Source organism: Gorilla gorilla, chromosome 21 (assembly GCF_029281585.2).
Source record: "Gorilla gorilla gorilla isolate KB3781 chromosome 21, NHGRI_mGorGor1-v2.1_pri, whole genome shotgun sequence".
NCBI classification, from domain to species: Eukaryota; Metazoa; Chordata; class Mammalia; order Primates; family Hominidae; genus Gorilla; species Gorilla gorilla.
The window spans coordinates 57,586,546-57,701,435 of record NC_073245.2 but is presented as its reverse complement, the minus strand read 5'-3'; the positions used below and the strand labels follow the sequence as shown (position 1 = coordinate 57,701,435).

Below are 114,890 nucleotides of genomic sequence, written 5' to 3'. Positions count from 1 at the left end.
TGACTTCATGAGTGTAAAAAAATATATATCAGGGAAGAGGAGGAAGAAAAGAAGCAGAAAGGAAAGAAGGAAAAGTTTATAGTGGTAGATGATGTCAATTAGCTGTAGACATGCCCACTCTAAAATGACTGTAAACAAGTTAACGGTGAAGATTTAAGAAATTTCCAGGAACAAAAAAGGTGTCTTTAACCATGCAACGGGCCTCACCTTTTAGACTTTTGGACTCAGTCAAACTTCCTTTCATTCCATGGAAACCTCTCTCTTTGGATATATTGACTATTTTGTTTTGTCACCTAGCATCCATTTGTCCTTTTTCTGATAAATCACCCTGAGTTTGCTTTGGAGGAAATAACTCTTCCTCCAGACCAAGACAGGTGGGGCCAGGGAGATTGTCAATTAATGTGTCTGCCCTACCCCCAGGCACAGTGGCCAATCAAATACTGTTCCTAGAACTGTAATCTTGAGCAATGAATGATAAAAGACCTGAAAATTTATGGAGCTAACTCAGAGGTGTCCTGGGAAGAACTCAGTTCTGACTTTACCATTCTTTCCAAGCTGTGTTCTTTTAGCCTTTCCTTCAGTTCTGAGAGCTAAACTAAATCAATTAGTGCTATTGGGTGCAAGCAGTAAAATTCAACTCTGGCTAACTTAGAGATATTATTAGGAAAGGAGAATGGATGCCGACTACATCCCATTTTTATAAATTTCTTCTCCGTTTACAACAGCTAGAGTTGGTTTCTGTTGCTAGTAACCAAAGAGATCTTACTCCCTATACCAATGTAACCACCAAGTTCCTCATTTCCAAATCCAGTGGACTTCTCTCAGCTCTCATTCTCTTCTAACTCACAATTAAGGTCCTTGTGGCATACATGCAATAATGTTCAAACCAAATCCTCATTAAAAAACAAAATACACATGGTCTCTGCACAAAAACCCATGAAAAGCAGAGCTTGTCTATTTGAAGTGGCTCAGGTCCAGCCCCAAACCAAATAATCTTCCTAGAACAGTGCACTTGTCGAGTTAATTCCTTGACTGTAAATTCTACTGGATCTTCACTGCCTTCAGGATAAAGGCTGAACTCCTTAGCCTGCCTTTTTGACTGATACCAACTTTTATTTCCAGCTACATTACTTACTTCATGCTGCACAAACCTTCCCTGGGCTCATTGTCTCAACAAACATTCCTTGATCAAGCTCACCCCAAGAGTCTTCTTTATCAACAGCCCCTAGTGGCCAGTACATAGATGCTGACAGTCAGGTTTCCCCCAGAATGTATAGGAAAAGTCTGTTTTGGAGCAGAATCTGCAAGATGCAACAGTTAAGTTCTATTTTTTATTATCTAACTTTGAGGGCTAGGGTTAAAAAAGATTAAATGGCTTCAACCTATGTACTGGAAATTTTCTTCTGCAGAAAGTTTTTTTCCCTCGTCCGTCAAGGAGTAATTTACTCCTTCAACAAATATTTATTGTGTCCTATAACACATTTGACACTGTCGAGGATGTTGGAGAGACCATGTGGCAGACTGTATTTCCTAAAGATGGTCATGACAATATCTCTGAACCCACAGCTTTTCTGTAATATGACCTAGCAACCCCCATCAAGAGGCAGAGCTTATTTCTCTACTCAGCTGAATCTGGGTAAGTCTTCTGACTGCTTTGATCAATAGAATATGGCAGAAGTAACATGGTGCCAGTTGCAGGGGGCAGCCTTAACTGACCTGGCAGCTTCCATTTCCTGCCTCTTGGAGCATTCCCTCTTAGAATCCAGCCACTAGTCTGTGAGATGCTCAAGCCATATGTGTGCTCCTGTTGATAGCCCCAGCTGAGCTTTCAGCCAACAGCCTCAGGATGCTAGTCTTGGAGGGATCCATCTTGGACATCCATCCCAATCAAGCCTTCCGATGACAGCAGCCCCAGCCACCAGCTGACTGCAATCTCATGAGACAACCCAAGCAAGAACCACCAGCTGATCCAAGCCAACCCATAAGACCATGAAAGATAATAATAACTTTTTGTTTTATGCCACTAAGTTTTGGGGTACTGCATTACACATGCAATAGATAACCAGAACAGGGATCAATCAGATGAAGAAGACTATCTACTCTCATGGACCATACTCTTGAGTAAAGAAAATAAGCAAATAAGTTAGTAAATAGAAAATATAATTGCAGACATGGATAAATGCAATAAAGAAAATAAACCAAGGTCATAAAATTATAAGTCAGGAGTTGGGGAGCACAGGAAAGGGCTTTATGAGGAAGTGACATTTGAGCTGAGACTTGAATGATGTGTAACATCTATCTACAACATCATCTGGGGCTGAGCATTACAGAAAAAGATTAAAGCAAGTCCAAAGATCCTAAGGCAGGAAGAAGCCTGATGAATGCCAAGAAGAGTAAGAGAACCAGTATAGCTGGAGCAGAGTTAAAATCAAGGGAGACGAAATCAAAGAGCTAGGCAAGAACAAGATCATGAAGGGCCCTGAAGGCTATGAAAAGCAACATATCTTTTATGTGCAATGGGAAGCCATGGGCTAGTAAAAGCTGGGAGATTGGGGGACAAAATCATCTGATTTATAATTTTTGAAAATCCCTCTGGCAGCTCTGAAGAATGCATTGTAAGAGGACAGCTATGGAAATTGGACCAGTAGTAAGAGGATTTTTGCAGTTGTCTTAGCAAAGGATTGATAGTAGTGATTCCTTTTATTAGGCAAAAGATCATGAATTACTGGGTACTGGTCAGTCCATCACATTGGGAGACAGGTCTGATTTATTAGACTTGCCACCCTAAGATAAAGTCACAGGGAGAAGCTGTGAGGTTGTAGCAGTAAAAAAGGAGGCTTAGCAAAAACTAGCTCTATTTTGCCCCAAACTCCTACCCCACTCCTGTGGTGATATATTTTAGGTTAACTGCTTTTGCTCATTTCTACACATAGGCTGAGCTAACTATGGGAGAAATTTAGTTTATAGTTTAAAGCAAGGTTGCTAATAGTCCCTTCCCCAAATTAACCCCAGAGGAGATAAGGAGGGTGTATACACAAGTAACAATATTGTGTTAAAGATGATTTATAGGAGCATTGTGACCTGACCAAGGACAAAGAAGTTTCACCACACCCCCTTGGACCCTCCCTGCCACCCAGATGTCTGTGATCCTTGATCACCTCTTGATCTCAACCCCCTTTCTCTTCCCCTTCCCAACATAAAAAGAGCCTACAATTCTATTAACTTAGGATGTTTCTTTAGGACATTAGTTCACCATCTTCTCAGTTTGTTGGCTTTCTGAAATAAAGTTGCCTTCAGTACCCCAATACCTTGTCTCTCAACTTAGTGAATGTCATGCAGTGAGTAGTATGAGCTTGGACTCATTTCCATGGTTACTAATTCATCTACTAGCAGGATGACAACCCAATTTTTCTGGTCCTTCCTAGGATGGAAAGGATGGGTACCCACAACTGCCATGAAAGCCATATTCATCCCAAAGGGAAGCATGAGACCCATGAGATTTTCCTACCCTGAGGCCAAGAGTGTTGTGGCAGTTTTTAAACATGTCAACAATTGTTTTATGCCCCTCTATATTCGTCACTTCTCACACTGCTATAAATACCTGAGACTGCGTAATTTATGGAGACATAGGTTTAATTGACTCATAGTTCTTCATGGCTGGGGAGGAAACTTATAATCATAGCAGAAACTTACAATCATGGAAACTTACAATCATGACAGAAGGGGAATCAGACAACTTCTTCACAAGGCAGCAGGAAAGAGAAGAGTGAACGAAGGAAGAACTTCCAAATACTTATAAAAAACATCAGATCTCGTCAGAACTCACTCGCTATCATGAGAACAGCATGGGGGAAACCACCCCCATGATTAAATCACTTCCCAACATGTTCCTCCCTTAATACCTGGGGATTACAATTCAAGATGAGATTTGGATAGAGACACGAAGCTAAACCATATCACCTTCCTATAGAGAAGTGGGGTTTGTGTCTCATTCCTTGAATCTGAGTTGGTCTGTGATTGCTTCAACCAAGACAGTCTAGTAGATGTAATGCTGTATGGTTTCCAAGGCTAGATCATAAATGATGGTGCAATTTCTACCCTTTTAACTGGAACACTAGCTCTTGGAGCCCTGAGCTGCCATGGAAGAAGCCTGACTATCCTGAGACTGCCTTGTTGTAAGGAAGCCCAAGGCACATAGAGAGGCCACATGTAGGCGCTACGGTTAGCAATCCCAGCTGAGCCCAGGCTTTCAGTTATGCCAGCCCAGGTGCTAGCCATGTGAATGAAGAAGGCACCAGCTGATTCCAGCTCCCAGTCATCGAGTCATCCCCAGCTGTTTGAGTCTTCCCGGCTGAGGCCTGAGGCATCATGGAACAGAAACGAACCATTCTCACATTTGTGTCCTGTTTAAAATTCTGACCCATAGAATCCATGAGTCTAATGAAATGATTGCTATTTTACACCAGCTTTAGGATGGTTTGCTGTCATGCAGCAATAGGTAACTGGAGCAGGCGAAGATTGTTGGTGAGGTTCTTTATAACCCTTTTGGACCCATGGGGGGACTATACAGAATTAGAACAGGCTGTAAATTACTGAGGTTAACCCACAGAAATCAATCTGTAACAGAATTGAAGAAGAAACAAGCAAGTAGTTTCATTATTTGTCAAATTGCCCCTACTACCCATCCTATAAGAACTGGTAAGAGCCTGAGATTTGGAGTCAAGAAGAGATTGTCTGAGTCCCAATTCTATCACTTCCTAGTTCTGAGACCCTGGGCAGTTATTTCACCTCTCTGAGCCTCAGTTTTTAAATTTACAATATGAAGATATTTCTTGCCTCATTAGCTCAACATAGATTAAGAGAGAATATTTTGCAAAGCAATCCTAGGATTTCTATAACAAAATACCACCAACTGGGTGGCTTAAACAACAGAAATTTATTCTCTCACAGTTTGGGGGGTCAGAAGTCCAAGATTAGAGTGTCAGCAGGGTGGGTGCCTTCTGAGGGTTGTGATGAAGAATCTGTTCCATGCCCCTCCCTTAGCTTCTGGAAGTTTTTCTGGCAACCCTTGCTGTTCCTTAGCTTGTAGGAGCATCACCCCGGTTTCTGCCTTCATCTTCCCACAATTTTCTACCTATATGTGTGTCTCTTTAAATTTTCTCTTTTTCTAAGACACTTGGACACACACGTTTAAGGCAGCACAATTAGCAGTTGCGAAAGTATGGAACCAGCCTAAATTCCCATTGACCAATGAGTGGATAAAGAAAATATGTGGTATATATACACAACGGAATACGACTCAGCCAGAAAAAGGAACAAAATAATGGCATTTGCAACAACCTGGATGGAGTTAGAGACTATTATTCTAAGTGAAGTAATTTAGGAATGGAAAACCAAATATCGTATGTTCTTACTTATAAGTGGGAGCTAAGCTAAGATAATACAAAGGCATAAGAATGATATAATGGACTCAGGGACTTGGGGGGAAGGGGCAAGGGGATGAGGGATAAAAGACTACACATTGGGTACAGTGTACACTGCTCGGGTGATGGGTGCTCCAAAAAATCTCAGAAATTACCACCAAAGAACTTATCCATGTAACAAAAAAACCCCTGCTCCCCAAAAACGATTTAAATTAAAAAATTTTAAAAATACATAAAATAAAATAGTCTCTCTGAGTGCGTCAGTTATATTTGATTAGGGATCACCCTATAACCTCATTTGAACTTGATTGCTTATGTAGACTCTATCTCCAAATAAGGCCACATTCCAAGGTACTGGATTTCAACATATGAATTTGAGGGGACACAATTCCACCCATAAGAGAGAGTAAAAATATTGCTCTGTGTTCTGAGCTGAAAATGATTCCACAGGTTCTTTCACAGCTTTATTTCTCGTAAAGGGTTACAGCCAGGGCTGGCCCAGCTCCCTTTTCCTCTCCTAGCAGCAGCTTTGATCCTTTCTGATGAATGAAGGGAGAAAGGTGCCCTTAGGCCAGTCCTGCTAACAATGTTCTCTGCAAGTACATAGGCCTTACCTCCAGTTCTCTGCCTCCTACCAGATGGTCTACCCAACAGAGTTACCATAACGCTACCAGCAATTACAGTTACATCTCTGTTTTTTCCATTGGCCTGTGGTCTCCCCCAAGAACAGGGACAAAGGTTGATTCATAGTAGTGAATAGCAGAGTCCATCTCTTGCCATGATTCTCAACTTCTACACTCTCAAATCAGACTCCCTCAAACACTGATGTTTGCCAAACCTGGTCCTTAGTACAAGCCTGCAGGTGTCTAACCAGCATTTGTGAGTACCCACTGCATACCCATACACTGCCAAACAGAGGCCAACGTAGTGAAACCTCATCTTTACTGAAAATACAAAAATTAGCCAGGTGTGGTGGTGGGCACCTGTAATCCCAGCTACTCAGGAGGCCGAGACAGGAGAATCTCTTGAACCTGGGAGTCAGAAGTTGCAGTGAGCTGAGATCGTGCCTCTCCACTCCAGACTGCATGACAGAGCAAGACTCCAACTTGGGGGAAAAAAAGGCACATCATCTTTGGCACATTTTTTATATATAAAATTATAGGCACTTGACCTTGGTGCCCACTCAGGGCTCTTCCAAGTGTATTTTCCTTTCTTTACTGTTCTAAAGCCTTTAAAAATAAATTTCCACACTTGCTCTGAAAAAAAAAGATTATATATTAGCTAGAATTTTTATTCTTAGTAACCTTAAATTTTAGCCAAAAACTGGGATGCAAGCAATGCTGAACTGAGTCTGAGTACAGACTCAAGTTATCCTGGAGAAAATCATTGATTTTCTAGAACTTTGAAATAAAATGTTTTAGCATCAGGCTACAACAGTGGCTAGAACTGGAGGGAAAAAATAATTACAGGAGCTGACATTAAAGTTGAAGGAAAGAGTTATCAACTAGGGCTTTGTACTCAGATAGCAGCATTATAAATGAGAACGACTCCACAATTCTTAGAAATGTTTCCCCATATCATAACCCTTTCTTAATTGGACATCACCCAGATGTCCAATGAGCATTTTAAATAATTGTCAGATTTTTAAACTAAACAAAAAGTTTACCTTCAAGCATTTATCCCATTTATATTTACTCTATTTATTTTTAGGAGTTTATCTAGATGACTATGAGAACTGAGATATTAGACAAATCTAGTCATCATTTCAAGTTATTTCCTTGTTAACTATTTTAATAGCCTGTTCACCTAGGTAAGAACCTTCAGTTAAACACATGGGTACATGCACAAAGGTCCTATCTTTTTTACCTTGGAACTCTAGCCATGAGACAGCAACACAAACTTACCAGTTTACAAAAGATGGTTGAACCCAAATTATATTTTTGGCAAGTTGGAACCTGTTTACATGGCTAAACTTTGTTTTCCCCAATAGGTAATCCAATGAAGGTTGTGAACCAAAATTGTGGGTAAACCAGTTTCCATGGTAGTTTAATTTTTAAAAACCTCTTTTACTTGCTTTTCCCCTCTTTAGTTTCAAAAGAGTTTTCAGTGTTTACATTTTAGCTATTAATAGAACTAGCGGAACTGTATTAGAAAAACAAAATCTGGGACTGGGTGCACTGGCTTGTGACTGTAATCCCAGCAGTTTGGGAGGCTGAGGCGGGAGGATCGCTTGAGGCCCAGTGGCCCAGTAGGGGAGACAGACAAGGAAACAGGCAGTTCTGATAAGAGATTGGTTTTTAAAAAAGTGTTCTAGACAGCCAGCAGGGGGATTTATCCCCTCTCCCTAAGGAAACTATGGGCAGAGAAAGCAACATCTGAATTTACTGGAAACATGTGGGGAAGACATTCTCCACCCAGCTTAGAAAAAGGAGGAAAAAATTTTGCAACCATATATTTACCCAACATAAGAAGTCCGGTGGTTAGGGAGAAGGTGGACTCACTCATGCAAGCAATCAGAATGAACCAGCCCCAAGCTATATTTTTATTGTGTTTATGAAACCGTAGACAGCAAAATAATATTTATAAGACATGTTGAAAATACAAAGAATAACAACACAGCAAACACTTGTGAAATTAATGTGGGTGGTGGATGTATGAGCGCTTGCTGTCAGGATATTAATGTGATCTGTGAATCCTTTTGTGTTCCTATAATGTCATTTCTCTTTCCTTCCCCCTCAGAGCAAACAACTTAAAATTTATACTTATCAGTTCTTTGCTTTGCTTTACAGTTTAACCACATATGTTTTCATCCCTGAACAATATATTTAATATACTTGTTTGATATTCTTGTTTTTCTATCCTTGGAAATCTTAGGCTGTGTGGGTTTTGTTGCATTCTCTGTCATTTCAGTTGACTCTCACCAGGCCTTGCTTCCCTTTTATTTTGTAATTTTTGACTGTGAGCTCAGGTGCCTTAGAACTTTATCTTGTGGGAATTCTTTGAGACCTCAAAGGTAGATTCCTCCAGAAAGACTTCATTTCTGCCAAGTTTCTGGAGACACAACTCACACAGGACCTCTTTAAACCAGATTTGCAGCTTGAGGCTTTTCAGATCATGTATGTATTGTGCACTGAAGCTCGAAACCCACTAGAGAGCTAGCTCAAGGTAAGAGGAGTATGGAGTAACACCCTACTTTCCAGATGCTGAGTCTCCCCCATGTGTGCCCTGTGAGGTCCAGCCAGCTAGGACATGCCAGTCCCCAGCCCAGTCCAAGAAAGAGTTTCTGGGCCATAAGGCAGGGGCCTTGAGCTCCACTTCTTTCATTGTCCACTTCTTTGTTCCAGAAGTCAGATGAGCAGATCCTCAGTGGGAATCCTGCCCCTACTCTTTTTTTTCCTTTGTGAGACAGGCTCTTGCTCTGTCACCCAGGCTGGAGTGCAGTGGCGCAATCTCAGCTCACTGCAACCTCTGCCTCCCAGGCTCAAGGGATCTTCCCACCTCAGCTTCCTGAGTAGCTGGGATCACAGGTGCACAGCACTGCTCCCCTACTCTTGTTGCTGTGTGACCTCGGCAGGTCGCTGAGACACTCTGAATGCCTTATTTTCCTCTGTAGCATGGGAAAATGGAGGGAGGGTGGTGGAAGAAGAAATAAGGCGGTATTATGTGCCGACTGAGTAATCTCTCAATAAAAGTTATTTTCTTTGCAGGATGTGGGCGGAATATAAAAGCTCATTTTAATTGATTACTGTGTTTCAGGCATGTACCTAAGAAGCTTACATGCAACCTCACACCTCTTTTTTTTTTTTTTTTTGAGACAGAGTCTTGTTCTGTCACCCAGCCTGGGGTACAGTGGTACAATCTTGGCTCACTGCAACCTCTGCCTCCGGGGTTCAAGCAATTCTCCTGTCTCAGCCTCCCGAATAGCTGGGATTACAAGTGCACACCACCACACCTGGCTAATTTTTGTAGTTTTTTAGTAGAGATGGGGTTTCACCATATTGATCAGGCTGGTCTCGAACTCCTGACCTTAGGCGATCTGCCCGGCTTGACCTCCCAAAGTTCTGGGATTACAGATATGAGCCACCGTGCCCAGCCACAACCTCACACCTCTTTATAGGTGAAGAAACCAAAGTTGGCAGAGAAAGCAATTGGCTTGAGTCTTGCAGCCAGGACCAGCAAAGCCAGGAATTACACTGTAGTCCTTCTGACACCAAAGCTTGTGCTATTAACTCTCTGTTATCCATAACACCATCTCCCTAAGAAGGAGAAGCAACGCTAGAATTCTGCATTTCCCAGATGCTTCTAGTTTTTGAAGGAAGCCGTATGTAGTGTCATCTCAACAGGTATGGGGAAAAGTCCAGGAATGAGAACCTGGATTTAAACCTGAATATCGAATATTGATCTGATTAACATTATAGTATAACGCCACTGGGAGGATCAGTCGTAGAAAGGGTTTGTAAAAGTCATGGAGGCAGGTGGAAAAGAAAGCCAAGTCCTCGTTTTCCATAGTGGTAAGTCTTAAATCTGAAAAATCAAATAGTAACAATTTAGGCAACACACCTAAATTTACACACAAGGAAGAAAGTTCCAAAAGAATCAGCCAAGAGGCCAAGGTGGAGGATCGCTTGAGCCCAGGAGTTCGAGACCAGCCTGGGCAACATAACTTGTCTCTCCAAAAAGTTTTTTAAAATTAGCCAGGCATGGTAGTATGTGCCAGTAGTTTCAGCTACTCAGGAGGCTGAGGTGGGAGGATGCTTGAGCCCAGGAGGACGAGGCTGCAGTGGACTATGATCATGCCACTGCACTCCAGACTGAGTGATGGAACGAGACTCTTGACTCAAAAAAAAAAGAAAAGAAAAGAAAGAAACCGCTTCTCCATGCTGCCCTCTCAGAAAAAAACCTCTTCGCCAGGCTTTCTCTAATGTCATACTTCATGCATTCCTGAGAAGTGGGCAGAGCAGATTTTGTCATCCCCACCTTACAGAGGAGAAAACAGTGGCTGAATTGGCATCCCAAGTTCAGGCAGCACAGCACAGGACCTGCAGGGGCATTCACAGCAAGTACTAGAAGAATTCGTGTGAAATGCTTCATAAATGCTTCTAAGGAGCATAACTGTAAAACAGATCCTTGTGGCAGTGTTTATTGGCAGCATTACATGATTACATGAGTGTTAAAAGGGATGCTTGAATTATCACACCTGGCGCCACCTTCTGTTGTAAACGAGAACCTGAGGGACAGGTGACACTCTCCAGGATCACGCGGTAAGGCAAGAGCAGAACTGCCCTTTTCCTATCATTGTGATTCTACATACAACCCCTGGGCCATGTCAGCCACTCCTGCTGTACCATTTTCCAACTGGGTGAAAAATCTCAGATCTCTATCCATTCCAGACCTCTCTCCATTGTTGGTGTGTGATGTTCTCTTCATGGCAGCTGGTGACCTTTTAAAAATTAAATCAGATCACGTTACTTTCGTGTTCCAAGCCCTTCTGTGGTTTCCACTGTACTTGGAATTACAATCTAAATACCTTGTCATGGCTGTGATCAAGCCCCTGCCTATCTTTTTCTGCCATGCAGGAAGAGTTTGTTCCTGCCTTAGGACTTTTGCATTCATTCTTTCTTCTGCATCCACCAGAGGCCTACACGGCTCCTTCCTTCACTCCACTCAGAGCCATCCTGCCTAAACTGGCCCCTCTTCACCTTGTATTCTGAGTTATTTTCTTTTTTTTTTTTTTTTATTATACTTTAAGTTCTAAGGTACGTGTGCACAACGTGCAGGCTCATTACGTAGGTATACATGTGCCCTGCTGGCCCACTGCACCCATCAACCTGTCATTTACATTAGGTATCTTTCCCAGTGCTATCCCTCCCTCGCTGAGTTCTTTTCTTCATAGCAGTTATCACCACCTGAAACTTATCTCACTCAATTATTATTCTCTCCAGCTGAAATGTCAGCTCCAGGAGTGTGGGGAGCTTGTGTGCCGCCTTCACTCTTGTGACCCAGCACCTAGAACAGTGCCCAGCACATACAGTCGGCACTCAATCATAGCATGGCTATTGAGTCCTTCCTGAGTGCAGGCACTATTCCAAAGTCTATACGTGTATTAATCTCCCCTCCCTCAGTAACAACCAAAGAGGCAGGAGCTGTTATTACCAACCCCATTTTACAGATGCATCAATAATGACAGAGAAGTGAAGTGACTTGCGCACACAACCAGTAAATTGGCAGAGTCAGATTTGAATCCATGGAGTCTGGTCTGCACTTTCAATCACCGAATACCCTTTCTAAGAAACGTGTGCTGAATGAATGCATGGATAAATCAGTGTCTACTCAACATCTTTGCCTAGATATCCCGCAGAGATGGGGTTTTGCTATGTTGGTCACGCTGGTCTGGAACTCCTGGCCTCAAGGGATCCACCCGCCTTGGCCTCCCAAAGTGCTGGGATTACAGGCATGAGCCACCGCATCAAGCTTTTCCCCCTATTTTACGGAGAAGGAAACTGGCTCAGAAAAGTGAAGTGACTTGCTTATGGTCACACAGTAATATCTACTAAACAGTCACATGGTAATAGCTACTAAAGCCGAACCCCTCTAATTAGTACCAAGCTCCTTGGCTCGCGCCTGTAATCCCAGCACTTTGGGAGGCCGAGGCAGGCGGATCACAAGGTCAGGAGATCGAGACCATCCTGGCTAACATGGTGAAACCCTGTCTCTACTAAAAATACAAAAAATTAGCCAGGCGTGGTGGCGGGCGCCTATAGTCCCAGCTACTCGGGAGGCTGAGGCAGGAGAATGGCATGAACCCGGGAGGCGGAGCTTGCAGTGAGCTGAGATCTGGCCACTGCATTCCAGCCTGGGCGACAGAGCGAGACTCCGTCTCAAAAAAAATAAAATAAAATAAAATAAAAATAAAAAAATAAATAAGTACCAAGCTCTTTCCCATTATAAACTTATTCACTATTATTACTAATGAATATTATTACTATTACTTTTATCATCCAAGCATTATTTATCGAGAAGTTATTCTGCCAGGTACTTGTACAAGGAATTTCACAAATATCATAGCATTTAATTATCACTATGATTCTGTGAGATCAACATGAGAAAAAAAGCAGAGGCTGACTCACGCCTGTAATCCCAGCACTTTGGGAGCCCAAAGCAGGCAGATCACCTGAACCTGAGGTCAGGAGGTCAAGATCAGCCTGGCCAACATGGTAAAACCCTGTCTCTACTAAAAATACAAAAATTAGCCAGGCACGGTGGCATGCACCTATAATCCCAGCTACTCAGGAGACTAAGGCATGAGAATCGCTTGAACCCAGGAGGTGGAGGTGACAGTGAGTTGAGATCGCGCCATTGTACTCCAGCCTGGGTGACAGAGCAAGACCCTGTCTTGAAAGAAAGAAAGAAAGAGAGAGAGAGAAAAAAAGAAAAGAAAAGAAAAGAAAAAAGAAAAGAAAGGAAAAGAAAAGAAGAGAAAAGAGCAGACCGGACTTCCAGGAGCTGTCCTGACACTCAGCGGGGCCTTGATGTTCTCCTGCTGAACATGAACAACTTTGCAAAACATCAATGTCAGACAAGGCCATGCTCTGCCCATGACAGATCAAAACCAAAACTGCCTAAGCTGTAATCATGTTTGAACACAGACAAAACATGAGCAAGCCACAAAAATAACCAAGCAGCCCTCTCCCCTGGCTAATATGAACATCGGCTGCTTCTTTACCAACTGCTGCTCTTCTTACAGCTCTAATCTCCATCCAGTCATCCCTTCTTACAGCTAAGATGTTTAAACATACCCAGTCATAGAACTGCTGCATTTCCTGAGCATCCGATGCAGAGCAAAGCCTGCTTCTTTAAACCGTCCTCCAAATCAACTAACACAAGCCTGAGTCCTAGAAGTCCTTTCTAACATCCTCTTAATGAGATGTCACTGTGTGATCACCCAGGTCTGTATTCTCCTTTGCCTTAGTGAGTGATAAACGCACATTGTTCGACTTCTAGTTCAGCTAGGAAGAGGGGTATTCCTAGTGGTCTCTGGCTGGAGATATTGACAGGTATTGTCATCATCCATATTTTATCAATAAGAAAACTGAAGTTCAGAGAAGTTGAGAAACGTATGCAAGACCACAAGGCAGTGAGCGAGAACTAGCTGTATCTAACGCCGAGTCTACGTCCTCACTTGTTTAACAATCCCTGCTATTCCAGCACTCTATGCCTCAGTTTTCTCATCTGCAGCAAGGCAATTAGACTTTGCTCTCCAAAGGTCCCTCCAGCCCCCATCTTCTCGGAGGCAGGTGTGTGAATGCATTGTCAAAGGAGCTCTACCTGGAGGAGCTGGCGAGAACGTCTCTTTGGCTGGGAACCCACTGGATTCCAAACAGATTGTTCCCATGATGCCTTGCAGCTGGAAGGTCTAATAATGAACTTGAAGAGTGGTGCATCCTCAGAAATACCTTCATGAGTCTTGGACCCCTGCCCACCACCTACCTCCTACCCCCTCCTCTCAGCCATCCTCTTTTCTATTTCTGAATTACCATTGCCACAGCTCTTGCTTAACTGGGGGAGGCAAGGCAGGGGGTGACTCAGGAGCTCTTACCCTACTGAGCACCCTCCTCTTCCTACAGTTGCCTCTCTCCCCATCCCCAGGGAGGGGCACCTCACAAGGGGGGCTACCATCTGGCAGCCTCTGCAGATATTGTAGGGAGCTTTAAAAAGAGATTCTCTTAACTATGAATCCTAAGAGACTGAAAGCTCATGGAGAGGACTTAGCAAAATGTTGCACAAGAACCAAAAATACACTTTGTGGGAGGTGGAAGTACTTTGATTACCATTTCTCAATCTCTGCAGAACTGTCTTAGTACAAAGACAGCTGACCTGATTAGTGGGCTTCTTGAGAGTAGTCAGGACCCATGTGGAAATGCAGGGCCAGGTGCAAAGGGGACACACATTTGTTTCTTTTTTTTTCTTTTTTTGAGACAGGGTTTTACTCTGTCGCTCAGGCTGGAGTACAGTGGCACAATCACAGCTCACTGCAATCATCACCTCCCAGAATCAGGTGATCCTCCTACCTCAGCCTCTGAGTAGCTGGGACTACAGGTGCATGCCACCACGCCCAGCTGATTTTTGTATTTTTTGTAGAGATAGGGTTTCAACATGTTGCCCAGGCTGCTCTTGAACTCCTGGGTTCAAGCAATCCACCTGCCTCAGTGCTGGGATTATAGGCATGAACCACCATGCCTGGCCCATACGCTGGTTTAATGGGAAACAAGAGTGCTCTTCTAATAATGAGTGCTATCAGCTGGAACCTGGTGCCAAGAGGAGGTGAGCTTCCCATTGGAGAAAGTATGAAAGCTAAGGCTGACTAATGAGCTGACTTCTATGAAATTCTGGGTTTTCATTATTCAGAAGCCTTTCCCAACTTTTCTTCTTCCAGCACCAAATCCCTCTCCCATCCCAACATGCACACACCTATGCCACTCCCCCCATGGGTCTGCTTCTTAGAGGTAAGAAAGGTAGTGGGCTCTCTCCTGATGAGCTGGGTGGAGCAGAGGGAAGCAGGAACCTCAGGCTACAGGGGAGAAGGGCACGACTCTCATGCAAATGAGGTGGTTCCCCCATCTCTCCTAGGTTACTCCTCTTCCCCTTCTACCCACTGACGGCACTCCAGGTTCACCTATATTCAGGGTTGGGTGAACTTTGAGGAATAAGTTGGGGTCTCCTATGATGCAGAACAGCTACTTGGAAACCAATACAAATACTCCTTTCGGAGAGGCGGGAGGTAAAGGAAATTAGAATCCTTTTTCTAATGCCCACATCTTTGCCACGCCCAAAAGCTTATGTTTTCCTCTTTCTTTCTACCTGATAAAATTCAGTTCATCCTTCAAAATCCAGGATGAGCGCTGCCTCCTCTGCGACGCCAGCTTTGACCTCTTCAGGTGAGATTAAGGGCCTCCACCTGGGCTCCCACAGCGTTTGTGCTGCTGAAACTATTCCTCTGTCTCCCCTGTTCTGGTCCAGCCAACTCCTAAGTGGGGTGCACTGTGGTACAGAAAGAAAATATTTAGAAACTTCAGTTTATTCATTTCTAGCCTATACTTTATTGAAATTTATATTATTGAATACTTATAATGTACATATTAGTACAACAATATGCATATACTTATAAATACGGGAACTGCACACTCAAAAACCTTTTCCTGGGCCGGGCACAGTGGCTCATGCCTGTAATCCCAAAACTTTGGGAGGCCAAGGCGGGAAGATTACTTGGAGTCCGGAGTTCGAGACCAGCCTGGCCAACGTGGTGAAACCCTGTCTCTACTAAAAATACAAAAATTAGCCAGGCAGACGCCTGTAATCCCAGCTACTCGGGAGGCTGGGCAGGAGAATCGCTTGAACCTGGGAGACGGAGGTTGCAGTGAGCTGAGATCACACCACTGCACTCCAGCCTGGGTGACAGAGTGAGACCCCCATCTCCAAAACAAAACAAACAAACAAACAAACAAAGAAACCTTTTACTGATATGGGTGGTGTGAGGGATCAAACAAATTTGGAGGCTACTGTTTTGGTCATTACTGTTTTCCTGGTGCCTATCACAAAACAGGTGCTTAATATTTAGGAGTGAGGCCTGGCGTGGTGGCTCACGCCTGTAATCCCAGCACTTTGGGAGGCCGAGGCCAGAGGATTGCTCGAGGCCAGGAGTTCCAAACTAGCCTGAGCAGCATGGAGAGACCCTGTTTCTACAAAAAGTTAAAAAATTAGCTGAGCATGGTGGCACATATCTGTAGTTCCAGCTACTGGGGAAGCTGAGACAGGAGGATTGCTTGAGGCCAGGAGTTCGAGGTTACAATGAGCAATGATTGCACCACTGCACTCCAGCCTGGGTGACAGAGCAATACCCAGTCTCTAAAAACATATGTATTATGTATATACGTGCACATATATGTATATAATTATACTATTCCCTACTGGAAAATGAGTGACCCGGATATCACTTACAATCACTAGTGATACATATGTGTGTGTATATATGCACATATATGTATATAATTATATACATGTGTATGTGCATAATATATATTATATGCATATGTATATAATTATATACATATGTGCATATACACACATGTGTATGTGTAATTATATATTAATAGAAATAATATGTATAAATATATAAAATACGTATATTATATACATATAATATATGCTATATACATGTCTGTTTTATATATGTATATAATTATATACATATATACACACACATGAGAGTGAATGAATGAACAAGTGAATGAGGCTGCCTGGGTTGTCTATTATAATGATTATATATGTTAGCTGGGTGACATTGGGCAACATACTTCCCTTTCTTAGGTCTGAATTCCTCATCTGTGAAATGAGGAAGTTGGATCAGATTCCCTCCCAAATGCCGTCCAGCACTAGCGTTTCTAATGATGTCCGGGTCACACATTTTCCAGTAGGGGGCAGTATCATTTAGTCAATAATAATCATAGTTAATGTTTAAGTTGCAGTCATTACATGGTCCAAGGGCTCAGCATGTGTTAATTCACTTAGCTACACAACAACCCCACACAGGGAGAAGACAGGTACAGAGTACACCTACAAGTTAAATCACTTGTTCAAAGCCACATACAGAGTGTGGCAGAAGATATGTGCCCTACCCTTACCCCGGACCTGACTCCTTCGGTGCCACCAGCTGATTTCCAAGTGCTAGTGTCTGCATCTCTTTGCCTGCGGGCTTCCTTGGAAGCCACACAAGGAGGGCCCAGGCCCAGATCAGCCGGAAACCCTCAGTCCATATGGAGACTGGTGCCTGAATACCTCCACTGGTGCATAAACACTTGCTCTCCTAGGGAAAGGGGGTGATAGCTGCTGCGAGGAATTGTCTGGCCCTGCTCCCAGCATTCCCAGTGGGATTAAGCTCAGTCACAAACAGTGATGGGGGGCTTGATGCCTCACCCTTTCTCACCCCCATGCCCACCTTACCTAATAAGCTGCTTCTTAGATCCCCAAATTCCCAAATTAAGACAAACCCAGAATTAGGACTCTTATAGCCTGGCTGGAAAGTCTGGGCTCTAATTTACACAATCTTCCCCCCAAAGGACAAAGCCTTTGGGTCTGTCACATATGCCTGGGTTCTGCCATTTATCAGCTGTTATGGGTTGAACTGTGTCCTCCCAAAAAAGCTACTTGGAGTCATAACCCCCAGGTCCCTCCAAATGTGACCTTATTTGGAGATGGGCTCTTTACAAAGGTAATCAAGTTAAGATGAGGTCATCAGTGTGGGCCCTAATCCAATACAACTGGTGTCCTTAAAAAGGGGACAGATGGGAGAACACTATGTGAAGACTGGATTTATGTGACCACAAGTCAAGAAGCTTCCAGAAGCCAGGAGAGAGGCCTGGAACAGATCCTTCCCCAGCTTCTTCAGAGCAAATGCAGCCCTGTGGACACCCTGATCTCACACTTCTGGCCTCCAGAATTTAAGAGGGTAAATTGCAGTTGTGTAAACCAGTCCGTCTGTAGTCCTTTGTTCTAGTTGCCCCAGGAAAACAATATGGCAGTTACGTGACATCACCGTGCCTCCATATCCCCCTCTGTAAACTGGGGACCATAATGCACCCTCCTTCACAGGATTCTTGGGAATTAAATGAAATAATGCATGTAAAAGGCTAAGCATGGAGCCTGGTACATGGTCGGTGTCCACTAAATGGGTAGTTGTTATTGCTGTAACTGAAATAACAAACCACCACCACCCTACAACACACATACAGAGATACACACACACACACACACACACACAACTTCAGGGAAGGGGATTTCTTAGATAAGCAGACAATTGACCCTCATGCTCCTTCCCTTCTCCTTCAGAGAGACCAGGAGAACAACCTACCCCTCAATCTGACCTGGCCCAAAAGTAAAAAAAAAAAAAAAAAAGGCTTTAATGTTGAAACATCACTCAGGTTTTTGTGTAGCTTGGAGTGGCCATTAAGAGGTAGGTGTTGCAGTGGGTTTTCTTCTTACAACTGGTAGGGCCCAGTCTGATGGCAGGAAAAGTGGTGATGCTGCTGTTCTGCAAAATATTGGGAAGATCACCAAATATTAAGGGTCTTAGTTGCAAACAACAGGATCCAATCCAGTTTGTTTAATTGGAAAATGAATGTTTTTAAATATTGTATAAGGCCAGAGAGACAAAGCCTGAAACTACACAGACAAGGAAAAATGTCCAACATCACAGGGAGCGAGGGGGATTCTTTCATGAAAACCCCCCCACCACCACTACTTGGCAGAACTGATGCTCAGAACTGGATGCCAGAAACTCCACCCCTGCCATCCCCAAGGAACCCAGTGGGGGGGTGGGGGGTGGAGGACGAAGGTGAGGATGCAGTGAGAATGAGGGCTACGGTGAGAGAGTCCTGAATTCAAACCCTCAGCCTGTCATCCATCCTGGGCAGAGGAGATGTACTCATGCCCTCATTTATTCATTCATTACGCAAATATTTACAGACTACCTCCTTTGTGCCAGGCACTGTGCTAAGTGCTGGGGGTAACGTGATGAAAAAACAAAGGAATGTGGTTTGTGTTCTTTTGGTGCTCAGTTGATCAAATAAATGCTGAAACAAGCCTGTGGGGAGAGGAAGGAGGCAGGGTTCTGCTGTGAAGGAGAAGGTTGAGGAGGAAGCAGAGAAGGTGCTGCACTATTTCAGAAAGCAGCCACAGGCCCTGTCTGGGGCATCCTCAGATGTCAGCATCTCAAGGCAGCACAGGTGACAGGCTCTCTGCAAAGAGAAAGGCATTTGTTAATTGTCATTGCTGAAGCCCTTGACTTGGACACTGTGCAGCTGGCAGATCCTAGACCCTCCCAGAAATGAGCACCTCTGGTCCTCCCTGCAGTCAAGGCAACAGACAAGAAGGCAGTGAGTTTGCCAAGCCTGGAGGGGGGTGGCTCAGGAGCACTGCAGACTCACTCTGCAGGGTGGCTGCCCCAGTGTTCCCATCTGAAAAAGGGGAACAGGTAAGACAGCTCAGATTATTTCAGAGGTGCTTCTAGCAGTGACCTCCTGCCAAGCTGGCTTTTGGAAGATGTGTTAAGTCTGTGGTTTCACAGGACACGTCGCCACTTTCTCCTCGGAAGGCAGCGAGAGCCTCAGCATCAGAGGAGGGACACTGTGTAGGTGTGAGGGGTGTAGGACCTGTGAACTCACCTCTTTGCCTCAGATCTTCCCTCCGGACCTGCTCCTCGCCTTAACCCATGCCCTGGGTTCCCGGCTCTCTCTTGTGGCAGATCCTGGCTCACTCCTGCTTCTCCAGGAAGTGGTTCTCCTTCCTTCTGCAGCAGCCATATCCAAAGATCTTGCAGATCCTGGGGCTGGTGTTGAAGAAGGATCTGGAAGGAAGGCTCCAGGTAGAAGGCAGGTGGCGGGGCTCCAGAGACACAGGAGGGTCAATAAGAAGATGGTCATCACAGTGGTCTACACAGCAAGCAGCAGAAACAACGGGCATGGCCAAGCGTGGTGACTCACACCTGTAATCCCAGCATTTTGGGAGGCCGAGGTGGGTGGATCACCCGAGGTCAGGAGTTTGAGACCAGCCTGACCAACATGGAGAAACCCTGCCTCTACTAAAAATACAAAAATTAACCAGGTGTGGTGGCATGTGTCTGTAGTCCCAGCTACTCAGGAGGCTGAGGCAGGAGAATTGCTTGAACCTGGGAGGCGGAGGTTGCAGTGAGCCGAGATCATGCTACTGCACTACAGCCTGGGCAACAGAGTGAGACTTCATCTCAAAAAAAAAAAAGGTAAAATATTTTGATGAATATTTAAGAATTTAAGTCTCTGCAATTATTCAATGTGTTCATTCAGCCACAGACTTCTTCACCTCTTTAGTAAACCATCAGGTAAACAGACGGGAAAACAAAAACCTGGTGAAATGAGAAAACCTTTGCATTGATGTGGAAGTTGTTTTCTTGGTTTTCTTTTTAAAGCTAGAAATCACATTCTGGTAGACGATTAACACTTTAACTTGACCTTGAAGTCTGGAATGATTTGTATTCAGATTCAAAGCTCTTGGGCTGAGCAGGGCTGTGTTAGGGTGCGGAGAGCAAGGCAGGACTTTGCAGGTGCAAGGTTGGACCCTGTCTTTATTTTAAATGTTTATATTTTGTTCATGGACTTTTAAAATTAATTTTAATTTTTTAAACCATTGCATTTTAATATGATTTATCTTGATGGCTGAGTTTTTTGACTTCTTAAATTCTGTGTCCAAGACCTCATTCATCTCACCCTTGTCCGGAGGTGAAGCCCTGTCCCTTGGGGCTGGATGAATGAGCTGGATCTTTTGCTGAGAGCAGATATGATGGAGACCCAGAAGGAGGATAACACCAGAGCCCTGAGGAGGGAAGTGTGGGTGCCACAGAGTAGAAATCATTAGGAAAGGGAAGGCTGTGGTTCCTGAGGGCAGCCTCGCCTGCTGGGTAGCTCTACCTGGAGCTGCTACTCTTCCCTCTTCACCTTTTGATGAGCAAATCAATGAGTTCCTGTACATTTAGACCTCTAAAGTAGAATGCTTTATCTGTTTTCTTTGAGTTGTAGGAGTTGGAAATCTTTATTGTTTAATGCTTTTATTTTCTAAGTTTTCTATCATGAGCATATATTACTGCATTTAGGTATCAGGAAACAGCAAAGGAAAGACATTTAATTACTTATGTAAAGAACGGAATCATCTTCAACAGAGCAAAGCATTCTTACTATTCAACAGACCTGAGACAGACCGAGGGAACAACACATATACACAGGTCTTCAGTGTTTGCCTGGACTGGTGCAGTAGCCTACTCACTGGCCCTCTGTCTCCACCCTTGGTCCCCTACAGGCCACTCTCCACACTGCAGCCAGAGGGATCCTGTGACAATTTAAATCAGATCATGATGTTCCTGTGATTTCCCATCTCTCTTACAAAGCCTAAGTTTTTATACAGTCCTACAAGGCTTGCCCCCACAGCCTCTCTGACCATATCATCTTGCACTCTCCCACCCCACCCACTCAGCCCCAGCCACACTGGCCTCATCGCTGCTGCTCAAACACATCAGGCACAGTCTTCCTGGGGCCTTTGCACTAACCACGTCTTCTTCCTGCATTGCTCTTCTCCCAGCTGGTCACGATGCTCACTTACTTTCTACAGGTTCTGCTCTTTGACCAGTCTACATAAAAGAACAGCACCTCCTTTACCCCCATTACTCCTTATCCCCTTCCACTATTTTGTCTTCAAAATGCTTGTCATGACTCACATATTATCTCCTTATTTTTCTATTGCCTGCCTCACCTAGAGGGTAGGGTCCTTTGCTGCTGTGTTTTGTTTACAGCTATGTGCTCATGGAGAACGATGCCTTGAAGGTACTTGGCAAATATTTGTCAAATGAATTAATCTGCTTATGCTCATTGATGGTGGCGATGGTGCTGCAGTCATTGAATAGAATGAGGATAATTAAGTTCCCTGGAAAAAAGTGTATTTGATCATCGGGCACCTCCTTATTAGGAATCGAGTTCTAACATGTTATAAATGGTCTCGACATGGGAGGTCAGAAGAGGGAATGATTTTTTCCAACTAGGGGATCGAGAGAAGTTTCTCAGGGGTTGGCCCTGGATATGAGCTTTGTAGCACAGTTGGATTGGGACTGGAAGAGAAGAGGGTAGAAAAGTGGACAAAGGGATCGGCACAAGCCAGGTACTTGGGGAATGGGGAGGACTTATGGCATGATTCTGAAACTGCCTTTGTGAAAATTATAACTGAGGAAATTATGACACCGAAAGAGATCAGACCTAACCAACTCTATCTTGCTTCTACCCTTTAAGCTGTCCTTGTTCATTCCTGGGTGTAGGCAGAACTAACCTTAGGAAGGAATTTAGTTTATGGTTTGACTGAAACAAAATTGACACTAGCCCTTTCCAAAAAATACCTCCTTCTTACCTGGGTAACAGTCTGCCTTAATTAGCTACAAAATTAGAAATTACAGTTTAGGAATCATGCAGCAAGAGTTTGAACCTCCCCAAATTGCTCCTGGTGATAACATCACTATTGTAAAACCTAAGATCAGTGCTTGAGATATTTTGCAGACCCTGCACTTGATGGATCAGCTGACACCACCCAGACCAGTAATCTGGCTCAACCAGTTCTGCCATCCCACCCAGGAACAGAAGACAGCAAGAAAACCTCACTTCAATTCCCCTGTGATTCCATCTCCAACCTGACCAGTCAGCACTCTGCACTTCCCGAGCCCCTACCCACCAAATTATCTTTAAAAATTCCAATCCCGGGATACTTGGGGAGACTGATTTGAGTAATCATAAAACTCCAGTCTCCCACACAGCTGGCTCTGCATGAATTACTCTTTCTCCATTGCAATTCCCCTGTCTTGAGAAATCAGCTCTGTCTAGGCAGTGGGCAAGGTGAACCCACTGGGCGATTACAATTCCTTCCAGTTGCAGCTATTGCAGGCTCCCAGGGCCTCTCCCTTCAACCCCCATCACTTCCTTCACCTTCCTTCTGGAATGGCCTCAGCCCATGAATGGAATGGCCTCAGCCCATGAAGATGGAAGGAGGGAGGAAGGCTGTGGGCACTGCGGGAGCAGAGGGCAATCAGAATGTGTAATTTAGAAAGTAGCCCAAGGACTCAGCAGAGGACCTCAGTTCCCCTACTCCTCCATCACCCTAGATGTCTTTTAAGAGATGGAGTCTTCCTCTGTTGCCCAGGATGGTGCCACCATGCCCAACCCTCACCTCACATGTGGTTCAACCCCAGAACCACAAAGCCAGAGAGACCTTAGAAACTCAGCAAAGCCACAGGAAGTGAGGCTTATGGAGACCGATGCCTTGTAGGTACTTGGCAAATATTTGTCAAATAAATTAATCTCCTGATGCTCACTGGTAGTGGGGGGTGCTGCAGTCATTGAATAGAATGTGGATAATTAAGTTCCTTAGAAAAATGTGTATTTGACCATGGGACACCTCCTTATTAGGAATCTAGCTCTAACATGCAGCACTCTCATGCTATGAGATTCACCAGCCTGAAGACACTAAAAGATCTCAAGAGGATAATAGTTGAGACATAGGAGAGTGAGGGCCTGGAGTTATTACTAATATCTTGACAGCCTGGGAGAAGCACACCTTGGCCCTCGAGCAAACCTCCAGCAAACTCTCAGAATACAGAACAAGTTTCTTGCTTTCTGCCTACAGGTGCCTCAGGCAGTTAAGCTATTCTAGATCCTTCTGATTAATTCTTGGAAGGGGGAAATAAAATAATGATTTCATATCGGATTTTCTTACTTGGAGGAAGGAGGTAGGTAGACAAAGTCTTTGAGAATAAGACATTTTAGTAAAAAATGAGCAAAGAATCTGTGTGGCAGGCATCCCCACTGCACAGATGAGGAAATTAAGAATAAGTAACTTACTCAAGATCACATAGCTAGTAAGTGCTGGAGCCAGGACAAGCTACCATTAAGCCACAACTCAATTATTGAAGAATCTGGCTTCTATAGGGAATTCCTTTTTTTTTTTTTTTGGAGATGGAGTTTCACTTATGTCACCCAGGCTGGAGTGCAATGGCACTATCTTGGCTCACTGCAACCTCCGCCTCCTGGGTTCAAGCGATTCTCCTGCCTCAGTCTCCCAGGTAGCTGGGATTACAGGCATGCACCACTATGCCTGGCTAATTTTTGTATTATCAGTAGAGACGGAGTTTCACCATGTTGGCCAGGCTGGTCTCAAACTCCTGACCTCAATTGATCCACCTGCTTTGGCCTCCCAAAGTGCTGGGATTACAGCTGTGAGCCACCGCACCCAGCCAGAGAATTCTTAAAATGCAGATAACTGGTAAGGGTCTTGGGGAGGAGCTACCCAAACTCATTTCTCCCCTGTTCCCGGGCCTCCCCTTAGCCACCAAAGAACAGGGATGAGTGAGTCTGGAGAGTTTTTTCCTAACACCAAATACATGGTATTGTCAGAGGCGTTTGAATCAGAGAGACTCCATCTTGAATAGGAGCTGGGTAAAATAAGGCTGAGACCTGCGGGGCTGCTTTCCCAGGAGGTTAGGCATTCTAAGTCACAGAGTGAGATAGGAGGTCGGTACAAGGTACAGGCCACAAAGACCTTGCTGATAAAATAGGCTGCAGTATGCAGTAGAAATCATCATTCTCAGTAAACTATCTCAAGAACAAAAAACCAAACACCGCATATTCTCACTCATAGGTGGAAACTGAACAACGAGATCACATGGACACAGGAAGGGGGATATCACACTCTGGGGACTGTGGTGGGGTGGGGGTAGGGGGGAGGGATAGCATTGGGAGATATACCTAATGCTAGATGACGAGTTAGTGGGTGCAGCGCACCAGCATGGCACATGTATACATATGTAACTAACCTGCACCATGTGCACATGTACCCTAAAACTTGAAGTATAATAAAAAAAAAAAAATAGGTTGCAGTAAAGAAGCCGGCCAAAACCCACCAAAACTAAGATGGCAACAGAAGTGACCTCTAGTTATCCTCACTGCTCATGATATGCTAATTATAATGCATTAACATGCTAAAAGACACTCCCACCAGCACCATGACACTTTACAAATGCCATCATAATGTCAAGAAGTTACCCTATATGATCTAAGAAGGGGAAGAACCCTCAATTCCAGGAACTGCTGACCCCTTTCCCGGAAAACTCATGAATAATCCACCCCTTGTTTAGCAAATAATCAAGAAATAATGAAAAAAATAGCCAACCAGCAGCCCTTGGGGCTGTTCTGCCTATGGAGCAGCCACTCTTTTATTCCTTTACTTTCTTAATAAACTTGCTTTCACTTTACTCTATGGACTCACCCTGAATTCTTTCTTGCACGAGGTCCAAGAACCCTCTTTTGGGGTTTGGATTGGGACCTCTTTCCGGTAACAGTATCTTTTCCAACACCAACAAATTCTCCAACACCAACTAGGTGTTCACAAATTAATTCACTTCTGACACTCCTGAGTTAGAACTGTAAACCAAAAGTATCTGAAACAAGTCTCAATTTTGGAGTTTATTTTGCCAAGGTTAAGGACATGCCTGTGGCACAGTCTCAGGGGAGGCCCTGATGATGTGGGCCCAAGGTGGTCGGCCTATAACTTGATTTTATACATTTTAGGGGGACATAAGACATCAACCAATACATGTAAGATGTACAATGGTTGGGTTCAGAAAGATGGGAGGGGCTTCCAGATCGCAGGTGGATTCAAAGATTTTTTGATTGGCAATTGGTTATTATCTAAAGATCTGGAATCAGTAGAAAGGAATGTCTGGGTTAGGTAAGGGGTTGTGGAGACCAGGGTTTCATCACGCAGATGAAGCCTCCACTTAGCAGGCTTCAGAGAGAAGAGGTTGTAAATGCTTCTTATCAGCTTAAGGTCTATGTTAGTGCTAATGTCCAACTCCCCCTTTCCATCATGGCCTAAACTAGTTTTACAGGTTAACCTTGGAACGCCTTTGGCCAAGAGGAGGGGTCCATTCAGATGGGTGGGGGCTTAGAATTTTATTTCTGGTTTACAGCACAGACCTCACAGGTTAAGGGCTCAGTCCCACAAGACCCTGCTCTCACTTCAGATACAAGCTGCAAATTCCAGGAGTCACTCACACTTCTGACTGATTGGCTATACAAATTTCAGTGTTCCACAATCGCCCCTCAAGTTGGATAACTCACTAGAATGACTCTCAGAACTCAGGAAAGCATTTTGCTTACTGTTGTAAACCCAAAATAAGATTCTAAATCCCCCAATCGATGGAATGGAGCCCCTGTCTCAGCCAAGGAGATTCCAAAGAAACCTGGAAAACTAGTTCAGGCCATGATGGGAAGGGGGGATTGGACACGCCACGTTGCACTCCCCTCCCTTTGGAATTCAGGCACAACTGACCAGCAGTAACATTAAAACAGAGATCTTAAGACTAACAAAACAGATTAGCAATAGGATACCAAATTCCAGCCTCACTCTGGTGTAGTACCACATGTCAGAGAGGCCCTGAAAGAAATCAAAGTATTTTACCCTAAAATATATTTTTTGACATATTTTTGAAATAGCCCTGCAAAACTGTCTCTTGTGGGGTAAATCTACACTCTGTAGAGAATCCCCTTCCCTTTCCAGGTTGTTTGCCTGATTCAGGTGAGAATTAACTAAGTCTGGCACTTTTTTAAGTCTGATAAGAAACATTTACCATCTATTGTCTCTGAAGCCTGCTACCTAGAGGCTTCATCTGCACAATAGGAACCTTGGTCTCGATGACCCCTTATCTTAATCCAGACACTCCCTTCTATGCCTTCTGTGGATTCCAGGTCTTTAAATAAACTCCCAACCAATTACCAATCAGAAAATATTTGAATCCACCTATGACCTGGAAGTGCCCCCACCCCATGCTTCCAGTTGTCCCATTTTCCTGGACCAAACCAATGTACGTCTTACTTGTATTGATTGATGTCTTATGTCTCCCTGAACTGTATAAAGCCAAGCTATAGCCTGATCACCTTGGGCACATGTTCTCAGGGTCTCTTGGGGCCGTGTCACAGGCCATTGGTCACTCATATTTGACTCAGAATAGATCTCTTCAAATATTTGACAGAGTTGGACTCTTTTTGTCAACATAAATGTGCATATGCCTGCGAACTGCCTGGGGATCTTCTTGAAATGCAGATTCTGATTCAGCAGGTCTGGGGGATGAGATGCTGTGTCTCCAACAGGTGCTACCCCATGTCCATGGAAAGAGTTAAACTCTGTAAATATTTGAAGAGATTTATTCTGAGCCAAATATTAGTAACCATGGCCCATGATACAGCCCTCAGGAGATCCTGAGAATGTGTGCCCAACATGGTTGGGGTACAGCAAGACAGGAGACTTCAATCAAGTACATTTAAGAAATACATTGGTTTGGTCCAGAAAGGTGGGACAACTGGAGTCGGAGGATGGGGCTTCCAGGTAGCAGGCTTCAGAGAGAATAGAATGTACATGATTCTTATTGGGCTTAAGGTCTCTGTTGGTGTTAACACTGGAGAGTATAATGAGGCATGCCCGACCCCCACTTCCTGTCATGGCCTGAATCAGTCTTTCAGGTTAAATTTTAGGAGTGCCCTGGCCAAGGAGGAAGCTCATTTAGATGGTTGTGGTGGGGGGGTGGGGGATGAGGGGAGCTTAGAATTTTATTTTTGGTTTACATTCTCCCGCTTCTGGCCAAGAATTGCCAGAGGCAACATCAATGGCCAGCAAATCTTCATTATGTCCCATAGTGTTTCTGGGATGCCATGGCTGCCTGCCCCTGGTCCATCTTGTCACTCGATGGGATTCCCTATGGATAAGGGACCAAGAGTCAAAAGACTTACAGCTGACTGGGCAAGGTGGCTCACGCCTGTAATCCCAGCACTTTGGGAGGCCGAGGTGGGTGGATCACCTAAGGTCAGGAGTTCGAGACCAGCCTGGCCAACATGGTGAAATCCCATCTCTACTAAAAATACAAAAAATTAGCCAGGCGTGGTGGCAGGTGCCTGTAATCCCAGCCACTTGGGAGGCTGAGGCAGGAAAATCGCCTGAACCCAGGAGGTGGAGGTTGCAGTGAGCCAAGATCACGCCATTGCACTCCAGCCTAGGTGACAAGAGCAAAATTCCGTCTTAAAAAAAAAAAAAAAAAAAAGGAGACTTATAGCCAATCAAATGTTACAGGCCAGATGGAAATGGACATGGACAGGCATTCATTACTCTTTAAAATTATTATTACTATTTTAAGTAAAAAGCTAACAAACAAAAAGGCAAAAACTAACTTGTCTTTAACTCCTATGTATTCAGCTACTGTAAACTTGGTTTTAACTACAGACTTACAGCAATTAGCTATACAAAAACATAAGCATTGCTCTGAAAAAGAAGATTTTTATATATATATATATATATATATATCTTTACAACTTATAACTGGGAATATTATACCCAGGAGGCTTTGTCACAAGGCATCTTTATCCTGTCAGTAAATATTTTAACTCTACATGAAGCAGAAAATGGTTGATTGTTGTGGTGGATGCAAAAGTGATACATAATAGCTTAGAAGACAAAGTCCCTTGTTTTACCAGCTGTTTAGGCATCTTTGTACCCTTCCTTGATTTGGAGGGTCTGACCTTGACCTAACTCTATCCCTCAAAACTGGCCCTTACAATCTCACGCACCCACCTCTTCCATGACAGTCACTGGACCTAGAGGGAGGGTGCTTGTATAGTTTTAGCAGCAGGGCATCTGCAGTGAAAAACAGACCCGGCCCAGTGAGATGACAAATGAGGGAGACTGACATCTCTGGTGTTCAGAATACCATGATTTGGGCTTCCTTGAAAGTAAAACAAGGAGAGATAATAACATTAATGTTTTGACCATCAAAGGGTATTTGTGGGCCGGTGGCTCACGTCTGTAATTCCAGCATTTCAGGAGGCCGAGGCAGGTGGATCACTTGAGGTCAGGAGTTCAAGACCAGCCTGGCCAACATGGTGAAACCCTGTCTCTACTAAAAATACAAAAATTAGCTGGTCATGGTGGCAGGCATCTGTAATCCCAGCTACTTGGGAGGCTGAGGCAGGAGAATCCCTTGAACCCAGGAGGCGGAGGTTGCAGAGAGCCAAGATCGCACCATTGCACTCCAGCCTGGGCAACAAGAGCAAAACTCCATCTGAAAAAAAAAAAAAAGAACCTATTCCATCCATTAGGGCACCAACTAAAGATATGAAGAAAAATTATAATCTGGTACTCTCCAGAGGATTATTGTAGCCAAGAAATAATGCATGATTCAATCTGCACTCAAAAAAAAAAATTTAGGGCTAAAATCTAGTATCAAGTGTTACACTTTTCCTTTGAAACAATTTCTGTTTCTCTAGCCCCTTTTTATCTATTAAAGAGAAATTATAGTAAGACTAATTTGTGTGCAAAGTGAGTTTTAGTCTTATATACTTGACCTGATTATTTGCATAAAATGCAGCAGGGAATGATTGGCTATATAGGCCCCTTTTTAGTTGCTTTGCTGGAACTTTACCTAAAAACATGCTATAGCTAATTTTTGTACAATATCCATTTTCATAAGATATTTAGGTAAAGGGGGTGCAAGTACCTTACATAAAGCCTTTTTAAACATCTTAAATTTCATAATTCTATTAACCTGTATGTTTTATGTTCTGGTCCCAGGAACTTTTTTTTCTACCTCCAGACCATTTTACCTTTTCTGGTTCCCAGCAGGGAGTGGCATCTGTAAGACCCATGACGGATGGCAAGTTGAGAAGCCTTCTCAAACAGTTGTATGATTCTGTGTGGGGGGGGGCACCCATGTAAAAGGGGCCCCCTAAACCCCCAAATTTACCATGACCTGGGTAATAGGCATATTCAGTGGGAGGATATCCCCGTCATCATACAGCCAGTCCCACACGGCTCTCATATTTATCTGAATAAACACCACTGTAAGATGTTTGCCTTGAGAAGGGAACTGCCCAACTCTCCCTGTAAAATGCCAAGTGGAGCCCCCCCGATGAAGCGGTTGATATGCTTCTCATAATTCCGGAGAATTCCTGAGAACTCTCAAGAATAAGCTCCTGTGCGTTTAGCTCACATACACTCATCAGTGATCGCCCTATAGGGAACTGTGGGTCCTGCATCAACTCAAACGAGCTCTTAAATTTTGTAGCATTTAAAATTAAGGATTTTTGTCTTTAAAGTAGTGATATTTACAATAAATTACACAAAAGGCTTCTCAAGAAGCTGATGATACCAATATACAAAATGGAACAATTCCTTTATATTATTCCTTGTAGCTATAATAGGTACTTGGTTTTGCCCCTCCCCCACATCGACTGTCTTCTTGGTAACCACAGGTCTCAGAGTAAACTTGGATGTAGGAATTGGAGGAAGCCAGAGGGGTAGCGGGAAATCAGGCATGAAGAGCCCCAGGCCTCACCTGTGCCCCTCTCTCTTGAGCCCAGGATTAATTTCAGACAGCAGAGACCGAACCCCCTTTGCCTATCATATCCCTGGGAGCCACCACTGAATCAGCCACCACTGCACTTGGAAAGGGTAGGACTCATGCCAAAGATGGGACACCATGCCGACATTATCTTGAGGCCCAAGCCCACATTATTTTGTGGCAGAGGCAAGACCACCACAGTTTCATGGTCCCACGAAACATGGCACCTGGTGAGCCCCAGAAAGGCACCACACAGAGCTTCAGAAGCTGCCATTCCCACGTCTGACCACGCGGGGGCGACGAACCCTCAGATTGGGCCGCGCCCTTAGGCGGAGCAGCCCTGATCCCAGACCCAGGGGAGCCGTGAAAACCCACTGGGCGTCCCAGGGCAGCGCTGCCCTGGGAGCTGCAAACCGAAAGTATCTGCCCCCGGCCCAGAGCGCTCGGGGCCTGGTCGTGTTACGCAGCTGGAAAGCTTGGACCCTTTGGCGGCGTGGGATAAGGCGAGTTTGCCGGCAGAGCCAGCAGCTCGCCCCCGCCTGAAATTCCAATTCGCAGGGACGGGGATGGTGACACCTGAGGCAATTCCTCGGCTACAAAGCATCATGTCTCATCTTCTTGAGCCAGTTTCTTCTTCTGCAAAAGGGAAATGGTACTGGCATTCATAAGATTTTGCAGGATCAAAGCAGAAAATCATTAGGAAAACACTTTGCAAACTGTAAAGAACATTGCAAATGTTATATATCAGGGTTTTTAAGAAAACTTTTAAATATTCTCTATTTGGAGAAAGAGGTAGGAAAACTCTGGAGATATAGTAACGAACAAAATGTACCATATGTCTGGCAAAATCTGTACCAGGTATCTGGCAAAATCTGTCCCTGTGTTTCTTTTTGAAATTGACTTGAATTTTATTTCCATTCGTAGCTGTTTAATATTTTGCTTAATTTTGAAATTGCTCATTCTTCATGCTACAGCCAGTGTGATCTTTTAAAGAAGGAAATATGATCTACAACTACATGTAATGAACGGATGAACATCATAAACATAACGTTGAGTTAAAAACCCAGATAGAAAACAGCACCTGCTGGATGACCGCGTTTACATGGAAAGTACAAAAACAGGCAAATAGTTGGAAGTCAAGATAGTGGTTACTCTAGGGGAATGAGTGGAGGGGGTGCTTTTAGGATGCTGGTAATGTTCTATAAAATTCACTGGGTTATACATTTCTGCACTCTTTTCTGGATACATTATATTACACCTCAGTGAAAAGTAAATACTGTATGGGGGAAGGAAGTGAATGAAGCTAATCGTGTCTCCACCCGCCTAAAAGCGTTCAGGAGATTCTGATTCTTGTGAATGTGAAATTTGTCCTCCTTTACCAGGTCCACCTGGTGCCCCTGGCTTCATCACCAATGGGCTTACCATGGCCACACGGGTCCTCTTTCAGGCCCTTGTGTCACTCTCTCCCATGCTGACCAGCTCTGGCCACAAAGCTGCCTCTTCCATCACTGGGAGCTCTTCCCCACCTCGGAGCTGTTCCCGTCACCTGGATTGCCTTCCCTCCACATTCCTGCCACCTCCTTCTGCTCAGCCTAAAGGTCACTTTCTCACAGAAGCTGTCCCTGAGCCTCAATCTAAATTGCATCCCCACAAGGACACAAAGATGTGAGCAATAAACACTAAGGATTCCAGAAGCGGGGAGGGAGGAGAGCAAAAGTTGAAAAACTACCCGTTGGGTACTATATTCACTGCTTGGGCGACGGGATCATTAGAAGCCCAAACCTCAGCATCATGCAATACACCCGTGCAACAAACCTGCACACGTACTTTCTGAATCTAAAAGAATTTCTAAAATAAAATAAATTGTACCCCCTTAGTTCTTTCTGAGTACCCTCTTTTTATCTTCATAACACCATAATTTGCATTTATGGAACGATTATGCATCATTATTTGGTAAATGACCTCACCAGCTAGACTCTAAATCAAAAAGAGCTGGGGCTGTATCTGACATATTCTCAGTTGTATCAGCAGCACCTAGCACGGCATCTAACATAAATGATACTTATTTGTGGTTTGGCTTAACTAATACAAAAAAAAAAAACTTTGGGAGGGGAGGGAATTCAATCAACAGACAAAAAATAATGCTATGTAGGGGAAAGAGAAACAAAATGTTCACAGGTATTGTATTAGTGTTGTAAGAACATGGGCGTTCTTTTTCTTTCTTTAATATCACCTATTTAATCTCTTATGTTCTTTTTATGATTAAGAAAATAAAAAACTTTACAAATATTTTTGTACTATTTAAAATTAAGTTTTCATTTAAAACATAGACTTCTGGGTGTATTAGTCCATTCTCCCACTGCTATAAAGAACTACCCGACACCAGGCATGGTGGCTCACGCCTGTAATCTCAGCGCTTTGGGAGGCCGAGGAGGGCAGATCACCTGAGGTCGGGTGTTCGAGACCAGCCTGACCAACATGGAAAAACCCCACATCTACTAAAAATACAAAATTAGCTGGGTGTGGTGGCACAGGCCTGTAATCCCAGCTACTCTGGAGGCTGAAGCAAGAGAATCACTTGAACCCGGGAGGTAGAGGTTGCAGTGAGCTGAGATCGCACCATTACACTTCAGCCTGAGCAACAAGAGTGAAACTGTGTCTCAAAAAACACACACACAAAAAACAAACAAAAAACGGCCAGGCGCAGTGGCTCATGCCTGTAATCCCAGCACTTTGGGAGACCAGGGTGGGCGGATCACCTGAGGTCGGGAGTTCAAGACCAGCCTGACCAACATGGAGAAACCCTGTCTCTACTAAAAAAAAAAAAAAAATACAAAACTAGCCAGGGTGGTGGTGCATGCCTGTAATCCCAGCTACTTGGGAGGCTGAGGCAGGAGAATCGCTTGAACCCGGGAGGTGGAGGTTGCGGTGAGCCGAGATCGCGCCATTGCACTCCAGCCTGGGCAACAACAGCAAAACTCCATCTCAAAAGAAACAACTACCCGAGACTGCGTAATTTATAAAGAAGAGGTTTAATTGGCTCACGGTTCTGCCAGCTGTACAGGTAGCATAGCTGGGGAGGCCTCAAGAAACTTTCAATCATGGTGGAAGGCAAAGGGGAAGCAGACATGTCTTACATGGCAGGAGTGGGAGAAAGAGAGAGCAGGAGGTGCCACACACTTTTAAACAACCAAGTATCATGAGATCTCACTATCAGGAGAACAGCAAGGGGGAAATCCACCCCCATGATCCAACCAGCTCCCACCAGGCCCCACCTCCAATATTGGGGATTACAATTTGACATGAGATTTGGGTGGCAACACAAATCCAAACCATATCACTGAGTAAAGTGCAGATGGCAGGACAGTTTCACAATAGAATGTTCATTCTCTGGTTTCTATTGAACTGGATAGGAGAGAAAAAAAAAAACAGGTAAAAAAAAAAAAAAACAATCAGTAGCAGTAAACCACCATGGGAAACAGTAGAACCTCATTCCATAAACTTCAAAAAGCAGTAGCAACAGAAAAATATAGAATATCCTGATGTGTTTCGTCATGGGTCCTATCCCCAACTGCTCTGTTCCAGAAGAGGTGCAGGAGAAAGAGGAAATAATACAAAAGTCCTGAAAATTCTCACCAGTTGTTCCAGTTAGTTGCCTACCAGGATCCATACTTAGTGGTGCAAAACGACAACTCTTTTCTGATGCCCGTGGATTCTGTAGGTCTGGAATTCAGGCAGGGCTTAGTTGGGGAATTCTTTTGCTCCTTGTGGCCATGTCTGAGGTCATTCTGTGGTACCCAGCTGGGCTGGGCTGGGCTGGGCTGGAGGACCCAGGATGGCTTCAATCACATGTCTAGGGCCTTGGCAGAAAGGCTAAACTAAAAGGCTAACCTCAGCTGGAACTGTTGGCCAGTGTCCACTGCATGTGTTCTTTTCAGCAGTGGCCTCTGGGTAGTCAGACTTTTCACATGGACATCAGCATCACCCAGAGCCAGCATCCCAAGAGTGCAAGATGGAAGGACGGCCTTTTTTGACCTAGCCTCAGAAATCACACAGCATCTCTTCCACTGCATTCTACTGATCATGATGGAGTCGGCAAGGTCAGCCCAGATTCAAAGAGGGGATCGACCCCAGTTCTCAATGGGACAAGTGCCAGAAAAATTGCAGACATGTTTTTAAACTGAGACAGATTAGTTAAAATTTTCCTATATGTAAAATATAACTTCTTCCAAGACCCATCCCCACCTACCTCCACTGCCCTACTTCCCACTAAAAAAAAAAAAAAAAATCTTGGCCAGATGCAGTGGTTCATGACTGTAATCCCAGCACTTTGGGAGACTGAGGTGGGAGGAACACTTGCATCTAGGAGTTCAAGACCAGCCTGGGCAACATAGCAAGACCCTATCTCTACAAAAAATAAAAAATTAGCCAATCACGGTGCCACACACCTGTAGTAGTACCAGCTACTCAAGAGGCTGAGGTGGGAGGATTGCTTGAGCCTGGGAAGTCAAAACTGCAGTGAGCCATGATCACACCACTACACTCCAGCCTGGGTGACAGAGTGAGTTTGTCTCAAAACCAAACAAACAAACAAACACCTCATCCTATTTTGACATCAAACTCAGCTCCAATTTCTGGAGCTTATCTACATCAAGTCCAGCTGCAAAGAGGCGTCTTGGGGTCTGTTCCATGGGTAGAGTTTCTCTCCATCTGAAAACCTGTGAACTAAAGAGACATGTTTTCTGCCTCACATGCACCCAACCTGCAATGGCAAGATTGGCACAGGAAACCACTATGTTCACTACTGTTTTAAAAGGGGAAGTTCAGAGCAATCACTGAGCCCCGGCAATTCTGAAATTGAATTGTGCACCTGTTGCCAGAGGTTCTTGGCTCCACTCTGACTCACACTTCCTTTTCCATAAGAGATGGCTCTTGCTTGCAACTGAGTAGCCTTCTTGTCCTGTGTCTTAACAGAATACCTGAAACTGGGTAATTTATTAAAAACCAAATTTATTTCTCACAGTTCTGTAGGCTGGGAAGCCCAAGGTCAAGGGGATGCACCTGGTGAAAGCCTTCTTGTTGGTGGGGACCCTCTGCAGAGTCCTGAGGCAGTTCAGGACATCACATGGTGAGGGGGCTGAGCATGCTAAATTATGTGTTTTCCTCTTATAAAGTCACCAGTCCCACTCCTATGATAATCCATTAATCCATTTATCTGTGAATGGATTAATCCATTCATGACCCCATCACCTCTTAAAGACCCAACCTCTCAGTACTGCCACATTAGGGATTAAATTTTAATATGAGTTTTGGGGAGGAGTGTTAGAAAACTGCATGCAAAAAGTCAAGATGAATCCCCAGAAAATTCAAGTCCCACCCAAGCTCTTGGGGTCTCCACAGAGATAAAAAGCCCACCAAGGTTTGCCATTCCCCAAGGCTCAAATTTCTAATTGGTTGGCTGATCCAAAGCTCCAGGGAAACTTTCTCAAAAATGGAATAACACGTCACTAGAGGAAGCCAACTGTGGTTCCAGGAATTTAAGAAAATCTCCAGAGAGCAGAGCCCAGGCTGCCCATCATAGTCAAGAGACATCTCCAATAGCATTCCTTTCTTCCCTCAACCCCATGACTTTAGGCTCCACAGAAGTGTATAGAAGCAAACTTCAGACTGCAATTTGGGGGTAGGGATAGAAGTAACAATAGATCTCAGATATGGTGAGAAGGAAACCAAAGAGAATAGATTGACACCAATTAGAATAAGCGAAAGGACAGGGCAGAGTTGCCCAAACTGAGCCTGACGAAGATGAAGGGAAATGACAGAGTAGCTATGCACCATACTACATACAGTTATAAGGAAGAAAGAAAATAAAGCAGGGAGAGAGGGAAGAAAGGAAAAAAAGAAGAAAATTAAAAAGGAAAGGACGCTGGAGAAAAGAAACAGACACAGATAACTGAATTCAGCAGAAAATCTGATAAAAGGAAAAATTTCCAGGAGGGCTTTCAGCTTAAAAAACAAAAACTTTAATAAAATAAAACATTAGGCTGGGTTCAGTGGTTCAGTGTTCACACCTGTAATCCCAGTGCTTTGGGAGGCCAAGGTGGGAGGATTGCTTGAGGCTAGGTGTTGAAGACCACCCTGGACGACATAACAAGATTTCATTTCTAAAAATAAATAAATAAATAAATATTTTAAAATAAATAAAAATTTAAAAGACCCTTAAAAATGAGTGTTAAAGAAATAAATTGAAGATCTAGGTAACACCACTAAAAAAACTGCAAATAAATTGAAAATATCAAGGAAGAAACAAGTCAGAACTACAAATCAAATTACTAGCATAGAATAAAAGTTGGGGATAGTAAGTACCAATAGCCTGGGCCAGGCGCGGTGGCTCACACCTGTAATCTCAGCACTTTGGTTGGCTGAGGTGGGTAAATCACTTGAGGTCAGGAGTTTGAGACCAGCCTGGTCAACGTGGTGAAACCCCGCCTCTACTAAAAATACAAAAATTAGCCAGGCATGGTGGCGCGTGCCTGTCATCCCAGCTACTCGGGAGGCTGAGATGGGAGAATCACTTGAACCCAGGAGGCGGAGGTTGCAGTGAGCCAAGATTGCACCACTGCACTCCAGCCTGGGCGACAGAGACTCCATCATAAATAAATAAATAAATAAATAAATAAATAAATCTCAATAGCCTAGAAAGAGGAAAAAAAAAGTCAAATTATTTTTTAAAATATTACCCCATGAAATTGTCCTTCAGGTATAAAGAAAATATGCAAAAATTCAGGGAAAACAATATCCATAAACTCTTCATTTTTGTAGAATTATTTTTGTTAATCAATCTAACAAAATGTTGATGAGGTTATCCTGAAGTTACTGATAGTTGCTTTATATGATAGAGCATCAATATCCAATGTGGTAGCCACTGACCACATGTAACTATTGAGCACATGAGGTATGGCTAATATTAGTTGTTATATGCTATAAATGTTTAAAGTACACACCAGAGTTCAAAGACTTAATACAAAGAAAAGTAAAATATTGCATTAGTTTTTATTTCATATTAATTATATATTGAAATGATATTTTATATATACTGTACTCAGTTAAATAAACTATCATCAAATTAATTTTACCTGTTTTTTCTTTCTTTCTTTTTTTTTTTTTTTTTGAGACAGGGTCTCCTTCCCTGTCACCCAGGCTGGAGTGCAGTGGCACAATCTCAGCCCACTATTAGCCTCAACTTCCCGAGCTCAGGTGATCCTGCCCACCTCAGCCTCCCAAAGTGCTGGGATTACAGGCTGAGCCACTGTGCCTGGCCCCTCTTTTTAAAAAAGCTACTAGGAAATTGAAAATTCGATTTGTGGCTTGTATTATATTTCTGTTGCACAGCACCATAGTAGACTTTGGGGAGAGATTTCGCTTGTTTGTACTATTTAGTTTAGTTTGATCTTTTAAATAAGTATGGTTATTCATATAAAACAATAAACTCATTATTCCTAAATTGAATAAATAAACCAATGGACAAAGAGCTATGCTTTCTCCCCTGGGATGTTGAGACAACTAGCTGGGAGGCTCTGGATGGGAACCAATAACAAAAGAATGGAGAACAGCTGTTCATTGTCCAGCCCACTCCCTTTACAGATAGGAAAACTGAGACCCCAAAGGTCACTTACCACTCTAAAATCTCATGGACTCAAGTGTGCAGTAGATGAGGATGAAGACTGGCATTTCAGATGAGGCAGGAATACTGACTTAGGGGACATTCTCAGTAGCTCCCAGGAGCCCCTCCAAGGTGTGTAGCACCACCTCCAGACAAGGAGTCCACTTCATCCCGGCTCATACCTCTTGCCCAGAGTGCTTCCTCTTCCAAGAAATCAAAAACAAGATATTTCCTTTGTCCTATGGAAATAGGGACTCTTCTTTTTCTGCAGGTATAAGTTCCAGCCTCCCAGCCCTGGCTCATGGAGCTCAGCCCTTGGCACCATGGAGCTCAGCAGCTTCCGTGCCCTGCCTTGCCATCTGCCTGGTGGGCATGACCAGCTCAGAAAAGACCTCAAGTGAGCTGAAGTGCTATTGGGAAAGAGGACCCTGAGACCCACAGCCTATGGGACAAGGCTGGCTCCAACAGGCTACCCGGTCACTTTCACCTCAGCGGGAGTCCAAGGCCCGGATACTGAAAGGGCTCACCTGTGGTCACCCTTCAGTCTGGGGGAAGACCTGGGGCCAGACCTCCCAGATGCCTATTTGATTTAGTTAAGTCTTCATCAAATTATTATTTTATTATTATTATTATTCGAGATGGAGTCTCACTCTGTCGCCCAGGCTGGAGTGCAGTGGCCTGATCTCGGCTCACTGCAACCTCCACTTCCTGGGTTCAAGTGAATCTCCTGCCTCAGCCTCCCGAGTAGCTGGGACTATAGGCACCCACCACCACACCTGGCTAATTTTTGTATTTTTAGTAGAAGCGGGGTTTCACCATGTTGGCTAGGCTGGTCTCGAACTCCTGACCTCAAATGATCCACCCACCTCGGCTTCCCAAAGTGCTGGGAGTGGCGTGAGCCACGACGCCCAGCCCAAATTTTTATTTTTATTATAAACTCAACATATACTTTTGTTTTAAAAAGACAATACATAAATTGTTATAAAGTTAAAAGTGAGTTCTCTGTTTTACACAATCTTATTCTGAAAAGTATCCATTGTTAGAATGCTTAGGAGAGACAGTAAGTTTTCATACTACTTTAAAAATAAGACCAAGTTCTTAAGCTTGGCTACACATTGGTGTCACTTGGAGACTCTGTGAGTCTCACCTTAAATTCTGATTTAACTGGTTTGGGTAAAGCCTGGGCATCAGGATTTTTTCAGTTCCCCGGGTGAATCTAGCGTGCTAGGATAGCAATTTGAAATAGGGTATGGCCAGGGAAAACCTCACTGATAACAGTGGAGGTGGTGAAAAGGGGTGGGATTCTGGATTTATTTGGAAGGTAGGGTGCAAACAGGATGTGAGAGAGAACCAAGGATGACTCAGAGGTATTTGGCCTGAGTGCCTGGAAAGACACGAATTACCTTTTACAGAGATGAGGTAACTATGGTTGGGCACGTTTGGGGTGGGGTGGAGCACATCAGAAGCTCGGTTTTGGAGATATTCAATTTGAGATGTCTTTAGACATCCAAATGGAGAAAGCAAGTAGGCAGTTGGGTAAATGAATCCAAGATCCAGGGAGGAGGTCTGATGTAGAAATATGTGGGTGTTGCCAGAGCGTAGGTTACATGTGGCATGGTAGTGGAGGTCATTTCTAGGTACTGACAGGGCTGCGGGTATAAAAGAGAGCCAGGCCACAGCTCTGTGCTCTTCTGACTTGGCAGACACCCCATGCTATGCACGCTGCATCCCACGCTAGGCACACTACACAGACCACTTAGCTTTGTGTATCCACTCACCTGCTTTCCTGTCTCATTTACAGTCTGCTCCTTTACTGCTTTGGAAGTAAACTCAAGTAAAAGCACCTTGAACAAATTGCCTTTGCCCACGGTCTAGACTAGCTCACCGCCTTTCCTTCCTACATATGCACACGTACCACCCGCATGTGCTGAGGGCTCCTAAAACCCTTCAAGGAACCTACACAGCCCATCTATGCTGGCTACAGAGACACCTGTACCACTGTGTTAAGACTGCTGCACTCACGCATGTGGAGCTTCCAGAGTGCCCCTTGCCCATCCCTATCTTGGATCCCAGATCTCAAGCCAGAATAGCCCATACCTAGTTAATACATTTAGCGTTTGCTGATTGAGCACTTACATGTCCTGAGATGGGTCAGGTCTTAATGAAAGACAGAACCTGTGCCTCCAGGAAACACACCATCTGGTGGAAGTGAAAGGACAGCAGCCAGCTGATAAGGAACACGTGCTAAGTCCAAGACAATATGGAAGCAAAGGCATGGGGCACGGACACGTCAAGGGAAACTTCCTGGAGGCAGCAACTTCTCATCTGGGGGGGGGGGGGGTGTTTGAGACAGAGTCTCACTCTGTCACCAGGCTGGAGTACAGTGGCGCAATCTTGGCTCACTGCAACCTCTGCCTCCCAGGTTCAAGCGATTCTTCTGCCTCAGCCTACCGAGTAGCTGGGACTACAGGCGCGTGCCACTATGCCCAGCTAATTTTTTTTGTATTTTTAGTAGAGATGGCCACCATGTTGGCCAGGATGGTCTCGATCTCTTGACCTTGTGATCTGCCCGCCTTGGCTTCCCAAAGTGCTGGGATTACAGGCGTGAGCCACCGTGCCCGGCCAGCCTCATCTGGTTTTATAAGAGGGAACCAGGCAGTTGAGAGGTGTGCATGGTTGGTGGAATAGGGCATTCTAGGCCAAACCACTGTGATGGGAGAACTGAGTGGGGTAGGAGGTGGGGGGAACTGCAAATAACACACAGTTGATGCCAAGTGTGCCAGAGGAAAAGATAGAAGATGAGGGCAGTGGGAGGCAACCGCCTAAAGGCTTGTTTTACAGAAATCCAGGGTTATGTAACCAGCAAGGGAGGTGGGCGGGGCGGGCTTCAATCCAATGAGCCTGGCTTCAAAGCCTGGGGGTGGTCTGAGGACGGCGCACAGCAGGAGCTCCTGAGAAGCCTGCTAAAAAGTCAAAGGCTGGGCCACACCCAGACCAACTGAATTAGTAGGATCTGGATCCCAGGAACCTACATTATTTTCACAAGTGCCCCCAGTGACTCTGATGCACACTACAGTTAGAGACCCACCACCCAGAGCCCTCCCACCTCTCCACTCTACCCTTGCTGATGTGGACTGACTCTCAATGCCCCCAAGAAGTAGGATGATTCATTTCCATGGCCATGGATTATGCTTCCAGAAACACTCCCAAACAACCCGGGGAGTTCTGGGAATCACAATCAGATGGGGATGGGGAGGACAGGGTGAGCAGATCAGGAGAAGAAATTTCCAGCCAGGTGGGAGGAGGTAGGGTTTTTTGTTTTTTGTGGAGGGGGTTGCAGGCATAGGGTAGGAGGTCCTGTTCAGGCACTCAGCAAACAATCCCCAGTCCCCAGCTCTTCCCAGGACTCAAGGACAAGAGGCAAAAAACCAAGGAAACAGCCATTTTTATTCCACAAACAGTAAACTCCATCCACTACACAGTGACATACACTGTGCAGCACACCCCATCACCTTGGCCAGTGCTGCCAACCGACCTTTCTGTGGTGATGGAAATCTTTTTCTGTGCTGTCCAATACAGCAGCCACTGACCACTTTTGCTTATTGAGCACCTCAATATAGAGGTGGCCACCACAGGTGAGGAAATGAATTTCTAAGTTAATTCAAATTCAAATGCCACATTTGGCTCGTGGCTCCTGTACTGGACAGCACAGCTGTAGGCCCTGACCTGGTCCAGGGCACTTTGGTTCAAAAGCCAACTCTGAGGAGAGCAAGTGGCAGAAACAGCCCTTGGGCTCCCCTCCCCAGAGAGAAACGGCAGCTGCAGCTGCTGGAAAGGGCAAGAATCAGAGTGGGGGGACACCTCGGGCGCGCCGGATAAGGTTGGCCAGCCGCTTGGCCAGGCCACCTGTGCGGGGCTCCTCGATGTGGAAGGTTCGGGTGAGGAGATTGTAGAAGGAGCCGTAGCACACGGCCACCACAGTGCACGTGAGGCAGATCACGTTGTAGGGCATGCTGAAGTCCGGTGTCGGCAAGTTCACCAGCAGCGGCTCCGTGTAGAGCCGCACAAAGTAGTTAGAGCCATCAGAGACTGGGAACCTGGGGTCAGGGGAAGAGCGGTGAGACAGGACTGGCTGCTCCTCCCCATCTCACCCCATCCTCATTCCGGCAGTATTGGGCAATGCAACACAGTGTTTCCAATGTTCTCTTAGGCTCAAAACCTTTCAACAGAAGGCATAGCTCAATCTCTAAACCTGATAAAAGGGGAGCGGCGGGCGGGGGGCAAGGGGAGGGAGAGCATTAGGACAAATACCTAATGCATGCGGGGCTTAAAACCTAGATGATGGGTTGATGGGTACGGCAAACCACCGTGGCGCATATATACCTATGTAACAAACCTGCATGTTCTGCACATGTATCCCAGAACTTAAAGTAAAATAAAAAATAAATAAGAAAGAAAGAAAGAAAGAAATCAAGAAAGAAAGAAAGAAAGAAAGAAAGAAAGAAAGAAAGGGAAAGGAAAGAAAGAGAGAAGCCTGGTAGTGAAGTGGAGGAAAGGGGCCCCGCCTTTGCTTGGTTGCTTCTTTCTTAGCCTGGTTTCAGTCTAAATGCCACCTCCTAAATGAAGCCTTCCTAGATAACCCAGTAAATCAATTTCTACCCCACCTCTAACCCCATTACTCTCTAGACCAGAATCTTCCCTCTAGACTGTAAGCAAAGGGAGGCCAGGGCCAAGTCTGTTTTGTTTAATCTTGTACACCCAGTGCTCTCAGAAGCACTTGGCATTTGATAAGTGCTTGATTAAATATTTAAGAGCATCAAGGAGTAAATGTAGGCTGTAAGTAAAAGTATTCTTCTAGAAGCACTTTAAAATCATTTTATAAAGTCTTCACAAATTCCACAGACTGCCAGGATTTTTATTAGGATTGAATTAAATCTACACATCTCTTTGGAAGATGTAACATCTACCCTGAACTCCCCTGCAGGAGCCTGGTCACCTGTGTTAAGGCCCAGCAGGCAGCTGAGGATGTGTTATCAGTGAGTGTGGTCACACTTACAGGCTGTTGAAGAGGGGACTCTCTTCCCAGTCCACTGGCTTGGCTGCTACCATGCTGGGCACAAGGGCGCTGAGGACAGATGGGCTACAGAGAAACACAGAGATGGCCCATGTTCCCATCTGGCTCCCCTATCAAGGGGTAAGCAGCAGAGAGGGTAGGTCAGGGGGATGAGAGGTGGCCTGTGGGGGTGGAGCCCACCTGACATAGAAGCCATGGTTAGGATCTGGCGTGTACTCGGTCCACTTCAGCAGCGCCCGCTCAAACTGGATGGAAACTTTGGTGACTGAGTTGGCCGGCAGCTGAATCAGCATCTCCAGGAGGTGGGGTTGCAGCCGGTCCTGGGCAGGCTGGTAGTGGATGTAACCTGGAGACATGCAGGAGACCCACATCTCTTTCCTGGGGTCAGGCTACCTGCTGCCCCTCTCCCTGCTGCTTGCCGTGGAGCCTCAATCTGGGTGCCTAGAAGATGGGCTTGGGAGCATAGAAGCCAGGCAGGCTAGGGAAGAAAGCAGGGGCTAAGAAAAGGGAGAGGATGTTTCCAGGGCAGTGATCCCAGGATGCGATCAAGAGAGGTTGTTAGGAGTGCTGCAGATGGCTAATCAATCTTCACATCACTACAACTGGGGCACCAGACATCAAGTGCCTGATGTGACGCAAGAAGAAGTTCACAGAACCACCTGGGAATTTTTCTTGCCAAAAATGTGGGACATGAATCTAATCAGGTTTCTAAATCTAACCACCAACACACAAGAAATATAGGAGAGGAGGGGTGTGTTAAACACCAGCACAAGGACAAATCCAGAATGTGGAACATTCTATCAAATGTGGAACATTCTATCAAATGTGGAACATTTGATATTCCAAATCAAGAATGTGGAATATTCTTGATTAAATATTTAATCAAGCACTTATCAAATGCCAACATTCACAACAAATGACCCAGTTTCTTCAACAAATAAATGACATTACAAAAAAAAAAAAGGCACGGGCACTGCTACAGATGAAGAGAGACTGAAGAGTACCACACCAAATATAAGACATTTATAATAAGGGACATTCTGGGTGTGGAGACAGGGAGTATATGGGAACTCTGTGCTTTGTGCTCAGTTTTTCCGTAAACCTAAAACTGCTCTAAGAATAGTCTAGTAATTTTAAAGAAAAAGAAACTTTTTTTTCTTTTCGTGACAGGGTCTCACACTGTCGCCCATGCTGAAGTGCAGTAGTATGATCATGGCTCACTATAGCCTTGACCTCCTGGGTTCAAGTGATCCTCCCACCTCAGCCTCTTGAGTAGCTGGGACTACAGGCGTGCAACACCACCCCCAGCTAATTAAAAACAATTTATTTTAATCCCAGCACTTTGGGAGGCCAAGGCGGGCAGATCACAAGGTCAGGAGATCGAGACCATCCTGGCTAACACAGTGAAACCACATCTCTACTAAAAACAGAAAAAATTAGCCAGGCGTGGTGGCACGCGCCTGTAGTCCCAGCTACTCAGGAGGTGGAGGCAGGAGAATCGCTTGAACCCGGGAGGTGGAGGTTGCAGTGAGCTAAGATCGCGCCACTGCACTCCAGCCTGGGTGACAGAGTGAGGATCCATCTCAAAAAAAAAAAAAAAAAAAATTTTTTTTGTACAGGTTGGGGGTGCCTCACAATGTCATCCAGGCTGGTTTCAAACTCCTGGACTCAAGTGGTCCTTCTGTGTTGGCCTCCCAAAGTGCTGAGATTACAGGTATGCACCACTGTGCCCACCCAAGAGAGGAACTTAGTATAAAGCAAATGCAATGTGAGAACCTTGTTTATCCCAATTTAAACAAACCAATTATAAAAAGACATTTTTAAGACCACAGGGGAAAACAGAAGTGGTAATCATACGGTTACATTTTTAAAAATCCTTAAAGTATTTAAAGGTTAACTGATGCAATGTCTAAGATTTGCTTTAAGATACGCCAGCGGGCAGCGGCTTACACCTATAATCCCAGCACTTTAGGAGACTGAGGCAGGAGAATCGCTTGAGGCCAGGAGTTTGAGACCAGCCTGTGCAACATAACAAGACCCTGCCTCTATGAAAAAATTAAAGGCATAGTGGTTCATGCCTGTAGTCCTAGGGAAGCGGAGGTAGGAGGATTGCTTGAGCCGAGCAGTCTGAGACTGCAATGAGCCATGATCATGCCACTGCACTCCGGCATAGGTGACAGAGCAACAGTCTGTCTCTTAAAAAAAAGGCTGCAGGGTGTGTACAGGGGATTATTACACTATTCTGTTTGGGTTTGGGTTTGAAATTTTCCAAAGGAGAAGATTTAAAAGAATAATAACAGAAAAACCTACAGAATATGCAGTTAGGATGTCTGAAATAGAGATTTTGAAGGTGGTACAAATAATGGTGCTGAAAATAAGTGAAATATTCACCGTATGTTTGAAAATATACGAATCAACTAAAGTACTGAAAGGTTTTTAAGTTTGGCCGTTTGGGATGTGGTACAACCTCTTCCTCAGAGGTCTTTTACTTTACTACTAGTCTCCCCCTACACCAAAGAAAGGCAAGTGCTTTAGTGCTATGCCTGGCACCTAATAGGAAGCACTAATATTATCTTCTCCTTAGAAAAATAATAGAAAATAAAAATAAATCTTAATAGAAATAGAAATAAAAAAATTTAATTAACTGTACCTCTTTACCTCTCCCAAGGAAGCAAAACACCATCTACTCCAGCTCTGCTATCTTCCTAGCTTCAAAAGCCCAACATTGCCAAACCCTTTTCCTACCTTAAAGAGTCTATGAATCATCACAAAACCCAATGCTCCACAAAGGAGGCAAAAGTAAGTGAAAAAGGAAGCTACTGTCCTTGTACAGTCCTATTAAGAATCACCAGTATTATGTGTTTTAATTATTGCTGTTTTATAAATTACTTCTGAACCTGGGACAGTGAGGCTCCCGTTCCAGTTTTGAGAAACTATTCCTTACTCTTTATGCCTGTGTAGCTTTTCAGAGGTACTTCAGGAACTACCCTGGGAAATGAGAGTTTGGGGGACCTGGAGAGGACATGAGAGGGTGGGCTGGGGGCCTGGTTCAGGACTCAGGTCCTCACTTGGTTTGTTCTCCTTGCCCTTGGAGGTGATGGTGAGGGTGTGCACATACAGCCGCAGATACCAGGGTACGGTGTCCAGCAGCAGCACCGGGAAGGCCCGGTATGGGTGGGTGTTGTACAGCAGTGTGCTCAGCTCCCCCTTCTGCAGCCCATAGCCGCTCACGTACCGCTGGGCATGCAGGAAGGGCACTGGGGGGGCCTCTGTGTAAAGAAATATCAACAGTTAACAGCTGTCAAAGGTAAGAATCACTCCCCACCCCAACTGCCCAGGCCATGTTCAGAGTCCCAAGCCAGTGAGTAGATGGGGGAACAGCCCTGCCACTGAAACTGGGCAATCTGGGTTCTGGAATCATCCCTGTCTTCCCCAGCCAACAAGCGATGATGACAATAGGTTGCTAGTATTGAAGTGCTTACGTGACGAACACTGTGACCCCTTCGAACCCAAACCAGGTCCTCTCAGGATATTCTGCTCTTTCCCTTGGTAAGGGAACTGAACACAACTGTAATTAATTAACTGACACCTGCCCTAGCTAGTAGACTTATATTTCTTGAGTGCAGTGTCCTCTGTCTTATTCAACACTCTATGCCTGGCACTTAGTATGAATTCAAAAGTATTTGGTTGATTAAGCAAATGCATGAATTAACTCCATTTTTCACATCATCTCATCCAATTCGCTAAGTATACTCTTTATTTTTCAGATGTGGATGCTGAAGCTTGGGGAGTTTAGGAACCTACCCAAAATCGTAGAGCTTGGAATAGCTACAGTCAGCAGCATATGACTCTGGAGATCTGGTCTAAATACAACCCAATCATCTTACGGCAAAGACGTGGGATTGTGAGTCTTTTCTCTGTAGCCGCTGCAACCCAGCAGTCCAACCAACCACCCACTCACCATTCTCTGGGGGTCTCTTCCACTTGAGCTGGATGTTGAGGTTTCGAGAGTTGTTGATCATGGCGGTGTCAAGCAAGTCATAGATGGCATAGGTCTTCCGAGCGCCTAGGATGACGTCCTGATATGTAGTGGTCGGGGGTGGGTGCACCTCTAATGTCTCGTTGTCCTGGGGACACAAAGGCAGGGCTAAGAAGCAAGCAGAGAGGGTAGGCTGGTCCTGGGGACCAGGGGTGTGTTTGTGTGTGTGGCTGGAGACCTTGTTACCTGGTTGTAGGTGGTGATGTCCACATAGACTCGGCTCTCTGAAGCCAGGGGACAGGGCTCCGTGAGGGTTCGGGAGAACATCCGGAAGAGGGACCAGTCTGAGAAACAGAGCGCAGGGCTGAGCAGGGGCCAGGCCTAGGCCTAGTCCACATAGATAAAGCAGGGCTGGCATGGGTGGGTACAGATGAGTTGCCAAGGTAACTTACCTTTCTTTCCCTGCCCCGTGATGAAGGCATCAAATACAACTGACAGGGTCTGCCTCAGCTCCCAGGAGATGCTAGTACAGCGTGCATTCTATCACAAGGGCCAGATGGCAGCAGTGAGGGGGTATCACTCTCACCACACAGCCCCAAAAAAGACTCCTACTCAGACTCAATCCCTCATCTATGTATCTTCACATCCATCGATTTGCTACCACCCACTCCTGAGCACTTGACCTCGCGCCAGACCCCGTGCTGACAGCTGTATGTGCATCAGTTTGATAAACTATCACAACAACCCTAGGAGTGGATTCTACTATCAATGTCATGTGGCAGGGTGGGAAACCAAGCTCAGGGGAATGAAATGATTCACCCAAGGTTACGCCAGCTGGCAAGTGACTGAGCTAGCAATTGCACCCGCATAGCTATTGTTCTGAACCACTATTTTCCATGACAAATATTTATTCAGTGCTTGCTAGGCAACCACTGTTTTCTTGGTGCTTGGCCAATGCCCTGAATAACCGTCATCACACCTACCACTCAGTACTCACTCAGCCTGAGCCAGACACTGACCACATGCTTTACATGTACCTTCTCTGAGCCCCAGGATGGCAGCTTCCTCTACTCCCCATGACTTACTCTGCAAACAGGGCGGATATGCACTGCCTGGGAGTGGTAGCTGGTGTGGAACAAGCGATCTGCCTTCAGCAGCACAGAGAGGCCTGCCTGGAGGAGATGGAAAGAGATAAGAGAAGCCCTGTATGGAGCACTTGGCATGGGGCACAGGTTCTCTATACACCCCCCCGCCCCCGGCTGCCAGGCTCTGCAGCCTCACCTTGGAACTACAGGGCAAGAGCTTCTTCCAGGGGGTGAGGTTTTCGGTGCAGACCACCTCCCGCGGCAGCACAGCATAGCGCAGAAAGTAGTGGTCAGTGTCTGAGGGAGACAGAGGTCTGTCTGGGGTGGGCCTTGGGCTCTGACCCCTCAGGATCCACATTCCAGAGATGGGAATGACCCTCCTGCTCCCCACACCACCTCTAGCACCACAGTCTGGACAGTCCCAGCTGGGAGTAGGACTCCCTTCTCTCCTTGGGAAAAGGCATGCAGAGATGGCACAGTATTGGGGGCCTGCACACACAGGGGACTTAGGATCTAGCCCAGGCTGAGGAAGCAGGAAACTGAGGGAAAAGGAGGCAAAGGTTTGGGCAGGAGGTAAGAGGAAGAAGGAAAGGGCTGTAGGGGTTATCTCACCATTGGCCAGACCCAGGGGTTTGAAGGAGGCAGTGGGAGTGACTGTGTTGGTGGAGTCGATGAAGTTGAGAGAGGCGCAGAAGATCCCTGAGAGGACATTACTGAGCTCCTTCCAAGATTTATCCACACTGGATAGAGACACAAATCCACTCACTGTCCTGGGGCTACCTCTGCTCCCTCTTTCAAAGTCCACAGCTGGCTGTTAAACCTGATAGGAGGAGGCTGTATTCTTAACTATTAGACGGGCCAGTTGATGGAGCTGGAACATTGCTGCCCCCACCCAGCCCACTTGCTGGGTCTCATCCTACTCAGCCCCTTCTTCCTCACTCTCCTCTGGACATCTCTGCATCCCCATGGGTCTCTGCTCAGGTGATTCTTCCTTCCTTGCAAGCCTTTGCTCACTTCTTTCTGCCTACCTTCATGATCCGGCTCCAGTTCTTACCTCCCCTCCACGAAGCCTTTCCTGCCCTCCTTAAGCACAGTCTCCTCTGTGCAGTCATGGTTCTGACCATCCAAGCATCTTACTAGGTCCCTCCTGGGAGATGGCTAGGTGGCAGCAGCATCGTGTCCTGACCACCTTTTCTCCCTAACTAGGCTGTAAGCAACTTGAGGACAAGGACCAGTCTGGGTCATCTATGTACTTCCCCTGACACCATGGAAAGCGCCTCATGTATCAGAGCTGAAATGAGCTCACTGATCTTCCTTGAATGTGCTGGGCTGGGCAAAACAATGCATACTACCCTGTGTATACTCTGGGAATAAAGGTAAGTCCTGATTCTACCATCATGGTGAGAAGTCTTATATCCAAAAAAGCTCACTGAACATGGGAAAAACAACTGTTCTAGGATTTCATAAAAACATCAAATTAAATTAATGTTCTTTTCTTGGAGAAATATCAAAAGAGATTTGCTCTCAGTAATAGAGAAAGCATAAAACTTAATAAGCACTAGAAAGAATTCTAAGCATTTGCTCCACATTTCAGGCAATTACGGGCTGAGGGAAGACAGTGACAGCAGAGTAGACAGGAAAGGGTAGGGGAGCCAGAGTTGAGGCAAGAGAGAAAGTCTTGGCAAGCTGGGGAGTCACTGCTTATTCCTTATTCCTTAGTGTTGTCCAGGAGCTTTTGATAATTCTATGTTCAGAGCTTTTCAACTGCTCCAATCCTTAAGCCTCAAATAAAAATGGCAAACTTGAAGCCGGAAAGCTCTACTCAAACCATAAACATGCTTCATTTGGTATGCACAACATTGACCCACGCAGCACTCAAAAAATTTTTAAATTACTTGCTGATATTTGAATTTGCCAATTTTCACATTAAATTCCAGATTTCTGGTATCTCTTGAAAAATGAGGCCAGGTGTGGTGGCTCTTGCCTGTAATCCCAACACTTTGGGAGGCTGAGACAGGAAGATCGCTTGAACCCAGGAGTTCGAGACCAGCCTGGGCAATATAGTGAGACCTTGTTTCTACAAAAAATTTTTAGAAACATTTGAGTCTGACCACATTAGGTCTCTATTCCCACATGGCAACAATCCATAGAAGCTGAGTGGCACAGCTGTCCTCGTTAGAATGTCACACAAACTCTCTAGCCTGCCACAATTCCTGCTGCTCCTTTTTATTGCCCTAAAACTTGTTATATCATACTTGCACTATTGATTTCTTATAGTGGGATTAAGAGGAAAATGAGATATATTTCTCATTCCTGTGTTTGTCAGTTTTAAAAATACCTTTATTCATTTCTTACCTGTGTGGCCCATGTAGACGTGTTTGCAACCACTGCACAGAAAGGTTCTATTCTAAACAGGATAGCCACAGCAGCCACTGGGAAATAGCGGTTTGTAGTAGGCACAGTAACTAGACCTGCCCCCTCCCAAACAAAAGCAGTTCCTCTAACACTGTGATGTAGCATCCTGTTGGCCAGTTGTAACCCACAGATATGTTATGGTTGGCTTTCGTGGTATTTATCATCATTTAAAAAATATTAATGAATGCCTTTTAAAAGGTTATCCAGTTGCCAGTTTTCTACTGCCTTACCTCCAAATAAGCATGAATTGTTTGCTATTTGCCTCTCCAGGGATATGCATATGCTACCTCATGTCTGAAAGTTTTAGGATTGGGAAGTTTATTCATCTGTGGTAACATTTCTTACTTCCAATGCCAGCTCTACCCCCATGGAATCGCTGCCTACTGGAAATGCTGTCCCCAAGAGCAGTGGCAGGATGACAACACTTTCCCAGCCACATTCCCTCCATGGCCTGCAACAGGGCCCAAGGTGTGCACTCACTCAGTGACAGTGTCTTGGAACCAGACCCACAGCTCTGCACCTGATGGGGCCTGCAGGAAGGGTGGCCCCCAGTATCGGGTCCTCCAAAAGCCTTGTGTGAATGACAGGTGCAGCTCCCGTAGAGAATACTTGGAGATCAGCTGCCCCAGGGCTTTGGGAAACAGCCTGTAATGGGACACTGGGGAAACGGGAGCAGGTGAGTGACGATCCCCACCTCGTCGGGGTCCACACCCAGGATCCCGAACTCCACCCAGGAATTAGGCCAGTTTGCCTTCACCCCACGGCCGGCCAGCCAGCAGGCACTACGGAAATCTCTCCGTGGTCAGATCTCGCGCCCTCACCTCCTTTCCGCTGAAGCTCCGAATCCCAGCGCGTGCGGAACTGGAATGTGGCGGCTACGTCCCCGGAAGGCAGCGGGGTGATGACAAGTTCCTCCCGCAGGCTGTCGCGTGGGGGTTCTGCAAGGCACCAGCCGCCGGGCCCCAGGAGCAACAAGACCAGCAAAGCAAGCGGCATAGCCGCCGCCATGCCTGCGGCTACTTCCGCCTACCCAGCGGCGCTCGGCCCCATGAAAAGCCGGTATCCAATAAGAAAGGCGTGTGAGAAGTGACTTCCGCTGTCGTCCCGGAAACCGGGATGCGGTTATCAGAGCCACCGCCTGCGCAGGTCGCGAAGATTCCCTCAGAGCTGGTGGGTCTAAGGGGCTACTGGGAGGACACGAGATGGAGTAGGCAGGGCGAGTAACCAGCTTGAGGCCGCACCTAGTTCATGGCGTTTCCACCCACCAGGAAATGCTTAATAATATGAAGCTCCGCCACTGCCATTTTACCCATTTGATAGTTGAGGAAACATTGACTGAAAAAGGTCAATTACTTTTGGGAAAACCATTGTGGTTTTAATTTGCATTTCCCAAAGTAAGAGGAACCTCCTGCCCCTCTTAGCTTCCAGTGTCTCCATTTGCTGCAAAACCCCCAAATAAGTGGTTCTTTTATTACGAAAATGTTCAAACAAAATTGAAAGAATGAGCACCTGTTACAATAAACCTATTTTCCACCACCTAGATTCTACTATTTACATTATACTATACTTGTACTTTACCACATATTTGCCTATACATCCATCATTCCATCTTGTGTTTTGGTGCACTTCAAAGTAAATTGCAGACATTAGTACACTTTCCTTTAAGTAGTTAAGCATGCATATAATTAGCTAGAGTTCAGTATTTGATTGCATTTTCATGTAAAATTCACATACAGTGAAATGCACAAATCCAAAGTACACATTCACTGAGTTTTGACAAATGCACACACCTATGTAACCCGAACTCCTATCATGATACAGAACATTCCTAAAACCCCAGAAAATTAGCAATGCCCTTTCCTAGTCAATCCCTGCTCCTCTATCACCTTCCAGAGGCAGTTAGTACCCTGATTTTTTCCCACAATAGATTAATCTGTTCCAGAACTAAATATAAATGAAATCATATAGTATGTATACTGTGTAAGGCTTTTTTTTTCTCATGGGAAGAATGTTTTTGAGAATCATCCATGTTCTTGCATGTATCCACAATTCTTTTTATTACTGCGTAGTATTATTAATTTATCCATTCAACTCTTGATGGGCACTTTTAAAGTTTTTGGTTATTATTAACAAGGCTGCTGTCTGTGCAAGCTCCTTTGTAGACGTGTATTTCTCATATCCTTTGGCCAGGTATTTAAGAGTGGAATTGCTGGGTCAGAGAGCAGGTGTATGTTTAATTTTATAAGAAACTGTCAGACCTTTCTCCAAAATGTATCATTTTATGTTTCCATAAACTATGAGTTTCCATTGTACCACATCCTGGTCAGCATTTGAAGTTTCTAATTTTTTGTACTTTTTAGTTTTGACCACTTGGGTATGTATGTAGTGGTTGCTCATTGTGGTTTTAATTTGCATTTCCCTGGTAACTAAAAATGTTAAGCATCTGTTCATGTGCTTATTTGCCATTTATTTTTTAATTTTTTATTTTTTTGTGAAAGGTCTGTTAAAGTCTTCTGCACCCTCACCCCTTTGTTTACTGGCTTGTTTTTTTATTGAGTTTTTAGGAGTTCCAAAGTTAAAGTCATGCTTTAGTTTTTCCACCTGCCCTATGGGAAACACATTCATGAAGGATTTCATGAACAGTCTCTTGGTGAAACTCATGACCACACTTCTAGAAAGAGCCAATTTGGTGTCAGGCAGGTCTGCCAAGATATGCGCCAACCAACCAGACATTTCCAGAAAGGAAATGTCAGAAAGATGTCTTTATCTCATTATGCCTTCATTCTGCCTGCATTCAGTGTTCCTGCCCCATTAGACACGAAATATTAGGAAGGCCATGGGCTTAGATGTCAGAAAGACAGGAGTCCAAATCCCTATGCCAGCCTTTAATCCATATGAGCATGATCAACCCAAGTGTCACTTTTCTTCATTTGTATAATGAAGAAACCTACTTTCAAGGTTGTTGTTAAGATGAGAAATTATGTACATGTAGGATATGGAATGTAGCAAGTGCTTAATAGTAACACTCAACCCTGTCACCTAGGCACTAATATGTAAATGTAGATAATAGTGCCTAAGTGATAGGGTTGCTTGAGTGTTATTATTAAGAAGTACAGAAACTAAGATAATAAAGATTACAATGAGTGATGGAGCTAGGACTATAGTCTACACTGTCAAACCTCAAAATAATACTTTTTTAAAGGTAGCTGCCATCATTATGACTATTTCGTACTTCTCTGTTTTCCTTTTGAAATTGCCCATCTCCATCATTCAGGACCCAGCCACCTCTAGTGAAGACTTACCTTCTCCTCCTCTAGTGGTTTACAGGCTTCATGTACTTCTGCTACATCCCTCATCACATTGTTTCCATTACCTGTGTCTGTGTCTGCTCCTGGAAGAGCTCATGGTCACCTTAGTATTTCTGTTGCCTAAGCAAGGTGACTATCACATGTAGGTGCTCAGTAATGTGTGAATGAATGAACAAACAAGATGACATCATAGCACAGTTCTGTATTTTCTCTACTTTGCCATGCTGTTCAGTGTCAAGTTCTGTGCACTCCTGGGGTTGCTACAGTGTAAGCCTTCTAAGGAAACTTTTTCTGAGCTGTGGTCCCTCCTTTCCGAAGTGTGTCAGGATGTCCACCCTATGACAAGTCCGTGCAAATATCAGAAGCCACGCTGTGGCTTGGAGACTGAAAGCTGGGCTCCTTGACTTAGAGTTGGCTCCAGATCTTCCTCCCACCTCCAAAGGCACTGTGTGGCCTCAAAAACCAGACAGCTAGGCTCTGGGCTGCCATAAACCACGGTTTAACTTTAATGCAACACTATAATCAAATGGTCAATCTGAAGATTATCATTTTTTTAAAAGTGACCATATTGAATATGGTGTTTTATAATCTACTCTTTCTTTCAAGAGTTATCATAAATGTCTTTCCACTAAAAATATGTGGTGGGTAGATGATACAATCTTGGTACTATTTTGATGATTTTTTAAGCTGTATGATGAGAACCTGGGATATTTTTCTTTCTGTATTTGTTGTACGTTTGAAACCCCCATAAGTTTTTTAAAAAAACCAAAGAAACAAAAAACAGTCAGCTGGAGATGATGGTTCTGAAGGCCAGCCAAGCCCCTGTGGTTCGGCAGGAGAAAAGGTTATTGTCCCAACTAGGAAGTAGTCCTGGGGTCTTAGCTGACACTAGACTTTTCCAGGCAGGGCTGGGGCTCATAGCAGCCAAACTGAAGGCTCCCCATAGGCTCAGAAACAATTCTACTTCTCTAGAGGGCTGTAAATCCCTCTCCCAAGGCAGGCTCCCCACAATCTTTGCATCATGTGTCTGGGCTACTAAGAGATTTATTGACATGTTGACGGCAACCAAGCCAGTCTAGCTTCTCATCGTTCACCATGGAAGGAAGGGGGGTGATCCTGGGAGCTGAGAAGCCCTGCACAGCAAAGCTATTGGGATCATGGGCCGCAGCCCAAGAGATGGCTCAGCCACAGTCAGACAGGAGGTAGATAGAACCTTGCTACTCTAAAGGAAGGAAGGAGAGAAGCCACAAGAGGACAGAGATTATGTCTTCTATGTGCAGCAAGGTCATAAGCAACCCAGAAAAACCCCAAAAGTTAATAGAGGACTGGGCCCTGGCCCAGCTCAGTGGATGATCTCAACTTGGACCTAGAGGCTTTTGCACAGAAGGTATTCACTCCACAAGCTTCCTGGAGACAGGGAATGGCTGGTGGACACTCCTACTTCCCTGGAGTTCCCACAGGTTTCTCACTAGTGTTAGGAAAAACACTTAGGAACAGATACTTACACTGGCCTCCTGCAGGGGTGAGAGCAGGATGGGACAATAGGAAGACTGCAGCCTTGTCACTCAGCCTTGGGTGGCACAAAAAGCTTTAGGATTTTGGCTGAAGGTCACTGATCCCATGGGTGATGTTCAATGTATGAAGGGAGGTGGACTGATTTTTTTTTTTTTTTGAATGTGAGAAATGAGTTGATGTTCCTTAAGACTGGGTCCTATAACCTCTTCTTTCATTCAGCATTCTCTCCCTGGGCATTCTCTCCTGTCATTCGCACTCATGGCTTCACTTACCACCTATACACCGAGAACTGATCGTTTTCTTTTTCCAGCTCAATCCTCTTACCTAAATTCCACATGCATGGGTGCACGGGCCTACTCAACATATCCTCTTGGATGTCTCAAAGACATCTCAAACTCAACATGTCCCAAACCAAATTTATGGCCTTCTTCTCAAACCTGGTCCTTTCTGAAACTCCCCATCTGGGTGACTAGCATTCCAAAAAGGATGTAAGGAGCCAGAATGGCTGGAGTACCCCCTCACTTGACATGCCAAGGAGTTCACGTCTACTGGAGACACTGATTTGAGAGACTCTGCTGGAAGACTATAGGATGGTTGGCCAGGTGCAGTGGCTCACGCCTGTAATTCCAGCACTTTGGGAGGCCAAGGTGGGTGGATCACCTGAGGTCAGAAGTTCGAGACTAGCTTGACCAATATGGTGAAATCCCGTCTCTACTAAAAATACAAAAATTAGCCTGGCATGGTGGTGTGCGCCTGTAGTCCCAGCTACGCAGGAGGCTGAGACATGAGAATTGCTTGAACCTGGGAGGCGGAGGTTGCAGTGTGCCAAGATCGTGCCATTGCACTCCAGCCTGGGCGACAGAGTGTGACTTCATCTTGGGGGAAAAAAAAAGAACTTCCAAAAATTTCTTCCTAAATGGGAATAGACTGGCTGTGCCCTCTTTGCCCATCCCCCATTTCCTCTCCTGCTTTCTGCCAGCCTCAAGGTCATGATGGCTGGGGCTTTGACAGCCACCTTAGATGTGAGATATTGCTAAGAATGCAAACCATGTGCAAAAGAGCAAAAAAGGAGCCCAGTGCTGAGTAATGATGGAGCTTTCATGTAGACCTGTACTTTTTAACTTCTATATGAGGAAATAACTTTATATCTTAAGTCATGATCTTTTACTAGCTGTCAAACTGAAACCTGATCCAGGCTTCAACGGATTTTACAACCTGACCTTTGTCAGTCTTAACTCTCCCTTCATTTCCTCAAATCCAACAATTCAGCCAAACGCAATGTTTTTTAGCTCCTCAAGGATATGCTCTCTCCGTTTAAAGTCTTCACGAGCTGCTCGTTCTGCCTGGCTTACGGACTGTGCCTGGCTAACTCACAATCGTCCTTCAGCTAAAAACAGCTCTTCAGTGACCATAGAAACTAGGTTAACATGCCCCTATTTTCTGGTACCAGAGTAGTTCCTCATCATGCTATTTATTACACTGTGAATTGTAGTATTTACTTGATTTTCTCCTCCATAAACAGTAAACTCTATGAAGGCAGGTATACAGTACAGCCTGTCTTGCTCAAAACTGTATTCCAGATGCCTAGCATGGGTGTTCCATAAACATTTCTTGAATAAATGGAATGAGTGAGTGATAGGAATATGGGATCGGTTAGAGAGCTAAAGACATGTAGTGGGTTTGACATCTTTGCAATATGAAAAATGAAGTGGAATGGTTGGCATATTATTATTAGTTTATTATTTATACCGTGCTCTGTTCCAAAAAGGATGTAAGGAGGCAGCATGGCTTGAGTACCACCTTACTTGATGAGTTAAGGAGTTCACATCCATCTAGAGACACTTGTCTGAGAGACTGTATTAGAAGACTACGGGATGGTTTAGGGGAGGGAAGAGTGCTAAGAAAAGCAGTGGCATCTTGTCCAACCTCATCTTCTCTCTCCTCATTTGCAAATCATATCTCAGGAGTAAGCCAAAAACTGGTGAGAGGGTTGCAGCAGGAAAAAATTAGCAGTAAAGCAGGAGAGGGTTAATTCTTAGAAAGGTACACAATCCCACCATCCTTCCCACCTCTGGTGCCTACTGCAAGTAAAGAGTCTGGTCTTCTCCCGACAGGCTCTGGCTGGGCCTGTGGTCTCATGTGGAGAATAGCCAGCGTGGTCAGTCTGTAGGCAGGGGCCCACTGCTAGCTGCAGGCTCCAGGCTCTGCCCCTCCATCACCCCTTTCCTCCTCTTCATCCGACTGTGCCAAGGGCGTGTCTGCTCCATCATCACTTGGATTTGGGCTACGCAGGTTGGTGGAGGAGTCGGAGGAGGAGGAGGAGGAGGTCCTAGATGTGGTCCTGTCTGATGTAGGCACCGGCAGGCTCAGCTCCTCCAAATGGTTGTCCACCCCTGCCCAGAGAGAAAAGCTGGTCAGGCCACAAACAGGGCTTCAGAGAACTCTTAAAGATTATCTGGCCAGGAGTAACTAAAGTCCACAGGGGGGCAGAGACTTGTCCAAAGTGACTCTGCCAATCCAGCAAAGAGCCAGGATTAAGATCACCATCTCCTGACTGCCAGCTCCTTCCACGTCATTACACCATGTCTGGGATCTAGAGTCAGGTCAATCAATGGCAAGAGTTCAAGTTCCACCTACATCACTTATTGCTGCTGAGTGGCTTTGAGCAAGTCACTTTCCCTTTCAAGGACTCTGTTCCTCCTCTGCAAAATAAAAGGGATACCTACATCCCCAAAGGGTTTTGGGAATAAAACCTAAGAATGCTTATAAAATGTCTGGCATAGTAAGCCATCAATAAATAGTAGCAGTTGTAATTAAAAGAATATCTATCTTACAGGTTAAGCATATGGGCTTTGGAGTCAGACAGACATGAATTCCAGTTTATCCACCTTCTGGCTACAATGTGACTTATCTTCCCTGAGCCTAATTTCCTGCTTATAAAATAGGGATTATATCACCTACCCTGACAGGACGTTGTAAGGATTGAGATAATATATGTAAAGTACTTTAGTACAGTATTGGAACCTACTAAAGTACTCAATACATATTAATATCATTATAATGACTAAAACTACTTAAGTTGCCAAATATAAAAATTACAATTTTACATTATTTTAATTATAGTGACTAATTATATTAATATAACAAATGTAAAATTAAAGAAGAGATTGACCGTTCCCAGAATTTTGGATTAGAGATGTGTAACCCAGTTCTCCCTCAGGGTCAACTTCCCTAAAATCAGAACAGGCAGCTGTTTCATTGGTAGAAACACCCACTTCCAGCCCTTACTGTGTACTTCCCCAGCCCAGCCTTGTAGCCTCGTTTCAGAGCCTGACATCCGGCTCTGGCTGACTGGCACTGAAGTCCCCAAAGCAGAGGGGCATACCAGACGACTGGGGGGTTGGTGGAGGATCTTCGCAAGGCAAGAACACATCTGCTCCATCCGGGTCCCCAAGGTCAATAAGTTCTACTTGCTCCAGTGTGTCCACATTCACTTCCATGGATGAGATACTACCTATGGGGGCTGCGGATCAAGAAGTGGGCAAGTCAGGAAGACCCAAGCTGCACACCAGGACAGTGAGAGTTACATGTCAGGTCCCAAGTTAGAAGCATAGAGGGCCAAGAAAACCAGAGGGGAGAGAGTGCCACAAGATTCAGGACCCACAAGACATCCTCCCTACCCTACCCCAGTCCCTCTTCTCAGGACTTGGGACTTACGTCTCTGCGACTCGAGATGCAGATGGGACAGAGGAAAGACAAACTCTGTCTCTGGCTGTAAAATGTCCTCGAAGAATTTTTGCCGCTCCCGAAGGCGGAGCTGCTGGCGCTCCAGGGCGGCCCGAGGATTTGGGTCCATGTCAGCTCCTGCGGGTAGAGGAGCAAAACAAGTACAGTTGCAAAGTCGAAAGAGAAGACAGAGGGGACCTGGGCTTGGGGCGCCCCACTGCAGCCAGCATCCCAGCAGTGGGGCCCCTGGCTCCAGCCTGGACACCTCTGCCCTTGGTGACCTCTTTCCCCTTCCCTGAAACCAAGTGTGTCCCACAAACCAAGTCTCATGCAGAGGCGGGGCTTGCCCTAGCTCCACAAAGGGGATGCCAGTTCCAGGCACCGCAAGAGAGATACTCTGTATTCAGGGAACACAGCCAATGCCCAACTCTCCATATCATGCCCTCCTGAGAGGGGTTGGAGGGATTGGTTCAGCACAAATGGAGGAGGTACGTTTTCCCCTTAATTGGCCCCGCTTGCCTCAGAAGGCCAGGGACAGGATAGGATAGAGACAGAGATCTCAGGGTGGAGGGTTCCCTTCCTCCAGTGCTGCAGCCCACCCCTTCCCATCCTTCAAGACCCAGACAAAGGCTAAAGCAACTCCTCCCGCGCCCCTCCTTTTCTCTCCACACACACAAACACGTACACACGCATGTGCCATCTACCCCAAACCCTTACTCTGAAGTCACAGGCCTGACTTCCAGACTAGGCTCTGCCCCTAAGGAAATCACCTTTCTGGTCTTAGTCTCCCCATCTGAAAATGGCATAACCAACCTACCTGCCTCAAATACAAGACCCTGCTTGTGAAGGTGAGCTATTTAGGAGACGACCATCTTTCCTTTGAACTCCAAGAGCTCTTTATCCGTCCCCCTCCTGGGACACATGTCACTGACTTATCTCCCCATTAGTCAGTGAGGAGCAATTGGAAAGGCGGGTTCTGGGTCCAGTTCAGAGCAGGCCTCCTGACCCCTAGGGCTGAGAAGCTGAGACCCGGCCAGAGCACTGAGGCTATGGGCCAGCCCAGGTCGGTGCATTCACTCCCATTCGCTCATCTCCTTCCCGGCGTTCTGCTCTGAGCCCATCACCAGAGGCAAGGGAGTTTCTAGCTTGAGGATCAGACGTCATCCTCCGCAGACTGCCTTCCCCACCTCATCTGCACCCAGCGTATCCCAGACCCTGGCCAGCTCCACGGGCGCCACAGAGGTGGAGAGGGACCCAACCCCGACTGGCCAAGGCAGGGCCACGGAAGTCTGGGGAGACCGTGCGGCCGCGGGCTGGCGGCGGAGGAGCGAGGCGCTGACGCCGATTCCCGGGAAAGGCTCTTAGAGCTGCCGCCCAGGTCACAACGCTAAAAATACCCAGGGCCCCTGGAGCCTGTGCTCCAGCAGCGAGGAGGGGGAGGGAGAGGCCGAGGTGGGGGAGCTGACGGGGGCCAGGGGCTCTGGGACACCCCCTCTCTTTTCCCCTCCCCCTAACCCCACCGATCTCACGAGACTGAAGGAGCTGTCCCCCGGGGGGCCACGGAGCCCAGAGCTGGAGAAAGGGAGTTGTTTACGCGACCTATAGGTACTGGAGAGGGAGTGAAGAGATTTGGGGGCAGGAGGCTGCCAGGGGCCGGGCAGGAGCCAGCGAAATGGAGAACTCCCTCTCGGTCTCAGCCCCACCCGCACTGGAGCCAGCAAGAGGGAAAAAATTCCCTAAAAAGGGACACGAGGCGTCGGCGGAGGACGGGGGGGGGCGCTCCCCCAAGGCCGTTCCGCTCGTGCTCCGGTCCCCTCCGCGGTCCACCGCGGCACCTGCGCCCACCGCCGCCGGAGCCCCTACCTGCAGCGCTGGCGCCCCCTCTGACTCAGTCCGTCCGCTCCAGCGAGGCCGCGGCGGGGGCGTGGGAGCGAGCCGCGCCGGCCGGGGTGGGGCTGCGCCTCCAGGGCTCCCGGGGGACCGACGGGCCCTGGGAGCCGGGAACGAGGAAGAGGCGGGAGGCGGAAGTGGGGGAGGGGCGCTGGCGGGCTCACTCGCTCGCAGCTCGCCCGGCGGTCGGAGGCAGCCCCTGCGAGCGCGGCTACTGGTACTTCCAAGGCGGTCAAAAAGTTACCCGCACCCATCCTTCCTCCCTCCGCCCAGCCGGGCTCCTCTGCACCACCCTCGCCACCGACGCCGGTGCGCTAGTCTCCGCTCGCTCGGATGCACTTGCTGCGCCCCCGCCCCGCGCAGACCCGCGGCGGGCGCCCGCGCCGGCTCTGCCCACGCACACTTGATGCTCTGCGCCTTTTGGGCAGCGCCCACGCAACGACTACGCACCCGAACCCTGCCTCCGGCACCCTTGGCCACACTTGCCACACTTACACGCGCGCACTTCTCCAGAGGACGCACGATGGGAAAGAGAGAGTTGGGACCCGCAGGAGGGGGCAGGGCACTGACCCGGTGCCGCCCAGCAGGGCAGGTGCAAGGCGGCGGAGGACCCCTGCCCTGGGACTCGCCCGGCTGCCCCTGATTCCTGGCTCTGGGACTAGACAGAGCCGCCGCCCAACCTACCAAGCACACTGGGCGGGGTGGGCGCCGGGCCGGCCGGGCGGGTCAGAGCTGGAAGGGTGGGCCGCTGCGCCGCGCCCCCCGACGCCGGCAAGGAGCCAGCACCTCCACGGTGCTAAGAGGGGCGCTGCGCTGCTGGCCAGGCGGGGGTGGAGGGGCGAGGCGGCAACTGCGAGAGGAGAAACGTTTGCCCTCTTTTCGCAGCGTCTCCTGGCTCAGACCAGTGCTAGAAGTGTCCAGTCTAGCAGCTCCTGGACCAAGACTCCGTGGCCATTCCCTTCCTCCTCCCTTCCATCCACCCCCTTACGGTCAGAGCTCCGAAGGCAGCGTGGTGACGGGTGCGGGGAGGGGAGTGGGGGGATCTCTCTGAGATACTTCTGCCTTGGGGTCACTAGATCATTCATTCGACAAACATCCGCGAGCAAGTCAGGAACTAGGAGTCATCCTTGCCACCTCCCTCTCCCTCGCTGCCCATATTAAAATACACCTCCATTTCCTGTCGATTCTCTTTCCTAAATATCTTTCCAGTCCACCATTCCTTCCGTTTGCCCCACCACCTCCCGCCTGGGCTCCTAATGCAGTAACCTTCTATCTGGTTTTCTTGTACTCATTCTGGCCCGGCTACACTCCATTCCCTGCATTACAAGTCAGCTGTCATTTCAGAACACAAGTCTGGTGTGCCCCCCTCGACCCCCCCGCCACGCGGCGTTGCCTAAATTCCTCCACTGTTAGAATAAAATCTGGACGCTGATATCTGAGCTGAGTCTTGAAGACATGAGTTCAACAAGCAGAAAAGAGGGAGAAGGGCATGTACAGAGGGAGGGAAGTGTGAACAAATCATTGACACATTCAGGTTTCCCTGTCAGGGGACCAGCACTCTGTACACTAAAGCACTGCCTCTTAACATTATTGGGATCTCAAAACAACCCTGTGAGATAAATACAGCATGCAACTTTCCCACTAGTTTACAAGCATGGAAACTAGTTTGTGGGAGGCAACAAATGCAATGGTTAAGAGCACAAGCAATGCAGTCAGACCCTCTTGGGTTGTAAACCTATTGATGCCTCTAGCCAGCTGGGTAAACACTTCTCTGATCCTTGATCTCTTACCTACTAAAGAGGAATAATTAATCCCTCCCTCTTATAAGATAATTTATATAAAATGGTTACTTACAGGACTTGGGCACTTTGGAAATGCTCAGTAATCGTTAGCTGTTTTGGTGGTAATGGGTTCTGAGAAAGGGAGGGAACTGCTCTCTTCCACAAATTTCTGAAATTATAGGAAGTAAGCCCTAATTGTTAACACTTCCACAGAGCTTATTATGTGCCAGTCATTATTATAAGTGCTTTACAAAAATTAACCCTTTTAATCCTCTTGCTGTTTCCACTTTACAGATACAGAAGTTGAGATACAGAGAGGTGAAGGAACTTGTCCCAGGCCCTACAGCTAGTAAGTGATGGACCTGGAATTTAAGCCCAGGTAGACTGCCTCCAGAGACTGTGCTTACAACCCTTTTATCCTGTGCCTGTTCCCCTTTTATCCTGTTGTAGTTTTCATCTTCTAAGAACTATTTCATTGGGTTGGTTTGATTCTTATTTCTCATTAATGGATAGAGTAGATACTTCATCTAATTTTCTAGCACAGAAAATGAGGGCCAAGTCAGGAGTACAGTGGATAAGAGCTTAGCTCACTCCCAGTCATGTCCCCATTTTCAGAGATGTATCCCTTTTTTTTTTTTTTTTTTGACAGAGTCTTGCTCTGTTGCCCAGGCTGGAGTGCAGTGGCACGATTTCAGCTCACTGCAACCTCCACCTCCTGGATTCAAGCAATTCTCCCACCTCAGCCTCCTGAGTAGCTGGAATTACAGGTGCACTCCACTATGCCTGGCTAATTTTTCTATTTTTGGTAGAGACGGGTTTTTGCCCTGTTGGCCAGGCTGGTCTTGAACTCCTGGCCTCAAGTGATCTGCCCACCTCAGCCTCCCAAAGTGCTGGGATTATAGGCGTGAGCCACTGCGCCTGGCCCAGATGTATCCTTGAGAACACGACTCCATGGATTATTTTGAGCCCAAGATGAAGAAAGATCAGGAACCTCTGTCCCTTCTCTTTGCCAGATATTTGCCATAAAGAAGGAATGAAGAGGGGGAAACATCTAACCTGAAAATATTTCAGGGGGCTAAGCTGGAAGGGTGTCACCCAAAAGAAAGACCCAAGCAGCAGGCCAGGAGTAGGTGGCCAAAACATTGAATAGCACCGTGAAAAGGTAGACGGCTTGAGACTCCAGCTTCCATCTAGGATGCAGAAACCTGGGAAGAGCCTCATTATCAAACTAATAACAGTTTTTAAAAATTGTTGGGTAATTTACAAAATCACAACTTTTGTCAAACTTATCAGAGACCTAAGGTTGCAGAGCAACCAATTAACCAGCATTCCAAAGAAGGACAGGAGCCTCCAGGAAGTGACGGGATGCAGGCACTCACTCAGTTGTGTAGCAAGAGAAAGACAAGCTCTCCTTACAAGTAGGTTAGAAGAGTTCAGCTAATGTTTATGTTTTTATTTTTCAGAGACAAGGTCTCACACTGTCCAGAGGCTGAAGCACAGTAGTGCAGTCATGACTCACTAAGCTCAAGGTATCCTCCCACTTCAGTCTCCCAAGTATCTAGGACTACAAATGCACATCACCACACATGGCTAATTTTATTTTATTATTATTATTATTTTTTTTTGTTAGAGATAGGGTCTTGCTATGTTGTCTAAGCTGGTCTCAAACTCCTGGCCTCAAGTGATCCTCCTGCTCCAGCCTCTCAAAGTGCTGGGATTATGGGTGTAAGCCAACATGCCAGGCCAAAATTTTTATGGAATTACTAAAGACCCAGTATAGCTAGCATGACTACATAAAATCTGTAGGAGATATAGACACTGAAGTAATCATAGAAACAACAAAACTCAAACCTAATTCAACTCCTGAAAAAACTGACTGAATCCCCCACACTAATGGCCTAAGAGAAGAAGAGATACGACAATTTCCAGGCATAAATAATAATGAACTCAGTCCTTGCTATTATAAACACTGTGTCCAAAACTCAATAAAAAATTACAGTGGCTCACGCCTCTAATCTCAACATTTTGGGAGGCCGAGGTGGATGGATCACCTGATGTCAGGGGTTCGAGACCAGCCTGGCCAACACAGTGAAATCCCATCTTTACTGAAAATACAAAAATTAACTGGGCATGGTGGCGGGTGCCTGTAATCCCAGCTATTTGGGAGGCTTAGGCAGGAGAATCGCTTGAACCTGGGAAGCAGAGGTTGCAGTGAGCCAAGATCGCGCCATTGCACTCCAGTCTGGTTGGCAAAAGTGAAACTCTATCTCAAAAACAAACAAACAAAAATTACAACACACATACACACACACACACACACAAATTTTAAAATACCAAAAAAACCTACTGTCAAGAGACAAAGCAGGCCAGGTGTGGTGGTTTATACCTATAATCCAGCACTTTGGAATGCCAAGGCAGATGGAATGCTTGAGGCCAGGAGTCTGAAGACCAGTCTGGGCAATATCGTAAGGCCCTGTTTCTATATTAAAGAGAGAAAGAGAAAGAGAGAGAGAGAGAGAAAGCAAGACCAGGTGCAAGATGCAGATGCTGTAGTTATCTGACACAGAACTTAAGATGACTATAAGTAATATGTGAATATGAAAGGCTCTTGTGGAAAATGTAGACAATATGAAAGAACAAAGAACAAAAGGGGAATTTTTGCAGAAATATGAAGACTACAAAAAAAGAGACATAGAGAAATGCTAGAAATAAGAAAAAACACATACATATAACAGATTTGAAGAATGCTGTTGACAGGCTTATCAGTATACTAGTCCTTTCTCATGCTACTACATGATTCAACTGTCTTCACCTGGTCCTTTCCATGACATGTGGGGATTATGGGAACCACAATTCAAGATGAGATTTGGGTGGGGACACAGTCAAACCATATAATTTTGCCCCAGCCCCTCCCAAATCTCATGTCCTCACAATTCAAAACACAATTATGCGCTTCCAACAGTCCTCCAAAGTCTTAACTCATTCCAGTATTAACCCAAAAGTCCAAGTCCAAAGACTCTTCTGAGACAAGGCAAGTCCCTTCCACCTAAGAGCCTGTAAAATCAAAAGCAAGTTAATTACTTCCTAGATATAATGGGGTTATAGGCATTGGGTAAATACCCTCATTCTAAATAGGAGAAATTGAAGGGGTAAATTGGCCCAAACAAAGGGGCTACAGGCCCCAGGCAAGTCTGAAATCCAATAGGACAGTCATTAAACCTGAAAGCTCCAAAATAATATCCTTTGATTCCAGGTCTCATATCCAGGTCACACTGATGCAAGAGGTGGGCTCCCACAGCCCTGGGCAGCTCCACCCCTGTGGCTTTGCAGGGTAGAGACCCCCTCTCTGCTGCTTTCATGGCTGGCATTGAGTGTCTGCAACTTTTCCAGACACTCAGTGCAAGCTGTTGGTGGATCTACCATTCAGGGGTCTAAAGGACAGTGGCCCTCTTCTCACAGCTCCATAAGCAATGCCCCAGTGGGGACTCTGTGTGTAGGATCTGACCCCACATTTCCCTTCCGCACTGCCCTAGCAGAGGTTCTCCATGAGGGCTCCACCCCTGCAGCAGATTTCTGCCTGGACATCCACGCATTTCCATACAACCTCTGAAATCTAGGCGGAGGTTCCCAAACCTCAATTCTTGCATTCTGCACACCTGCTGGCCCAATACCTCATGGAAGCTGCCAAGGCTTGGGGCTTGCACCCTCTGAAGCAATAGCCCGAGCTGTCCTTGGCCCCTTTTTGCCATGGCTTGAGTGGCTGGGATGCAGGGCACCAAGTCCTGAGGCAGCATACAGCAAGGGAGCACTGGACCTGGCCCAGGAAATCATTTTTCCCTCCTAGGCCTCTGGGACTATGATGGGAGGGGCTGCTGTGTAGGTCTCTGATATGCCCTGGAGACATTTTCCCCATTGTCTTGGTGATTAACATTTGTCTCCTTGTTACTTATGCAAATTTCTGTAAGGGGCTTGAATTTCTCCCAGAAAAAAATGGGTTTTTCTTTTCTATCACATCATCAGGCTGCAAATTTTCCAAAAGTTTATTCTCTGCTTCCTCTTGAATGCTATGCCACTTAGAAATTTCTCCTGCCAGATATCCTAAATCATCTCTCTCAAGTTCAAAGTTCTACAGATCTCTAGGGCAGGGGCAAAATGCCACCAGTCTCTTTGCATTGCAAAAGTGAAGTTTACTCCAGTTCCCAGCTAGTTCCTCATTTCCATCTGAGACCACCTCATCCTAGATTTCATTGTTCATATCACTATTAGCATTTTGGTCAAAGCCATTCAACAGTCTCTAGGAAGTTCCAAACCTTCTCACATTTTCCTGTCTTCTGAGCCCTCTAAGACTTTAGGAAGTTCCACATTTTCCCACATTTTCCTTCTTCTTCTGAGCCCTCCAAACTGTTCTAACCTCTATCTGTTACCCAGTTCCAAAGCTGCTTCCACATTATCAGGTATCTTTATAGCTGCACCTCATTCTACCAATACCAATTTACTGTATTAGTCTGTTCTCACACTGCTATAAGCACATACCTGAGACTGGGTAGTTTACAAAGAAAAGAGGTTTAATTGACTCACTGTTCCACAGGGCTGAGGAGGCCTCAGGAAACTTACAATCATGGTGGAAGGGGAAGCAAACGCGTCCTTCTTCATGTGGCAGCAGCAAGGAGAAGTGCCCGGGGAAGGGGGAAGGCCCTTATAAAACCATCAGATCTTGTGAGAACTAACTCACTATCATGAGAACAGGATGGGGGAACCACCCTCATGATTCAGTTATCTCCACCTGGTCTCTCCCATGACACGTGGGGATTATGGGAACCACAATTCAAGATGAGATTTGGGTGGTGACACAACCAAACTATATCAATCAGTAAACTCGACATAGCTGAGGAAATAACCAGTGAACTTGAAGATAGGTCAATAGAGAATACTCAAACTGAAACAGAAAAAGAAAAGAGTGAAACAAACAAACAAAAACCAGAACAAATATCCAGGCGCTAACATATAAGTGATTCACATCCCAGAAGGAGAAGAAACAGAAAAAAAATATGTATATGTAGATACAATATTTATTTGTAGATATAATAGCTAATAATTTTCCAAAAATAATGAAAGATATCAAACCACAGAGCCAAGAAACTCACAGAATCCAGAAAAGATTAAATGCCAATATACAAACACAACAAAGAAGCACATGCAAATGCAACCTAATATATCATATTCAAATTGCTGAAAACCAAAGATAAAGAGAAAATATTGAAGGCATCTAGAGGAAAAAGGCACACTCCCTACAGAGGAACAAAGAATTACAGAAGACTTCTCATCAGAAATTATATAACTGGAAGATAATAGAGTCATATCTTTAAAATGCTGAAAGACAAAAAACTGCCAATCCAGAATTCTATACCTAGCAAATACATCCTTCAAACATGAAGGAAATACACTTTTTTCAGATCAAAAAAAAAAAAAGAGAGAGAGAGAAAATTCATTACCAGTGACGTTCTGTAAGCAGAAGAAATATGATACCTGAGAGAAACTTGGATCTACATAAAGAAATGATGATCTCTGGAAACGGATAGAATAAAGGTAAATATAAGAGACATTGTTTCTCATTTTTACTCACTTTAAAAGGTAACTGCTTTACTAAAGCAATGCATTGTGGCCTCATAGCATATATAAAAGTGAAATGTATGACAATAACAACAGTAAAAATGAGGAGATGGAGGAATGGGAAATATGCTGTTAAAGGGTCCTTATGATATATAAGAAGTGGTATAACATTATTTGAAGATAGACTGATTAAAGATATAGTAAATTCAATAGCAACCACTAAAAAAAATTTTTTAGAGAGGTGTAAGTAACAAGCCAATAATAGAGAGAAAATGGAATCATAAAAATGCTGGAATAGGTAACTATGTGAGATGATGGATATGTTCATTTGCTTCACTATAGTAATCACTTTGCTATCTCTATGTATCCCATAACATCATGTTGTATACCTTAAACATATACAATAAAATTTATTTTTTAAAATGACTGTTGAACGTGAAAACAAGTATATATAATAATTTTTTCTAATGTTGGGAGGCTTCCTCCCTAGGCCACTTGTGTCCAACGTGTCTTGCTGAGTATGTCAAGATCACAAGGCCCAGACCTCTCTTTCACCTGGGTCCTTGTTCAGGATTGTTAGTACAGCTAGAGTTTTGAGAGGTGAGATCATTTCTCAGACCAAGGCAGGCTTGCTTACTGCTTGCTATAAAAATGTCCTGGGACCAGGCGTGGTGGCTCATGCTTGTAATCCCAGCACTTTGAGAGGCTGAGGCAGGAGGATCACTTGAGCCCAGGAATTCGAGAGCAGCCTAAGCAACACAGTGAGACCCTGTCTCAAATAAATAAATTAATAAAATAAAAGAAAATAAAAAGTGCTGGGCTTAGGTCCCTCAGCTACGATGCAAACCCACTGTGTGAATACCATGCATCTGGGCTCACTGCATCATCTGTTGAATGTAGGACCGGGGGAACCAATACAAGTATGCTGATGTTCACACTGTTTGTTGTGCTATGAATAATAAACTATTTCAATCAGATGCAATACATCTTGTCTACTTGCAGCACCCATGAGATTGGGAGTTTTCCTTTTCAAAACATAATCCAAATCAAGGAAGAAAAAAGAAAAAAAGCACAGATGCAAGATTAGAAAACAAATAACAAGATGATAGATTTTAATCCAGTGTATCAGTAAAAAGACAATCAATTAAAAGACAAATTAGCAGATTGGGAGCAAAGTAAGAGGCAATAATATGTTGTCCACAAGACCCACTTTAAATATAAAGAAATATATGGGTTAAAAGTAAAAGGATGTGTAGAGGAATTGGATCCCTAAAAAAAAAATGAGTGGAATAAGATACACCATACAAACATGAAACCCAGCAAGTTGGAGTGACAGTATTAATATCAGACAAAGTAGATTTAACAAGGACTATTACCAGGGATGAAAAGTGATATTATTTAATAATAAAAGGTTGAATTCACCAAGAAGACTTAACAGTCATAAGAGTGTATATACTAACAACAGAGCTTCAAAAATATATCAAGTAAAAACCAGTAGACCTGAAATAAGAAACAGAAAAAATCTATATTGCACCTAGATAATTCAACCCTTCTCTCTCAATAATCAATAAAATAAGTAGACCAAAAAAAGCAAGGATATAGAAAACCTTAATACTATCATTAATTTCTCCTAATTATATTCATGACACTTTACCCACCAACAGCAGAATAAACATTCTTTTCAACTGCACATACAACATTCAATGAGAGATTCATCATATTCTGGGCCACAAAAACAATCCTCAACAAATTTAGAAGAATTTAAATTATGTTGTATGACCATAACAGAATTAAATAGAAAGAATAACAGAAAGATAACTGAAAAACAATCCCAATACTTCAAAATAAAACATGAGTCAAAGATGAAGTCCAAGGGATATTAGAAAATACATGGCTGGGTACAGTGGCTCAAGCCTGTAATCCTAGCACTTTGGGAGGCTGAGGCAGGTGGATCGCTTGAACTTGAATTTGAGACCAGCCTGGGCAACATGACAAAACCTCGTCTCTACAAAAAATATAAAAATTAGCTGGGCATGGTGGCTCATGCCTGTATTCTCAGCTATTTGGAGGCCTGAGGTAGGAGGATAACTTGATCCTGGGAAGTGGAGGTTGCAGTGAGCTGAGATGCCACCACCGCACTCCAGCCTGGGCAACTGAGCAAGACCCTGTCTCAAAAAAAAAAAAAAAGTGTTGAACCAGGCACAGCAGCTCATGCCTGTAGTCTCAGCATTTTGGAAGACTAGCTGGGAGGATCGCTTGAGCCCACAAGTTTGAGACCAGCCTGGGCAACATTGGCAGAAACTTCATCTCTACAAAATATACAAAAATTAGCCAGGCATGGTGGTGCATGCCTGTAGTCCCAGCTACTCATGAGGCTGAGGCAAGAAAATCGCTTGAGCCTGGGAGGTCAAGGCTGCAGTGAACCGAGATCACACCACGGCACTGTAGCCCAGGTAACAGAGTGAAACCCCATCTCAAAAAAATAATAAAATAGGCCGGGTGTGGTGGCTCACGCCTGTAATCTCAGTACTTTGGGAGGCCGAGGCGGGCGGATCACTCGAGGTCAGGAGTTCAAGACCAGACTGGCCAACATGGTGAAACCCCGTCTCTACTAAAAATACAAAAATTAGCTGGGCGTGGTGGTGGGTGCCTGTAATCCCAGCTACTTGGGAGGCTGAGGCACAAGAATCACTTGAATCCAGGAGGTGGAGGTTGCAGTGAGCCTAGATCATGCCACTGCATTCCAGCCTGGGTGATAGAGCGAGACTCAGTCAAAGAAGAAGAAGAAGAAGAAAGAAGAAGAGGAGGAGGAAGAGGAAGAAAAAAGAAGAAAGAAGAAGAAGAAAAAAGAAAGAAGAAGAAACAGCCAGGTGCAGTGGCTCATGCCTGTAATTCCAACACTTTGGGAGGCTGAGATGGGTGGATCACTTGAGGTCAGAAGTTCGAGACCAGCCTGGCCAACATGGTGAAACCCCGTCTCTACTAAAAATACCAAAATCAGCCAGACATGGTAGCATGCATCTGTAATCCCAGCTACTTGGGAGGCTGATGCAGGAGAATCACTTGAACTTGGGAGGCGGAGGTTGCGGTGAGCCGAGATCACGCCATTGTACTCCAGCCTGGGCAACAGAGCGAGACTCTAAAACAAAAAAAAGGAAAAAGAAAAAAAGAAAAACATATTGGATGGAATAAAATGGAAATTTTTGTGGCCACAGTCAGCCACAAAACACCTCCCAATGTTCCTTACCACCTGTCATGTACATCTGGGCAGTCCTCTCCTACACTGTACCAAGGTTATGTCACGGGATCCTTTGGGTGTCACTTTGTCAGTGCAAAACCTCTGTGGCTGGTGGTGCCTCTGCTGGAGTTTTGCTTGTGCCCACTCATTCTGCCCACTCACCTGGCAGGCTGTGCTTGGCTAGTGCTACCAGCCCGGATCCCATGCCTACCAGGGGTAAGCCAGGCATGGAGTGGTGGGGGGGTGTGTAAGCAAGCAAGTGTGAGGTCCAGTCACCACACAGAGCCAGGCACACAAGCTGCCGCAGCCACGTGAGCAGCTCCAGGCACTGGCATAGGCACCAGCTCCATGCAAGGCTCCGGCTGGACCAGACCTACCCCAAGCGACTTCTGCTGTAGGCACCAGCGTCTGGACCAGGGGAACGCAGTGGCACCTGAAAGCTCTGAGACACCAGGAACTGCAGAGCCCCAAAGAGGGTGTTACAGCATGTCACAGCCCTGCCTCAGGGAGCCCTGAGATCTGGGCCCCCAGAAGGGTTGCAGCTCTTCTCTCTTTCTCATCACCGGCAGCAGCTCAGCGAGGTAGGGGTGCTATATTTCAGGGGGTGGAGTGTCAGCCCATTTGTGTTACTGCTCTTTCAGTCCTGCCACCCTGCTCCAGCCTGTGGCTCCTGGGCTGGCCTGGCCCCGCCACTGCTTCCTGTTGCATGGGGTGGCAGCCCGGCGCTGGCAGAGGACAGGAGAACTAGTGTGTTACCGCTCTGGCTCGGAGAATCCCGAGGTCTGGGCCTCCAGAAGGGTCTCCACTCTTCACTCCAGCAGTTCAGGAACGTGTCACCACCTGCACCTCAGTGAGCTAGCCAGGAAAGTGTTACAGCCCCTTTAGCTCCCACCTGCAGCTCAGCGAGCCGGCCAGGAAAGTGTTACAGCTCCTTTCACTCCCGCATTTGGCAGGTCCTGAGTTCTTGACCAGCATCCGTGAAGAATGAGGTTACACAGACAACTGGAAGGTGAGCAAGGCAGAGAACAGCTTTATCGGGTGACCAAACAGCTCTCAGAGGAGAGGAGACCCAAAGTGGGTAGCTCCCATCTGCAGGCAGGTAGTCCCAACGAGTCCATGAATCTGGCCGGGTCAGGAAAAAGCACCATCTGATTGGCCAAAAGGCATCAAGGAAGTTCTCACTTTAGGTAGTGGACTCCACACAGAACTGGCAGCCTGGCTGTCAGGCTTCAGGTCATCCCTGGCTTGAAGGTAGGGTTTCACCAAGGACCCACCCCTTCCCACCTAGGAACCTGTCTGCCTCCTGCCACCATTAGTTTACCTATGTGACCCACAGGATATGCCGGAAATGATGGTATGTCACTTCTAAAATTCAAATTAAAAAAAAAAAAAAGACTACAGCTTCTGTCTTTAGTGTGTACTCTATTTTTGGGGTCACTCACTCTGGGAGAAGCAAGCTGCCATTTTGTCAACAGCCCTATAGAGAGGCCCACATGGCAAGGAAAGGAAGCTTCTGGCCAAGAGCCCATGAAGGCTGAGAGGCCTGCCAGCAACCACATCATTGAGTATGAAAATGATAAAATTGCCCTAGTAAAATCTTGGGATAATTACAGCCCTGGCCAGCAGTTTGACTGAAACCTCATGGGAAACTTACGCAGAACCACTCAGTTAAACCACTCCTGGATTCCTGATACTCAAGCACTTTGAGATAGTAAATACTTCTTGTTTTAAGATGCTACATTCTGGGATAGTTTATTATGCAGCAATAGGTAACATATTAAAATTCTGTTCACTGGAACATATAAAGAAAAAAGGGGAAAAGAAAGATTTTGGTACTGGGTAAAGTACTGCTGTAACAGTACTCTAATATGCAGGAGTGGCATTAGAATTGGACTTTGAGAAGAGTGTAGTAAAAACCTAAAGCGCCTTGAAGAAGCTGTTAAAGAAGCCTCGGCCCTTAGATAAGGTGCAGTGAGGGTATGCAGGAAAGTGAAGTAAATACTGTTTTTCTGTTTTTTTGTTTTTTGGGGTTTTTTTGTTTTGTTTTGTTTTGTTTTTGACAGAGTGTTGCTCTTGTTGATCTCAGCTCACTGCAACTTCTACCTCCCAGGTTCAGGTGATTCTCCTGCCTCAGCCTCCCAAGTAGCTGGGATTACAGGTGCATGCCATCACACCCGGCTTTTTTTAGTAGAGGTGGGGTTTCACCATGTTGTTTAGACTGGTCCAGAACTCCTGACCTCAGGTGATCCACCTGCCTCGGCCTCCCAAAGTGCTGAGATTACAGGCATGAGCCACCATGCCCAGACAAGTGAAGTAAATACTATTGGAAACTATACTGTGACACAAAAATTAGCAACCCTGTTGCCTTCAATAAAGTGGAAAACAGAAAATGTGCCTAATGAATTTGATGATCTAAGTAAAGCAATTTCCAAGCAAAATGTTAAAGGCGCCACCTGCTTTCTTCTTGCTGCCTATAGTGAAAGGGAGGAGCAAAGGGATAAACTAAAGCAAGAGCTCTCCAGTGAGAGCGATACTGCCTCCCAAGGGATATTTGGCAATGTCTGGAGGCACTTTTAGATGTCAAAGCTGGGGAGGTTGCTACTGCCATCTAGTTGGCAGAGGCCAAGGATGCTGTTAAACATCCTACAATGTATAAGGCAGCCCCCCTCAAATCACCCCAATCCCCCCACCAAACACACACACATCAAATAATTATCCTAGCTGAAATATCAATAGGGCTCGAGTTGAAAAACGCTGAACTTTTTAAAAGGAAAGAATGTTAAACATGAAAGAGCTAAGACTTCATGATCTAGAAAATGCTTATCCTCTCCAAATAGCAGATGATAGTAAAATTTAAAAATGGCTTCCTAGCAAAACTCAAGTACAGGGCACTGCCAGGAAAGCCTGGTCCAAATATGAAACTGAGAATATTAATGTACAGCCTGGCCAACATAGTAAAAGCCCATCTCTACTAAAAATACAAAAAATTAGCTGGGCGTGGTGGCACATGCCTATAATTCCAGCTACTGCGGAGGCAGGATAATCACTTGAAACTGGGAGGCGGAGGTTGCAGTGAGCCGAGATCACACCACTGCACTCCAGCCTGGGCGACAGAGCAAGACCCTGTCTCAAAAAAAAAAAAAAAAAAAAGAATATTAATGTAAAATATTTTGTTAACATCTCAGAAAGACTTAAGGCAGTGCCTCAGAATACTATTCAGTTATATTTAAAGAGTCTAAACAAATTATGGATATGTCTCACAGATCCTCCAAATCAAAACAATAGTGATTCTGGAAATCTTACGGCTGATTGTTGTCTCTTAGCCATCTCAGCAGAAGCCTAGAGTAGAGAAGGGCTTATTGCAAAGAAATCTGTGGGCATGTCTTTTGTCTAACAGAGTAATATTGAATAAGATTCAAAGTGACCCACAAGTTTTAAAAAGGATTATATATCCAAAAACATCACCTTGGATTTGCAGGGATAAAAAGAGTACAAATAAAAAGAGGATTTCGGCCAGGCGCGATGGCTCATGCCTATAATCCCAGCACTTTGGGAGGCCAACGTGGGCAGATCACCTGAGGTCAGGAGTTCAAGACCAGCCTGGCCAACATGGTGAAACCTCGCCTCTACTAAATATACAAAAATTAGCTGTGGTGGTGCACACCTGTAATCCTAGCTACTCGGGAGGCTGAGGCACGAGAATCTCTTGAACCTGGGGGCTGGAGGTTGCACTGAGGGGAGATTGCACCACTGCACTCCAGCGTGGGTGACAGAGTGAGACTCCGTCTCAAAAAAATAATAATAAAAATTTTAAAAAAGAGGATTTCTAGTTTTGGACAAGATAGAGGAGATGTATTCCTTTCTATCCCTGCCACTATATACATTTACAATGCTGGGAATTATATATAAAACAAGCATAAGAAGGCAGAACAGCCTGAAATCTCAGTACTGGAGGAATGATACAGAAGTGAGTCCCTGGGTTTTTCCTTTTCCAAAACCTACAACCTGGAAATGCCACAGGTACAGACAAAAATGTTCCCATGAAAAGATTGCTCTCTCTTGTCAAAGGACTGGGGAAGGGGCACCCTAGCAAGACAAATCCTCCTTTTTTTTTTTTTTTTTTTTTTTGAGTTGGAGTCTCACTCTGTCACACAGGTTGGAGTGCAGTGGCATAATCTCAGCTCACGGCAACCTCCGCCTCCTAAACTCAAGTGATCCTCCTGCCTCAGCCTCCCGAGTAGCTGGGACTACAGGCATGTGCCACCACGTCCGGTTAATTTTTTCTATTTTTAGTAGAGGTGGGGTTTCACCTTTTTGGCCAGGCTGGTCTCAAACTCCTGACCTCAAGTGATCTACCTGCCTCGGCCTCCCAAAGTGCTGGGATTACAGGGGTGAGCCACCGTGCTGGACTCCAAAAGCCTTTTGATATTGAATGCCTCCAGCAAAATCTCAGGGGTGGGAGGGGGGAACTCCCTCCCAAACTCCATTAGCACAGGTAGAGGGAAAAGCTAGACTTTAATCTTTGGTGATAACAAAACATTCCTCCCACTCACCTCCAGGTGGTGTCAGAAGAGGCTGAGTGGGAAGCCTGGGTTTTCATCACTGCCCAGCATTAACTAAGTGCCTCTCCCCATCACCTCCATGATATTCGTGGAGGCCATGTGGAGAACCTGTGCTGCTATCCCCATCCAGCAGTAGCAAGGCTCCATTCCTTTCCCTACAATGTAAAGGAGGACAACTGTGGAGCCTAGAATTCCACCTCTTCCCAGCAATAATGGAGCAACCCTCCCTTTTCCCTATGGGGAGGTGTCAGTGGAGGCCATGTAACGAGGCTGGACTACCAGTTTCAGCAGAGGCCTGTTAAACAGAAGATGTAAATAAGATCTCATAACATAATATCCAAAATGACCAGATTATAAGTGAAAATAACTCACCATGCCAAGAACCAGGAAAATCTCAACTTGAACAAGAAAACACAATCAACAGATCCTAACACAGTTTTTTGGAATTAGCTGACAAGGATTTCAAAAGAGGGACTACAAAAATGCTTCAACAAGAAAGCACTTACAAATATTCTTAAATAATTGAGAAAAAAAGAAAATCTCAGGAAAAAAGACACCCAGAACTAACCTCAGAATGTGACTTTATTTGGAAATAGGGTCTTTCCAGATGTAATTAAAGTGAGGTCATACTGGATTAGTATAATCCCTAAATCCAATGACTGATGTCCTCATAAAAACGCTATATGAAGACACAGAGAGAGACACAGAGGAGAACACGTGGAGATGGGGCAGACATTAGAATGATGTGTCTACAAGCCAAGTAACAACAAAGATTGCTGCCCACCATCAGAAACAAGGAGAGAAGCATGGAACAGATTCTCTCTCTGAGCTTCCAGAAGGAACCAACCCTGCCAATATCTTCATTTTGGACTTTTGCCCCCATATTATTAGAGAATAAATTTCTGTTGTTTTAAGGCACAAAGTTTGTGGTCCTTTAATACAGAAGCCCTAGGAAACTAATACAGTAGCCAAAAATTGTTTAAAACTCACCAGATGGGTTCAATAGGACAGAAATATGTAATGGACAGAATGTTGATGTCCTCCCTCACCTCATTCATATGTTGAAGTCTTAATCCAGTGTGGTTGTATTTGGAGATGGGGACTCTATGGAAGCAATAAGGTTAAATGAGGTCATAAGGGTAGGACTCTGATCCGATGAGTATCTTTATACGAGAGATACCAGTGAACTCTGTGTGTGCACACAAAGATGTCATGTGAACACACAATGAGATGGTAGATGCTTACAAGCCATGAGAGGAGGACTCAGAATCAATCTATCTTGCTGTCACCTTGATCTTGGACTTCCAGCCTCCAGAACTAGGATAAATAAATGTATATTATTTAAGACATCCAGTCTGTGGTTTTGTTATGTGCAGCCTGAGAAGACTAATACAAGACAACCTAGGAAAGAATCAGTGAATTTGAAGATAAAACAGTAGAAATTACCCACTCTAAAAAAGAGAGAAATTGGATTAAAAAGAAAGGAAAGAAGGAAGAATGGAAGCGAGGGAGGGAGGGAAGAAGGGAGAGATGAGAGAGAGAGAGAGAGAGAGAACAAAGCTTCAGGAACATGGAAGATTATAACAAAAGATTTAACATTTGTGTCATGGGAGTCCTAGGTGAAGAGAAAAAAAGAAGGTGGAGCTAAAAATGTGTTCAAAGAAATAAAGCTGAAAGTTTCCCAAATTTGATGAAAGACATACACACACAGATTCAAGAAGCTGACTAAACCCCAAGCATGATAAACCAAAGAAATCCATACAAGACACACCGTAAACAAATTTCTGAAAACTAAAGTCTTGAAAGCAGTTGCAGAGAAATTAACCTTACCAATAAAAGAGCAACAATTTAAATTGCAGCAGATTTCTCATCAGAAACCATGAAAGCCAGAAAGAAGTGGCACAATATGTTTAAGTACTGAAAGAAAAAACTGTCAACCCAGAATGCTAAGCCAAGTGAAAAAATCCTTCAGGTATGAAAGTCAAGATATTCTCAAATGAAGGAAAAACTAACATAATTTGTTAACTGAAGAACTATAGTAAGTCCTTAATGTCATCAATAGTTTCTTGGAAACTGCAACTTTAACCAAAATGATGTATAATGAAACCAAGTTTATCATAGACTAATTGATATTAACAAGGTAAGTCCATACAGCATACTTCTGGTCACAAAAACAATACCACGCTTCTAAATAAATGCCCAGACACATCTAGTATTAAACATTAAAATAAATGTGAGCTATACATACATTTAAGAAAGATTAATAAAACAAGGAAGTTCATTATTTACTCACCTGTTGGTGATGTAATTAAAGTGAGGTCATGCTGGATTAGTATAAGCAGTGAGTGACAGCAGTCATCATGGTGGTGAGTTAAACCAAGGAATAAATCTTTGCAGAGCAAAAATTGTAAGGAGTATCTCCTACCACCATGCAGTTCAAAAACAATAATAAATATGGCAGGCTGGCTGAGTGCTCTTATACCAAATTATTTACTGTTATGCATTTGTATGATTATTATATACTTTACAAATTTTTATTTTACAATAATTTGTATTCACTTATTCTTCATTTCCAACCGGCTTATTCCATTTCAGGGTCCTGGGTGGCTAAATCTTATTCTGGCAGCTCAGGGTGCAAGGCACCCTGGAAAGGATGCCATTCCATCACAGAGTGCGTGCATGCACACACACACACACCACACACACACCCCTCACTCATACTTGGATAATTTAGATAATTTAGATACACCAATTAACCTAATGTGCACATCTCTGGGATGTGGGAAATTGGAGTGCCCAGAGAAAACCCACACAGACATGACGAGAATGTGCAAACTCTACACAGACAGTGGCCATGGCTGGGAATCAGTTGTTGTTGTTTTTTTTTCTCATCAACATTATAAAGAAATGACGTTAAACAAAATAACATTATTTGAGGACCTGCTGTACCATAAAAGAATGGCTAAAGGAAGTTCTCCAAACATAAAGGAAATGATGAAAGAAGAAAACCCGAAACATCAGGAGTGAAGAAAGAACAATGGAAATAATAAAAATATGGGTAAATATGATGGGCTATCCTTCTTCACTTGCATTTTCTAAATTATGTTTGATGGCTAAAACAGAAATTATATAACATGGTCTGATGTGGATTCAATTTATGTAATGAAGATATTTAAGACAATTACATTATGAAAGGAGAAGGGTAAAGGGACCTAAATAGAGGTTAGGCTTCTATCCCTCACTCAAAGTGGCAAAAGCGTCCGATACCAGTAGATGGTCATAGATTATGTTATGTATGATGTAATATAGAAAGCAGCCACTAAAAAACCTACACAAAGAGATACACTTAAAAAAAAACTTCACCATAGATAAATAAAAATGGAATTCTAAAAACTGTTTAACCCATAGGAAGAGTGGAGAAATAAAAGAGAAGAATGAAAAGCAGAGGGAACGAAAAGAAAACAATCAAATGGCAGGCTTAAACCCTAACAAATAATTGCATTAACTGCAGGTAGTCTATAAATATACTTTATAACTCTGACACTGGCAAAACGGAGTGAAAAAAATGACCCAAAATAAGCTCTCTACAAGAAACTCACTTCAAATATGACATAGGTAGACTGAACATAAAGGATGAAAAAAGATACACCATACAAAGATTAATTAAAAGAAAGCAGAGTTAGCAATTTCAATATCAGATAACATAGACTGCTGAGCAAAGAAAATCACCAGGGCCAAAAAGAGACATTAAATAATAATAACAGGGTCAAATCACAAAGAAGACATAGCAATCATACATGTGTAGATACCAAACAACACATCTTAAAAATCTATGAAACAAAAATTGGTAGAACTGAAAAAAAAAATAGACATCTACTATTAAAGTTGGAGACTTCAACACATCTCTCTCAGCACTTGATAGAAATACTAGACAGAAGGGTGGGCATGGTGGCTCACACCTGTAATCCCAACATTTTGGGAGGCCAAGGCGGGTGGATCACCTAAGGTCAGGAGTTCAAGACCAGCCTGGCCAACACGGTGAAACCCTGTCTCTACTAAATATAAAAATTAGCCGGGTGTGGTGGCGGGCACCTGTAATCACAGCTACTCGGGAGGCTGAGGCAGGAGAATTGCTTGAACCCGGGAGGCGGAGGCTGCAGTGAGCCGAGATTGTGCCACTGCACTCCACCCTGGACGACAGAGCAAGACTCTGTCTCAAAAAAAAAAAAGGAAACACTAGACAGGAAAGCAGCAAGGATGTATAAGAACTTTAAAAAGCCATCAACCAAAAGAATCTAATTAATATTTAGACAATACCTCACATAACAATAACAAGATTCACATTCTTTTGAAATGCTTATGGAACTCACCAAGACTATATCTTAAGTCACAGAATAAAAGTCAACTAAAAAAAATTTTTTTAAAGAGACAGCATCTTGCTCTATTGCCCAGGCTGGAGTGCAGTGGTGCCGATCATGGCTTACTGCAGCCTTCAACTCCTATCCTCAAGTGATCCTCCTACCATGGCATCCAAGAGACTTGGGATTACAGGCATGAACCACTGCTCCCGGCCTCAAGGAATTTTTGAAAATCAAAATCGCACAGCATGTGTTCTGAGATCACAATGAAATCAAACTAGAAATCAATAACAAAAAGATAATAGGTAAATCTCCAAACATATGGAAATTAAACACTACATTTCTGAATAATACATGAGTCAAGAGGCGCAGTTGTGCACTGGGTCACCAAGATGACTCTCCCAAAGTATACTCTATCACACCTGGCCCCTCTGCCCATGACCCTCAATCCAGCTGAATATGACATATCTCCACAAACTGCAACCTGAGCATTTGGCCATAAATCTGGGTTTAAACAGGGGTACTTATTCAGCACAATGACCCTAACCAATGATGATTCATCGAGGGCTCATCAAACATCTTGGCTTAATTTGTTGGACTTGTGTAAGATCAGCACATGTCTATCCCAATTTCAGACCCATTATCAAATACTCATCCAGTAGCTCTATGTGGAATCGGATCCGTCTTTTTCTGGTGTTGTTTTCAAAACTGGTAGGGATAGGAAAGAAAAGCTTATCCAGGAAGAAAAATTGGATCAAACATTTAACATCTCATATTAAGTCTAGCAATGATGATTTTATGTATTCCTGCTTAAATACACTTCTATTAATCCAAAAATCCCACCACATTTCTAAATAATACATGTGGGCTGGACGCAGTGGCTCACACCTGTAATCTCAATACTTTAGGAGGCCAAGGTGGGTGGATCACCTGAGGTCAGGTGTTCGAGACCAGCGTGGCCAAAATGGTGAAACCCTGCCTCTACTAAAAGGACAAAATTAGACGGGTGTGGTAGCATGTGCCTGTAATCCTAGCTACTCGGGAGGCTGAGGCAGGAGAATCACTTGAACCCAGGAGGCGGAGGTTGCAGTGATCCAAGATCACGCCACTGCACTCCAGCCTGGGCAACAGAGTGAGACTCCATCTCAAAAACAAACAAACAAACAAACAAATTTCTAATATTGGTAATTTGTATCTTCTTTCTTTTTTTAAAAAAAATTGGTTAACCTGGCTAGAGATCTGTTAATTTTATTGATAATTCAAAGAGACAGCTTTTGGTTTCACTGATTTTCTCTATCATCTTCTGGTTTTCAATTTCATTGATTTCTGCTTTGATTTTTATTATTTCCTTCTCCTTACTTTAAGCTTAAATTGCTCTTATTTCTCTAGTTTCTTCTTTCTGAAGCTTAGATTGACTTTAGATCTTTCTTCTTCTCTAATATATGCATTTAGTGCTATAAATTTTCCTCTAAGCATGGCCTTTGCTGCATCCCACAAATTTGGTAAACTATATTTTTCATTTTAATTTAGTTAAAAATATTTTTAAGTTTCTCTTGAGACTTTTTTTTGATCCACCTGTTACCTACTAGTGTGTTGTTTATTCTAGAAATACCTTGGGGATTTTCCAGCTCTCTGTTATTGGTTTCTAGTTTAATTCCATTGTGGTTTGAGAACATACTTTTTATGATTCTATCATTTTACATTTGTTCAAGTGTGTTTCGTGGCCCAGAATGTACTATCTCTTGAATACTCCATGTGAGCTAGATATGAATGTGTATTCTATTATTATTGTATTAGAATGTGTATTCTATTATTGTTGGATGGAGTGCTCTATAAATGCCAGTGGATCAAGTTGATTGATGGTGGTATTCAGATAAAATATATACTTACTGATTTTCTGCCTACTTGATTTATCAATTATTGAAAGAGGGTCGTCGAAGTCTTCAACTATAATGGGATTTGTCTATTTCTCCTTGGAGTTCTACCAGTTTTTGCCTCATATATTTTGGTACTCCATTGTTAGTGACATATACTATATATGTCATATATCCACTCAAGATCAAAAATAAGGCAAGAATGTCTGTTCCCACCACTTTTATTCAATGTAGTGCTGGAAGTCTTAGCTAGTACAATAAGGGAAGAAAAGGAAATAAAAGACGTACAAATTTAGAAAGAAAATATTTGCAAATCACACATCTTACACAGGACTCATATCTAGAATATATAAAGAACTTTCAAAACTCAAAAGTAAAAATACAGATAAAGAGGTTGGGCACAGTGGCTCACACCTGTGCCCAGTGCTTTGGAGGCCGAGGTGGGAAGATGGCTTGAGGCCAGGAGAATTCAAAACCAGCCTGGGCAACACAGCAAGACCCTGTCTTGAAAGAAAAAAAATTAGCTGGGCATGGTGGCAAGCGCCGGTAGTCCTAGCTACTTGGTAGGATCACTTGGGTCCAGGATTTCAAGGCTGCAGTGAGCTATGATCATGCCACTGCACTCTAACCTGGGTAACAGAGCAAGACTCTTTTTCTAGAACAAACATCCAAACAGTCTAATTAGAAAATGGGAAAAGGACGTGAACAGATATTTCACCAAAGAGGATACAGAGATGGCAGATAAGCATATTAAAATATGTTTGTTTGTTTGTTTGTTTTTGAGACAGAGTCTTGCTCTGTTGCCCAGGCTAGAGTGCAGAGGCACGATCTTGGCTCCCTGCAACCTCCACCTCCTGGGTTCAAGCAATTCTCCTCCCTCAGCCTCCCAAGTAGCTGGGATTACAGGTGCATGCCACCACACCCGGCTAATTTTTGTATTTTTAGTAGAGACGGGGTTTCACCATGTTGGCCAGGCTGGTCTCGAACTCCTGACTTCAAGTGATCCACCCGCCTCAGCCTCCCAAAGTGCTGGGATTATAGGCATGAACCACTGCACCCGGCCTAAAATGTATTCAACTTCAATAGCCATTAGGGAAATGTAAATTAAAACTATGGTAAGATATCATTACATACCTATTAAAACAGCTAAAATAAAATAGTGACCATTCTAAAAGCAAGTCAAAATGCAGAGAAGCTGTATCAATGTGTGAACATTGCTGATGTTCTGGAAAATTGTTTGGCAGCATTCATACTCCTTGAAGGTTATTCCAGAGAAATGAAAATTATGTGTGGAGATAAAAACCTGCATAATAGCCCTAAATTGGAAACAAACATTCTTCAATGGGTGAATGGCCAAACTGTGTTATATGTAATAGCACTCAGCAAAAAAAGGGACAAACTACTGATACAACTTGAGTGGATATAAAGGGCATTATATGGAAAAGCCAGTACAAAAGCCAATCTTGAAAGGTTACATACTATATGATTCCATGTATATAATATTTTCAAAATGACAAAATTATAGAGATGAAGTGGGACTTTTAGGGATTGGGGTGAGAGGAAGGAGGGGTGACTGTGGCTATGAATAGCATGAGGAAGCCTTGGGATAACAGAACAGTTCTATACTTGATTGTGATGGTGTACCTGAATTTATACATGGTTCTGATATTATACCAAAGGTATGTAAGATTTTCCCACCCATTGGCGGAAAATGAGCAAAGGGTACACAAAACCTGTATGTATATTTTTTGAAACTTTCTGTGATTTTTAAAGTACTATTGATACAAGCAATAACTTGGATCTCAAGAGCATTATGCTGAGTGAAAAAAGCCAACTTCAAAAGGTCACACACTGTATGATTCCACTCATAAAACATTTTTAATACCTTCACTTGCTTTTATTCATATACTATTCTTGAAATGACAACAATTATAGAGTAGATAATAAATTAGTGGTTTCAGGCTGGGCGTGGTGGCTCACACCTGTAATCCCAGCACTTTGGGAGGCTGAGGCAGGCGGATCACCTGAGGTTGGGAGATCAAGACCATCCTGGCTAACATGGTGAAACCCCACCTCTACTAAAAATACAAAAGATTAGCCAGGCATGGTGGCACACGCCTGTAGTCCCCGCTACTCAGGGGGCTGAGGCAGGAGAATCACTTGAACCTGGGAGGCGGAGGTTGAAGTGAACCAAGATTGCGCCACTGCACTCCAGCCTGGGCAACAGAGAGACACTCCATCTCAAAAACAAAAACAAAAACAAAAAAACAAAAAACAAATTAGTGGTTTCCAGGGATTAGGTACTGGATGGAGGAGGGAGGTATAGATGGCACAAGAGAGATCTTTTTGGTGATGAAACACACAAATGAGTGCATGTAAAACTGGTACAATCTGAACACGGTTTGTATATTGTACTACTGCCCATTTCATGCTTTTGATATTGTACTAGCTTTGTCCAGTGTTACCTCTGGAGGAAACTGGGAGAAAGGTACATAGGACCTTTCTATTTTTGCAACATCTTTGACTCTATAATCATTTCAAATTTTTAAAAAATCTTAAAAAGTAAAAAGAGGCCTTTGCATCCCAAAATTTTACAGGCAGGAAGCAGATTGAGAAAAAAACTCAACTGCAAATGCACAGAAAAAGGAAGGAATGACTCAGAACAATGAATCCAAAGGTGAATCAAAATCCTAGTAGGATTTTATGTAGAAATCAGTAAGGTGATTTTAAAATTCAAAGGAGAGAGGTAGTCTTTTCAAAAAATCATGTTGGGGCCGGGCATGGTGGCTCACACGATGGGAGGCTGAGGCAGGCAGATCACTTGAGATCAGGAGTTCGAGACCAGCCTGGTAACATGGTGAAACTCTGTCTCTACTAAAAATATAAAAATTAGCCAGCTGTGTTGGCACACACCTGTAATCCCAGCTACTTGGGAGGCTGAGGCAGGAGAATCACTTGAACCCAGGAGGCGGAGGTTGCAGTGAGCTAAGAGTGCAACACTGCACTCTAGCCTGGGCAACAGAGAGAGACTCTGTCTCTGAACAAAACAAAACAAAATCCTGTTGGAATAATTGGATATCTATAAGCAAAAGAAGAACCTTAATCCATACCTTAGACTATATACAAGTTAACTAAAAAATAGATCAAATATCTAAATTTAAAAAACTAAAACTGTAAAATGTTTAGAAGAAAATATAGGCATAAGCCTCTGTGACTTCAGGTTAGGCAAATATTTCTTAGATATGACACCAAAAGCATAGCCCATTTAAAAAAAGTGATAGTGGCCGGGTGTGGTGGCTCATGCCTGTAATCCCAGCACTTTGGGAGGCCAAGGCAGGTGGATCACGAGGTCAGGAAATCGAGACCATCCTGGCTAACATGGTGAAACCCCGTCTCTACTAAAAATACAAAAAATTAGCTGGGCGTGGTGGCGGGCGCCTGTAATCCCAGCTACTCAGGAGGCTGAGGCAGGAGAATGGCATGAACCTAGGAGATGGAGCTGGCAGTGAGCCAAGAGAGCGCCACTGCACTCCAGCCTGGGTGACAGAGCAAGACTCCATCTCAAAAAAAAAAAAAAATAAGTGATTAAAGTGATTGGACTTCATCAAAATTAAGAATCTGTTCTTAAATAGATAGTTAAGAAAACAAAAAGATAAACCACAGGCTAGTGGAAAATACTGGCAAGTCATATATCTGATAAAGAGATCCAGAATTAGTGAAGAACATTCAACACAATTATATTTAAAAGAAACAACTTAAAAATGGGCAAAAGACTTGAACAAAAACTTCATCAAAAAAGACAGATGGCAAATAAATACATGAAAATATGTTCAACATTATTCATCATTAGGGAAATGCAAACTAACACTACTATAAGATATGATGACATACCTACTAGAGTGGCTAAAAACAAAACAAACAAATAAAAATCTAACAGTACCAAATACTGCCAAGAATGTGAGTCAGCTAGACCTTGAATATATTGCTGGTGGAAATATAAAATGGTACAGCCACTTTGGAAAATTCTGGCAGTATCTTCTAAAGTTAAACATATAATTACCATATGATCCAGTAATCCCACTCCTAAGTATGTATCCAAGTGAAATAAAAACTTGTATTCCCACAAAAACCTGTACACAAATGTATTTAGTAACTTTATTAATAATCACTGAAAACCAGAAACTAGCCCAGATGTCCTTTAATGATTACACATACAAACTGTGGCATATTTATAGAATGAAATACTACTTAACAATGAAAAAAACCCAAATTATTGACATACCCAACATGTGCAAATCTTAAGTGAAAGAAATACAGATTCAAAGGGCTGCATACTGTATGATTCCACCTACATGGTGTTTTGGAAAAGGCAAAGCTATAGAGACTGAAAACACACATCAGTTTGTTGCCAGGGCTGGGAGTGGGAAGAGGAGTTAACTACAAAGAGGTGGCTTGAGGGAACTTAGGGGGGTTATGAAGCCATTCCATATATTGACTGTGGTATTCTACACTAGTATGCATTTGTCAAAACTTAAAGAACTGTATACTAAAAAAGGTAAATTTTACTGTATATAAAATATACCCCAGTAAACCTAACTAAAGAAATTAAAGAACAAAGTATGAGAGGAAATAAAACAAAAGAGTGGAACTCCCACCCATTAAGATGGCTATCAAAGAAACAGAAAATACCAAGTGTTGGCAAGGATATAGGGAAACTGGAATCCTTGTACATGGTTGGTGGGGATGTAAAATGGTATAGCCACTGCGAAAAACAATATGGTGGTTCCTCAAAACATTAAAAAGGGAATTACCGTATGATTCGGCAGTTCCACAGTTCCACTTCAGGTATATACACAAAAGCTGAAAGCAAGGCCTTGAAGAGATGTTTGTATATCTTTGTTCACAGCAGCATTATTCACAATAGCTAACAGGCAGAAGAAACTCAAATGTCCATCGATGAATGAACAGAGAAAGAAAATGTGGCCTATACATACAATGGAATATTATTCAGCCTTAAAAAGAAATTCTTTTTTTTTTTTTTTTGAGACAGAGTGCTGTTCTTTTGCCCAGGCTGGAGTGAAGTAGCACACTCTTGGCTCACTGCAACCTCCACCCTCCAAGTTCAAGTGATTTTCCTGCCTCAGCCTCCCAAGTAGCTGGGATTATAGGTGCCCGTCACCATGCCTGGCTATTTTTGGTACTTTTAGTAGAGATGGGGCTTCACCGTGTTGGCCAGGCTGGTCTCGAACTCCTGACCTCAGGTGATCCACCTGCCTCGGTCTCCCAAAGTGCTAGGATTACAGGCATGAGCCACCGTGCCCGGACAAGAGAAGGAAATTCTGACACATGCTACAACATGGAAGACATGTTAAGTGAAATAAGGCAGTCACAAAAAAAGACAAATATTGTATTAGTCCACTTATATGAGGTTCCTAGAGTAGTCAAATTTATAGGGACAGGAAGTAGAACGATGGCTGCCACGGGATGGGGGAGGTAAAAATGGGCAGTTATTATTTAATGGAATACAGAGATCCAGTTCCATAGGATAAAAAAAGTTTAAAGATGGATATCCATGATGGTTGTACAAAGAGAAGGTACTTAATGTCACTCAACTACTTTTTTAAATGGTTAGGGCTGAGTGCGATGGCTCACGCCCGTAATCCCAGCACTTTGGGAGGCCGAGGTGGGCAGATCACTTGAGGTCAGGAGTTTGAAACCAGCCTGGCCAACGTGGTGAAACCCCGTCTCTACTAATAATACAAAAATTAGCTGGGCGTGGTGATGTGTGCCTGTAGTCCCAGCTACTGGTGAGGCTGAGGCACGAGAATCACTGCCCTTGAGGAGTCTACCTTCTGGGGTACCTATCCCCTTGGCCTGTGAACTCAGAGGCATGCTCTGTCTATAATGTTGCTGTCCCTCAGTGCCTAGCACACAGTGATTCCCCAGCCCTGGAAGCTCAGGAGTTGAGTAGCGAGTATAGATGATTCTGATACAGCCCGCCAGGCACTGGGGCCTCAGAGCAGCATTGTTCAGTGAAGTCCAGTTGATCAGAGCTGAAATTGTGTGCAAGGAGGGGTATGTCTGAGCAGGCAGAGCAGCCAACCCCCCTGCTCATAACCTGTCTGAGCAGGTTATGAAGCCAAGGAGTATGGGGGTAGACAGGAGAGAGAGAGGGTGCACCCTCTGTGTCTTCCTTGACAAATTACCACATTGCTTTCTTTCCTAGGCCACAGCAGCAGTTTAACCCACTACCTAACCTTCACTTGAATAAGAAAGGATATTTATATGTCCCACAGCCTAGGTAGGGTTGGCCCCTCACCCCTCCATTCAGAGCTAAGCACCCACCCCCTGTGCATGTACATCTCTCCCCACTAGAAGTGGAATGGTGTGGAGTGGGTCCCACATTTGATTGGTTATCTGACTGGCCTGCTGAATGGGGTGGTGCCCACAAAAATGTTTTTCACAAGCTCTTCATACTATTCTGATGCAGCCAGCTGGGCACCAGGGATTCAGGGCAGCCAGCGCCCTTTACAGCCTGTTGTGATCTGCCTAACCCACCACGACTCCCTCTCTGCCTCATCTTCTCCCACCACCATTCATTCTCCTCTTCCCTCTCTCTCTCAGGTGTCTGCTCAAATCTCGTTCTATTGGTGAATCTTTCCTAGACCACCTTTTTAATATACCAAACCCTCTACCTCTGCCCTCCCTGTTCCCTTTACCCTGGTTGCTGTTCTCCAGGCACTTATTTCCATCTGACGTAGCATTGGCGTGCTGGGGCTGACTCATAAGGGCTCACAAAAGTCTACTGTTACACTTCTAGGAATTCTGCAGGCTGGTTGTTAGGCATGGCCATCATTAAAATGTAATTGATAGCAACTTCCAATTAAATAAGTGATATTAAAAACATAGGGTGAAAAATGCTTAAACTTGTCACTTTCTATTTTTTACTACCTTTTACTATTATCTATGTTCTTAGGATTCTTTATATCTGTATATCTGTAGAGTAGAAATATATCATATATGAATCATATATAGATCTGAAAAAAGATCCCCCAAAAACAACAAAAAAAGAGAAAACATAAGCAAGTGTCCTGCCCATAGCTATTCGATTGTAAATAACAAAAAGAATCTGAGAAATATACCTCCAGTATTCAAAAACTATGGTCTAATTCAGCAAATAGGTCAATGAAATCATTGATAAATGAGTTAAATTTCAATATCTCTGTTGTTTCACTTTTTCACCTTCTTCTTACTGTTTAGTGTAAATGAAAATACAAACATTAATGTTGGTATTATACTTGTTTATCCATTACAACCATAGGTTGCTATAAATAGAGGGGTTAGGCAAAATCCAAGAAAAGCATACTATAAGATGCAACTCACTAATAGAAGTTACAATAAAGAGTATTATAGGATTTTATTATTTGTTGATTTCTATCAGTAAAATTTATAATACAAACACATATACATTTTGCTTCAGAGAGCCAATTATTAAACATTTACAAGCACACACACTGTTTCCCCTCCACTAGAATGTAAGCTTGAGGGCAAGGATTTTCTGTTATTCTAGCACTTAGAAAAAGCACCTGGCAAGGCCAGGCGCACTGACTCATGCCTGTAATCCCAGCACTGGGGGAGGCGGAGGTGGGCAGATCACAAAGTCAAGGGATCGAGACCAGCCTTGCTAACATGGTGAAACCCCATCTCTACTAAAAATACAAAAATTAGCTGGACGTAGTGGCGGGTGCCTGTAGTCTCAGCTACTTGGGAGGCTGAGGCAGGAAAATCGCTTGAACCCAGGAGGCGGAGGTTGCAGGGAGCCAAGATCTCACCACTGCACTCCAGCCTGGCGACAGAGCGAGACTCTGTCTCAAAAAACAAAAAACAAAAAAAGAGAAAGGAAAGAAAAAGCACCTGGCATGTAGCAGGCGCCCAGTCAAAACAGGCGACATGACTGAATGGATGAGCATGGTTTGGGAATCCCTGGTTTCATGGGTTGACTATCAGACCTTGGTTAGGTTTCCAGCCCACTATGATCTAGCTGGGCTAGATCTAGTGTGGCCTTGAGTAGATTATTCAACCTCTTTGAACCTTGGCTTCCTCATTTAAAAAGAGGGGATAATCCTCTTACCTCACAGGGAGGTTGTGACAATGCACACAGCTGTCTGTCGCCTATTGTCTGTATTTCTTTCTCACCCTCTACCCCTCACCTCTGCCACATACACTCCTTGGAGACCCAGCCCTGCTACTGTCACATTTCAGTGATGTCACAGCTGCAGGTGGTACAGAGCCAGCACCACCATCTGATGCCCAGCCTGAGTGCTGGCTGAACTGAGAGGAACAGGGTTGGTGCCTGGCACTGGTGTTGCTCCATTCGTCTCTGAGGTCTCACAGCCCCAGCATGAGTCCATCCGCAAAGAAGAGGCCCAAGAACAGCAGGGTTTCCAAGGTCAGACTTGGGACTAGACCCTGGGGGTGAGTCCCTAGAGGGGACCTTAACAAAGAATCCACCATGCCAAGGAAAGGGGCTTTCCAGCATGGGAGAAAAGGAAAAGGTAAAGGGTGAAGGGAGGTCAGGAGAGTTAAAATGGTCTCCCAGTTCTGTCCCCAGACCAAGATGACAAAACTCCCAGCCTAGGATTGGTCAAACCATGCTCAGCCAAATGAAGAGGCACATGGAGGAGTTCAGGAGGATTCCTCCAGTGCCTCACTCTGTCGCCCAGGCTGGAGTGCAGTGGCGAGATCTCAGCTGACTGCAGCCTTCACCTCCTGGGTTCAAGTGATTCTCCTGCCTCACCCTCTTGAGTAGCTGGGACTACAGGCGCATGCCACCACACCTGGCTAATTTTTGTATTTTTTTTTTTTTTGGTAGAGTCAGGGTTTCACCATGTTGGCCAGGCATCTCAAACTCCTGACCTCAAATGAGCCACCCACCTCGGCCTCCCAAAGTGCTGGGATTACAGACATGAGGCACCACACCCGGTTGATTCCTCTGAGTTTATGTCTCTCTTATCCTCTGTCCCTCAGATGCAAGATGAGAAACTGCGGGACGAGACAGAGCAGCCTGTGAGCAAAGTAATTGAGCGGAACCGTCTGAGAACGGTGAGACGCCCTGTTTTGGCCCCAGCTTGGGGAAGCTCATATACTCATGCAGTACTGCCCCTGGTTGCCAGGCTGAGTGGCCCAGGGGAGCCAACAGGCCGGCCCTTGGCTGAGCGGAGCCGGAGGCAGGCAGGGGAGAGGGAGGCTGTCCAGGAAAGCTGAAGCTTTTATTTACCTGGTTTCTTGACCCTGGCAGGTGTTAAAAAACTTGTCGCTCTTGAAGCTACTCAAGAGCTCGAACCGCCGGATCCAAGAACTGCATAAGCTGGCCAAAAGGTGTTGGCATTCACTGCTCAGTGTTCCAAAGATTCTCCGCATCTCCTCTGGGTAAGCTGGGGCCTGGCCCCCATAATGGACCCAAATGCCATCTTTCTGGGAACAGGCATTGTGCTAAGGAATTTAGAGAACAAGTCTAATTTTCACAAAGGCTCTGTGAGAGAGGTATTTATTAACTCTATTTTACTGCTGGAGAGCTGAGGCTGAAGAGGTGAAGTGACTTGTCTCATTCAGTTAACTCAACTGATAAGTGGCAGAGCTAGCATTTGAAGCCATTCCTGTCTGATATTAGAGCTGTGGCCATAACAATGGTTGTAATCATCCAGTTGTGGTGCTCACTTCACCCTGGGGCACTGAGACAGACAGGTTACTCCTCCTCCTCCTCCCCTGCAAGTCAATATAACCCAGAGAGTCACCTGCAGACTGACCCCTGAAATCTGAAGATTAATCTTGCTGAGGCTTGGTTTCTTTATTAATTTATTTTTATTTTTATTTTTACCATGCCTCCGAGACAAGTTCAAACCGTTTCCTCATAAGTCACATGAGAGTATTAAGAAAGCTAACATTGATTGGTGCCTGCTAAGTGCCATCCTACAGTGTTAAGCACTTAAGAATTTTCCCATTTAGTTTATTCTTCACAACAATCCTGTTAGGTAGACAGAATTATCCTAGTTTTACAGATAAGGAAACTAAGGCTCTGAGAGGTTAAATATCTTGCCCAAATCACACAGGTGGTAAGAGGCAGAAGCAGAATCTGAGCCCGTTTGTCTGAATCCAACACCTGTGCTCTGTAAGCCACTCTGCTTCACTGCCTTCTACTTCACAGAAATAGTAAGGATCCCAAGTTGTAAGGGTCCCGAGTCTGGCATAGAGCGAGGACTCAATCAGCGGGAGCCATTATTATCATCACAGTATTGCCATTATCTGCAGCGCAAGGCCTCATCTCTCTCCACGCCCTTGGCTAGGATGGTGTTGCCACTGGGGGTTTGCAGGGGGCCCAGTCTGTTACAGACACCCTTTGGGAAAGTCTCAGCATTTAATATTTCTGTCAAGGCCACCTTTCTGGGCTCCTCTTTCTGATTTGGCCTCTAGTTGCAGGCAATCAGGAAACATACAGCTAGAAGGATCAGGATCATCTAGCCCCATCATTTTCCAACTTAAAATTTTTTTTTTTTGTATGGAGACAGAGTCTCACCATGTTGCCCAGGCTGGTCTTGAACAGTTTTCCAACTTTATTAAAGCAGTGAAACCTCTGTTCAAATATCTATTTCCAAGCCCCAATTGTGTTGTTATGAGCTAGGGGGAGGTATCCTGCCCCCAGTGGGTCAGGGGAGGTGACATTGAGACACCTCCTCAGAACCCTAAGGTTCTTGGAGCACAATTTAGAAAAACTACTGGACTGTTCACCCTCCCAGCTGAAGTCCAGAGAGACAGAACCCTAATCTAGTGGCAGATGATGTAGACAATATTCATTCTTAGGGGCCTTAACTACTAGTCATGGCTTTCACCTTCCCAATCTCTCACATGCCTCTGCCAGTGCTCATCACACCTCCTCACACCAGCACAAGGCCTCTGGGCAGTAGAGAAGTTTCTTTGCAGGCCCCTCTAGCCTTTCAAAACAGGCTCCCCTGAGCTGGCTACATAGCAACTGTCTCGGGAACCAGGGCCTCGGTCCTGCTGTGCTGACTGCCTTTCCTCTCCCTGCCAGGGAAAACAGTGCCTGCAATAAAGCAAAACAAAATAATGAAGAGTTCCAGGAGATCGGGTGCTCCGAGAAGGAACTCAAGTCCAAGAAATTAGAGTCCACAGGGGACCCTAAGAAAAAAGAGTACAAGGAGTGGAAGTCCCAGGTGCAGTCAGGGATGAGGAACAAGGAGAAAACGTCATCGGCGGCAATGCCACGGAAAGAAAAGCATATAGAGCCTGAGGTTCCAAGGACATCGAGGGATGATAGCTTGAACCCTGGAGCCCAGGGGAGGCAACCACTCACCGAGGGCCCCCGAGTCATCTTCATTAAGCTCTACCGCAATAGAACTCCCATGGGGCACATGAAGCAGCTGGATGTAGCCGACCAGTGGATCTGGTTTGAGGGACTGCCCACACGAATCCACCTCCCGGCGCCCAGGGTGATGTGCAGATCCTCCACCCTGCGCTGGGTTAAGCGCCGCTGCACCCGCTTCTGCTCCGCATCACTTGAAATGCCTATGTGGCATCCATACAAGGTGGGTGTGACGACAACACTGCCAGGCTAGGTGAGATGCAAGCCCCAAGCCAGGCCCAGAGCTGGGCCCCAGAGTCAGGGCTCAGGATCTGGAGTCTTGAGTGGTGTGTGGCTGGCAGTGCTGGGAGGCTCCGCCTTCATGTCCAGAGAGGGGGAAGCCTTAGACCAACATCATACAGAAGGGTAGTGACTAGGTTGAGGCGTCTCAGGATACAGCTAGGAGATGTGTGGAAGGAGGGGCACTGAAGTGAGCCATCTCACTACCTGAAGGCCTTAGCAGAGGTGGAAACTGCTGTGGCTCTGAATCTCACAGTCAGAGGCCTACATAAGTGGGTTTAAGGATTTCCAAATGTGGGAGGGGGGAGATGGTCAAGTAGGGCTTTGCTGCATCCCATTCCCTCTTAGATCAATTCAACTCTCCATTTATGTTTGATTGATTCATGCCTCAAATAAGATTTACTCTGAACAGGCTAGGCATGGTGGCTCACGCCTGTAATCCCAGCACCTTGGGAGGTCGAGGCAGGAAGACTGCTTGAGGCCAGGAGTTCAAGACCATCCTGGGCAACATAATGAGACACTGTCTCTACAAAAAATTTAAAAATTAGCCAGATGTGGTGCCTTGCGCTTGTAGTGTCAGCTACTCAGGAGGCTGAGGTCGGAGGATCGCTTAAGCCCAGGAGTCGAGGCTGCAGTGAGCTGTGACTTCGCCACTGCACTCCAGCCTGGGCAAGAGAGCAAGACCCTGTCTTAAAAAAAAAGAAAGGAAAAAAAGATTTACTCTGAGCAGAAAGTTCCTTAGCAAAAAGAGAAAATACCGCAGCCCTTTCGTGGGAGAATGAAAGTCCCACGAAAGGAAGGGGGTGAGTGCCCACCGGGTCTAGCTTAAAGGGAGGCTTTTCCTTTTTAGCAAAGGCATTTCCAACCTACCAGACACCACAGCACCCTTGTCCCTGCGCCCGCTCCCCAAACGACCAGCGCCCCCTGGGGACAGTCTTAGCGCCTAACACCGAGGTTTCTGCTGGCAGGTTGATGTGACCTGGACGGGAGCCAGAGGTGCGAGCAGAGGGTGGAGATCGCGCAATCAGCTGAAGGGGAGGGATGGGTGGCGAAATTCACGAGTCTACAAATAAGATCTTCCATATGGCACCTAAAACGAATACTGCTTACTCTGCCTGTTTGTCTGGGGCTGGGAAGGATGAAGGAAAGAGGCCTTCGGTAGAGGGAGCCTGTGTCGCGACTTCAGGCTTCCCCCACCCCCACCCCGAGGCCCTAAGGTCAGTCTAGAACCAAAGAAGCCAGCGAGCAGCACCCCTCCCCCACCTCCGCGAGCTGGTCTCCTGAGTGGCGCGCTCTGTGAAGTCAGGGCGCTCGTGTGCTTCCTGGGTGCAAAGTGCCTCACAATCGCCCCGCGAGCTCGCAAGAGGAAACCGCGGCGCGGAGGCAGCAAGTAACTTGTCCAGGCTCACTCAGCTAGAAAGTGGCAGGAGCAAGGGCTCCTGGTTGCTCCCCATTCCATTTTCCCAAGAAAGGGAAAAGGCGAAATGAGAGCCTGCTCAGGAGTCACGAGGCAGGCGGAATAGCCCTAGCACCCTGTAGGTCATGCGCGTGCATTGCGACCTGATTGTCAAAAATTGATTGTCAAAAACTGATTGCACTGTGGCTGGTGTCAAAAAGTGGATGTCAGCTGGGCCTCCAAATGTGTCCTGCCTTGGTCACAGATCACAGAAGGCACCGGATCAGGCGGGGGAGCTGGTACTGCATCTCTACTGCTCCAGGGTGACATGGCAGGTCCACCCTCAATCTGAAGACCTCAACCCCAAGCCCTGGTCGACTCCATCTGGCCGGGGTCACCCTCTGTCGGTAGGAGTCACAGGGTCCTAACCCTGCCGTTGGGGAGAGGAAAGCCAAGGGAGCCCTAGTTTTCTCCGGACGAAGACCTCCATATTCCCCAGAGGCAGGCTGCATGGAGTGGGCGCCCTCGGGAGAGCAGTGGAGCCATCGAGGGGCACAGAGCTCTCCGGGATTGGGGGTCAGGGCAGCGATGCAGATAGATCTCCAGTTTGGGACAGAGGGAGAACGACTGGATGGACTCTCCCCCCCTCCCACCCCGCCCACTCACACACTCCTCCCCACCATTACTGGGCACCAAGACTGGGCATCAGCTGCCGCGCGGACCAGCCTGGGCGGAGCCACAGCGCGGGGACTGCTTAGCACCTCATAGTGGCTGCTGCGTGCTCCCGAGCTCCTGCTCCCAGCGCAGTCTTCCTGGAGCTCCCCTACGGTCGGTGCCTACCTCCGCCCCCACCACCCCGCTAATTCCCGTGCAAATTCCACCCCAGTAACCACTTTCAGCGGTCTTCCCCCCCAGCTTGCACTACAGCCCATTTCCTGAACAGTCTCCATTGCAGTTCCCTTGCTGGGTATTTTCAATCCCATCAACTTTCGAAAATAATCTCTGCTCACTCTTCCATTCCATCAACCTTTGCGTGAACTTCTGTCCTGAGTGCGCTGTCAGCGGGCAGTCAAGACAGCGCCCTCCCAGCTAAAAAATCTGACCCTTTCTGGGGAGCTCCCTTGCACTAGCCTTCGTGGGGGCCTTCCCGGGGAGCCCCAAGTGGAGGCTGGATTGGGTTGGGCCTGAGTGAGACTGGCAACTTCCACTTTGCTCCAGAGAGCCGGAGTTGGGCCCCAGTTGCCCACTGGGAACGCCACCGAATATATGGGAGGGCTGTATACGAAGGCGGGGACCCAGCATGGCCAGGGCAGCAAGGGGCAGGTCTGGGAGTGAGGGAATCCCAGCAGTACATCCTTCCACCTCATCCCACCTGCCCCGGCACTTAGGCCTCTGGCCACCTGCCTCCCACAATTCCACAACCAGGATCTCCCCACTACCACCCTCTTTGTTTAACCATTTCAACCTAAAGCTCCTCCTCTGGGCCCAGTAACACAGATTTGGGGAGGAAGCCACCCTAGAAATGGCTGCTTAACAGTTAACTGGGAAAAAATTGAAGTGTTTGAATCTGATTTTATATTGGGTGACTTTTTAGAAGTCACATGACCTCTCTGAGCCTATTTCATGTTTATAAAATAGTGATACTAATGTCTGTTTCAGGGGGGTTTAAGCAAATCAAGCTTGATGTAGGAGAAGCCAGTTTGTGGGGCATTGAACAAATGTTTGGCCTTTTCCCACACCACGCCAGGGCCATCATAATAAAGCCCTGTGGCCAGTCAGTCCTGGCTCCATTTCTCACTTATCAGCAGCTACCTAACTACTCACCTTTATGGAACTAGCTGCTTGTTAACAAGCCAAACGTACGTTTACATTCACAATCTTTTGCTAATATGGCATTTAGATCCCTAAGACTGTCCGTCTCACAATTGTCTGGATCACACATAAACATAACTGGAACGTGAAAAGCAGATGAGGCAGACAGGCCTAGCTTCTTACCAACTTTGTAATGGGGAAAAAATTGTTAACTCCCAATCCTCTGTTTCTTTGTCTGCAAAATGGGGGAAATAGCAGTGCTTACCTTATTGGACTGAGTAAGAATACACATAAATCACTTTGCAGTACATGCCAGATAGGAGCTCAATACTTGGTAGTGGTACCTAGAGGACTGGCAAGCCTATCCCCCAACATTTGAAAACACAGGCTCAGAAGAAAAATGTCTCCTGTTCTGTAAAATGGATAGGGGGGTGGTAGCCTAATAATTGTCTAGAATTATGGATCACTTCCTACATGCCAGGGGCTGGGCTAGGCGCTTTACACGTGACATCTTATTGCATCTTCACAATAAAACCAGGGAGGGAACAGTTTTTCCATTTTAAAGAAGTAAGTGTTGACCTACCAGAAAACAAAACAAAACAAGACAAAACAAAACCCAGGGAAATAAGTACCATTATTACCCTCATTTTACATATGAGGAAATCTAGGTAAGGGAGGTAACATAGCTTACCCAAGATCTCACAGCTAGTAATGGGACTCCAGGACTTTGCACTCCACTGCAGCTCTCTAAAGCCTTCCAGAATTGGACCTATGACTGCGACTTGCCCAGGTAGTGGCAGGGCAGGGATTAAAACCCTCAGCTTCCTCTACTCCCTCCTGCCTCAATGCTATTTCTACCACCCTTTATTACTTTACAACAGAAAACCTTAAGACAGTAGTTTTTAATCTCTCCACAGAGGAGTTCTCTTGTACCTTGATTCCATCCCTACTCCTCTGCCCTAGGTCCCCAGGGCCCTACTTCTGAGACTCCGTGGTCCCTGGGCTGCCGGTACAAGGAGGTGTTGCATACCTGTGCACTGACTGCCTTCTGGGGCTGGCAGAAGGAAGCTACTCTGACCTGGGAGTCGCTGAGGAAGGAGTCCAAGGGGATTCCTGTCCAGGGGAGACTGTTTGAGCTGCGTACCCTCCAGGATGTTGGGAGTCCTGGAGCTTCCCATTGTACCCCCTGATGTCTGCTGGCTGCCATCGTGGCTCTCATTTGGCACTGATATGGACAGGGCTGCCTAGAGGGAAGGGTTAGAAGTACCCTCTGAGCCAGACATCCCTTTTTCCTTTCCTGTCCTCCTTTAAGGGTTATAAACTATTCTGACCATCAGCTATGTAGGAGTCTCCACTTTTCTCTCTGAATGGCCAGAGTTCAGGTGGTGGGTGGGAAAAAGGGAGGTCAACTTCAGACACCTGGAGAGTTAAGGGATATGCCAGCTCAGTAATGGGCTAGTACTCTCTTATCTAGGTACCTTCCTTTATCCTTTGGAAATAGATTTCCCACATTCCTAAGATCATCTGAAAATCTCTGGCCAATGCTGGGCACAGTGGCTCATGCCTGTAATTCCAGCACTTTGGGAGGCTGAGGCGGGTGGATCACTTGAGAGGCCAAGAGTTCGAGACCAGCCTGGCCAACATGATGAAACCCCGTCTCTATGAAAAATACAAAAATTAGCCAAGCATGATGGTGCCAACCTGTAATTCCAGCTACTTGGGAGGCTGAAGTATGAGAATTGCTTGAACTCAGGAAGCAGAGGTTGCAGTAAGCTGAGACTGGGCCACTGCACTCCAGCCTGGGTAATGAAGTCGGAGTGAAACTCTGTTTCAAAAAAAAAAAAGGCCAGTTGGGCTTGGTGGCTCACACCTGTAAAATCCCAGCACTTTGGGAGGCCGAGGCAGGTGGATCTCTTGAGCCCAGGAGTTCGAGACCAGCCTGGGCAAAGTGGCAAAGCCCTGTCTCTAAAAAAGTAAAAATAAAAATAAAAATACAAAAATTAGCTGGGCGTGGTGGCATGTGCCTATAGTCCCAGCTACTTGGGGGGCTGTGGCAGGAGGATCATTGAGCCTGGGAGGTTGAGGCTATGATGAGCCAAGATCACACCAGTGCATTCCAGCCTGGGTGACAGAGTGAGACCCTGCCTCAAAAAAAAAAAAAAGGAAATCTCTGACTATATTTAATGTACTGCATATCAGCTTTTCTTAGAAAGCTAGTAATGTTTATAAGGTACTATTCATCCTTGGTATTTAAAAAAATATGACAGGACAAGAAGATATGATTATAAGGTGATAGACTATTTAACCAGACTGTTTAGCCAGTCAGAACTTATATATCCCTAACTACTGACCTCTTCAAAATGAGCTTATTAATATCACTATTAGAGCCCAAATCCTGGCTCTGCCAGCTCCTAAAAAGTCACCTTGGGTAAGTTCCTTACAGCTCCCTCATCTGTTAAGATACAGATGACGTTACTTCTTACTTCAGAGGGTTCTTGTGAAGATTTTGAAAAGAGACATAAAGCACTCAGCCCACACTGCTGGACACCTCTTAAGCACTCAATAGATGTTATTTATTATTAAAATGACAAACATGTCACTGCCATTGCCCTGCCCTCTCTGGAACTCAACTCTAAAAACTGCTTTTATTGTTACTTTAGAAATCATAAAAATCTCATTAAGGTCACATATTTTTGATCCCCAACTACCATGCAGCTCAGTCTCCATATTACTGAAAAAAAGTTTGGATCACGTGACTTTTGGCCATTTCTAAAAATCAAATTAACACTCAGGGGACAGAGATTTGTCATCACAGAAGATATGCAGAAAAATAGGCACAAGACCTTGAAGTGAATCCCAAAGAGGTGCTCCAACCACAGATGGAGTAACCACCACCACAGCTGGTCAAGGGTGACAGCAGCCACATGATGGGTGTTCTTTCAAAGTTAGTCACGTGCCTGCAGAGTTTGTGTTGTCTAGAGGGAAACTGATTAACCCAGGGAAGGTCATCCCAGCTGGTCTTACCTCCTAGACCCTGCAGCCAGGATTACTGTGCCTCATTAACAAACTGCTTCCTTCCAACTTGGCCAAGGTACCATGAGTTACTGAGGTGCCTCACCCTAGAACCTTCCCAGTCTCTTCCCAGGCATATTTATTCCTAAACCTTCATCCTGTCAGCATCAACTCCCTACTCCGTAGGGCTGAGAGCCAGGAGGTCAGATGGGCTTCTCAGGGAGACAGCAAAACTCATTTGTGTTACTGACAGCTGAAAACGGACAGCTCTCTTGGGAAAGCTCTGAAGAAACCAAAGAGGAACAGTGAAGGTTTCAATGCGGAAGTGGGTCTAGACTGTGTGCCGCTCCATTGAACATGTTCAGAAATCACTAGCAAGTAGGAACGGAAACCCAAGAATTATGTGGTTCACCTGAGGCATAGCAGGGGACGCTGCAAGTGAAGGAGATAGGATGTAAGAGTTCCCTGCACTGAGTATTTTAACCAAATGGAGGAATGACTCTGGGGTCCAGGAAAGGGAGAAGGTGGCCTAATAATTCTTTAAAGTTCCCTTGCCTGGCTGCACTGATCTCTCTCAATCTCAACCGTGGCATTACAAAGTAAGTACAGGCAGAACCATGGAAAAGACTGTATTTGTATACACAGGAAGGATAGCTGCAAGCCCCTCACAGAGGAAACTCCACCCCAAAGAAAAATCTTAGCAGCAAATTCCTATCTCCCTCAGCACTATCAGCACAGCCCAGGCCAGAAGGTTGGGCTTCTTGTCTCTGGGAACCCATCATACCCTTCCCGCCAAAGAATTCTAAATAAGGCAGGAAAAAGAACTGGAGTCCAGTGGGAGCTGGGTGCCTGGTCATTCCTAGAAGACAGGCAGTGTCTTTATGATGGTTGGACTTTGAGCAACGCTGGGATTCTTCTCTGGTCCTATGGCCTGCTATGTTGAGAGCTGGCAGCAGGATGGGGACCTGGTAGAAGGAACTGGAAGAAAGTCATCGGTTCTTGGGTGCACACGAACGTGTGTATAACAGGGCACAGGTTGTGCATTTTCCTTGTGCTTGATGCCTCCATCTGCCATCCTCTCCCTGACAGCAGCCTAATACTTCACACCTACATTTCTTTCTGTGGCTCTGGATCCGGAAACCAAGCGTTTCTCCAACAGAACTGCTGTGATTCGGCAACACTGCAAAGGTAACTGCTGTGATTCAGCAACACTGCAAAGGTAACAGCTGTCCCAGGGAGGTAAGACAGATGACTAAAGAAGTGGTTTGCTCCAATCAGATATCCTTGATTTTTTTTCTCTCTTAAAACAACAGGCTGGTGACAGGTATTGTGGCTCAAGAGTGGCATGGTTCCAATTCTGTTATTACCCTCAAAGAGGTCCCCTTCCTGACCTCTCAGATACAAAGGCTTCAACAGACAGAGGTCATTCTTGCAGCTGTCATGCTGACTGCTACCTGCCTTCTTTGACAGGCCCTCACTATCTCTCCCACACCAACAGAGACTTCACATTTCCAGGGTTCCTCTCAGATCTGGGCTGGACCTCATCTGGAGGGTCTGAGCAGCCCAAGGTGTTAAGGGGCCCAAGTGTCAGCAGGATGTCCAAAGGGCCTGATTCTAGACATTGGATTTAGGGGCTGAGTTGAGGGGTATCTCCTTGAGCTCCGTCCGCATGCACAGGTACTCCCCGATGACAGCCATGAGTGCAATGCACACGGCTTGGACCAGCCACCAGGTCAGCGCCGAGGGGAAACGGGAGCTGTAGAACCAGCAGCCCAGGAGGTGAAAGAAATGGACAGTGACAGTGAAATCCAGACACTGCTTTCCTCGCCGGATGAAGTACAGCAAGCCCAGGGCACTGTGGGGAGAGGACAGCAGTGAGTTGTCACTGGGTTGTCCTGGCCTTAGGTTATTTGGGAGGGTAGGGACAATTAGGACAGCAGCATAGTGGTCAGAAGTGACGAGATAAGTGTGAAGCAAGGGTTATGATACTAGACGCCTAGAAGAACCTGGCGGGTAATGTCAAGAGTGAAGCTGACTGAGTATGAGCTTGATGATAGATGGCAATTGTCACTAGGGGATCCTAGGAATTGGTGGGGATCGTGACACCCTGAAGCATACATGTTCTAGCTAAAGGGGTGCAGTAGCTACTTGCATCTACGCAAATCTTATCATGCTAGAAGGTTGGCCTGGAATCAGTCAGTCATTCCATTATTCAAGAGAAGCCAGAAATCTGGATTTTTATATAAAATAGCCTGATTTTCAACTAAGTGAAAAAAATGTTTTAAACACCATGTGTGGGCTGACATCTATGTAAGCCAAATAGAACCTATCTGGAAGACAAATTTAGGTCAAAGTCAGCCCACCAGTTTTCAACCTCCGGTGTAAGGACAAGAATAATAATAACATGCAAGGCACTGTTCTAAGTCCTTCTTGTGAATTAACTTATTTAATCCTTACAACTATGAGGTAGGTAATATTACTAGCCCCATTTTACTGATGAGGCAACTGTGGTAGATTAACTTGTCCAAAGTCACTAGACTAGTGGTAAAGCTGAGGTTCAATGCCAAATGAGTCTGCCTCCAGAGCCTGACACCTTGACCACTATGCTAAACTGCCTCTTAAGAGACAGGCAATGATTACGTGTGACCTTAGACATCACTGAGTCCAACCCCTCATGGACAAAAGAGGAGCCTGAGGCCCATGGCAAGTAACTTGGCCAATGGCACACAAACCAAGAACAGAACCCAGTTCTCCTGCCTCTCGGTCGAATCCTTTCTCAGCTCACTCCACATCAGGGAAGTTATCTGAGATGGAAGTTGTCTTGCAGGCAGCACAAACATAGTGACATAAGAGCTTTCCAGGTAAGTCAAAACAGCAATGGAAGGAGGCCCATTATACAGCCGGTCCCAGAACTGGCCTCTGTCACCCACTTTACTCCACCACTCCCCAGAAACAAGTGCCAGCCTGTCTCATGTCCAAACTTAGGAAGTTAGTCCCAGCACTAAGAGCCCAAAGGCTGGATAGCAAAACTGGTGATACTCACCAGGTGAGGGCGTTGAGGATGAAGGACATCATGGAGAGCCGGCCTGGAGGGGTGGAAAAGCCCAGGATCTGAGGGGGAATCACAAATGGAAATATACTGGAGAAGTGACTTGGCAGAGCCCCAGGATCTCAGCAAGCCTCCTAAGGAACAAGCATTCTTCCCAGAGCACAGAAGATAATACCTCCCTACATCTGTACGGCAGCCTATTTCCAATAGGTGCTTTCATAGACATCCATTATGGGATTTCATTTGTTTCTCACAGCAGGTGGAAAGGGATTATTCTCATTTTACAAAGGAGGATGTAAAAGCTCAGACAAGTTAAGTTGCCCAATGTAATAAACAACAAGAGTAAAGTCTAGAACAGCGTTCAGCTGACTATGGCTCCATAGGCCTGGCATCTGCTCCTGTACATAAAGTTTTATTGAAACACAGCCACACCTATTCACTTATATATTTGTCTATAGCAGCCTTCTGTGCTACAATGGCAGAGCTGAATAATTGTGACCTAAAATCCTTACTACTTCACCCTTAAAGGAAAGGTTTGCTGATCCCTAGGCTAAAACTCAGGTTGTGTGCATCATATGGCTCTTCAACAAAGCCTGGCATTCCCACAGCTCTTCCCAGGAGGATAGGGTCTCCTACGAGACTACAACTAGGCATATGGTGGGTGTGCAACCTCCACTATCCAACACAATACTATCAAATGCCAAACATCTGCACCACACTTTCAGCTGACAAAGAAAGGTCTTTGACATACATAATCTCATATTATCCCTAAAAAAACCTCACAAAGCCATTCTTTTTCTTTTAATTCTTATCACTTTCTGGATAATAACTTGCCCAAGGGCTAACACAGAAAACAAGCAGCAGGAGCAAGGACTCCATCCCAGGTCTCCTGGCTTTAAGAACTGTGCTCATCACCACGCCACAGCTGCCTCTTAGATGTAACAACTTATAGGCCTCCTTTACACTTTACAAAGTACCTTCTTATTCCTAAACCCCTCTGGGCCTTGTAACATTTTGTTGAGGGCAACATGGTAGGAGCATCCGGCCCACTTTTCAGAAAAGGCTCAGAAAGGGGAAGCAACTTGCCCAAGGTCCCACAGCTAGTTTTACATGTTTAGGCCTAGACTGAACCCTTGCTTTTCTGAATCCAAAGCACATGCTCTTTATACTGCAGTCCACGACCTCTCTGCAACTAGTCTCATGGTTTTGAAGACAGGAAAACAAGTTCACAGAGGTGACATTTGCCCCAGGTCACACAGCTAGTAAGTGGATCTTAAACGGACGCCTGTCTGACCCCAAAGTCCAGGCAGTTTCCACTGTACCCGCATGAATGCTCTTTTATCCAACCCCTCTCTCCGATGTGGCACCTGAGAACCTAGCTCAGAGAAATCAAGTCACTTTCCCAGAGTATCAGAAAGGAAATGTATCAGAGTTGCCTGGAACACAGACGTGTTTATTGTATTAACATCCAGGCCCTTTTCTTTGTACTAATCAGCCTCTGCTGTCATTCCATTTTATGGATGAGGCAGCTGAGGCTCAGAAAGGTGAAATCCCTTTCCCAGGGCTACAAAGAAAGAAGGTGACCCAGCCACGTCTACAGCACAGTAGTGATGGACCACAAAGCCTACTCGGGGAGGCCGAGACCCCACCCGCCCCAGTCCGGGGACCCTACCTCGGCGTCGAACATCTGGTCCAGCGAGGGGCTGCTTCGCACTAGCCCGTCCACCAGCGCCAGCCACAGGCCCAGCGAGCCGTAATACACGGTCTGCATGAGGACGATCTGCGACAGGATCAGCAGCGGGTCCCACACGTAGCTGCGGAACTGACCCGCCATGCCCTGCAGGGACACGAGCCGGGCCTCAGCCAGCGGCCCGTCTCCATGGCAACGTCGCCCCGCCCGGGAGGAGGGACTGGAACCAAGGGGTGAGCCCATTCCAAGAGTCAGGGGGAAGGCGGGGCGGACAGACCCATTCTCAGAGTGAGGGGAAATCCAGCCCATTCCGCCTGCGCGGCCCCCGCCCGTACACGAGCTCCTCTGGGGTCTACTCACCAGTGACAGACTCGACGATCGAAGTGTCTAAGCGTGGCCCGGCCTCACCGGCGGGCTCTCAAAACAGCGCTGACAGACAGGACCATGGAGGAGAGGCGCTGCCGGCCTAGAGAGGCAAAGCTCCAGCGACCACAGCGGCAGGAGCGGCTGCGTAGGAAAGAAACGTTTCCGGGGAAAGCAGCGGAGGGGCGGGGCTGAGGTTGCGCAGGCGTAGTGGGTGCAACCTCTGCCTGAACCTCCTGAACCAGGTACAAGCAGCCGGATAGCGAACTGAGCACATGCGCAGAAGGAAGAGTGAAGGCAAACGGGAGAGGAACGAAGGCCGCAGAGCTTGCGCGCCCTCTAGAGGGGAATTCTTTTTTTAAAGGAAGGCGGCTAGGGGAGAGGGAAGTGGGGTGGCTTAGGACGCGGTAATGGTGTTTGGGAATTAACGAGGTGATAAACTGTGTCGTTATTTTCAGCCTAAATTCTCAATGTTTTCTCCTAGTTAGAGTCTGATAACTTGAAGTGGACCTGCAAGCTCCTCCACGTAGGAGTTTGCCAATGTTCCCGCTGTACAGATAGTTAAGCTAAGGGCCAGAGAAGGAAAGCAACATACTGTTTCAACGACACAGTTAGTAGCAAAGTAAGGATTAAAATTCAAGTGTTGGTCGGGCGCGGTGGCTCACGCCTGTAATCCCAGCACTTTGGGAGGCTGAGGTGGGCGGATTACCTGAGGTCGGTGTTTCGAGACCAGCCTGACCAACATGGAGAAACCCCGTCTCTGCTAAAAATACAAAATTAGCGGGGCGTGGTGGCGCACGCCTGTAGTCCTAGCTACTCGGGAGGCTGAGGCAGGAGAATTGCTTGAACCCGGGAGGCAGAGGTTGCGGTGAGCCGAGATCACGCCATTGCACTCCAGCCTGGGCAACAAGAGCAAAACTCCGTCTCTAAATAAATAAATAAAATTCAAGTGTTTCCTCAACACCACAACATTGATTTCGCACCTACTGGGTGGCAGGAAGGCTAGAACATGTATATATAAGACAGCCCCTGCCCTGAGACACAGATGAACTATATTAGAAGGAAGAGTAGTGGGTGTTTTAAAATGTGGGTGCCCAGTGGAAAAAGGCACAGGTTCTGAAGTCGCACATAGGAGTAAATCCTGACCCTCTCTGCTGCCATGACTGTTTTATCTATCTTCCAAATCCGAATAGTGGACAGTCAGTAAATATTTGCTGAATGAGTTAAGAACAGAAAAAGCAACAGCAAATTGATAACTCTCTTATTCCTACTCCAGCAGACGAAAACCCATCAACTTCATTGATCCTAGGTTCCCCCTCTCTGGAGTGGAAAGACGGGAAGTAAGTGGTTCCAGGAAAAGAATTTGGGTTTTAGGGCCAGCTATGCCACCCAGTGTGACCAGCAAGCCACTTCCTTCTTTAAACCTCAGCTTCCCTGTTTATGAAATGAGGAGTTGGACATGATTAACGTTTTCCACCATTTAATCTACCTTCCAGTAATTATTTTCTCATTAAAAAAAAACTTAGGCTGGGCACAGTGGCTCATGCCTGTAATCCCAGCACTTTGGGAGGCTGAGGCGGGCAGATCACAAGGTCAGGAGTTCAAGACCATCCTGGCTAACATGGTGAAACCCCATCTCTATTAAAAATACAGAAAATTAGCCGGGCGTGGTGGCAGGCGCATGTAGTCCCAGCTACTCGGGAGGCTGAGACAGGAGAATGGCGTGAACCTGGGAGGCGAAGCTTGCAGTGAGCCGAGATTGCGCCACTGCAGTCCAGCCTGGGCGACAGAGCGAGACTCCGTCTCAAAAAAAAAAAAAAAACTTATCAAAGAGCCATGTAACTGCCAATCAGAATTTCTGAACAGCTTGTGATAGCCGTGTTATCACCTTGAGCTGATACAATTCCAGACAAAAGTAAAGAAACTTGAGACTTTATTGAGAGTGTGCAATTGTCCTTATCATTTGGAAATACCCTGAACAGTTCCCCTGGACTCCAGTTTGGGAGTTATTAAGGCCCAAAGATTTCTTAGGTGCTTTCCAGCTCAACCATTCTTTTAGGCACCTCAATTCAGTCCAACAAATATGTATTCAAATTCCTCTAGTTCACTGATTATGCACATGATCTAGTGTTTCTGAGAAAACATCTGTTTCTTAAGTGCCTACATGATCTTGTTTAATTCTCACAATCTGAAAATATAGGTATTGTCCCCTTTTTATAGGGGAGGAAACTAGGCTGGGGGGGAGGTGGTGTGACTCTCTAGGTCAGAGAGCTCACAGGGAGCAGAGCTGAGATTCAAATTCAGGACAACTGACTCCAAACATCAAGATGCCTTTTAGTTTAGTTTTGGTTTGGTTTAGTTTGGTTCTTTGAAACAGGGTCTCAATCTGTCACCCATGCTGGTGTGCAGTGGTGCAATCATGGCTCACTGCACCCTCAAACTCCCAGGCCCAAGCCTCGGCCTCCCGAATAGCTGAGACCACAGGCATGCGCCACCACACCTGGCTTTTTTTGAAATGGAGTCTTGCTCTGTCGCTCAGGCTGGGGTGCAGTGGCATGATCTTGGCTCACTGCAACCTCTGCCTCCCGGGTTCAAGCGATTCTCATGCCTCAGCCTCCTGAGTAGCTGGGATTACAGGTGTGTGCCACCATGCCCAGCTAATTTTTGTATTTTTAGTAGAGACGGGATTTCACCATGTTGGCCAGGCTGGTCTGGACTCCTGACCTCAAGTGATCTGCCCGCCTCAGCCTCCCAAAGTGCTGGGATTATAGGCATGAGTCACCATGCCTGGCCCGCACTTGGCTTTTTTGATTTTTCATTTAATTTTATTTTTTTGTAGAGACAGGGTATCCCTATGTTGTCCAGGCTGGTCCTGAACCCTGGGCTCAAGCAATCCTCCCACCTTGGCCTCCCAAAGTGTTAGGATTACAGGCATAAGCCGCTGTGTCCAGCCAAGATGCCATTTTAGAATAAAAGAACAGGAAAGAAGGGAGGAAGGGAGGGAGGGAGAGGGAAATAAAGGAAGGGAGATAGTAAAATAGTCAGATGGTGGAGTAGCAGGAAATGGAAAAGGGGCAGTGAATCTCTCTGCTCAGTTAGCCCTGGGGTGAGGGATTAGGGAGAAATGGGAGGAAAGGCTTAGAAAAGGGCTGCAGAGGTTGACAATACCCAGGGCAGCTGTCTTCCTTGCAGATGCTGGAATGTGTGGCTCTTCCTGGACTCTGCTCCCTTCACGTCACAGCTGGGCCCACTCCACCCCATCTCCTCCCAATAGGAAAGGCCCTCCCTACCCATTCTGCTGAACTAGAAAACACAGGTAGCTTTTGATATTAGGGCTGGCTGGAATGTCTGATGTCATCCCTGGAGTCCGGAGCTCACCTCTGGGAAAACCCCACTGGGCGTGCAAGCTAACCTCCTGCCCTTTCCTTTCCCCTTTGGGAGTTCAGTTCTTGGATTCCCGCCTTGCCAAGCTTCGGAAATGTACACCATCCTCCGTCTTAATTTGGATCCAAGAAGGAAACCAAGAGCTGGGGAAAATCATGGCAACCCCCTTGTTTAGCTTCATTGGCCCATTTTCAAATTTGACCACAAGCAGTCTGCTTCAGACCACAGAGTCTGAACTAGAGCCCCACTGGCTTGCTATGTGACCTTGGGCAAGTCCCCTGGTGGGTCCCAGTATCCCAAACTATCAAATGAAAGAGGGACATTGGACTCCGACTTGCAGATGCTGTCATGGTCCTGTGCCATCTGAATCACCTGAGGAACATACCGGATATTCAAATTTCCAGTCCTTGTTTGCAAACCTAAGTCCAGTTCAAGTCTCCCAAAGCAGAGTGTGGAAATCTGTGTATTTAGAGAGCTCCCCAAGTGATTCAGAGGTGCACCCACATTTGATAACTACAGCACAAGATGATCTGTAGTTGACCCTAAACCGGCTCCTTCATCCAACAGAAAACTGCTCTGTGACCTTGGCGAGTCACATTCCGGCTTCAGGGTTTTCTTCCGTCTGTAATATGAGGGGGTTGGATTTGAATAGCTAGCTGGTCTACGAGAGTTCTTCCTATGCTGCCAAGTCTGTGGTTCCAAACTTATGAATGAAATGTTAAACTTTAGGTCAGAGGCAGAGTGACGAAAAGCCACAAGCTGGGACAAACTGTCCTTTGGGTGGAGGGGAGGGGAGTGCCTCTGGTCACTTGGTCTCTTTCATCACTTTCACACTGGGGCCCCACTGCATGCATGTAAGGACAATCGCTAAGGTCACCTTCTGGATCCACCCCCATAAATCCCTTGGGAAATGTTCTCCCATAGGCCCATAGGCTTGAGAGCCCTGCTTAGATTCGAATCCTGGCTCTCCGGCTGTCTTGCTGTCCTGCTGGGTGACCTTGGGAAAGTTACTTCATGTCTCTGAGTCTCAGTTGGTTTCCTCTTCTATAAAGTGGAGTTCAGAATAGTACCCATGTTATGGGCTGTCCTGAGGGTCAAATGTGTGCTTAGTCCACCGCCTGATATGCAGTGGGCACTATGTTAACCTCAGCAATGTTAATATGATTGTTATTATTTCTTCCTTTGGAATGTGGGAACGGAAATGCCTGATCTCAGATTTATGGCAAGGATCTAACAATGTATCAGACAAGTCAAGCCCGGTGGCTGGCCCATAGTAAGAGCACATTAAATGGGATACCTTCTCTTCCTCCTCTCACCCCTACTCTCGTGTTCTCTAGATCCCTCCCTCTCTCCCTTCCTCCCCCGCTAGGCTGCCCTACTGCCCTGCTCACATGTTTCCTTTCGGGGAATATTTGATGAAGACACGTCAGTAGAAACACGTGTCTCAGGGACACGTTATGCAACTCTGTGCTCACAGGTTTTTGGAAACCCCGCGTGGGAGGCTTGGAGTTGGCTGCCTGTCCTCTACATCGGTGACCATCCTGGGCTCTAGCCAGTGAGTTCCTCTCTTAGAAGGGAAACTGGAGAGAGAGCTCATTAGCTGCCTGTTTTCTCCTCCAGACTGAAAACCCCTTTGTTACCCAGGTTGCTTTAAGTGCTGTTTGTGTCTGTGTTTGGGGAGGAATATTTGCTGAGCATCTACTGTATGACAGGCACTTATAAAATTTAATCCTTATTTAATTTCTAAAACAAGCCTGAGTTGAGAACTATTAATAGCCCCACTGAACACATGCAGATCCTGAGGCTCAGAGAAGGGACATTTACCCAAAGCCATGCTGCCAGTGAGTGGTAGAGCTGAACTCCAACCCAGGCCAGTTTGACTCCACACACTATTCCTTCGCAGTGTGTAACAAAAAGTGCACTGAAGGCCAGGCAAGGTGGTTCACGCCTGTAATTCCAACACTTTGGGAGGCTGAGGTGGGTGGATCCACCTGCAATCAGGAGTTGGCGGCCAGCCTGGCCAACATGGAGAAATCCTGTCTGTACAAAAAATACAAAAATTAGCCAGGAGTGGTGGTGCATGCCTGTAATCCCAGCTACTTGGGAGGCTGAGGCAGGAGAATTGCTTGAACCTGCGAGGCAGAGGTTGCAGTGAGCTGAGATTGTACCACTGCACTCCAGCCTGGGTGACAGAGTGAGACTCTGTCTCAAAAAAAAAAAAAAAAAAAAGGCACTGGACATTACAGTGACATACAGCTTTCATCTACCTGACCTCATCTTATTGTTGCAACAGCCCCAGGGATGTAGGTATAAACATTGTCCCCATGTTACAGGTAAGGAAATTGAGGCTTAGAGAAGGAAGTGACTCACACTCAGTACACATTGAGGTGTGGCGTGTCTTGTCAGCTGGAATAATCAAAAGTTAAGAAACATCTGGGGTGTCTGTCTTTCCACTCTAACTTTCCACCCCAACCTCCCTGTTCTTTCCTTCACACCAGAGGGAGTCAGGAAACTGGTTTTCTGTGTTCTGTGTCTAATGATCAGGGGTTTTCTGCAAACCCTCTCTCTATGCAGGGTGGATGATGCCAGGCATGACAGTGGGTGGAAGGACCTCTGAGTACAGCCATCCCTCAGCATCCATGGGTGGTTGGTTCCAGGACTCCTGGCAGATATGAAAACCCAGAGAAGCTCAAATCCTTTATATAAAATGGTATAGTATTTGCATATAGTCTATGCAATCTTCCCACATTCTTTAAGTCATCTCTAAACATCTAATACAATGTAAATAGTTGTGAAACTATATTTTAATTTTTATTTGTATTATTTTCATTGTACTGTTGTTTTATTTTATTTTATTTTTAAGATGGAGTTTCACTCTTGTTGCTCAGTCTAGAGTGTAATGGTGTGATCTTGGCTCACTGCAACCTCCGCCTCCTGGGTTCAAGTGATTCTCCTGCCTCAGCCTCCTGACTAGCTGGGATTTACAGGCATGTGCCACCATGCCCGGCTAATTTTGTATTTTTAGTAGAGACGGGGTTTCACCATGTTGGTCAGGCTGGTTTCGAACTCCTGACCTCAGGTGATCTGCCCACCTCAGCCTCCTAAAGTGTTGGGAATACATGTGTAAGCCACTGTGCCTGGCCTTTGTTGTTATTTTAGAGACAGGTCCTTGCTCTGTCACCCTGGCTGGAGTGCAGTGGCACTATCATATCTCACTGCAGGCTCACACTCCGGGGCTGAAGCAATCTTCCCACCTCAACCTCCTGAGTAGCTGGGACTACAGGTACATACCATCAGGCCTGGCTATTTTTATTTTATTTTATGTAGAGAAGGAATCTCACTATGTTGCCCAGGCTGGTCTCAAACTTCTGGGCTCACGTGATCCTCATGCCATGGCCTCCCAGAGGGCTGGGGTTACAGGCATGAGACACTGTGCCCAGCCTCACACCTTCAAGTTTTCTTACCTTGATTCTTGACCCCATCATGTACTAAACTTTCTGTCCCTACCTAGAAATTATTCTTTATTCTGACCTTAAAGGACTCAGGGCCTTGTTTTAAGATGAAAAGTTGTTTTTTTACACTTCCTTTTTATCATTATTTATTCATTCAATCATCTACTTGATAAATATTCATTGAGCATTAATTATGTGCCAGAAACTGATCCAGGTGGTATGGATATAAATGAATAAAGTGAATAAAGAGAAAATACTCTAATCTCGTAGAGGAGAGAGATGATAAACAAGTCAATCAACAATATAAAATCTAGCGTCAAGGAATGTCAGTATACTCAGAACACCAACAGTGCGGGATTCTGTTATAACATCAGAAAATGGATGAATACAATATTTATCTCTGCTCCTTTTAGGACAGGACACTTGGGAATCAGGAACAGGAATCAGGGCTGTAAGTTCAGTGAGACAGCATGGTGACGCAGACAGAATCAAAGAAACTTGAGTTTGAATCTTGTATCAGTCAGCTTTTGCTACATAACAAACACCCCACAAATCTCAGGGGCAACAGCAATGGATTTCTCAATTGTAGGTTTGCAGGTGGGTTAGGGCAGCTTTGTTACAGTTACGGTTTTGTTGTCATTTCTCCTTGCTCAGCCTGTTTTCTCATCTGTAAAATAGAGATAAAACTACTTACTTCACAGCATCCAAGTGAAGATGATGCTCAACGCTCCCTTCTGATTAAACATACACTCTGCTCAGGGTATGTGAGAAGCTAAATGTTCACCCTCTAGGCCAAATAGTAATCCAAAAAGTGGTCTAGGCTGCAGGCGCTTACTTAAGGAATAAGGAAGGCCATTGGCCAAGCCAATGAGTCTTGTGGTCCCCTCCCAAAATTTAGACGAGAAGAGAGAACTAGTAAGTCAGTAAAAGAGAGAGAGGCACACATCCAGGAAAAAGAAGAGACACTCTTAAAGAAAGAATAAGCAGGCTTAAAGAGCAAGAGATGAGTCAGCCAGCCTGTGGCATCATCTCAGTCCTTGATGTTTCCCTTTCAGTTTTAACCTTTAGCCCTCCTGGTCCTCCTAATAACTCCTAAGCCTTTTCTTAAGGAGTCCTGAGTGAGGCATGTTTCCTCGCAATTGTAAGAACTGAGCTAAGACAGCGAAGATGCATATAAAGTTGCCAGCCCACAGCTTGGCATATAGTAGATCCTCAGTCTACTGTATAGCTGGCAGCTATTGTCCGCTAATCAGGGAGCTGCTTAAGAACACGGACAGGTCTTGTTCACCAGGATTTATCGAAAAGCTTCTCACATACAAGATATTCATCAGATGTTTTTTGGATAAATGACCAAGTGAGTGAAGTGCTACATCTGAGCCTCTAAGGGAAAATGTCCAAATGGCATTCATCCAGTTATCCATGCGACAAGTATTTACTGAATGTAAACCTCTGCCAGACCTTGGACAAGGTGCAAGGGATGCAATTGTGAACACAGCAATGTTCTTGCCCTCATGAAACTTACATGTGGCAGAGAAAACAGAAAATAAACAAGTAAAAGAATAAGTGCGTGATGGCAGGTAAGGGAAATGTTAACGACAAAAAAATAAAGCAAAGCAAGTGGAAAGAGTAATTGGAGGTGTTATTTTTAGAATTCTTCAAAATGCCTGTGGTGGATGCTGACTCACCGTGTGGGCCTCGGTTTGCCTATCTTATAATGCGGGTACTGTTGGATTGAATGATTTGAGAGGACCCTTCTGGGCCTAGTGTTCTTAGTTTCTGTGGTTATGCAAGGCAGTGGCTGGACATTCCACAACCCCTGGAAACTCTAAGCTGTCATTATCTGTAGCTGGAGAGAGATTTACATAAACTGAGGAAGACCAGAAAGGGTTGGCACCATCCTGGGCGAGAGCCCTATGGCCCAATCCTTTTTCTGTTCTGAAAATAGTAATGTGTTACCTGTTATTAACCATGTGTGAGGAGCTGCTGGGGAGGGGAGTAAGTCAAGACTCTTATGGGGAGGCCCCCTTGATTATAAAAATAGATAACACTTTGATGCTCCATATTGTGCTAAGCACTGTAGTCTTAACATTTTTATGATGTTAAGAACTATAATGACCCTCAAATTACATGGGGGGACACATGAGAAAACTGAGGCACAGAGAGAAAAAGTGTCCTGCTCCATACCACCAAGATTGCAATCTAGGTCTCTTTAACTTTGAAGACTGTGCTCTTCACCTAAAACTACCATGAGTGAGAAAGGGATGCCTGCCCAAAGAGTGGGACAGATAGAGTCCTAGAAACCTCAAGGCAGGAAGAAATGAGAATTAAAAGAAGAGAATGGAGGATTCCAGGAGAAGGTAGCATTTAAGGTGTCTCTGGATGTACCAGGTGTGCACCTAGCCTTGGTTAACTCTGGCCTAGGAAGTCTGAGAAAAGGGGGAGGGATACCACCTCTGCTATAGGCTGGGTCTCAGCTCATTTTTTAGCTCCGTGGGAGGGGGCTGCCTGTTGATGTCCTGGATCATTTCCTTTTGCTTGAAAGGAAGCTAGGGAGAGGATGTAAAGTGTCTGACCAATGCCA

The 114,890-nt window shown here is 45.4% G+C and overlaps 4 protein-coding genes and 2 long non-coding RNA genes across 15 annotated transcripts; 1 reads left to right on the top strand and 5 right to left on the bottom strand.

Annotated features, from left to right (window-relative positions):
• Positions 1-18,564: 18,564 nt before the first annotated feature.
• Positions 18,565-20,583, bottom strand: LOC134757836 (uncharacterized). The gene is made up of 2 exons (XR_010132375.1): positions 19,640-20,583; positions 18,565-19,213 (listed from the first exon to the last, which is right to left on the bottom strand). It is a non-coding gene; the product is annotated as an uncharacterized lncRNA (long non-coding RNA).
• Positions 20,584-36,417: 15,834 nt separating this feature from the next.
• LOC115931731 (uncharacterized) lies at positions 36,418-38,416 on the bottom strand. The gene is made up of 2 exons (XR_008674566.2): positions 38,094-38,416; positions 36,418-36,581 (listed from the first exon to the last, which is right to left on the bottom strand). It is a non-coding gene; the product is annotated as an uncharacterized lncRNA (long non-coding RNA).
• Positions 38,417-41,507: 3,091 nt separating this feature from the next.
• On the bottom strand, positions 41,508-54,587 carry PIGT (phosphatidylinositol glycan anchor biosynthesis class T). Of its 3 annotated transcripts, XM_019017006.4 has the most exons (12): positions 51,455-54,587; positions 51,114-51,291; positions 48,831-48,958; positions 48,415-48,515; positions 48,219-48,305; positions 47,586-47,673; positions 47,380-47,477; positions 47,116-47,281; positions 46,223-46,423; positions 43,335-43,500; positions 43,137-43,220; positions 41,508-42,177 (listed from the first exon to the last, which is right to left on the bottom strand). In XM_019017006.4, the coding sequence occupies exons 1-12, from the start codon at positions 51,639-51,641 to the stop codon at positions 41,925-41,927; spliced, it is 1,737 nt and encodes a 578-aa protein (XP_018872551.3). In that variant the 5' UTR covers positions 51,642-54,587; the 3' UTR covers positions 41,508-41,924. The 3 variants fall into 3 exon arrangements, with proteins under 3 accessions (XP_018872551.3, XP_055229031.1, XP_018872552.3); XM_055373056.2 differs by lacking the exon at positions 51,114-51,291 and having other exon boundaries at positions 51,455-51,696; XM_019017007.4 differs by lacking the exons at positions 48,831-48,958; positions 51,114-51,291 and having other exon boundaries at positions 51,455-51,720.
• Positions 54,588-57,173: 2,586 nt separating this feature from the next.
• DBNDD2 (dysbindin domain containing 2) lies at positions 57,174-61,786 on the bottom strand. Of its 6 annotated transcripts, none has more exons than XM_004062248.4 (4): positions 61,757-61,786; positions 59,174-59,320; positions 58,842-58,979; positions 57,174-57,849 (listed from the first exon to the last, which is right to left on the bottom strand). In XM_004062248.4, exons 2-4 carry the CDS (start codon positions 59,310-59,312, stop codon positions 57,641-57,643), a joined length of 486 nt encoding a protein of 161 aa, XP_004062296.1. In that variant the 5' UTR covers positions 59,313-59,320; positions 61,757-61,786; the 3' UTR covers positions 57,174-57,640. The 6 variants fall into 6 exon arrangements, with proteins under 6 accessions (XP_004062296.1, XP_004062292.1, XP_055229040.1 ...); XM_004062244.5 differs by lacking the exon at positions 61,757-61,786 and adding an exon at positions 61,568-61,690; XM_055373065.1 differs by lacking the exon at positions 61,757-61,786 and adding an exon at positions 61,523-61,648.
• Positions 61,787-62,997: 1,211 nt separating this feature from the next.
• SYS1 (SYS1 golgi trafficking protein) lies at positions 62,998-106,647 on the bottom strand. Of its 3 annotated transcripts, none has more exons than XM_055373062.2 (4): positions 105,471-105,644; positions 105,093-105,257; positions 103,415-103,482; positions 62,998-63,022 (listed from the first exon to the last, which is right to left on the bottom strand). In XM_055373062.2, coding segments are annotated over exons 2-4 (231 nt in total). In that variant the 5' UTR covers positions 105,255-105,257; positions 105,471-105,644; the 3' UTR covers positions 62,998-63,021. The 3 variants fall into 3 exon arrangements, with proteins under 3 accessions (XP_055229037.2, XP_055229038.1, XP_004062280.1); XM_055373063.2 differs by lacking the exon at positions 62,998-63,022 and adding an exon at positions 93,864-94,840; XM_004062232.5 differs by lacking the exon at positions 62,998-63,022 and adding an exon at positions 99,911-102,226 and having other exon boundaries at positions 105,471-106,647.
• TP53TG5 (TP53 target 5) lies at positions 90,739-95,247 on the top strand. Its single transcript, XM_004062231.5, has 5 exons — positions 90,739-90,944; positions 91,523-91,597; positions 91,794-91,924; positions 93,582-94,095; positions 95,120-95,247. The coding sequence occupies exons 1-5, from the start codon at positions 90,897-90,899 to the stop codon at positions 95,222-95,224; spliced, it is 873 nt and encodes a 290-aa protein (XP_004062279.3). The 5' UTR covers positions 90,739-90,896; the 3' UTR covers positions 95,225-95,247.
• Positions 106,648-114,890: the final 8,243 nt, after the last annotated feature.

Excerpts from the sequence above, each read along its gene's own strand:
- DBNDD2 (XM_031004999.3), bottom strand. The coding sequence starts at position 61,326 with ATGGGTGCGGGTAACTTTTTGACCGCCTTGGAAGTACCAGTAGCCGCG. Across the intron at positions 59,448-61,167 it reads GTTCCCGGCTCCCAGGGCCC|GTGTCCAGGCTGGAGCCAGG; the intron begins GTCGGTCCCCCG and ends CCAAGGGCAGAG. Across the intron at positions 57,850-58,841 it reads ACCAACCCCCCAGTCGTCTG|GGGTGGACAACCATTTGGAG; the intron begins GTATGCCCCTCT and ends CTCTCTGGGCAG.
- TP53TG5 (XM_004062231.5), top strand. The coding sequence starts at position 90,897 with ATGAGTCCATCCGCAAAGAAGAGGCCCAAGAACAGCAGGGTTTCCAAG. Across the intron at positions 90,945-91,522 it reads AGAACAGCAGGGTTTCCAAG|ATGCAAGATGAGAAACTGCG; the intron begins GTCAGACTTGGG and ends TCTGTCCCTCAG. Across the intron at positions 91,598-91,793 it reads AGCGGAACCGTCTGAGAACG|GTGTTAAAAAACTTGTCGCT; the intron begins GTGAGACGCCCT and ends TGACCCTGGCAG.
- SYS1 (XM_004062232.5), bottom strand. The coding sequence starts at position 105,254 with ATGGCGGGTCAGTTCCGCAGCTACGTGTGGGACCCGCTGCTGATCCTG. Across the intron at positions 103,483-105,092 it reads ACCAGATGTTCGACGCCGAG|ATCCTGGGCTTTTCCACCCC; the intron begins GTAGGGTCCCCG and ends ATTCCCCCTCAG. Across the intron at positions 102,227-103,414 it reads ATCCTCAACGCCCTCACCTG|TGCCCTGGGCTTGCTGTACT; the intron begins GTGAGTATCACC and ends CTCTCCCCACAG.
- PIGT (XM_019017006.4), bottom strand. The coding sequence starts at position 51,641 with ATGGCGGCGGCTATGCCGCTTGCTTTGCTGGTCTTGTTGCTCCTGGGG. Across the intron at positions 48,959-51,113 it reads TTCCAAGACACTGTCACTGA|TGTGGATAAATCTTGGAAGG; the intron begins GTGAGTGCACAC and ends GTCTCTATCCAG. Across the intron at positions 47,674-48,218 it reads ATATCCGCCCTGTTTGCAGA|AATGCACGCTGTACTAGCAT; the intron begins GTAAGTCATGGG and ends CCCTTGTGATAG.